This window comes from Lynx rufus, unplaced genomic scaffold (assembly GCF_022079265.1).
Source record: "Lynx rufus isolate CCGP_SWC_20201006 ecotype Redwood Valley unplaced genomic scaffold, mLynRuf1.p SCAF_4, whole genome shotgun sequence".
Classification (NCBI taxonomy): domain Eukaryota; kingdom Metazoa; phylum Chordata; class Mammalia; order Carnivora; family Felidae; genus Lynx; species Lynx rufus.
In genome coordinates this window covers 81799077-81943255 of record NW_025814856.1, presented here as the reverse complement: position 1 = coordinate 81943255, position 144179 = coordinate 81799077, and the positions used below count along the sequence as shown (strand labels likewise).

General features: G+C 40.2%; 4 protein-coding genes across 7 annotated transcripts; 2 read left to right on the top strand and 2 right to left on the bottom strand.

Moving 5' to 3' along the window:
* Positions 1-28103: 28103 nt before the first annotated feature.
* Positions 28104-42898, top strand: PMPCB (peptidase, mitochondrial processing subunit beta). The gene is made up of 13 exons (XM_047095281.1): positions 28104-28204; positions 29159-29299; positions 30201-30287; positions 30618-30747; positions 35141-35339; positions 35712-35791; positions 38364-38476; positions 39713-39856; positions 40664-40824; positions 42225-42310; positions 42388-42476; positions 42637-42712; positions 42807-42898. Exons 1-13 carry the CDS (start codon positions 28106-28108, stop codon positions 42869-42871), a joined length of 1470 nt encoding a protein of 489 aa, XP_046951237.1. The 5' UTR covers positions 28104-28105; the 3' UTR covers positions 42872-42898.
* DNAJC2 (DnaJ heat shock protein family (Hsp40) member C2) lies at positions 42811-80548 on the bottom strand. Of its 3 annotated transcripts, none has more exons than XM_047095278.1 (17): positions 80270-80548; positions 77871-78061; positions 73521-73596; positions 57516-57614; positions 55691-55832; positions 53618-53698; positions 52449-52514; positions 51919-52010; positions 51513-51634; positions 50952-51101; positions 48370-48458; positions 48227-48296; positions 46603-46787; positions 45733-45833; positions 45511-45618; positions 43470-43624; positions 42811-43216 (listed from the first exon to the last, which is right to left on the bottom strand). In XM_047095278.1, exons 1-17 carry the CDS (start codon positions 80331-80333, stop codon positions 43142-43144), a joined length of 1866 nt encoding a protein of 621 aa, XP_046951234.1. In that variant the 5' UTR covers positions 80334-80548; the 3' UTR covers positions 42811-43141. The 3 variants fall into 3 exon arrangements, with proteins under 3 accessions (XP_046951234.1, XP_046951235.1, XP_046951236.1); XM_047095279.1 differs by having other exon boundaries at positions 77871-77972; positions 80270-80546; XM_047095280.1 differs by lacking the exon at positions 77871-78061 and having other exon boundaries at positions 80270-80546.
* Positions 80549-83665: 3117 nt separating this feature from the next.
* Positions 83666-96735, top strand: PSMC2 (proteasome 26S subunit, ATPase 2). Its single transcript, XM_047096744.1, has 12 exons — positions 83666-83804; positions 85603-85640; positions 86210-86291; positions 87008-87107; positions 90729-90860; positions 91264-91336; positions 91724-91819; positions 92395-92559; positions 94093-94180; positions 95995-96197; positions 96287-96383; positions 96472-96735. The coding sequence occupies exons 1-12, from the start codon at positions 83735-83737 to the stop codon at positions 96627-96629; spliced, it is 1302 nt and encodes a 433-aa protein (XP_046952700.1). The 5' UTR covers positions 83666-83734; the 3' UTR covers positions 96630-96735.
* Positions 96736-102220: 5485 nt separating this feature from the next.
* On the bottom strand, positions 102221-129995 carry SLC26A5 (solute carrier family 26 member 5). 2 transcript variants are annotated; one of them, XM_047096091.1, is made up of 18 exons: positions 129844-129995; positions 127951-128090; positions 121584-121694; positions 120371-120537; positions 119653-119817; positions 117555-117707; positions 116148-116230; positions 111411-111558; positions 110269-110382; positions 108894-108971; positions 108107-108202; positions 107792-107898; positions 106653-106722; positions 106040-106132; positions 105247-105354; positions 104387-104587; positions 103724-103778; positions 102221-102405 (listed from the first exon to the last, which is right to left on the bottom strand). In XM_047096091.1, exons 1-18 carry the CDS (start codon positions 129993-129995, stop codon positions 102221-102223), a joined length of 2226 nt encoding a protein of 741 aa, XP_046952047.1. The 2 variants fall into 2 exon arrangements, with proteins under 2 accessions (XP_046952047.1, XP_046952048.1); XM_047096092.1 differs by lacking the exon at positions 108107-108202.
* Between the last annotated feature and the right edge of the window lie 14184 nt (positions 129996-144179).

The following is a 144179-nucleotide window of genomic DNA, read 5'->3' as shown; positions in this document are numbered from 1 at the left end:
TGAGCTATTATGTGTCCTCTGAGCCCCAATTTCCTCATTTATAAAATAGAAATAATTACACCTACCTCCCAGAAGTGTTTTGAGGTTAGTAACAATGTACGCAAAATCTCAGTGCAGTATCTGACACACAGTAGGTACTCAGCATGCAGTTGCTGTTTTTAGGACTATTAGGTACGATCTGGTGGTGAACTATGTAATCCCTCCCTCACTCAAGTCTGAGGCCACCCCACACTTGCCCCAGCCCCTGCTTCCCACCAAATGGCTCAACTCTGGGCCAGTGTTTATGCCAATCCAGACCTCGATGTCAACCATTTCCAGGAGCTAGTTTTCCTGCCCACACCCCCTCACCCCTTCTGCTTTGTGATGTAGACCTATGCCCTGCTCCTGTGGGCCTGAGCTTTGGTGCTCTACCCAGTACCAAGTCTGTCTCTTGGGAACTCTCCTGTCAGACTCCTAGCCCCCACAGCCCCTCCTCCACAGGGAGGATCAAAGACAAGAGCACGATGTGGTCCTACCACCAGCTAACAAGCCTCCCCACCACCTGGATTTGCAAGTACCACCTGTTGTGACTCCCAGGCCTTGGGATAGTCCAACATCTTACTTGCAGCTCGACCTTCCTTCACCTGGCCTGGATAGCACGTCCTGCCTTCCAGATCTTCCTTTCACCCAACATATGTTCTTGCAACTCATGGATGGCCCAGCCCAGTTATCGGGCCCACCTCCTGAATGTGGTTCATTCCTCCGGCCTATTCATAGTGGTAGATACACCAGGACAGTGAAACTATTGTATCAAAGCCTTTAACTAAAGGTTCGTGTGGAGTGTGTCAGATCTAGTTAGCCTTCGACCTTTTGTCCTTGCAAATGGTATGGAGCCTGCAGATGTTAGGATGCTGGCAAGTTACCACTTCTGTGGAGCTCTGAGTTCATCTCAAATGTTCATGTATCAAAGAGCTGGAGAGTGGCTACTCTTCACATTAATCGGTTCACTGAAGACAGCTTCAGTTTAGATGGTAGATTAGTGTTGTAATAGCACAAATTCTTTAGAAACAAAACAAAACAAAACACCACACAGCTGTCAGTTGGTTGTTGACTATATTAGGAGCTGAAAGGTAATAAGCAGGCATGGCTGGTGCTGTTTTGTCAACACTGCCCCAGAGGTGTGCCCGGTTCTGACCCAGCAAATCACTGGATTTGGTCACCCTCTCTTCCTGATGAGGCATCTGGGGAGGCTTCCAGCACTGTGTGTCGTTATAAAGAATGGTGTCTCTAACTTTTCTAACTGCCATTGGCAATAATGTAAGTTACAAGGAAGACAAGAAAGTTTTTTGTTGTTGATGTTGTTTTAAGAGAGCATAGGCAGGAGAGAGGGGCAGAGGGGGAGAGAGAGAAAGAGAGAGGGAGGGAGGGAGAATCCCAAGCAGGCTCCACACTCAGTACAGAGCCCAATGTGGGACTTCATCCCATGACCCTGGGATCATGACCTGAGCCAAAAATCAAGGCACCCCGAGAAAAAATACTTTATGATAAAAATAATGCATGTTCACTTTAGAAACAGAAAAATACAGTGAGGCATAAAGAAGCAGATAAAATCATCATCTATCCCAGCATCAAGAAATACGCACCGCTAGGGGCGCCTGGGTGGCTCAGTCGGTTGAGCGTCCGACTTCGTCTCAGGTCATGATCTCACAGCTCGTGAGTTTGAGTCCCACGTCAGGCTCTGTGCTGACAGCTCAGAGCCTGGAGCCTGCTTCTGCTTCTGTGTCTCCCTCTCTCTCTGCCCCTAACCCACTTGCCTTCTGTCTCTGTCTCTGTCAAAAATAAACAAACATTAAAAAAAATTTTTTTTTAAAAAAAGAGATACGCACTGCTAACATTTGTACACTTTAATACTTGTAGCTTAAAGAGAACTCAGGTGTTTATAGGAAACAATGTTTGGAGGAAAAAATAGAAATGACTGAGCACTTCTTACGTACCAGACTCTATACTAAGAGCTTTAGTGCTTATTAGCCTATTTAATTCTCCTAACAGCCCTGTGAGGGATGCTTGTGAGGTAAACAAAAGCAGTTTCAAACCAGGCAACCTGTCTGGACCATGTGTCCTACCCAATACACACACAAAGGAGAAAGAGGGGCTACTAATATTCCTAGGACTCAGAGGACCATTTTAAAAATTTTTTTTTTCAACGTTTATTTATTTTTGGGACAGAGAGAGACAGAGCATGAACGGGCGAGGGTCAGAGAGAGAGGGAGACACAGAATCGGAAACAGGCTCCAGGCTCTGAGCCATCAGCCCAGAGCCCGACGCGGGGCTCGAACTCACGGACCGCGAGATCGCGACCTGGCCGAAGTCGGACGCTCAACCGACTGCGCCACCCAGGCGCCCCTCAGAGGACCATTTTAACAGGATACGTCTCAAGAAACGATTTTGTAATTCATCAGAAAATGTATTATCTGGTGGTTTACGGAACAGGAGCAATATTAAATACAAAGCCATCAACACTGGTAACCTGTACTAGTTCTGTTCATATGGTGCTGCTCCACAGTTTAACATGTTCTGTTATAGGCGGAATGACACCATAGCTAAACTTGTGTCCATTCCTTTATTCCTTAATGCATTCGATCTATTGTGCTGGGAGTGACCTGGGGGAAAAGTCTGGGAGAAGAGAGAAATAAAGGAAGACAGAACAGTGCCCGAACAAGCTGGGGTAGGAGACCCCCGAGACAAGCTTTCCAACTCCCAGTTTAAAATTAGCCTCTTCTGAACACAATTAGCCCTTCCGTGGACTAGTGCGATAGTCACCTTGCTGGTCTACCAGCACCCACTCTGACATGCTCCCATCCACTTTATACATAGAGCACAAACATACATTTGTGTTTTGTAAAAACACAAATTCGGGCCTGCTATCTCTTACAATGACAAGCTCCTTACCTGGCCCACTAGACCCTGTGAGCCTCATACTGGCTGCTGTGGCTCCCTCGGACTCCTAGTCCTTCTCCCTTCCAACACAGCCTATGTGATGACCTTAGCCGACATCACAGTCCACAGGCTGCTTCTCCTTCCTGGGCTCAGAGGCCCATTCCTCAGAGGAGACTTTCCTGACCCACCTGAATATGCCAAGTTTCCATTCAGTGGGGACTTAAGGCACTGTCCACCTCTCCTTCCCAGCACGTGACACAATTCCAGTTTTACATTTGTGTGCTTGGCCACTTGAGAATATGTGTCTCCCTGACTGGAGTGTGAACTCCATGAAAGCAGGCTCCATGTCAACAAGGGATCCCAAGGGGATCTAGCAAAGCCCCCGGCATACAGTAGACATCCAAAAAATGAGTAAGTGAGGGGTGCCTGGCTGGTTCAGTCGGTAGAGCATGAGACTCTTGATCCCAGGGTCGGGACTTTGAGTCCCATGTTGGGTACAGAGATTACTTAACAACAACAAAAAAAAACAAAAAAAAAAAACAAAACAAAACAAACAAACAAAAAAAACCAGGGGCACCTGGGTGGCTCAGTTGGTTGAGCATCTCACTTTGGCCCAGGTTATGATCTCACAGTTCTTGAGTTCGAGCCCCACATTGAGCTTTCCACTGTCAGTGTGGAGCCCACTTCCAATCTTCTGTCTCCCTCTCTCTCTGTCCATCTCTCTCTCTCAAAAAATAAACAGTAAAAAAAATTTTTTTTTAAATAAGTGATTGACTAAAAACAAAAATGTGACTGGAAAGTTTACTAGTTGCTGTTTTTTAAAGTAAGTTGTCCAGGTGGCTCAGTCAGTTACTTTGGCCCAGGTCATGATCTCATGGTTCCTGAGTTCAAGCCCCGCATCAGGCTCTGTGCTGACAGCTCAGAGCCTGGAGCCTGCTTCGGATTCTGTGTCTCCCTCTCTCTCTGCCCCTCCCTAGCTCGCTCTCTCTCTCTCTCTCTCTCTCTCTGTGTCAAAAATAAAAATAAACCTAAAAAAATTACAAAAAGTAATCTGGGTAATTAATGGGCTAAGTTAACGACAGCATTAAGGGGAAAAACAGTAGTAAACAGTGAGCACTAAGCTGATTTTTACTATTCCTACAAATAACAGAAAACCGATTCCACAGAGAGGGCTTCAGCTCTGTGGGATGGAGCCTCAAGGAATGGTGGTGTTACGGGGTTTTAGAGCCATATCCACAAATAGTCCATATGCTAATGGGCTTCCTGATGGCTTGGATTCAGCCAGCAGAGTTAAGTCACAGACTGCAAACTGACCATTTCAACATCAGGGGGCTTTGCTGCTGGTTCTAATCAGTATTGAGAAAAACTATTCTAGTTCTTCCTTCTGGAGTCCTGACTGCTATCTTGACATTTCTCTTGCCCTCTACTGCTCTCAGACTTCTGCAAGTCCTCACTAAGAGGACTTGTCACAAAGACTGGGTTTTCTTACCTTTACCCAGTGACATCGGTTTACATGCATCTGTAAAACGAGGCCAATGTTATCTTCCTCAGAAGATTCTTGTATTAACATAATTCAAGGAAGGGAGATAGTGGGGCATATACTTAGTAAAGACCACTTAGAGGTTGTTGAAAATGTCCGTGATTTAAATAACATTGGTTTTTCTTGAGGACTAGCATGCCAATTAACTTGTGCTATGCTACTAAAGGCTATTTATTCCCACTTCCGTGCTGATTTTTTAATATATGAATGTTTATTCATTTTTTTTTTTTTTTTTTTATTTTAAATTTTTTTTTTTTTTTTTTTTCAATGTTTATTTACTTTTGGGACAGAGAGAGACAGAGCATGAACGGGGGAGGGGCAGAGAGAGAGGGAGACACAGAATCGGAAACAGGCTCCAGGCTCTGAGCCGTCAGCCCAGAGCCTGACGCGGGGCTCGAACTCATGGACCGCGAGATCATGACCTGGCTGAAGTCGGACGCTTAACCGACTGCGCCACCCAGGCGCCCCTGTTTATTCATTTTTGAGAGAGAGAATATGAACAAGCAGGGGAGGGGCAGAAAGAGAGGAGGCCAGAGGATCCGAAGCAGGCTCCGCGCTGAAAGCAGTGAGCCTGTTGCAGGGCTCGAACTCATGAACCATGAGATCATGACCTAAGCTGAAGTCAGACACTCAACTGACTGAGCCACCCAGGCGCCCCTCTATACTGAACTTCTAATGCAGAAGCAGAAAGATAGCTTATGGAGAATCTCCCTAAACAAGTTTTTCTTCATTATTTTAAATAAAGAGATGCCTTCGTCACCATAACAGTCAAGACTGAGCTTGTTTGGAGAAATTCCTTAGACAGCTCATGAAAGTGAAGACTTAGGATGGGGGTGGTCCATAAAGTACAGAATTTGGTCAGAGCTCTGGGTTCTTTTTAGCATCTCATCTTGATTTCTTACAAGCTATGTGATCTTCTCAGAGCCTCAATTTCCACATCCGTAAATTGGCTGTGATCGAATTAGCTGCTCACCACCTTATTGTAGGGACTAACATTTTGTGGGAAACGGCCAACTCCCACATGAACTGAGTAACTCTTAGTTGTGCATATAAAAATATCAGTTTTACAATAACAATAACCTGGCCTAGTTCTCCATAGAAACACAACCATATTCCCATATTACCATAGGCAGTAAGTTGGTCATAGGCACCTGATAAAGCTCAACATACTTAAGTGTTAGGGGCCCCAAAACACCAATATAGAAGATGACCAAGTGACCAGGTGAGGTTTAAAACAATATTGGCATATTTTTCTAGGAAAATGTCCTGTCTCTAGTCAACCAGGAAGGAGTATATCAGTATAATGCATGAATTGTGTCCCCATCTGATTAAAATTAAAGGCATTATTGGGGCGCCTGGGTGGCGCAGTCGGTTAAGGGTCCGACTTCAGCCAGGTCACGATCTCGCGGTCCGTGAGTTCGAGCCCCGCGTCAGGCTCTGGGCTGATGGCTCAGAGCCTGGAGCCTGTTTCCGATTCTGTGTCTCCCTCTCTCTCTGCCCCTCCCCCATTCATGCTCTGTCTGTCTCTGTCTCAAAAATAAATAAACGTTGAAAAAAAAAATAAAAAAATAAAGGCATTATATTGTTGCTATGTAAATGCTGTTCTAAATGAAAACACTAAGAATATACATATAAGATTTGATGTGAGATAAGCACAAGAAAATAGTCTAAAAACAAACATATTAAATATAATCCCATGTGACTACTAGCTTTAAAGGAAAAGTCTCTACATAGAGTTGATGACCAAGTACCTGTACTCCCTATGTATGTATGTGCAAATGCACACGTGCATAGCCTGTTTTCCCAAAGGAATTTTCATTTATTTGAAGCAAATGAGTCATTTTGTCATTCCCCTCATCCCTTTATTTTTCAGGTTAGGAAAGGATTTCATGCATCATTCAAACTAATTTTTTATGCCTGAGAAATTTCCAGCTAGCTTAGAAGCAGGCTGACCAGAGACAAAATGACAGGCCGACTTTTTGTGGGTCTCTTCAAACGCTTGGTAGCTAATGTCTGCAAGCAAAATCTGTGTGTGAAGACTTTGCAGCCTGATTCTCCCTGAAGGAAAATCCTAATCACCAATTTCAAAAGCATGAGCTTTGCTAACGAGCAACGCTGCAATCTGCAGCCATTATGTTTTGCTTGAAACCAGATATCCGTACAACTCCAAGTGCAAAGAATCAATCTCAATGCCCTGAAGATTCTTCAGGCAGTGATTAATCATGGGGAAAAAAACCCTATTTTCAACTTAATTGGTTGGAGGCCAACCCATAGATATAAAAAACGCAATTCATAGCCACTAATGAACAGCTATTCAAGAAATGCACACGTTGAAAACACTATTTATATATATTATAAGGAATGTATAATGCAGAAGACTGCTTAATTCACACAAAATCTTGCTGGTCTTATTTGCTTGCTCTATTTTTTTCAGTTCCTATCTGCTGCTTCAATAAGTGAAAAGAACCTCTAGGCAGAAGCCATTGAAACATTCTTTAAACCCTGTGCATATTTTTATCAAACATTCCAAGGCTGAATCACAAATGCTGATGCTGGCCAAGGAATCACAGAACAAGGGAGGTAGGTGTGTGTGTGTGTGTGTGTGTGCGCCTGCTTTTGTCTTTTCAACCCTTCTTTATTACAATTGTTATGAAGCTTTAGGGGATCAGTTATGGTTTGACTGCCTGTGTAGCCAGCTCATTTTATTTTATTTCAAAAAGCAGTTGGAAAATTCTCCATCAAGGCTTAGAATGGTTAAATCTCAAGTTCAGAAGGGGCCCTTTCTCGGTGAAGGTACTGGCAGAAAACAGCGTTCCCATGCACAGGATGTACCTGAAGATCATGTCATGGCAAGACGATTTAGAGGGATGTGGGCAGGGTTAAGGGATCCAAAAAGGGAGGAGGAAGCACCCGGGGCTCATGGTGGGGCTCTTACTACCCTGGCCTTGAAGGGAGAGAGCAGTAGATAGTTGTGGGTGCTGGGAGAGATGGAGCCATGGAGGGAGCTGTAGCCCACCACCATCCCCCCTCCCCTGCCTCTGGAGGAAGACACAGCCACTGCTGGAACCGTAGGTGCTGAGCAGGAAAGGACCTCCATCTTCCCTTTCTCCCACTCTCTACCCCCTTGGCAGTACCTCCTGCTGGATGAACCCCATGGGAAGCCAGTGGCAGGGATGCTGTTGCTAAGGCTCAGCTCCCAGGTAAACAGATCAGGGTAGACAGGGATGGAGAATGGAAGAGGGGAGCACGAGAACAAAGAGACTAACCCAACAGACCCTTAAAGGCCTGCACGTCTAGTGGTCCTTAGACCTGTGCAGGTGGCAAAGCATACATAGACCAGCTTATTCCTGGTACAGTACCTTCAGTCCGACCAACTGTAACTGCATGCCTACCAAGTGCTAGGCCCTGCTAAAAGCAGGTAAATTCAGAAATGCATAGAGTATTAATCCCTGTCCCAGAAGAACCTGGAGCCTAAGCTAGGACAGACTGGCAAGGAGATAATGCTTGTGTAGCATGGTACATAAAAATGGATGTTTACTTGCAGTCATCTACCGTAGGCTTGTTTGCAACAGCACGAAAGTAGAAATAAATCTTCCATCAGTTAGGGAGGAGTTAAATAAGTGGGATATCCATTCAGTGGAATCCTCTGTCGTTGTAGATTTATTTTAGTTTATTATTTAATTAATTTATTTTAGTGTTTATTTTTGAGACAGCGAGAGAGTGTGAGTGCGAGAGGGGCAGAGAGAGGGAGACACAGAATCTGAAGCAGGCTCCAGGCTCTGAGCTGTCACCACAGAGCCTAACGCAGGGCTTGAATTCAAGAACCCCGAGATCATGACCTGAGCTGAAGTCAGATGCCTAACTAACTGAGCCATCTAGGCACCCCTAAATTTATTTATTTTGAGGGGGGTGGAAAGGCAGAGAGAGAGGCAGAGAGAATCCCAAGCAGGCTCCTTACTTAAGTCAGCACAGAGCCCAACAAGGGGGCATGGTCCCACAAACCCCAATATCATGACCTGGGCCAAAAATCTCAAGTCAGACACTCAACGGACTGAACCACTCAGGTGCCCCTGTACTTGTACACTTAAAATGAATATATTTATATAGTGCTATAGGACAATCACGGAGCTAAGCTGTTTAAAAAACATGGGAGCTGAAGGGGCACCTGACTGTCTCAGTTGTTAAAGCAGGAGACTGTTTATCTCAGGGTTGTAAGTTCAAGCCTTACACTGGGTGTAGAGATTACTTAAAAAGTAAAATCATTAGTTCATTCATAAATAAGTATTAAAAAAACACAGGAGCTCAAAGTTGTATATAATATGCTGAGATTTGTGCAAGAAAGAAGGGAGGAAGAAAGAGAGAAAGAAGATCAGTATATATGTTTGTTTTCGTATACTGGTCAAGTTCTCAAAGGCCATAGGTGGCCTCTGTAGAAGGGAGAGGTGTGGCCAGGGGACAGGGTAAAGAGGAGGCATAGGATTTACTTTCTTTAGAATTTTGGACCACATGTATGTATTGCAAATTAAAAAATAAAACAAATGAAAATTAAAAATTTTAACTTAGTGGGAATGCAAGCTGGTGCAGGCACTGTGGAAAACAGTATGGAGGTTCCTCAGAACACTAAAAATAGAACTACCCCAGGACCCAGCAATTACACTATTAGGTATTTATCCAAGGGATACAGGTATGTTGTTTCGAAGGGACACATGCACCCCCATGTTTATAGCAGCACTATCAACAAGAGCCAAAGTATGGAAAGAGCCCAAATGTCCCTCGATGGATGAATGGATAAAGAAGATGTGGTGTATATATACAGTGGAATATTACTCGGCAAAAAGAATGAAACCTTGCCATTTGCAACTACGTGGTTGGAACTGGAGGGTGTTATGCTAAGTGAAATTAGAGAAAAACAAAAATCATGACTTCACTCATATGAGGACTTTAAGAGACAAAACAGATGAACATAAGGGAAGGGAAACAAAAATAATATAACAACAGGGAGGGGGACAAAACAGAATAGACTCATAAATATGGAGAACAAACAGAGGGTCACTGGAGGGGTTGTGGGAGGGGGGATGGGCTAAATGGGTGAGGGGCACTAAGAATCTACTCCTGAAATCATTGTTGCACTATATGCTAACTAATTTGGATATAAATTTAAAAATGAATAAATAAAAGTAAAAATTTAAAAAAAAAGATTCTCTCTCTCTCTCCCTCTGCCCCTCTCCCCCATGCATTCATGTATTCAGTCTCTAAAACAAAATTTAAAAAAAATAAAAAGGAAGCAGGGAAAAACACTGCTGACATCAAAAAAATTTTTTTAACTCAGCATAATACGGTAGGTAGCAGCACAGGGTGTACAGAGCCCACAAGAGGGGTCTGTAGCCCAGCCTGAGCCCCAAACTGCACCTTGAAGGAAGGGCACAGATTGGAGAGGAAGGACTGAGGCAGCAGGGACGGTTTAAGTGAAGACAGAGGTCTGAGGTGGGCTGTGTGCCATGGACTGTGCAAATCCATGTACTGCAGGACTAAAGAAAGTGAAGACCCAAAAAAGTGAAGTGGGAAGGCACAGGAGAGGGGACAGGAGAGGGGACAGTGGTGGGAGCCCTGTGGCCCCTGCTATCAAGGTGGGATTTCCTCCTGAAGATGAAAAGTCACTGTAAACTCTGGGGCTAAGGGGGAGTTTGAGGGAGATGGAGAGGATCAAGTTGTAGTCCTTGAAACACACGTACATCTAATCCCATCAGCTGAATATAAATCTGGGCCAGCAGGAGATCCAAGGATTTGATACAAATCAACAGGAGACCATTGCCTAAGAACATTTTTTTTTTTTTTTTTTGCTATTAAACTATCATCTGTGTTTGCTGTTGGTTCATGCATTTTGACAGGTTTCAGAAGAGAGTTCCTGGAGAAAACTGGAAACGGAGAACATTCTATCAAATAGCTTACTATCAGGATCAGCAAAGACACATTGATGTCAGGGGCAGCTCACCTTGTTAACACCACACTACTTTTCTGAGGGGCACAGGGTGAGAACCACAGCTCTCATCCAACCCAAAGCTCCTGTGCCACCAAATCTGACCGACTCAGCAGTTGCTGGAGGAAGGACCATCTGCCCCCAGAGCAAACCTCCCACCCTCTACCCAGTCCACATAGAAGTAGAGGATCCCTGAGATTAAAGCTGTAGGGACATCTGAGCAGATCAGTTAAGCATTTATTTGATCTTGATTTTGGCTCAGGTCATGATCTCATGGTTCACTGATAGCATGGAGCCTACTTGGGACTCTCTCTCTCTCTCTCTCTCTCTCTGCCCCTCCCCTTCTTATGCTTGCTCTCAAAATAAATAAACATTGAAAAAAAATAAGCTTACAGCTTTAGTTTCTTGTCACAGATCTCTTCCTCACTACTTATATGAGCTTGGGCAAACACTTAGAAATCTGGATTCCACATCCGTGAAATGGGGGTATTTATACTATCTCACTAATACACAGGTATGTTGCAAGAAGTAACTGAAATAGTGTATGTGAATGTGCTCCAATGAGGGGCATCTGGGTGGCTCAGTCGGTTGAGCATCCAACTCTTGATCTCTGCTCAGGTCCTGATCTCACAGTTCGTGACATGGAGCCCTACGTAGGGCTCTGCATGCCAGCAAGGAGCCTGCTTGGGATTCTCTCTCACCTCTCTCTCTGCCCCTCCCCAGCTCATGTTCTCTTGCTGTCTCAAAATAAATAAACTTAAAACATAAAAGAAAGAAAAATAAAGCAGGAAATAAGTTTGTCATTAATAAAAATCCACTGATGACTGTCCCAGACACAAAACAGTTTAATGGAGCTCCTGAGCCCTGCCTTACTCGGCATTCAATAACAACAAAAAACAATGAAACAAAATCTCCAGTTAATCTCCTTTTTAGTCATGGTGAGATCAATGTTCAACACATCATAGATTTCCAATAAAGTAGGTGGACTGATGGTATTTCAAAAGACTAACACATTCTAAGGCTTATACCTAGTTTTGACATTGACTCAAGCAAAGAAGTTGAGCAAACCTTTTACTTCTGTGTAGTGCAAGATGATTTAATCAGTAGCTTGAGAGGGAAAGGAAATAAGTAGGAGGAAAGAAACACAGGTGTTAGAGCCTTCGATTCAGTTCATAATTAAGACTTTCACTTGTTTTGTGCCCTGAGCGAGTGGCTCTTGCCCCAAACCTCAGTGTCTCAATACTCCAAGGTGAATAAGGAAACACCACCACTTGACCAAACTATTTTCTCCTTTTTTTTCCTCCTCCTACTCATTCTTCACATGAGGAAGAATCTAAGTTAATGGAGATTGGTTTTCCAAACGCTTCCACTTAAAAACATGTAAAGGAGCCCCACACAACTTGCAAGTCACGGTCCAAGACACAATGTAAGCATTACATCCACTGCCAGCTGTGCTTATCTTGAGAGAAGGATGCCAAAGTCACACATTCGTTCATCCATTCAACAACTTATTAGCACCCCCCCCCACAACCATGGTACAGGGCATGGTACAGGGTACTACTGCTGGGGATACAGGGTGGATGAAACAGGCATGGTCCCTACCCTCACAGAGCTCATGGCTAATAGGGAAACAAAATAAATAAACCCACAAATATAAAATTGCTATCGTGCAATGAAGGCAAAGAGGGTCTATGTGCGGCAGTAATGGGGAAGGTCATTTCTATTGTGGGCATCCTAGTGCAGGTTCTCTGGAAGCAGAGCCTAAAGAAAGGATGCTTGCACAAATCCTTCATTGAGGGAGTGCGCTCAGGACAAACCTGTAAGGGACTGAAACAGGGAGAGGGGGAAATCTGGGAAATTTGGGGTTTCAGGAGAACTCTAGCCGCAGTCTGGTCTCGCCAAGAGCTCTGGAGCATTAACTGCAGGGCCAAATTTGTCCCACTCACAGGCAAGGGGGCTGAATGGTCTTACCCCACATCAGCTGATGGTTAGTGAAGGTTGCTCTCTGGGGACAGAATAACCGCCCAGGCATCTTTCAGCAGGGCGGTGCTCCTCGGCTGAATGCAGTGCTCTGGAGCGGGGTCAGGTGTGAGCAGTTAGCAGCAGCCACACCTGCAGAGGCTAAGGGATGGGTGCACTACTTGGGTGCAGGTGATGTAAACAGAGCATCAATAGCCTTTGCTACAGAGTGTCTGGGGAGGCTTCTCTGAAGTCCCTTCTAAGCTAAGAATTAATAGAGGCATACGAGTTAGCCAAATAAGGGATTCCAGGTTCCACCAACCATGTGTGCATGAAGGAAAAGAAGATCAACAGGGCTGGGAGAATTGTGAGGAAAAGTCAATCAATATTACTTGGGGGAGAGTCTAGATCCTTTTGGATTTTGTCCTAAAGACAACAGGAAACTACCGAAGCGTTTTAAGAAGCGAAGGGACACAATCCTCGCCCATATTTTATTATCACTTGGGCCTGGCAGAGAGTGTGTAGAAGAAGGAAAGGGAAGATGCTGGGACCCACATGGAGGCCAGATGGTAGCTGTCTGGGCTGCAGTGATGGTGGTGTAGAGGAGGGTGGAATGGGGACTGAAAGAAAAAGATGGGCTCGGGATAGATTTTGGAGGTAGAATCAACAGAATCTGGTAATGAATGGCCTGTGATGGGCAAAGTTTTACATCTTTTGTTTTTAAATTTTTTTTTAACGTTTATTTTATTTTTGAGACAGAGAGAGACAAAGCATGAATGGGGGAGGGTCAGAGAGAGGGAGACACAGAATCTGAAACAGGCTCCGGGCTCTGAGCTGTCAGCACAGAGCCCGACGCGGGGCTTGAACTCACGGACCGCGAGATCATGACCTGAGCTGAAGTCGGCCGCCTAACCGACTGAGCCACCCAGGCGCCCCCATCTTTTGTTTTTAATGTGTTTGAATGTTTATCTTTGAGAGAGAAAGAGTGCGAACGAGGGAGGTCAGAGAAAGAGGAAGACAGAATCTGAAGTAGGCTCTAGGCTCTGAGTTGTCAGCACAGACCCCAATGCAGGGATCGAACCCACAAACTGTGAGATCATGACTGGAGCTGAAGTTGGATGCTTAATCCACCCAGGTGTCCCTAAAGTTTTATATCTTGACTGGAGATAGAGGTAAGAATTTTTAGTTATGCTATTTCCCCTCTTTTTGTTTGTAATGTGCAAAATATAGACTTAGGGCCTGGTGTTAAGGGTACTTTTTTTTTTCCTATTTGTGTTAGTTGGCAAGGCATACCGAAAAAAAAACTGACAATGATGGAAGAGAACAAAACAGCCACTCTGAGCAGCCAGCCCAACCTCTGGAGATTAAATGGCATGTTCATTTAATACTGCTGCAAAACACACAAGCGCAGTGCTTACATCATGCATATGTTATCTCGGCTTCCGTGGGTGAGGAACCTGAGCTGGCTTACCTGAGCTCTCTACTCCAGGGTCTCACAAGGCTGTCTCCACAGTCAAGGCTGGGGTTTCATCGTGAGGTTCAGGGGCTTCTTCCAAGACCCCACAGTTGTTGGAAGACTTCATTTCCTTGAGACTATAGGCCTTCTGGTGGCTTGCTGCTTCAGAGCCTGCCAGAGAATCTCTTACTTCTAGACCCCTTTAAAGGGCTCACCTGACTAAGTAAAGTCCTCTCAGGACTATTTGATGAACTTAAGCTCAACTGACCAGGTACTTAATTCCACATGAAAGATCCCTTCACTGAGGCCATTTGAGAAAACCTAATCACAGGAATGAGATTCCATGGGGAAGGGATTATACCGGGGCCCGGGTCGTTAGGGGGTCATGTTAGAATTCCACCTACCACAAACTGAAACTAAAAAGAGATCAATTACAGAAGATCAGTTAAGTTTAACTGCAGCTTATGGATTTGTAGGAATTTTTAAAACTACCTTTATCATTAAATTTCTACTTCAGGATCTCTACCCAAATTTGCGGAAATCAGCCAGGGGTAAGAAGGGAGGGGTGCATACAGGAGATTCAGGTAGATAGGTCATCAAACTGACATGACTATATTCTCTTCCCGGAAATCTAAGTTAACTGGGAAATCATCATCCCTAAACTTCTGAATCTGTGCTTTTCTCAGATACCAGAAAACCGAGTAAATGTAAATAGGGTCAGTCTACTTTTGTAAGAATCTTATACCAATATCTGAAGAAGAGCATCTTGGGACCAAGGTGATTTTGATATTTGGTATTCTTGCAAATTTGTTTTGAGATCATTATTGAATCTCTTCCCACATTAAATTCGAATCTAGACTCTACCTTTCTCTTCCCCTCTTTACCAAACCCCTTGGACTCTTCTCTTAAAGATTTAATGAGTGTAAGTCTATCCTAAGGGTACCACTGGAGACATCTAGAGAAAACATTTGTCTAGAAGTTACCATTGGTCTCCACTAAGGGAAACACAGAGTCTTCAGGAAGTTTTGTGGAATGACTAGAAACCGGGGCAGAAACGTTCAGTATACATCAATCTGGTATGAATCAAGGAGCACAGGAGGGGAGGACAAAGAGAAGAACAAAATGCAGAGGCAAATTAATGATTTTAAGGATCCTAGAAAGACCCATGGGTGCGGAAAAATCCTCACAATTTGGGGTCCTCTAGGTCAAGAGGAAATTAAGGAGAAGAAGACAGAAAATCAGATCTTGCTAATGTCAAAACTGCTGGACTTAGAGATATGGTGGGCTGCATGGGGGTAAGTGGGAGTTCAGATTTTTCAGAAACTACTTTTCTTCTCCTCTACTTGATTATCATTGATTCCTAGCTAATAAGCACTAACCAGAAGTTTGAAGGATGTAAAGTTGCTTGTGTACAGTGCCCTACATTTTCTTCTGCTTCTGCCCTCAAGGACAAATCAGCTAACCTATAAGCATTACATGCACAGGCACACATACACAAGCTCACTCAAACTCAGAAACATTCAGAACATAGAAAAGGACTTTGACAATAGACATGTGGGGGCTATGAGCCACATTCCCAGGGACTGATTGTGGCCTCAATTCCCATGGCGATTATATATTCAACTCAGGGCCTACTTCTCACTCACTACAGCCTCATTAAGAGGCAAGAGACAAAAAGAAATAAAACTGAAACACTTCAATGAGTCCAGACTGGGCACAAAGGCTGCCAGCCCCACAGCCAGATGCAGGGAGCCACTCAAATTGTCACATTACACATCTCATAGCACACTAATCGCTCCCTTGTCACCAGGGGGCCATTGTAGAAAAGGCCAGATCAGGAAAGCCTCGTGAAACATGCCAAGATTTTTTTTTTTTTTTTTTTGCTCCAATTCATTTGCAGTTCCTTTTATTACTTTATTAGTTATGGCCAAATGAACAATTCTGAATTTCTCTTCCCATTTCAATTTGTATAAGAATCTGTGACCGGTGTGTGTGCATGTGTGTGCTCACACATGTGTGTGACTGTGATACATGATGATCAATAAACAGAAAGCAGTACTCTTCCCACTCATAATAAAAAAAAATTCTTTTGGAAATATAATTTCACTTTTTTTTTTAATTCACACGTTTATTTTGGGATGATTGTAGATTCACATTCAGTTGTAAGAAATCAGGAGCGTCTGGGTGGCTCAGTCATTTGAGCGTCCGACTCTTGATTTTGGCTCAGGTCATGATCTCATGGTTTGTGAGATCGAACTCTGAGTCCGCCCTCAGCACTGAGCCTGATTTAGATACTCTCTCCGCCGACTGAGAGTCTCTCCTCTCTCTCTCTCTGCCCCTCCCCCATCTCACGCTTGCTGTCTCTCAAAATAAATAAACATTAAAAAAGAAGAACGTATATAAATGGAATAAAATAGTATGGAACTTTTAAGACTGGCATAATTCTTTTGACGTCTGTGCATGTCATTACATTTATTAAGAGTTCATTTCTTTTTAGTACTGAGTAATATTCCACAGTATGGATGTACTTCTCTTTAACCATTTAATTGTTTAACCATTTATCTGTTGAAGGAAATCTAGGTTGTTTCCAGTTTGGGGCTATCATGAATAAAGCTGCTATTAATAACCATGTGGTTGTTTTCATCTCCCTGAGATAAATGCCCAAGATTGCAATTGCTGGGTTGTAGGGTAAGCATATATTTAATTTTATTTGAAAAAAAAAAACAACCTGCTGAGCTATTTTCCATAGTGACTGTACCACTCTTGAATTTTACATTTCCATCCACAATGTATGAGAAATCTTGTTTCTCTGCATCCTCACCAACATATAGTGTTATGCTAGTTTTTACTTCAGCCTTTCTGCTACATGTGTAGTGATATGTCATGATTTTAATTTACCTTTCTCCCATGGCTAATGATGTTGATCTTTTCATGTGCTTTTTTGCCATTTGTATTTCATCTTCATTGAAGTATCTGTTCATGTCTCTTGCCCATTTTTAATTGTTTTTGTTTGTTTTTACTATTTTGAGAATCATTTATATATTGTAGACACCAGTTGTTTGTTGCATGTATGGCTTGCAAATGTTTGCTCTAAATCTTGTCTTTCCATCCTCTAGCAGTGTCTTTTGCAGAGCAAAAGTTTTTATTTTGATGAAGTTCAGTTTATGCCTTTTTTCTCGTATGGATTATGCTTCTGGTGTCAAGGCTATAATCTCTTTCTCTAGCCTTCCATCCTAAAGATTTTATCCTATGCGTTTTTCTAAAAAATAAATAGTTTTACATTTAAGTCTATGACTCATTTTGAATTAATTTTTACAGAGGGTGTGAGGCTTAGGCCTAGGAATATCCAGTTGCTCCAGAACCATTTGTGGAGAAGGCTATCTTTTGACCATTGAATTCCTTATGTGTCTATGCAAAAAATTAGTTGGGCAGATGGATGTGGGTCTGTTTCTGGTGTGAGATAATCACAAAAGATAAAGAAAAAATGACAAAGCTTCAGGAAGTTAGAGAGATGCCAACAAATATGGAAGACGGTTGAAGTAATTCAGCATAGGGATAACTTCTACCCCTGAATAAAGAACCCACTGAATGGAATGCCAGGTATATTGAAAGAGAATTTTCCTAAAATGAGGGAAGAACTAAATCCACAGATTGAAAGAACATATTGTGTTTCTTGAATTTTTTTAAAAATCACTCAACACAAAAATTACTCAACATTAAGACATACTCTAGTTCAGTTGTTAAGCTTCAAGAATAAAATAATTTTTTAGGTATTCAAACAGACAAAGCAAGCCATATTTAAGGGTGGTAAAAAATCTGGTTAGCCTCAGACTTCTCCGAGGCAACATTCAACTCAAGAAAATAATGGAGCTATGTATATAAATTCTGAGAAAATGAAAATGTTACCCAAGAATATTAGGCCCAGATAAATTATTCAAGTGTAAAGGCAAAAGTGGACATTTTCACACATAAAAGAATGAAAGGAACAGGACATCCACGATGAAAGTTTCAAAACAACCAAAATAGCAACAACTGGGGCACCTGGGTGGCTCATGTGGTTAAGCCTCCGACTCTTGATTTCAGCTCAGATCATGATCCCAGAGTCATGAGATTGAGCCCCGCAATGGACCGTGGGCTGTCAGTGAAGAGATTGCTGCTTGGGCTTGAGATTCTCTCTTCTTCTCTCTCTGTCCCTTCCCTGTTCATGCGTATGCATGGGCACATACTCTCTCAAAAGTAAAATTAAATACTGACAATAATACTATGAAATCATCTGCCATCCTAATACAATATAATAAATACCAATTGTACTGCTCATTTATCCTAATACTGATTAACACACATTTAAAACTTGCTATCAGTCTACTTTCTGACTTATTCAAATGGGGTGATTTGAAGAGAATTTAATAAGGGGTCTATTTACAAATGTAGGGGCAGGGTATAGAGAAATCAACAAGGGGAAATGCAGCGTTCCAGAACTAGCAACTGCAGAGATCTGTCCCCAATTAGCCTCGAAGGTAGAAGAGGAAGGAGAGGCCACTAGAACCCAGAGGATAGCTGTATAAGGGGCCATGCCCTTGGCAGAGAGATGCATCAAGTCCCAGGGAAGAAGCTGAGAGATGAAGGCACCTCCCTCACTTCTCCAGGCTTGTGTATCCTGCTGTGACTCTCATTGGCTAAACCCAGCTAAAAACCAGAGGAATCAAGCTATCTGCAGGGCAGCTCCCTAAAGCACAGAATAGAGTGGGAAAGGATGGGGAGTGGGGACAAAGGGAAGATATTCAGACACTGTTAATAAATATAGCATTTGTTGTATTATCCCATTCTCTTAAAGATTGAGTATTCGGTCACCATAGCTATGTGCTGATCCATTCTTCCATCTATCCATCCATCCTACCTTTCTAGGTACATATACACATTAAAAAGGTATCTGAAATGTTATCCTAATGTTAATGGTGGTAATTTTTGGATAGTGGGATTTGGGGTATTTAAAAAAATTGAGATATAATTTATATACAATAGAATTTATCTTTTTAAAATGTAACATTAAATGGATTTTAGTATACTGTCATATAACCATCACCACTATTTCCAGAAAATGTTTATCACCCCTAATGAAACCCGTAACTATTAGCAGTCATTCCCTATTCCTCCCTGCCCTCAGCCCCTAATAAACACTAATCTACTTTCTGTTTCTTTGGATTTCCTGTTCTGGATGTTTCATATAAATGGAACATATAATATGTGGCCTTTTGTGGCTAGCTTCTCTCATAGTGTAAAGTTTTCAAACATCCCCATTGTAACATGTATCAGCACTTCATTTGTTTAAAGTAAGCTCTGTGCTCAACGTGGGGCTTGAACTCACAGCCCTGAGATAAAGAGTCACATGCTCTACTGACTGACCCAGCCAGGCACCCCAATACTTAATTCCTTTTTGTCACTGAACAATATTCCATTGTACAGGTATGCCACATTTTGTTGATCCATTCATCAGTTAGTGGACATTTGGATCATTTTCACTTTTAGGCTACTATGAATAATGCCATTATGAACATTTCTGTATAATTTTTTGTGTGGACCTATTTTTTCATTTCTGGGGTATATATAGCTAATATATACCTAGTAGTGGAATTGCTGGGTCAAGTGGTAATTCTATGTTTTACCTTTTGAAGAACTGATCAACTGTTTTCCTCAATGGTTGTACCATTTTACATTCCCATCAGCAATGTTGAGGGGTGCAATTTTTCCATAACTTCATCAACACTTGTTACTGTCTTTTTCATTGTAGCCATTTTGGCATGTGTGAAATAGTACCTTATTATAGCTTTGACTTACATTTTCCTGATGGCTCATAATATTGAGCATCTTCATGTGCTTATTGGCTGTTTGTATATCTGCTTTTGGGAAAAATATCTGTTCAAATCCATTGTCCAATTTTTGGTAATGGATTTTTTGAGATAGAATTTCACATGCCATAGAATTCATCCACTTAAAGTATACAGTTGAATGGTTTCCAGTATATTCATGAAGTTGTGCCACAGTCACCACTAGTCCCAGAATATTTTAATCACCTCAAAAAATAAACCCCCTACCCATTAGTTGCCAACCTCCAATCCTCCCATTAACCCCAAGCCTAGACAGCCACTAATGTACTTTGTTTCTCTATAGGCATTTCATGTAAATGGAATGGCTGCTTTCACTTAACATAGTGTTTTCAAGGTTCATCCATGTGGTAGCCTGGATCAGTCCTTCATTCATTTTACTGCTGAATAATATTCTGTTGTATGGATATACCAAGTTTTATTTAATATTTCATTAATGGAAGAACATGTGGGTTGTTTCCACTGTTCGGCTATGATGACTCATTCTGCTATGGGTATTAGTATACAAGTGGACATGCTTTCATTTCTCTTGGGTATATATCTTGGCGTAGAATCGCTGGGTTAAATGGTAGCTCTATGTTTAACTTTTTGAGGAACTACCAGATTGTTTTCAAAAGTGGCTGTACCATTTTACATTCCCATCAGCAGTGCATGAGGGTTCTAATTTCTCCACATCCTCACCAACACTTTTTATTGTCTTTTATTTAAGCATCCTAGTGGAGGTAAAGTGGTCCTTAGGGTTTTGACGTTGACTTTGATTTTTGAGGGAGAGTAGGGGTAGTAAAGAAAACACATGCAGCAGAAGTGGCCATTGGAGAGCTTAAGAGTATTGCAAACACCAAGCTCCCAGTGGTGGCAGGTGCCCTTGACATCCTGGTCCTTCTTTGGATCCTGCTCACTTTCAGAGCTTCAGAGCTTGAATCTCCACTCACTCCATTGATTCTGTGAAGCACAAAAATTTTTAACTTGATGAAGTCCAATTTATGTTTATTCCTTGGTTGCTTATACTGTAGGTGTCATATCTAAAAAATTCAATGCCAGGGCACCTGGGTGGCTCAGTCGGTCGAGTGCCCAACTTTGGCTCAGGTCATGATCTCATGACTTGTGGGTTCGAGCCCCTCATCAGGCTCTGTGCTGACCAACTGCTCAGAGCCTGGAGGCTGCTTCAAATTCTGTGTCTCTTTCTTTCTCTGGCCCTCCCCTGCTTGCGCTCTGTCTCTCAAAAATAAATAAATGTAAAAAAAAATTAAAAATTAAAAAAATTCAATGCCAAATCTAAGGTCATGAAGATTTATACCTGTGTTTTCTTCTAAGAGTTTTATAGTTTTGTCTTTTTGACTTACATCTTTGATCCATTTTGAGTTAATTTTTATATATGGTAGGAGATAGGAGGTCCAACTTCATTCTGCATGTGGGTGTCTAATTGACTCATCACTATTTGTTGAAAGGACTACTGTTTTTCTTTTGAGTTGTTTGGGCACCCTTGTCAAAAATAAATTGCCCGTAAACTTGAGGGTTTATTTCTAGATTCCTAATTCTATTCCACTGTCTGTTCTTATGCTAATACCACACTACTTGATTACTGTTGCTTTGTAGTATGTTTTAGAACTTGGATGTGTGTGAATCCTTTAACTTCATTCCTCTTTTTTCAAGGTTGTTTTGGCTATCCAGGGTCCTTTGAATTTTCATATGAATTTGAGGACCAGCTTGTAAAGTTACACAGAGAATCTAGCTGAGATTCTGATTTGGATCTCACTGAATCTATAGATCCACTTGGGGGAATACTGCCATCTTCACAATATTAAGTCTTCTGATACATGAACATAAGATGTCTTTTCATTTATATAGATCCTCTTTAGTTTCTTTCAATAATGTTCTATAGTTTTCAGAGTATAAGTTTATATTCCTTTGCTAACTTTTCCCCTAAGTATTATATTCCTTGTTTTGCTTAAAAAATGGAATTATTGGGGCACTTGGGTAGCTCATTTGGACTATCTGACTCTTGATTTCAGTTCAGGTCATGGTTGCAGGGTCGTGGGATCAAATGGAGTCCTGTATTGGACTCCATTCTGGGCATAGACCCTGCTTGGGATTCTCTCTCTCTCCTTCTGCCCCTCTCCCCAGCTTGTGTGTGGTCACTCTCTCTCTCTCTCTCTTAAATAAAGAATTATTTTCTTAATTTCATTTTCAGATTGCTTTCCTTTGTTTTTGAAAGATCATTTCACTGGATATAGAATTCTTGGCCCAATCTTTTCCTTTCAGCACTTGAGTATGTTATATCACTGTCTTCTGGCCTCTGTGGTTTCTGATGGGAAATCAGCTACTAATCTTACTGAAGATCAAGTATATGTGATAAATTGCTTTTCTTTTGCTGCTTTTGAGGTTTCCTTTGTCTTTCTAGGTATGGGTCTCTTTGAGCTTATCTTACTTGGAATTTGTTGAGCTCTTTGGACACATAGATCACTGTTTTTCATCAAACAGTATCAAACCTTTGATTTCTTCAAAGGTTCTTTCTGCCCCTTTCTCTCTGTCGTCTGTCTCTGGGACTCGCGGACATGTGTACACTGGTATGGTTGAGGGTATCCACAGGATTTTGAGGCTGTGTTCATTTTACTTTATTCTTTTTTAATTCTTCAGACTGATCATCTCAGTTGACCTATCCTCAGTCCTCCGATTCTTTGTTCCTACCAGTTTGTGTCTGCTTTTGAACCCCTCTAGTGAATTTTTTCATTTTAGTTATTGCATTTTTCAATTCCAGATTTGTAATTTTTTCTTCAACGTTTTTTATTTATTTATTTATTTATTTATTTATTTATTTATTTATTTTTATTTTTTTATTTTGGGACAGAGAGAGACAGAGCATGAACGGGGGAGGGGCAGAGAGAGAGGGAGACACAGATTCGGAATCAGGCTCCAGGCTCTGAGCCATCAGCCCAGAGCCTGACGCGGGGCTGGAACTCACGGACCGCGAGATCGGACGCTTAACTGACTGCGCCACCCAGGCGCCCCTCCAGATTTGTGATTTTTAAAAAAAAAAAATTATTTCTGTCTTTTTATTGATATTCTATATTTGGTGGGTGAAGGGCAGAGAAAGAAGGAGACACAGAATCTGAAGCAACCTGCAGCTTCTGAGCTGTCAGCACAGAGACTGATAGGGGCTTGAACCCATGAACCATGAGATCATGACCTGATGCTCAACCAATGGAGCCACCCAGGTCCCCCACTGCCCCCTGCTGTGGGGACACTGTCTATTGATTTTTTCCCTCTGAGTATGACCATATTTTCTTATCTTATAGTTTTTGGTTGATAACTCGACTTTTTTTTTTGTATTAAAAAATTTTTTTTAACATTTATTTATTGTTGAGAGACAGAGTGAGACAGAGCATGAGCATGGGAGGGGCAGAGAGAGGAGGAGACACAATATTTAAAGCAAGCTCCAGGCTCTGAGCTGTCAGCACAGAGCCTGGTGCGGGCTCAAACACACCAACTGGGAGATCATGACCTGAGCTGAAGTTGGACACCCAACCGACTGAGCCACCCAAGCACCCCTGATAACTGGACTTTTTAAATAATAGAGTGTCAATTGTGAATATCTGATTCTACTCCCGTCCCAGGCTTTGTTGTTGCTCTTTGCTTTTGTTTGTTTTCTGATGAATTACTTAAAGTCATGTGTGACGGCTGAAGTCTGCCTGGTTAGCTTAACGGTCAGGTAATGATTGGACAGATACTTCATTAAAAGCCTAGAAACAATGACTTTCCCAGTTTTGTGTTTGTTTGTTTGTTTATATTTTTATTTATTTTTAAAGGTTATTTATTTTAGTAATCTCTGCATCCAACGTGGGCTCAAACTCACGAGCCAGGCATCCCCTCTGACTTTGTTGAGGAGCTCTGTGTGGGGCATACCATCAATGTTTAGCTAGAGACAGTTGACATCTATGCCTTAGTCTTCACTTCCTGCTCATACAGAGCCTCAAGGTCAGGAGGGTTTAAGTCCTTTTCAGGTCTTTCCTGGGCAGGTGTACATCTCCAGGTATGCACACAATTGTACACATGTGTATGGCCTTGGAAAGGTCCCAGGGATATGTCTGAGCTTTTCAAAGGGTCTATAGACATCTCAGGCCTTAGCTTTTCCTTTTAAGCTTTTTGTTTTAGCTATTGTTTGCCCCTGCTGTTATCTACCACCTCCAGGCAGCCACAAAGTGAAACAACTACCTCTAGATATTTTTGACAATACCCCCAGAAAAAGACTTTTTGCTCTGAGTCAAGTCAAACAAAGACAAACTTGCAAGTGAGATCTTCCAAGGAACCACAGGATAGGTCAAATAATTCCAATTCTCTGGGTTCAGGACCTCGAAGGAGCTTGAATCCAATTCTGCCATGCCAGGCTGCTGATTTTCATCGTGGTTGTGGGATGTGGCTTTCCAAGATTACCGTGAAGATATGGGGAAGCGGTCAGGATAAAACAAGTTAAAATACTATAAAGCTCACTCTTCTTGAAGTTTAGCTGTTTTCATGAAATAAAAGCTCCCCAGATTACGTCAAGCCTTTGTTTACTTTCTAGAGTTCTGAAAATGTTGTTTCCGACAATTTTTTAAATGAGTTTTCTCATTTCTTTTATAAGAAAAAGAGGAAAACTTTGGAGGCCTTTATTCTGTCATTTTCCCTGACATTCCAAATTAATTTTAAGTTAAAATGTGCTAACATTTCCCAGGTGTTTCCTGTGATTATACCTAAATATTTTTGTATATATACATGCATGTTTGTATTTCTTTATTAACGTTACCACACGTTTGTTTTGGAAATATGAAGAAATAACCTTGGTTGTCCTTATTATGTAATAGAGCCTGTGGGTTGAAGCTGTGAATCCTAGCAGAGAGGGTGGATGGCAGAAATGAGTCTAGAAAGATAAGTGGGAGTCAGATCCTGAAGGGTCCTATCTGCCATGCTAAGGAGCCTTCACTTTATCCTGACCATGGAGTTACTGGAGGATTTTTCATAATGGGATAGTCATGCTAACAGTTGCATTTTAAGAAGATCCACTGGACAACAATGTGAAAAACTCTGACAATGGGGCTAGAACAAATTCAAGACGCAGGATCGGAGTACATCAGTTGGATGTAGAGGGTGGAAAAAAGAGAGGAGCTGATGATGAAATTCAGGTTTCTGGTTTGGATGTCTAGGTGATTGGAGGTCTCCTTGGCTGTTTTGCATTGGATATACAGGAAAAGACTTAGGGCAAGACAGTGAATTGTATTTTGGACAAGTTGATATTGAAATGTCAATAGAATATTCAATTATAGTTTTCTAGTCATTGAATGGTTAAGAAGGCCTGGAGCTCAACAGAAAGTCGCAGGTGGCTAGACAGGGAAGTCCTTATGAAGAAGTAAAACCATTAGGGAGAGTGTGCAGTAGAAGGGGTCCACGTCCACAACCATGGGGAATACCAACTTTTCGGACAAAATATTGTGGTATTTAAGAACACCAGCTTTGCGAGGGGGCACTTGGGTGGCTCAGTTGGTTAAGTATCCGACTTCAGCTCAGGTCATGATCTCGTGGTTCATGGGTTCGAGTACCATGTCAGGCTGTGTACTGACAGCAGCCTGGAGCCTGCTTTGGATTCTCTCTCTCTCTCTCTCTCTCTCTCTCTCTCTGTGTGTGTGTGTGTGTGTACACCCACCCCTGCCACCACCGCTCATGCTCTGTCTTTATGTCTCTCTCTGGAATAAATAAACACTAAAACTTTTTTCTAAAGAACACAGGCTTTGGAGCCAGACAGCCTCTTGTTAGCATGGTGACCTCAGGCAAGTTATTTTACCACAATTTCTACATTTTACAGATGTAAAATGAGCATAAGAATAGCACAGTTAGAACAGTGCTTATTACTTTTAGTCTCATTAAGAGATCTGTGAATAAAGAGTTGTCCAAGAAAGTAAAGAGGAAAGTAGTAGGAAAAGGAGGAAGGCCTCTAAGATACAATAAGAAAATTTCAAAGAGATCTACCATGTCAAATTCTGCAAGATTCTGTAAGATAAGGTCTGAGACGCACCTGTCTTTAAGCAATTAGTGGCTTCACCAAGAACAATCTCTATGGAATGAAATGAACCAGACAGTGAAGTGTTTAAGAACAATGAAGTGACAGAAAGAAAAATCAAGGAATCGATCCCATTTACAGTTGCACCAAAACCCATAAAATACCTAGGAATAAATCTAACCAAAGAGGTGAAAAATCTATACACTGAAAACTATAGAAAGCTTATGAAAGAAATCGAAGAAGACACAAAAAAAATGGAAAAAGATTCCATGCTCCTGGATAGGAAGAACAAATATTGTTAAAATGTTGATACTACCCAAAGCAATCTACATATTCAATGCAATCCCTATCAAAGTAACACCAGCATTCTTCACAGAGCTAGAACAAATAATCCTAAAATTTGTATGGAACCAGAAAAGACCCCGAATAGCCAAAGCAATCTTGAAAAAGAAAGCCAAAGCAGGAAGCATCACAATCCCAGACTTCAAGCTATACTACAAAGCTGAAATCATCAAGACAGTATGGTACTGGCACAAGAACAGACACTCAGATCAATGGAACAGAATAGAGAACCCAGAAATGGACCCACAATGTATGGCCAATTAATCTATGACAAAGCAGGAAAGAATATCCAATGGAATAAAGACAGTCTTTCAGTAAGTGGTGCTGGGAAAACTGGACAGCAACATGCAGAAGAAAGAACCTGGGCCACTTTCTTACACCAGACACAAAAATAAACTCAAAATGGATGAAAGATCTCAATGTAAGACAGGAAGCCATCAAAATCCTCGAGGAGAAAGCAGGCAAAAACCTCTGTGATCTTGGCCACAGCAACTTCTTACTCAACATGTCTCCAGAGGCAAGGGAAACAAAAGCAAAAATGAACTACTGGTACCTCATCAAAAATAAAAAGCTTCTGCACAGAGAAGGAAACAATTAGCAAAACTAAAAGGCAACCGACAGAATGGGAGAAGATATTTGCAAATGACGTATCAGATAAAGGGTTAGAATCCAAAATCTATAAAGAACTTATCAAACTCAACACCCAAAAAACAAATAATCCAGTGAAGAAATGGGCAAAAGACATGAATAGACACTTCTCCAAAGAAGACATCCAGATGGCCAACCGACACATGAAAAAATGCTCAACTTCACTCATCATCAGGGAAATACAAATCAAAACCACAATGATATACCACCTGACACCTGTCAGAATGGCTAACATTAACAACTCAGGCAGCAACAGATGTTGACGAGGATGAGGAGAAAGAGGATCTCTTTTGCATTGTTGGTGGGAATGCAAGCTGGTGCAGCCACTCTGGAAAAAAGTATGGAGGTTCCTCAAAAAACTAAAAACAGAACTACCCTATGACCCAGCAATTGCACTACTAGGCATTTATCCACGGGATACAGGTGTGCTGTTTCGAAGGGACACATGCACCCCCATGTTTATAGCAGCACTATCAACAATAGCCAAAGTATGGAAAGAGACCAAATGTCCCTCGATGGATGAATGGACAAAGAAGATGTAGTATATATATGCAATGGAGTATTACTCGGCCATGAAAAAGAATGAAATCTTGCCATTTGCAGCTATGTGGATGGAACTGGAGGGTATTACGCTAAGTGAAATGAGTCAGTCAGCGAAAGACAAAAATCATATGACTTCACTCATATGAGGATTTTAAGAGACAAAACAGATGAACATAAGGGAAGGGAAACAAAAATAATATAAAAACAGGGAGGGGGACAAAACAGAAGAGACTCATAAATATGGAGAACAAACAGAGGGTTAGTGGAGGGGTTGTGGGAGGGGGGATGGGCTAAATGGGTAAGGGCACTAAGGAATCTACTCCTGAAATCAGTATTGCACTATATGCGAAGTAATTTGGATGTAAGTTAAAAAAAAAAAAAAAAAAGCATAGACAGAGAAAAAAAAAAGAGGGACTAAGGGTCAACAATGGCACATCCTTCCCTCCTCTCAGTACGCTGGTCTCTCCCAAAAGATGCTTCCTTAAGGACAGTGAGTTCTGGATCCTATTCCACTTTATCCAATCAATTGCAGCCATCAATAGGATAATAGGTCTCACCAGGTTACCTTTAACGCCTCCACATTTGTGTCTCGCACTCCGTAGGCGATCTAAGTAACTGATAATACAGGAACTCCTACAGACTCCCTAATTCGTGTCATTAGGGGCTTACAGCTCAGCACAAGGCCCAGCTCGGTTTCTTCCGTGACCGCTTCGAAGAGTGTCATTTCCATCTTGGCCACAAGGTGGAGCCCACCTACTTTGGGACATCAGGTCACGACCCCGGAAGCATATCCTCCCGGTCCCCAACCGAGATGGCGGCAGCGGCGGCCAGATGGGTGCTGTTACCTGCGGCCCGGCGGCGGCTTTGGGGTTTCACGGAGAGGCTTCTGGTTGGAGGCGCTGCCAGGAGGGTGAGCTTCTTTCCACTTGTCTGGGTGTCGCGTGAGACACGGCCTTTGCCGCCGGACCCCGCGCGGCGGAGCTGAGTCACGGGCCCCCGGCCCAGCGGCGGAGTCGGCGCCCCACAATCCCACGGCGCGTGGGGAACCAGGGGGCAGGGGATGCTGAATGCCCGCTGGGGATGAGCTGGCCTTGGTCACCCGCCGCGCGTGACCTGCTAGTGAAGCGTGGGATGACACCGGTTGCTGGCGTCTTTCCCGGCAGTTGCCCAGGAGTCGTAAAGAGTGCGTGTTGATTACTAAAAGCACAGTGGTTGCAAATGGGGAGAAATTAAAAAGTGAGACGAGAGTTCTTTTTGTCTAAGGCCGAGTTTTATCCTCAGCTTCCTGCGAACCCCGGAGTAGCCAAAGGAAAGTTTTGTCTGTGTATATATTTTTCTCATGATAACCTCTAGCTTTCTCCAAGGTATGTGGGAGGGACTTTAACGTGTGTTTAAAGGAAAAGAAAAATTGCCGACAGGCGAATGGTCCGTAGTCAACAAATCTTTCAGCCAGGGTAGATCTTGAGCATCTGCCCTTCTTCCTATCTTCTGTTTTTCTACCTTTTCCAAAACGTATTGCTTTTCTTGAACAGTGAAAACCTAAATCTCATTCCTTTATAGTGTATACATATTTTTATATTTTTCTCTCCCTTCATTGTCTCCCCCGTCCCCTGTTTCCTCTATAATGAATATTAAGCTTTTCTAGAAGAGGTACTGAAATAAAAACAGTTTCTCTCTGTGTAATGACAATAACTGCTTGTTTTCCCTAAGGCAAAGGCATGTTTGCAGTCTTGTTGCTGGCTTTAGGAGAGTGGTTAAGGAAAGTTCCTAAGCCAAGCAAAGGGGTGGGTCTCACTGGAACAAAAGTTAAAATCAGAATAGTGATGTTTTGCTTCCTCTCTCCCACTCCTTCACCCCCAACCAGTCATTATATTTTGGAGGGAACAGATGGAGAAATACACAGGCTGCTACACAGGTTGTTCTGAATGTTCCTGAAACGCGAGTAACACGTTTGGACAACGGACTCAGAGTGGCCTCTGAAGACTCTGGGCTCTCAACATGCACCGTAAGTGATTCCAGCAACCACTGTTTAGTTGTTAGGCACTTAGGAAAGGGCAAATGTTTATTTTAATCTAAGCTTTTTGTTGGATGGTGGTTGAAAAATAGGGGCAGTTCTTTGGCCTTGACAGGTGACTCTCATTTGTGAATCTTTCTTCCAGTGATACTTCCATACTGGATCTATATGTACTTTGTTTAAGGGTCTGCATCTGGTTCCTGCAGCCAGTTGTGTTGTTTGTTGTTAGTAGTGTTGATAATGAAAGAAGTACCTTCTCTAGGCTACTCTGTGCCAGCTGTTTTTGCATATATTGTCTTATGTGATCTTTAATTTTTAAACTTTTTTTTTAAAGTAATTGCTACATCCAACGTGAGGCTCAAACTTACAACCCCAAGATCAGTAGTCAGATGCTCCACTGACTGAGCCAGCCAGGTGTCCTCTATTTGATTTTTAAAATAGTTCTTTGTAGTAGGCACCAGCACACCCATTTTACCATTAAGGGTCAAGTTCAGAGAAGTTAAATGGTTTTGTTCAAGTCACACAGCTAATACATGACAGAGCCAGGATTTGAACCTAGGTTTTTCTGACAGTCTCTGATGTTCTTCTATATATTATAGTTGTTAATTGGCTGTAGTAACAAGGGGCTAAAAATCTGGGTCCTCCATGAAACTGGCAAGTAGTATTTTAGCACTCACCGGTAGACTGATCATCAACATTTTTAAATCTCCTAGTTCTTAGGAATGTGTTGTCAATCCACTCAAGTCAAGAAAACTTTAGTGCTAAGACTGGAAAGCATTTGTTTAAAAAAAAAAAAAAAAAAAAAAAGGAAGGAGACTGCTCCCTCTATACCTCTGTCCCCCCAGAAGAAAGAAAGTGATGTTTTATTTAATTTTTTCTTGATTGTATTCAGGTTGGGCTCTGGATTGATGCCGGAAGTCGGTATGAAAATGAGAAGAATAATGGCACAGCTCACTTTTTGGAGCATATGGCTTTCAAGGTAAGTTGTAAGACTTTATAAAAAAGCATTTTCTTTAAGAGCCATTAAGCACAATATCTCATTCTAAGGGAAGGAGAACTACTTCAGTAGTATAGTGTAATTTATTTATTTTAATCTTTTCTTCTTTCCAGAATAATTACCTGAAATACTGACCGTCCTGTAGAGTTGATGTCAGGGTCATCTGAAAGTATACACCACTGATGCACTTTAGGAATCAAATTTGGTCCTTGCATGAAACTGACATGGCTTATGTCCTCATATTCATTGCCTGAAGTCCTTAGAATAGATGAGAGATAAAGGAAGGTATCATAATTTTCTTTTCTGTTTCAGGGCACCAAAAAGAGATCCCAGTTAGATCTGGAACTTGAGATTGAAAACATGGGTGCTCATCTCAATGCCTATACCTCCAGAGAGCAGACTGTATATTATGCCAAAGCATTCTCTAAAGATTTGCCAAGAGGTATTGTTATTATGTACACTGCAGATGGGTAATTTTCACAAGAGTTCAAAAATAACCTAGTACTGGTTTTATTATGTCTGTTGTGAAACCCCCAGAAATGTGAAAAAAATGAACCAAACTATGTGGGGGAGGTGGGTACCTATTTTTTCCTCCAAATATGACAAATGATATCAAACAGTTGTAGGGTGCAAGACTTGTGCCAACCTGGCTTAGTCAGTTGAATGTCTGACTTGTTTTTGGCTCAGGTCATGATCTCAGGGTTATGGGATTGAATCTCATATTGGGCTTCATGCTTGGTATGGAGCCCGCTTAGGATTCTCATTCTCTCTCCCTCCCCCTCTCCCCCCTCCCCCCTCTCCACCCCTCCCCCCTCCACCCCTCTCCCCCTCCCCCTCCTTCCCCCCCTCCCCCTCCTTCCCCCTCCCCCCTCCCTCCCCCTCCCTCCCCCTCCCTCCCCCTCCTTCCCCCTCCTTCTCCCTCCCTCCCTCTGACAGTCTCTGATGTTCTGTATATTATAGTTGTTAATTGGCTGTAGTAACAAGGGGCTAAAAATCCCTCTCCCTCTACCTCACTCTATATCTTTCCCTCTTTTTTCCCCACTCCCCCTCTGTCCTTTCTTCTTGTGCTTTTTCTCTCAAAAAAAAAAAAAAGTTTTTCTCCAGAGCCATTCCTGTGTAGGGAAATATTTTTAGTTGTATCCAGTTTACTGCCTACCTTTTTCCCTCTCACTTTATCACTGTGGACTACTGGGCTTTTTAAAATTTTCATTTATTTTTTTAAATGTTTATTTTTGAAGGGGAGAGAGAGTGCGAGTGGGGGAGGGGTAGAGAGAGAGGGAGACACAGAATCTGAAGCAGGCTCCAGGCTCTGAGCTGTCAGCACAGAGTCCAACATGGGGTTTGAACTCCTGAACCCTGAGATCATGACCTGAGCCAAAGCTGGACGCTTAACCAACTGAGCCACCCAGGCATTCCTACTGGGCTTTTTTTTTTTTTTTTTTAAACAAAACTCTCTTATCTTTACTGCATTTGCACATTTTAGTTCTTCATCTTGGAGTACACTTCTTTGTTATTTTCCTTTCTATTAATTTTTTAAAAATTCAACTTAGAATTAATAAACACCTAAGAAAACAGTTCACACATTTCTCCTGGTTGCATCTGGCACCCACTGATGTGTTCTCTGTATTTGAACTTGTTCTGTTTTGTTTGGATTCCACATGCAGAAGATTTGTCTTTTTGTCTGAGGTATTTGTCTTTTTCTGTCTCACTTCATTTTGCATGATGCCCTGTAAGTCCATCCTTGTTGTAGCAGATGACAAGATTTCATTCTTTTTTTGTGGTTGAATAATAGTCCATTATAGAGTATTGCATTCCACAGTTTCTTTATCCATTCTTCCACTGATGGACACAGAGGTTGTTTCCATATCTTGGCTGTTATAAATTATATGCTGCAGTAAACATGGGGGTGCGTAGATCTTTCTGAGTTAGTGTTTTTCATTTTCTTTGGATAAATACCTAGAAGTGGAATTGCTGGGTCTTCTAGTATCTTTTATTTTTAGTTTTTTTTTAAGGAACCTCCGTACTTTTACAAAGTAATTGCACCAATTTACAGTCCCACCAACAGTACACAAAGGTTTCCCTTTCTTCATATCCTTGTCAGTACTTGTTACTTTGTCTTTTTTGTTAATAGTGATTCTGATAGGTGTCAGGTGTTATCTCATTGTGGTTTTGATTGGCGTTTCCCTGATGATGAATGATGTTGAGCATCTTTTCTTGTGCTTTTGGCCATCTGTCATCTTTGGAAAAATGTTTATTGATACCTTCCCATTTTGTTTTAAGTGTTTTTTTTTTGTTTTTTTTTTTTAAGTTTATTTTGAGAGCCAAGAATGTGTGATTATGAGTAGGGGAGGGGCAGAGAGAGAGAATCCCAAGCTCAGGGCTCCAACTCATGAACCGTGGGATCATGACCTGAGCCGAAATCAAGAGTTGGACATTTAACCAACTGAACCACCCAGGTGCCCCTTGATTATACATCAGTATAGGTGTATTACAAATTTTTTTTAAGTTTATTTATTTTGAGAGAGAGAATTGGAGCATGGCTAGGGGAGGGGGAGGGAGGGAGAGAGAGGGGGGGAGAGAGAGAGAGAGAGAGAGAGAGAGAGAGAGAATGAGAATGAGAATCCCAAGCAGTCTCTGTACCAGCAGCATGGAGCCTGACTCGGAGTTTGAACTCATGAACCATAAAATCATAACCTGCGCCAAAACCAAGAGTCAGGTGATTTACGAACTGAGCCATCCAGGTGCCCCACTGTATTACAAATTGAATACATGTATTGCAATACTAATACACATAATACATTAACAAAATTTTTTTTTAAATGTCTATTTTTGAGAGAGAGTGTGAATGAGTGTGAGTGGGGGAGGGGCAGAGAGAGAGAGGGAGACAGAATCTGAAGCAGGCTCCAGGCTCTGAGCTGCCAGCACAGACCCTAATGCAGGTCTTGAACTAATGAACAGGGAGATTATGACCTGAGCCGAAGTCGGATGCTTAACTGACTGAGCCACCCAGGCGCCCGTTAATACACATAATATTAAATATACATTAAAAAGAAAGATTCTAATTAAAACATAAACTCCAGGAAATACGAATTTCCACTTGAGCAAATACTGTCTAGACTACCAATCCCGTATTACAAGAGAGTCTTCACACGGGATTCCTTATCCTTCTATCTGTCTTTGGCCTTTTCATCACCCGTCATGGCTTTTGGTTCTTATGTGGACAGAGTTTTTTATTTGGTTTTATATTTTTTCCCTTTGGTCATGATCTCTGCAACTGGCTTGCTTTGGTCTAGCAATCTGTTTCAGCATGTTGGGCAATCTACAGGTAATTATAGGAGGTCATTGATACTCGAACATAATTGCTTTGGAGACAAGGCCCCTTAAAGCGAATCTAAACAAGGAACAAAAGTTTGCAGTAGAGTAAAAAAAAGAAACTAAAGATTATTCATGTTTTATATTTGTTAAAATTTAGATTGTGATTGCAACTATGTACTAGTTCTTTTTTTTTTTTTTTTAAGTTTATTTACTATTGAGAGCACGTGAGAAGGGGAGGGTTGGAGACAGGGAAAGAGAGATTCCCAAGTAGGCTCCCCACTGATACCACTGAACCAGATGTGGGGCTTGAACCTATAAACTTTGAGATCATGACCTGAAACCAAGAATTGGACACTTGACCAACTGAACCACCCAGATGCCCCTGTATGAATTCTTTTTTTTTAATTATTGCTATTTTTTTTAATGTTTATTTTTGAAAGAGAGCGTGAGCAGGGGAGGGGCAGAAAGAGAGGGAGGCAAGAATACGAGGCAGGCTCCAGGTTCTGAGCTGTCAGCACAGAACCCGACAAGGGGCTCGAACTTATGAACCGCGAGATCATGACCTGAGCCAAAGTCGGACACTTAACCGACTGAGCCACCCAGGCACCCTGCCCCTGTACAAATAGGTTAGGTTTTTCCTTTTTGGAGAAGTATGTAATTTTATAGCATCATATAGCATCCTTGAGTTCACTTTGGGCTTTTTGCAAATTTGGGTCATTCTTATATAAATAATTTGAGGGCTTAATCACTTTTTTCCAAGGGTCACTTTTAATCCTTTGATAGCAATAGGTATCTTTTTTGGGATACCTATCCTTTTCTTCACATGTTAACTTTCCATCTCTGTTAGATTATGGCATGTACTGGCTTGTTTGTATAGCAGCATCATGGCTGTGGGGACTGGGGTAGCAAATATTTGGGTGCTGTGGATCCTCTGTACCTACCTAGATGTTTTTATACAGAAAATTTTCTATTTTTTAAAATTTTCATACAGAACACTATACACTTGGGTCATGTTTGAAGTGGTAGAGTCATTACAAGTGTTGTGGAGACCTCGGATAAATTTAGGAATTTTCCCCAAGTTCTTTACCACAGGGGTTTATATTTTATATTTTTAATTTAATTTAATTTAATTTAATTTTTTTTAATTTTTTTTTTTCAACGTTTATTTATTTTTGGGACAGAGAGAGACAGAGCATGAACGGGGGAGGGGCAGAGAGAGAGGGAGACAGAATCCGAAACAGGCTCCAGGCCCTGAGCCATCAGCCCAAAGCCTGACGCGGGGCTCGAACTCACGGACCGCGAGATCGTGACCTGGCTGAAGTCGGACGCTTAACCGACTGCGCCACCCAGGCGCCCCTTATATTTTTAGTTTTAATGGGAGTAAATTTGTTTCTTCCTGGCTTAATCATTTAGTCAAAATTGAATGATGGTCAGTATCATGGTTTCTGATGCTAGTTTAATAGATCTTAATATTGAAAATTAAGACTCTTCGTGTTTCTTCTTGTTTTATTTTTAATTAGCTGTAGAAATTCTTGCCGATATAATACAAAACAGTACATTGGGAGAAGCAGAGATTGAACGTGAACGTGGAGTCATCCTTAGGGAGATGCAGGAAGTTGAAACCAATTTACAGGAAGTTGTTTTTGATTATCTTCATGCCACAGCTTATCAAAATACTGCACTTGGACGGACTATTTTGGGTCCAACTGAAAACATCAAGTAGGTATAATTCTCAAGATATTTTTGGAGAAAAAATGATGAGTTTTGAAAATTCAGAAATATTTCAAAACATAATGTTTCCTTCCTGATAATCTGAATGAAATTGTAGTTAGCTACATTTTGGCCCCATCTAACTCCCAGGTGTCTGGGCTCTTGGATAGTACTGAAATAACAAGTGATGGTATCGGCTCTTTGTTCTTGATACAGGAAAGTTGAAATTCTTCATCTTTTGTTGATACTTGTTGTCTGTATCCTATTTCTGACTGCATTTAATTTAGAGTATTTTTAAGGTCCAATTTAATTTCAGGTATATTATATAAAGATCTGTGCTTTTTAGTTTCCTTTTATATTGCTTTTCTTTCTCCATTACAGATCTATAAATCGTAAGGACTTGGTGGATTACATAACCACACATTATAAGGGGCCAAGAATAGTACTTGCTGCTGCTGGAGGTTAGTCGATTTACATTTCTGTAACTGAGTGATGAATCACAAAATTCTACTCCTGAAACCAATACTACACTATATATATAGATATAGATATAAATATAAATATAAATATAAATATAAATATATATAACTTTACTAACTTGAGTTAACTAACTTGAATCTAAATAAAAAATAAGTAAATAAATTTCTGTAACTGTTTTAAACAGTCATAGAATGATGCACTTGCTAGTTTGATCCTGTTGGGAGAGGTCCTGGGGTTTTTTATTTAAAGAGCAAATTGTTGAGTATGCTATTTAAAGGGAATGTGGAGCACTGGAAATAGACTTTCTTCTCTTCAGTAGAAGAGGAGGTTAAAAAAACCTATTAAAAAAACAAAAACTTACAGATATGAGTGTACACACATAACTTGCAAGGAAAGGGCACATGAGCGAACTGGGAGATAATGACATTTGAAAGATAGTGTACTAGAGTATGGGACTCTCTTGAGATTTTAAATTATTTCTTGAGAACCAACTTCATCCTCGGTCAGGCATGAATTGGATATGTTACGTTGTTCATTCTTTGATTTGTTCATTCGGTAGCTCTACTAATTACTGAGAAGGGGAACTGTGCAGGGAGCTGAGAGTGTTTAAAGGGAATCCCACTATTTGAGTGGCTTCAGGGCAAGGCTTCCTTGGGGATGTTTGAAGCCAGTGAAAGAAAATTTACGTTAGATTCTGCTGGATTTCGTGGCAGTCTGAATTTAGGCAAACAGTACATTTTATTGGTTTCCAGTTTTGTTTTCACTTTGTCTTTTTAGGGCAAAACAAAGATAGATAGAGTTTTCTTTTGTGTAAATTTAATTTTTGTCTTTAGAAATGACAATAAATTAAAATTCTAGTTGCCCTAGTTAGACTTGTGAACTAATTACTTGGGAATGATGGAGAAAATGAATATGAGGGTTAAATACCTTTAACAGTTTATCCATTAGGCTCTCAAGCTAAATCGTATTACCTTTGTAATAGCCGTCAGTGCACTCTGAAATTCTCTTGTGTAAGTGTTTCTAAAATGGATGGTGCTGACTGGGAGTCCACATTTGAAACTGCCTCAGAACAGGAAGACTTAGGCCTCAATGACCACACTGGGAGGTCTCTGCCATGGTCGTTGGCACATGGACACAACGGGGTTGTTTTGGGTTTTTTTTTGTAATTCATAGGCTCATTTCGACCTTGCTGAAGTAGAGTTAATGGCTTGTCCTGTACTAATTAGTATTTTGTCTTTTTAGTACATAAGTTATGATGAGCGTTACAAACAATGGCATCTTAAAATCAATGAAAAAGACCAGACCTAGCTTCATTAAAAAATTTACTGGCTCCCCTGCCTTCTGCATGAGGAGAAGTAAAGGTGTGGGAGCAGGAGCTATCTGGAATGTCTAATCAGGAGGGCAGTAGGTGAAGTTGTTAAAGCAGTGGAAGTTGGTGTTACCAGGTGCTGAGAACGGTGTGCGTGTTCATGGTTTTTCACTCTCTGGTTGTCATTCTTGGACCACCAGGGTTTCCCGTTGTTTTGTTACTGTCTGGATTGGTATCCGAGGTGGCTCTCCTAGACAGTGCTTCTGAAAACACACGGTCTTGTTTTATACCACAGATTTGTTTGGAAAATAACGGGTGTAAGTTGTGCTTTTACATTCTAAAGGAATGTTTCATATAAATAACATGACAGTATTTGTAAAAGCACTTGCACATGTCTAAGTTTGTTTCCTAAGTTTATCTTTGTGTTTAAGAATCCTTCATTGACAATCTGTTTGGGTCATGAGTTTGGATTAGTAACATGTTTTTTTGTTTTTGAGCGAGGTAGAGGATCCAAGTGAGTGAGGGGCGGAGAGAGAAGAGGGAAAGAGAGAATCCCATGATGGGGAGGGGGGACAGAGAGAGAGAGAGAGAAGCAGTGTTCATCTGAGGTGGGGCTCAAACCCACCACCTGTGAGATTATGATCTGAGCCGAAGTCAGATGCTTATTAACCAACTGAGCCACCCAGGTGCCCCTAGAATCTAAGTAATCCTTAAGTTTTGGATGGCCAGCAGTGAATATTTGGATAGCTCTGGATTTATTCAGAAATTTAGATGAAATTCTTTTGAATTTTGACTGCTGCATTCTGATAGCAGAGCTCAGAGAACAAAGCATATTTATGTACCCAGCCTTCTTTAAATTAGAGCTCATGTTCATATTCTTTTCTACTTTAAAAAAATTACTGAAAAGGGGCTTTTTGCTAGTTTGCATTCTAGGACCTTGAGTAACTTAATGTAACAGGATTTTATATAGAATGTATTCTCCAGCTGTTTTCTTATCCTCAGCTGTGAATTTGTTGGTATGTTAATTGTTCTACAGACTGAGAAAGCTGTGCAACCCCAAGCCTGTAACAGCAGGGCAAGTGTGCTGTCAGCTCACTCTGAAGTGGCTTTCAGTGAGTGCGAGTAGATCTTGTGTAACTTTGATCACATGATACCACCTTGAGCTTATTGTAAAGTTTGGCAGTTATTGGTCTGCTGTAGATTGTACTGCTACTAGATGTATGAAATATTTTCCTTCAATTTAGGAGTTTCCCATGATGAACTGCTTGAGTTAGCCAAGTTTCATTTTGGTGACTCTTTGTCCACACACAAAGGAGAAATACCAGCTCTGCCTCCCTGCAAATTCACAGGAAGTGAGGTAGGGCAAGCCTCCTTAGCTAGTATTTAGCCCTTTGGGTTTCTTGGGTTGTATTTATGAATGAGTGTACAAAACGTGCTTATTTTTAACAGGAGTAAAATGGAAGAAACCAGAGGCTTAAATTGAAACATAGAAAAAGGGAAAAGGATGGATTCATTTGCTTATAGTCCATATTATTTAACCACTTACTTTCCTAATAAGGAAACAAGGTTTTGAGGGGAATGTGATAATTTGGTCTTCTTGTGCTTTTTCTTTGACACTGTGCCCAGTTATGTATTGTGAGCTATAAAAGTGTTTCTATTTTTAAAACTCCCCAAATTTTGATTTTCACATCAGGTTTATTCTTCATTAAGTTCTGCCCACAGTACACTTCTGGGAGTAGCTGTTAGAGCCAGAACTTGCAGAGAATCTACTTGTCAGCTGTAGCCATAAGTCTCGTTCGGAGGCCTAGTTTGCCACGTTAGGGATGGTGCTCGAAGGAAATCTATCAAAAGTGGTCTGATGTTGGCAAATGCATAGAACTGTAGCATTGGTAGGACAAAAATAAGCTTTGTGTCCCTGTTAGAAAATAGACAGTTGTGTCACGATTAGAAATTAGAATGTTCCTGATTTCTGCCAGTGAAATAATGCAGTCCTTTTTGACCAGGTAACCATCTGGTGGCTATGTATGTAGTTTTTGTTTGTTTTTTTTTTTTAAGTGTTTGAGAGCAAACATGCACATGTGGGGTGGGGGGGTGGGCAGAGAGGAGAGAGAGGATGCAGAATGCACAAACTGTGAGATCATCACCTGAGTCAAAGTCAAGAGTCAGACACTCAACTGACTAAGCCACCCAGGTGCCCCTGTAGTATTTCAATTGCAGATCTTTTGGTGAAGTTTTCTTTCCAGAACTCAAGAAATCTTTCTGGATTAGACTGTTCAATGTAATGAGGCATGATGTGTTTCTTTCCTGTTAAGCCTGTTACACAGTGGCAGTCTTTTTTTTTTTTTTTCCCCCAAGTTTATTTTGAGAAAGAGAGGGTGTAATTATAATTAGCAGGGCAGGGGCAGAGAGGGGGAGGGAATCCCAAGCAGGCTCCGCACTGTCAGCACAGAGCCTGACGCGGGGCTCAATCTCCCAAACTGAGATCATGACCTGGGCTGAAACCAAGAGTCGAACGCTTAAATGACTGAGGCATCCAGGCGCCCCTATACACAGGCAGTCTTCACTAGAGTTGTGCTTTCTTTGTTTTAACTAGATTCGAGTGAGGGATGACAAGATGCCTTTGGCACATCTTGCAATAGCTGTTGAGGCTGTTGGTTGGGCACATCCAGATACAATATGTCTCATGGTTGCAAACACACTGATTGGCAACTGGGATCGCTCTTTTGGAGGAGGAATGGTAAGCGATTTTAAGAATAATTTTCCATAATAAATGTCAAGGCAGAACTCTGTCTTGTGAATGGACTTTTAAAATACAGACTGATCCTGGAGTGCATCCTGGGCTGGGAAAGATTTTTGTGTGTGTCCTAAGTATGTAAGTTGGATAACTAGCAAAATTTGAAGAAGGATAGAATTCACTAATAGTACCATTATCAGTGTTAATATTCTAGTTTTAATAATTGTTTTGATAATCTCCTTGGGTTTTAGAAGTGTACACAAAACATCACATCTCTCAAACAGTTGAAAAAATATGTTAAAGAGGAGGATAAAGCAAACATGGTAAAATAACAGTTGTTAGAGAATTTGGATAAAGGAATTCCTCATACTGTTTTTGTACCTTTTCTGTCTGAAATTACTTCAAAATATAAAGTATGTTTGTACTCAAGGATTTCAACAAAATATACTTCATATAAACATCGTAGGCTTCACATGCAATAGAATTTGAAATCTTTAAGCATACACAGCGAGGAGCCCTACAAATTGGGTTGGTAACGGGAATGAATTATTTTAGAATTGGTGCAGCTGCTATGTTAATTACAAGGATTCATTGCTTTTACGTTGTGAATTTCTCTGGGGGTACACTGGGCTGGTGAGAGAAGTATTGTTCTTAGTCTCATTGAATTTTAACTTCATATTGAGATGCCGCTAGATAAAACGGAGACACAGCTTCTCAGGGCATTCACTATTTGCCACAGAACTCATTTTGCTTTCTGGTAATTTGGGCACGTATACCTACAGTTCTCTTGGACAATTTTTTTCGTTACAGAATCTATCTAGTAAGCTGGCCCAGCTCACCTGTCACGGCAACCTCTGTCATAGCTTCCAGTCTTTCAACACGTCCTACACAGATACAGGATTATGGGGCATCTATATGGTTTGTGAACCAGCCACCATTGCAGATATGCTACATGTTGTTCAGAAAGAATGGTGAGAAAATAAATCTTGTTTAGAATTCACACTGTTTTTAAGTTTACGTATTTATTTTGAGAGAGTGAGAGTGAGCAGGGGAGAGGCAGAAAGAGGGAAAGAATCCAAGCAGGCTCCGCATCAATGTCAGCACAGAGCCCAACACAGGGCTATCTCACAAACCATGAGATCATGACCTGTGCTGAAATCAAGAGTCGGACACGTGACCAACTAGGGCACCCAGGCATCCCTAGAATTCATGTTTTTACACTGTTGACTAGTTTTGATGGTGATAACTAGCATTTAGTCAAGAGAAGACTAAATAGGGGCGCCTGGGTGGCTCAGTCGGTTAAGCGTCCAACTTCAACTCAGGTCATGATCTCGCAGTCTGTGAGTTCGAGCCCCGCGTCGGGCTCTGGGCTGATGGCTCAGAGCCTGGAGCCTGTTTCAGATTCTGTGTCTCCCTCTCTCTCTGACCCTCTCCCATTCATGCTCTGCCTCCTCTGTCTCAAAAATAAACATTAAAAAAAAAATTAAACTAGCTGGTTGCCATGTTTTTAAAGATCACAGATGTTTAAGTCTCATGTGAAGTTGACTTATAGAAAATTCTTAATCTTTAAGAAGGTTACTTCAGAAAGAAGTTCCTAAAGTTTTGCAAGTTACCTGGTTTGAATGGTGGTGTTATGCAAATCTGAAGTTGCCATTGCTAAAGAAAAATGTATTGTTTTACTCAGAACCACTGCCTTGAAGCAGGAAGTTCCTCTCCTCCACCATTCTTAAATGGCTTGTATGTCTCTAAAGCTCCTCAATGGGGTGTAATTGTTAATCAGTAGGTATAAGTCAGCTGGATTCTTGTGAGAACCTAGTGGTCCACTAACCTCTCTTCTAGCAGATCAGATCCTAGTATGAGGATTAGTGAAGTCTCAAAGTGATGGTAGCATGTCTCAAAATGTGGTCAGCCTACCGTTGTGTTGTATCGAACCTCTATCTGCAATCATACTAAGGTTAAGAAAAATTAATACCAGGATAAGAATCAGTATTATTTCAGGGGTGCTGGGTGGCTCAGTCAGTTAAGCCTCCCAATTTTGACTCTGGTCATGATCTCGCAGTTCGTGAGTTCAAGCCCCGCGTGGGGCTCTGTGCTGAAAGCTCAGAGCCTGGAGCCTGCTTCGGATTCTGTGTCTCCCTCTCTCTACCCATCCCCTGCTCACGCTGTCTCAAAAATAAACAAACATTTTAAAAAAAAAGTGAAAAGCATCAGTATTATTTTAGCTTTTGTGTAGCTATTGGGATCATTAATAACTTTTCACTAAGTTGAAATCATAATTATGTGTATGTTGTGGAATAATATGTATAGCGTCTTTAAGTCATTAACTCAAAAAGTCATTTTCAAACTACTTGACATTTTGATTTGGTTTTAGGATGCGACTCTGCACAAGTGTAACAGAAAGCGAAGTTGCACGAGCCAAAAATCTTCTGAAAACAAACATGTTGTTGCAACTTGATGGTAAGAATAAAGACCTAAGTTCTATTTTCATATGATCAATATTCCAGTACCTAAGTGTTTCCTCCTCTTGTAAACAGGTTCCACTCCAATCTGTGAAGATATTGGCAGGCAAATGTTATGCTATAACAGAAGAATTCCCATCCCTGAGCTTGAAGCAAGAATTGATGTAAGTAGTGTTTAGACACTGTGAGGCTTGTACAAAAGTTCCTTGTGACAAAGCTGAAAATAGGTGTCCTAAATTCCTGCTTTAGTTCTAAAAAGTTGCAGGTACAGAATGTGTCTTTACTATGAAAAGCTCCGAATGCTAGTTATCTTCTCTATTTCAGGCTGTAAATGCAGAGATAATCCAAGAAGTGTGCACCAAATATATTTATGATAAGAGTCCAGCTCTTGCTGCTGTTGGTAAGCCTGGCTCCTTTTCTTTGAAGTACAGTGTGCCTAATGCCTAAGTACTTGTCTTTTATTCAGTTTTAACTGTTTGTCTTTTAATCCTTAGGTCCCATTGAGCAACTGCCAGACTTTAACCAGATTCGCAGTAACATGTGCTGGCTTCATGATTAAAATGCTCCTAATCAACATATTTCGACCATATATATTTATACAGCTAACAGATCTGCAAGTTTTAAGCTACCAGTCCCTCGAGAAAAAAAATATACTTGAAAATTTGAATGAAATACTGCATCAGACTTTGAAAGGCTGTAAGACCACCACAGCGAATGGTAGATAGCACACTTTGAAATTATCACTTGAAATAGAATTTTAAGAATGAAAATTTGTACAATATTTTCAGTTTTATTATAAAAATGCACACACAACAAAGATTGTCAGAAGTCATTTCTTGGCTCTACTTGCATTCAGCACTTGCTCTTGGGCAGCTTTCTTTGCTTTTACCATCTCGACGAGTTCCTAGGAAGGGAGAAAGGTGTTAGAAATTGTCAGAATTTGCATACTTTTCTGGTGTTTAGTTTGGCAGAAGTATGTAAAACATTGAAATTGGGTAAATCTGTATATTATGGTTACCACCAAAAAGGCTGATTTTACTAACCGCCAGAGTTGGAAAGCTTTCTTGTAATACTGACCCTCACAACTACTGTGGTGGTGACATCACACACACACAAATAGATGGTAACGGAATTTATAAACACTAAATATCTACTACCTTATATCGCTTCATGCAGTCCTTCTTTGTCCTGCCAGGCACTGCTTCTGCTATTTTCTCCCATCTTTCAGGTGTATTTACTGGGTACGTTTTCAAAGCCTGCTCCAGAAGTTTCTGTTCTTCTGTTGTCCAAGGGGTAAAATCTGTGCATGGACCTGTTTAAGAAAAATTTTTATTTGATAAATCTCATCCTGATAGAAAATTCTGTTGCAACACCTTTCCAGATAAATCTTTTGGTGCACAGGTATCTTGGTAAGTGGCCATTCAGATCTGTGGTAATTTTGAACAGATTTTTAGAGATGACACACAAAAAAGCCTCTCAAGTATTAAATAAGAGAAAAAAACTCAGAGATCTAGCTCACATCCCCAAAAATCTCTCGAGGCTTTTTTTTTTTTTAAAGTAAATCAGAAATACCTATTATAATGCTGATCTCTTCAACCTAATAATAATCTTACCAGACTGGTTCAAAAACACAAGTGTAAATGATAAATCATAAGGAAGCTGCCTGACAGTTAAACTTTTAGGCCGATGAGACCCTGAAAAACATTTTCAGTTTACACTGGAAGAAAGAGCCTAGGAAAATTAAACCAAGTGCCCAAAGTTTCAGTGTAGAGGCAAGGTGACATTAGATTCTGTGTTCCAGTGTGGCATTTTCAACACATTTCTTGCAGAACCAATGCTAATAAGAACCTCTACTAAACTAACCCCTTTATGCTTGACAAGACCTCTCAACATGTATCAGAAACAAATATAGGTCTATCTAAGATTGTAAGTATTACACATCCCATTTGTAGGAAAATGTTAAATAGTTAAAAACCTGGATGTAGTCCGCTTTCAAATTCCAGGGAAGCCCTCAGTGGAATTTCCTTTCATTGGTCTGAAGCCCACATTTAACACCATGGATTTCTCTCTTGGAAAAAAGATGGAGGGCATAAAAGGAGGAGAATAAACCCCTTTAGAAGTGCCTTCCAAGTGTTTTGTAACTTGCTTTTGTTACTTAAAAAAAAAAAAATAATGCCCGGCCTAGACCCCCCCCCAAAAAAAAAATCACCTCTGATTTTTATAACACAGTGTGATAAGCCTCTTCTAGTATTTTCAAACTGAAATTTTGGGATAATATACCAGATTAGTAAAAGTGGGACTGTTAGAGGACAGAGGTAGGTTATCACATTGAGTTATTAGTTAATCCCAAAACATGCATTTGGAACTGTGATCCGGAAAGCATATTCAAGATTAGTGGCTCAAAAATGCACGAAGTGAAACAGAACTTTTTCCAACTTTGTCAGCCACTCACCGTAAGAAAACAAGTCACATCCCAAATGTATATACATGAACAAAAGTTTCACAACTTTGTTTACACTTATGTAAGAGGTGTAATACTCTCTGATATTTTCTATTCATGACCCACTTAGGGAGTCACAATCTGGAGTTTGAAACACTGGTCCAGGTTAATCAAATTAGGTAGAACACCTAAGACAATGTCAGCACCCTAATATGTTTTAATATTTTGAAATGATTTCAGAAGAACAAAGAATCCCTGTATATGCCACCCAGATTCCCCAAATGTAAACATTTTCACCATGCCTGCATTTTCTCTGTATATCTCAGACATAATTTATTCTGAACCACGTAAGTTGCAGACATGATGCCCCTTTACTTCTTAGCTTTTTCCTTACAAACAAGGACATTTTCTCTCATAATTATAGTGTATTTTCCCAAATCAGGAAATTAACCTTGATAAAATACTATTACCTAGTCCATAGAGCTTATTCAAATTTCAGCTGTCCCCACATCCTTTAATACTGCTTTGTAAAATCTGGTAAACAAAAGAAACCCAGCTCCTTCCCTAATGGCCTCTGAAATGGAAGAACTGTAATTTTCAGTTATATGAATGTCCTGAAAATGCTTGCTGTCCATCTTCTAGTCTGCTAAACATTTTATTTTCTAATTATTCTGAACACAGACCCCTACATTTTGTCTATCTTCACATAGTGTGGGTACAGGGCTAGCATTTTCTACTTAGAGAAAAACAAAATTTACCTTCAAACCGTTCCGAAGGTGTTGCGTTGTCTGCTTGAGGCACCACTCCATGTTCTTTTTTAAATTTATCAAATGCCTTTTTGTTTATGTCATCTTTTTGATGAGGGTCTGAGAAATGAAAAAAACTTATTGCAGGTCATCTCATTCAGTCATTAAATTGCACAGATTTTTGAAAAATGCATTTGAGGTAGCAAACGTATTGATTTTGCAAAACTAACTCACCAAGTTTCTGAAGACTCTTTGCTTTGCCAATAACATCTTTGGCGGTTCTCTTGACTCCAGAAGAAGAATGGATGTTCATGTAATTAGCAATAACCTCCCATCTAGAGACACCAATGTAATAAATTTAAGAGAGAAAAACCCCCAAATAAAAGCCAGAATGATCCCTATGTTTGTAATGTATACAAGTTAGCTATAATATCTACAGAATTCACTCTAAACTGGTAGTCTTAATATTACCTGGATTATACCTTTTGCTTTTCATATGTTTAAACCAACTGTATATAATCTTGGCTTCAAGTCTGTATAAAACCTTACAGATTCTGTGTACAAACCAAGAGAAAATCACACATTTGTGTATACTGCCATTTGGACGTGTAGAGATAAATCATTCTCTGCCAACAGCTTTAGTTTCCTCAACTATAGAAAGAAGGAGGCTGGATCTATAAGTCTTCTTTTGAGTTCTAAACTCAGACTTTGCAGTAAGTTCTGGTTTGATGTGGGAAGCCAGAAAGAAGGATTAAGGCTGTAAGAGAAAACTTCAGAATGCAAAAACCTAGTCCCTAGTACTAGCCACAATGGAATAAGCCAACATGAGAGTCACAGTTTATGTCTCACGATCTTTAAGTTCTTGAAAAATTGGTGAAGCGTCCACTGTATGGCATCCATACATGTATGTGAGTTGGTGTAAACTGAAAAAAACCAGCAGGTTCAAAATACACCCTGCTTTTCACACTTTCTACTGTGGCACAAAATTTAGACTCCAGCTTTCCCTGGAAGTTTCTGCTCTAACCAGTGCTCTCTGGGTGCTTGTCTGCATTCTCCCCAGGCCCCAGTATACATGCTCAAGACAAGTTTCATTAAAACCAGTACCTTGAATTTGTTCCCGCAGGGAAGAGGTTCACAGCTTTAATTAGTAATTGCAGATCATCTTCTGACCAGTTTTTACTGCCATTTCCACTCCCACCAGTTGATTTCTCTGCATTCTTAGATGCTTGTCGCATTCGAGCCTCAGCTTCCTCTTTCTCTTTTCTGATTTGCTCATTTATTTCTTCTATCTACACAAATATCATAGGTAAGTCAAAGACTTAAAGCATCTAGCTACTCTCCCTGCAATTCTCACATCTCACTATCCTGACAATGACCGACAACACCTCCCGAGCCAACCCCAAAACCAGCCATCAGCTTTTCACTCTGGCTTTGCCTCACTCCGGCTTCTGGGCTGCAGAGCTCTGCTTGAGGAGTCAAGAACAAAGTATAACCTGCCCTGCCCTGTATTCATACTGTGTGACTTCTGTTTGCTTTGGACACTACTTGTCGAGTCTATGGACGCTGGGTTATTTCACCCACAAGCCATTTCACATCTCTCTTCAAGCTCATCCCCACTCTTTTCAGAAGAGAGTATCCTTTATTCTCTACAAGGAGGTAAAGGCATAGAAAGTGGCCTGTTATCTTCAAGTTCCACCCTTAACGTTCCTTCCAGTCTACCTTTAGACATGCACAGACAAAAAAGAAAACCTTTACATGGCCTTCTTGCTCTGTTAACGGCTCTCTTGGGGTCGGTCATCTGTAACTCATTTCCCTCCTTCCACCCCTTAGAACCATTCACCCCAGTGCCAGCGATTCCAGTGACTCCCATCATCCCTCACAGTCCCAAGTCCTTCTGGCGCCAGTCCTGTAACTAGTCACACTTACGTGGCACATCCTGCCTACAAACGCCAGACTAATAGTATGTTAACTCTTTGCTACTCAGACCTCTGCAGTAATGGAAACCAGGCATCATGGTATTACAAACCTGCTTAATTTGGCTCTACTTTTTCTAACCATCTCCCATGTCTCCCCCATGTGATATGGTTTTTCATGCGTTCCTCTGACCTTCATCTTCACCCTGTCCATCTTCTAAGGCTGGCTCAAACCCTTCACTGAACCTTCCCTGACCACTCTGCCCTGTACTGGGCACTTCCTATTTAACCTACAGCACCTACTGCAGATCCTCCATCTTTTGGTCCTCAGGCCTTTTTTCCTCAGTGTAGTTTCCTGAACTCCTTTGTGGCAGCAACAGCATTAAGCATTTCTTCAAACTACTTAGGCATAGTGCTGTATATTGTAGGTACTAATACTTACTGCATTAAATTGGATTTCTGGGCCTGTTTCCTCATCTGTACCATAAAAGGTATACACTAGACAGAACAAACATCTCTTTTGGTTCTAAATGTTAATGTCCTACAAAAATGTTCAAGGAATAGTCAAACAATGATTAACGTGCTAGATACACAAATCAAGCACTATACATGGTAACAACTATACAGACAAAGTCCAATTTAAAATAACAAAAGCGCTTACTAGAAGTAACACATACTGAGGACACAAAGAGAAATGAGATTCTTTGCCTTTATTAGTAACTTCTATGTAAGGTGGGGAAATCCTGAGGTGAAAGCAATATTGTAAGCAGAACTAAACGCTAAATACAGGTAGAAGGGACGCGTTCTTCTATTACCTGTTTTTCCAAAGCAGCCTTTCCTACTTCTTTTGTAGATGATGTGAGTGTTTCATTCAAGCACTGTAAGCTAAAGGAAAAAAAGGGATGAAACTTTATCCAAAGCCCAAGAAAAGACTGCAAAAGCTCTCCTATGGTTATACCTTGCTAGTTCAAGCCGATCACAAAGTTTTTCCACTTCTTCCATCATTTTAACCCGCTCTGCCTCATTGTCAGAGAAGTGATTCCAGGTCTAGAAGCACAAACACAAACATTTTCATTTTTTATCTACTGACACTGAACGATATGTCCATAAACACAATAAGCAAAGCATTAAGTTCTCAAGAGATACCTCAAGTGAACGTATGGCCTTCTGAACATTAACAACCACACTCCCAGGGCTCTCCCCTGACCAGCTAGCAGTAAAAATGCTTTTACCAAGACGACGGAGAAGCAAAACAGAAAAAAGGTGATGGTGTGGAAGATCTCTGGATGTTATAAAAGAAGGATTCCTCGGAACCACCTACGAATCAAATTCTGTATGAGTACTCAATGTTCGCTTTGTTAGGCTGCCTGTTCTATCTTCTGTGTGCTCAACTGTAACGTTTGCTAGAAATTTTAAATGAAATTAAAAAGATAATGTAATGTGTTAAGGAACAGGAGATATTAGAAAAATTATGATTAAGGATTATGCCCAATGTCTCCCATTCCTTACTTCTCCTTGCTTCCTTAATGCACGCAGTCTGGCTCTCACTAAGGTCCCAATGCTTTTACTGCTGACCCTTCCCTAGCATCCAAAAAGCACTACTGATTTTCTTCCTACCTGTCTGCGTCACTCCTCGGGCTCTTCTTCCTCTTTCAGTACCTAAATTTGGGTGTTTGCATCCCCCACCCTCCTCCCTCTCAGCCCTCTCTCTGGGTGATCTACTCACATGGCTCCTAGTGCCACTGAGATAGAGAAGACCGTGATCCCAGAACTCCAGACTTGTACACCCAACCACCCACTCAGAATTTCCATTTGAGCATCTCAGTGCGCTCAACATGCCCTAAACTGAAGTCAACTGGCAGAGGTGGACAGGGCTATAAACTGAACTCTTCATTTCCTTTCAGCTTTTTCCTCCTTTATTTTCTGTTTCATTGAATTATACCAGCATCCATCCAGGGTTCCATGCAAGACACCGGAACACATGTAAATACTCCTGTACCAACACTACCTCCCTCCAGCACACAATCAGTATCACCTAGGCAGCAGCCTGTCCTGCCTCCCAAATACTGGCTTGTTTCATTCACCTTATTCTATTCCCACCCTCTCTGAAAGGCACAATATTCTCACCTGGATTATAGCAAAAGACTCCCAACTGTTTCTGCCTCAAGCCTTCCCTCAGCATCCTGACCGAAACCAACTCAGGAGCAGATACGAACTAGCAAGACAGAACATCCTTCAAGACCTGGCTCTTTACCTCTTCGGTGGCCTTTGCTTCATTAAACCGCACTTCATGGATCTCTGCTTTCTCTCAGTGCTCCCTGACCTCTCTCATCTCTGACCCCATACACATACTACTTCACCTGGATGAATCCTACTAGATCCAGAAAACCTCCCTTGACTACCTGTTTTTTGGTCCTTCCTCATCCTAGTAAGATAAAGTGTTTGAAATGCCTGTTCCCTTGTCATTCTCCACCATTAACCAGATTTCTGGAAGGCAAGGACTGTATGATCATTAGATCTACATCAATTATGACTGCTTGCACATAGTAAGTGCTCACCAGATATATGATGAATGAATACATGAACTCCTGGAAAGGAGCAATAAAAACAAAGTCATGTAACGTCAGAACTTTAACCCTCATTTATGCATCATCTTGAACTATTCAAGCTTTCTATTTTCTAATTGGCCTCTTTAAATTTTTTACTGATTTCTCATTATATGCCAAATATGCTACATACTGCATGGGAATGTTCTCATTTAAACATCATAACACTATTACTAGGTACCAATTCAGCTAATGTGTAGGTGAGGAAACTAAGGCACAAAGGGGTTGACGTAACCTCCTGAGGGTCCATAGTGTTAAGTGAAGAATGACTTCAAAGCTAGGCAGCTTGCTCTCAGCCCATACCCTTTACCACCATGATACACTGCATCCTTCTCAAAACAATTTTCTTGGTGAAATCCGAGGAAAACATTTCATTTTTTCCTAGACTTTCCTCTCACCAACCAAAAGCCTGAAAAGACCACCTGTGTTTGTATTCTGGTTAAACCTTTTTCACAGTCTGCTGACAGGGCAGAGTCATTTCAGTTATATTATCAACTGAAGATTCAGAATGGCATATATTAAAATATATGGGGACCTGTTACAGACACAATAGGAGACATACACTAAAGCCTTTGAAATGGTCTTATTTGGATCCTAATTTGAATAAACCAACTATACAAAGACATTGTTGGGATAATCAAAAAGATATGAATATGGACTATTAGAATATTAAACAAGTCTTTTGGGGGTTTGAAAATAGCATTATGGCTGTTAAAAAAAAAAAAAAGCCTTGATCACAGTTGCACGTGAAATTAAAAAAAAAAAACACATGAATTTAAAAGCATTTTAAGGATTTAAGAGATGTTTAAATGAGATAAAATGTGTACACCAGTTTAATTATATTTAGATAATATAAAAAAGAAATATTCTTAAGTTTAATTAGCAATTGGATTTACTTGTTACCTAGTGTTGGTTCAATCACAGTCTGACGCACCTTGCATGAGTTTCGAAGTTTTTGCCTTTCCTTCTTAATGGCTTTTTTCTGGATATCTTTTTCCTTCTTTGCCAATAACGCTTGTTGTCTAACTTCCTCCTCTTCTTTCTCTTTAGCTAACCGAGCAGCTTCCAATTCAGCTTGTCTTTGCTTTAATGGAAAATAAAATTATTTTAATAAGAAAATTAGGATTTCTAAATGTCTGTTTTACAAATTCAATCTTTTAATAAATTAGGAAAAAATGTGACATGTCAACTTATTGAAGATGGAAGGTTAAACTGAGAAAAGCAGCTGGTAAAGTTCTTTCTACATTTATTAAAAATATAAAATAGAAACATTAGAAATAAGCATAGTATTAAAGGAATGTATACGACATGTTTTTGCTTAGTAAGAATTTGCTGGTAAAAAATATCCCTGTAATTATCAACGGTACCAACTTACCAAGATTTACGCACAGTCGCACCTAATTCTCTACTTCAAGATTATAGTTTTTAAAAGAGATCTGAAGATTAAAGATTTTATGAACAATTTGAAGTCTAGCTTCATCAAATGTCACCTTACTTTTTCTTTAGCTTCTTGCTCCTTCCGTTTTGCTTCTGCTTTTGCTTTCTTTTCTGCTTCTTTCTTGGCTTTTTCTTCTTCCTTAAATTTTTTTATCCTTGGATCACAGCTATATGCATTGTCTACCAGAAAAAAAAGTTAATTTTTTCAATTTCTAATTCAATTTCTAACATTTAACTAAAGATCCTTTTAAATTAATTGACTGATTTTGGGAGAGTGCACACCTGTGGCAGGGAACAGGGTCAGAGGGAAAGAGAGACTCTTAAGCAGGCTTCATGCTCAGCACGGAGTGTGACACAGGGCTTGATCCACGACCCTGGATCATGACCTGACCCAGAATCAACTGACTGAGCCACCCAGGCAGGCGCCCCCAAAGAACCTTTTTAAAAATACTAATTATACTTACCAACTAATGTTCTTATCCTATTCATTTCTTCTTTTTTTCTTTGTGCCCTTGTTGCTCTGTTCTGCTTTTCAATCCATCTCCTCTCATCACGACTATAAAATATTGGAAACAAAGTATTGGTTATACATGGTATGACTGGAAAATGCAATATTTTATAAATTTATGTGTAAATAATGTCTGATATTAACATTAAAGGGTGATTCTACTTAGTATTAATTTTTGTTGACTTTTTTAGAATATTCATGTCGAAGGTATTTCCCTACACACACAAAGAAAACTAAAATTAAACCAGTTATGCAAACAGAAGAAAAATAATTTGCTGAATTGAGCTTTTGTGACAATTATATTCGTTGGTCATTTGTTAACATACCCTAACCATTTGGCCCCATCTAGTTTAACTTGTGAGATGGGATCTCAAAACACTCCAAAAAATGATACACAAAGAGATATTTATACAAAAAAATATATGTAGTATATTTTTACATCATCACAAATAACCATCTTCCTTTATTAGTGACTTACATACATACCATTCTGCTTTTTCTTTTTCTTCTTCATCTAAATAAGAAAATTCTCTCCAAGAATCAAAATTATACCTAAAATAGAAATTAAAAAAAAAATCAAGCTAACAAATAAAAAAAATCTTCCTTGTAAGATTAAGTTAGGTGCATATAGTGCTAAGAAACATTAAAGGCAAGGTTGTCTTGCAGACAGCACCCCTCACATGGTGGCACTAACACTATGCTCAAGTCGTCTTCTTCCTCTTTGTTAAATGACACTGATTTGGTATGAAAATCTAAAAGTATACTCCTCACCCCTAAACTAAAATCACACCTCCCTGCCATCTCTCCATTAGCTTTTTCTCTTGCCTGGAACTTGTTTAAGTTCTCCCTACTTTCTCCTTTCCTAGTCTGTCACGCCTTAAGGCAGCCCTCATAGTGGCTATTATATCTCTGATTTGTATCCTCTGAAGGGAAAAGCAACTACAACTGGTAGAGCTAAATTTGGTTATTTTTGTTTCACAATAATTTCAAGTTTTCATTTACCAGATACTTAATCAGAAAATATAGCAAATGTAATACAAATTGGCCATGAGTATCGTGTTCATTAAACATTAGTGAATCAGAGACAAAAAAGCACTGCCTTCCTTGTGTATTCAAGTATTTTTAATAGCAAGACAAATGAAAATATTTTCATTTTTACTAAAATCAAATGGCTCCTTAATAGTATGCTTGATATCTAGAAATGTGATAAGAAAACAGATTTTATTTTTTTTTTTTAATTTTTTTTTCAACGTTTATTTATTTTTGGGACAGAGAGAGACAGAGCATGAACGGGGGAGGGGCAGAGAGAGAGGGAGACACAGAATCGGAAACAGGCTCCAGGCTCCGAGCCATCAGCCCAGAGCCCGACGCGGGGCTCGAACTCACGGACCGCGAGATCGTGACCTGGCTGAAGTCGGACGCTTACCCGACTGCGCCACCCAGGCGCCCCAAGAAAACAGATTTTAAAAATCATAGAAGCCTAAATATCACGTAGGAAATTACAGCAGTATGTGAAAACTATTATGATTATTTCCGAATAGAGTGCTTTTGTTCTGTGATTCTATTTTTCAATAAATTTGTGAAAAATCAAGTATTTATTGCATACTTATCCTTTTAAAAAATGACAGCATCATAGGAACAGTGTATTCACTTACCAGAAAGAATAAAATGCATCTACATCTTCAAATGATGAATTCATATCACCAAGTTTAGGAACATTTTTTTTATTTGACCATCTGAAATAATAAAAGACAAAAATTCAATTCAAAATCTGTACAAAGGTCAACAGACAAACTAATTTATTAAAAAACATTTTTTATAAATCCTCTACATCCCCTGTGACTAAGAAATGGGGCTGGAAGATCAGCAGTGAGGTGTCGAACAATACAGGAGCAGGGAGAGAGGACAAGGGTAGATGGGGTTGGGGAAAACAATGGAACGATGTTCTCACCATCAGGTTGTCTTCAGTTCTACAAATTACAGGCTTGTGGCAGCTGCCATACTAGCTAGGAAAAACAGGCAGTGCCCCCTTTCCCAAGCTCACATACTCCTGCCTCTAAACAGGCAGCACAGAAGCAACCTGCAGGCTCACATTTTTTTTTCTTAGAGAGTAAGAGAGTGAGCGGGGGAGAGGGGCAGAGGGAGAGAGAATCTTAAGCAGGCTCCACACTCAATAGGGAGCCCAACTCAGGACTGTGGCATCATGACCTGAGCCAAAATCAAGAGTCAAGCACTCAACCAAATGAGCCACCTGTGCACCCCCCAGATTTTTAAAAATGTTAATATATAGGGAAGATTCCCCCACCTTCTCATTGCCATGACCATCCCCACAAAGAGTCAGGACTTCTAAAGCAACTCATCCATCATCTTGGAAAGGATTCTGTGGCTGTTACTGACCCATGTTTTCTACTCTATGAAACCATTCCACAACAAAATGTATTACACCATTTTGTTTTTACCACCTTCAACACTATTATAAAAAAATGAGGAGAGCGGATGGAGAAAATATTTAAGTTGCACTAAGCCGATGAAGTGGGTCTTAAGCCTGGCTGTACATTAGAATCACCGGGGATTATTTAAATACCCTACAGGCATTCCAAGCTAATTAAACTGAAATCACAATTAAATTAAAATTTCTCCAAGTGGAACACAGCCATCAGGAGTTTTTTAGCCTCTCCAGGTGATTCCAACATGCAGCCACACTGTGCTCTAAGGAAACCCTCCAGTGCAGATGAAACCAAAAAACACAGAATATTGATATACACCATTTAAAAATGGACTTCGATGAAATAAATAACATATACAGTAACATTAAAGATATCTCATCCTTGGGGCACCTGGGTGGTTCAGTGTCTGACTTCAGCTCAGGTCATGACCTCACAGCTCGTGAGTTCGAGCCCTGCATTGGGCTCTGTGCTGACAGCTCAGAGCTTCGAGCCTGTTTCGGATTCTGTGTCTCCCTCTCTCTCTGCCCCTCCCCTGCTTGTGCTCTGTCTCTCTCTCAAAAATAAATAAACATTAAAAAAAAAAAAATCACCAAAAGAGAGAAAAAAAAAGATATCTCATCCTTTGTCAGAGAACTTTATGATAATGAAATGCTCCAAGAAAACAGTTCCAAAAGAACAAAAGCTTTATCAGATGATAAGGGGCCAGAAAGAGTATGTACCCATCAGTAAAAGGGAAGCAAAAGAATGGGAAATTACTATCACCTAAGTAAAATATCACACTACATAAAGTCAGCTACTGTTCTTTCCCACAAAGGAAATCAAAAAGAAAAATATCCTATGAGGTGTAAAGGAATTTCACCATCAAAAGGCAGAACTTCTGGGGTGCCTGGGTGGCTCAGTTGGTTAAGTGTCTGACTTTAGCCCAGGTCATGATCTCACAGCTTGTGAGTTCGAGGCCCGCATCAGGCTCTGTACTAAAAGCTCAGAACCTGGAGCCTGCTTCTAACTCTGTGTCTCCCTCTCTCTCTGCCCCTCCTCCCCTGCTCATGCTCTGTCACTCCTGTCTCAAAAATAAATAAACATTAAAAAAAGAAAAAGGCAGAACTTCTGTTCAGAGAGCAAAATAAATGAGAGCAGTACATTCACCAGAGGGGCTCAATACTGTACAGAAGAAGGACAAAGAGAACAAAACTTTTATCAGGGGAAAAATGCAGAAACCTGGAAGATTACATGAAGCGGGCCAATACAGCATTCTGATCACAAGGGGATCCCTTAACTCACCTAGAATTCCGTTCAAACACTGGGGAAAACACTTCGAAGAAATTGTCCTTTGCTTCACTTTTAGAAGGAACTGAGTTATCAAAAGTAGGATCTACACTGTTGAATGCCCGTCTTTTCACTGGATCAGATAACATTTCATAAGCTGAGGAAAAAATGGTAAGGTCACATTACTATCATGCTACATTTTTTTCTCTGTGAGAAAAAAATCCCCTTCCTTTAAAAAAAAAAAAGTCATTTTTCGGGGTGCCTGGGTGGCTCAGTCGGTTAGCTGATCAACTTTGGCTCAGGTCACAATCTCACAGTTCGTGAGTTTGAGCCCCTCGGGCTCTGTGCTGACAGCTCAGAGCCTGGAGCCTGCTTTGGATTCTGTGTCTCCCCCTCTCTCTACCCCTCCCCTGCTCACACTCTGTGTCTCTCTGTCTCTCAATAATAAACATTTTTTTTTTCAACGTTTATTTATTTTTGGGACAGAGAGAGACAGAGCATGAACGGGGGAGGGGCAGAGAGAGAGGGAGACACAGAATCGGAAACAGGCTCCAGGCTCTGAGCCATCAGCCCAGAGCCTGACGCGGGGCTCGAACTCACGGACCGTGAGATCGTGACCTGGCTGAAGTCGGACGCCCAACCGACTGCGCCACCCAGGCGCCCCTAATAAACATTTTTTTAAAAAGGTTATTTTTCATATTTAAAAATTTTGTGTTTGTGGGAAGGAAAATATTGAATGCAGGTAATGATACCACTAGTGCTACTGGATAGAATCTGACTTCATAACTTCTTTCAGTACCTCTTCTGGAAGGCAAGTGACAAAACAGTGGTTAAATACTCATCCGTTAAGAATGCATGACTCCAAGGAAATAGAAATAGAAAATTAACTGTTAGAGTCCAAGATTGTAAAAACAAAACAAAACAAAAAAAAAACCAAAAAAAAAAAACCAACAAAGAACCTTTAGCATCTAGCATCTTGAGCACTACATAAGAGTAGGCCCAAAAGAGTAAGTCTAAAAGGGGTGTACACGATTTTAAAAAGCTATCATCAAAATGTAAAATCACACCTAACAACACACACTTAGATATGGTAACAATCTATATTAATTTGCTTAACGAAGATATGGCTACGTAAACAGCAATAAACGTCGTCTTAAGTCCCACAGCAGGATACAATCAACTTTTGGATTTAAATTAGCAAAACATCTGAGGACAATTTAGTCCTACAAAGTATCTGAAACGGAGAAATAACTTAGCATTCTTGTTAGAGAACACTTAGGATGAAATGACTGCAGGATGAGTTTCTCATATAAGAATCCCCAGAAGATCTCGTTAACACACGGACTGTCAGCGGACCTGGGGTGGGGACCTGGTTGCCGCATTCCTGATAAAGCTGCCAGGTGCTGCTGATGCTGCTGGTTGAGAGAACCTTGCTTTGGGAGTAAGGCTCTGGGGTGGGTTATCAGAAACAACCAGATATAACCGAAAGTGTTTTTAAATGTCATGGTAGGGGCGCCTGGGTGGCGCAGTCGGTTAAGCGTCCGACTTCAGCCAGGTCACGATCTCGCGGTCCGGGAGTTCGAGCCCCGCGTCAGGCTCTGGGCTGATGGCTCAGAGCCTGGAGCCTGTTTCCGATTCTGTGTCTCCCTCTCTCTCTGCCCCTCCCCCGTTCATGCTCTGTCTCTCTCTGTCTTAAAAATAAATAAACGTTGGAAAAAAAATTAAAAAAAAAAATGTCATGGTATACTTAAATTAACTACAGTATATACACTAGAAATCCAATCCTAGCACTTAATGATCACCACCATTACAAATTCCTCACTCTAAGGTATTTTCTTACCTTTAGTTATGCAAGTGAAGTAGTCATTATCTCCTTCTTTGATTGGTTCACCAGCTGCTTTCCGTTTGTCTGGGTGATGTTTTAAAACCATTGCTTTATCTACAAAACAAGCCAGATTTAGACAGTTTGTCACTTTATGCATCAAAACTAAAAATAAAGATGAGGAGCTTGGGAAGATGGCGGCGTAGGAGGATCCTGAGCTCATCTTCTCCCACGAACCCATCAAGGCTGCAACTGCACACAGTGCAACTCACTCTCAAAAGGACCTGAAGACTAACAGAACAGCTTTTCCATAGCTAAAGATGTAAAGAGAAAGCCACGTTGATAAGAGGGGAAGAGGTGCGGCTGGGAACCAAATCCCTGGGTGGCAACCCTTAAGCAGGAAGGAATTCACAGGTGCAGAGGTCCTCCCTGGGGAGTAAAGGGATCAAGTCCCCACTGGGCACCCTTGCCCTGAGGTTCTCTACACAGGGAAGAGAAGCCCCCATTAACATCTGGCTTTGAAAGTCAGCAGGGCTTACTTCACTCCAGGAGCTGGAAGGCTATCCTGAGACTCTGCTTTTAAAGGGCAAACACGCCATATCACTTGCTCTAAGACCCAGCACAGAGGCAGCAGTTTGAAATTGCCTGGGTTATTTATATGTGACAGAGATTTACTAATTATACAGTATGTGCCAGAGGAGCAGAAAATTCCGTAGGAATTTTCTCCAGAACGAAAAGTGCTGGCAGGTGCCATTTTCCTTCCCTCCTTCAGCCTAGCTGTCCCGGTGCTGGTGGGAGCCAGTTGTGACACTCTCCATCTGCCTTGCTAACACTCTTGTCCCACCTCATGTTCCCTGCAGAAACACCCCACCCAAAGGCGCCCATCCAATGTGGCAGCCATCCCACCATACTTGGTGGGCAGCCCTGGTTAGAACTAGTGCCTCTCAAAAGCAACTATGGACAGAAGAGGGGGGCAGCCCTATTCATCAACACACCTGCCACAGTTTGTAGCCTGACCCTTAAGCCAGCTATGTTGGAGGAAGCCTTGCCTGTCAATGCACCACACCCACAGTAGTGCTGGACCAGTCACAACGGGAGAGTGCACACAACCCCCACAGAAATCATTCCTGGAGAGACTGGTTCTGGTGACCAGGTGGGAATCGCACTACTGGGCACCACAGGACACCTTTTATATAAAACCACTACTCTCAGGAGCAGGAGAAGGAGCTGACCTACCTAACACACAGACACAAACACAGAGTCAGACAAAATGAGACAGGAATATGATCCAAATGAAAGATCAAGACAAAATCCAAGAAAAAGAGCTAAACAAAATGGAAATAAGCATTCAACCTGATTAAAGGCTCCAAGTAATAGCCATAAAGATTGGAGGGAAGAGTGAATGATACTGTGAGTACTTCAACAAAGAGACAGAAAATATGAAAAACAAGCTCGAGGGAATCAATGCCTGATTAGAGGATGCAGAACAGATCAGTGATCGAGAAGACAGGGTAATGGAAAGCAACCAAGCTCAACAGCAAAAAGAAAAAAAGAACTTAAAAAATGAGGATATGTTAAGGGACTTCTGCAACAACATCAAGTATAAGAACATCTATATTATAGGGGTCACAGGAAAGGGGAGATGGGGCAGAAAACTTATTTGAAGAAATAATGGCTGCAAACTTCCCCAACCTGTAAGGAAATAGAAACCAGCTCCAGGACATAAAGGGAGCCCCAAACAAGATGAAACCCAGGAGGTCCATCCCAACACACAGTAATTAAAATGGTAAAAATTAAAGATGAGCAGAGAATCTTAAAAGCAGTAAGAGAAAAAGCAAACAGCTACATACAAGGGGAACCCTATAAGGCTGACTTTTCAGCAGAAATTTTGCAGACCAGAAGCGAGTGGTGACACATTCACATTGCTGAGGGGAAAACAACAACAACAAAACCTATAACCAAGAGAACTGTACCCAGCAAGGTTATCATTCAGAATGGAAGGAGAGAGAAAGAGTTTGCAAGACAAACAAAAGTTGAAGGACTTGATGACCACTCAAGCAGCTGTACAAGAAATGTTAAAGGGAAGTCTTTAAGTGAAAAGAATAAGAGAAGAACATGGTGAGAGGAACACTTCACTGGTAAAAGCAAACATACAGTGAAGATAGTAGTTCAATCACTTATAATGCTAGTAAGGAGGTAAAAAGACAAAAGTAGTAAAATCAACTATCTACAAATATCACTCAACAGATACACAAAACAAAAAAATGTAAAAAGTACTTGAACTTAAGTAACTATCAACTTAATATAGACTGATGTTATATATGAACTTCATGGTAACCACACACCATAAAACTTTAATAGGCACAAAAAAAAAAAAAGGAATCCAAGCATAGCTCTAAAGAAAGTCATGACATCATGAGGGTAGAGAGCATGAGAAGAATAAAAAAAAGGACAAGAGCTACAAAAAACCCCCCAAACAAAACAAAACCCAGCAAGCAATTGGCAAAATGGCAATAAGTACATACCTATTAATAATTGATAAAATGGGGGTGCCTCAGTCAGTTAAGCATCTGACTCCTGATTTTGGCTCACGTCATGATCTCACTTTTCGTGGGATCAAGCCCTGCATCAGGTTCCATGCTAATAGCACAGAGCCTGCTTGGGGTTCTCTCTCTCTCTCTCTCTCTCTCTCTCTCTGCCCTGACCCACTCATGCGCGCACGCGCTCTCTCTCTCTCTCTCTCTCAAAATAAATAAATAAACATTAAAAAAAAATTGCTTAAAATGTAAATGGTCTAAATATGCCAAAAAAGACAGAGTGACTGAATGGATAAAACAAGACCCCTCTATGTTAGAACATGATGTCTACAAGAGACTCACTTCAGACATAAAGACATATACAGACTAAAAGTGAAGTGATGGAAAAAGATAGTCCATGCAAATGGAAGCAGGAAAAAAAAGTTGGAGTAGCAATACTCTACCAGATGAAACAGACTTTAAAACAGGCTGTAACTAGAAAGAAAACAAAGCATTACTTAATGATAAAGAGATCAATCCATGAGAGGCTATACCAATTGTAATTATCTATACACCTAACAGAGAAGCACCTAAATATATAGAAAAATTAATGGTTATAAAAAAAGAAATGGACGGTAATACACAATAATCATAGTAGCCTTTAACACCCCACTTACATCAAAGGATAGAATATCCAATAGAAAATTAGTAAGGAAACAGTGGCTTTGACAACACATTAGACCAGATGTACTTAACAGATACAAACAGAACACTGCATCCAACAGCAGAATACACATTCTTCTCAAGTGCACATGAAACATTCTCTAGGATAGATTTCATGTTAGGCCATAAAACAAGTCTCAATAAATTTAAGAACATAGTAATCATACAAGCATCTATTACAACCACAACATTATGAAACTAGAATCACAGGGGAAAAAAACAGGAAAAAGCAAACATATGGAAGCTAAACAACATGCTACTAAATCAGCGGGTCAAAACATTACCTTGAGACAAATAAAAATGAAAATGCAATGGTCTAAAAACTCTGGGACATGGCAAAAGCAGTTCTAAGAGGGAAGTTTACAGCAATACAGGCGTACCTCAAGAAAGAAAAAAAAAGAAAAAAACTCAAACAATCTAACCTTATACCTGAAAGAAAAAGAACTAGCAAAAGAACAAACAAAACCTGAAGTTACTAGAAGGAAGGAAATAATAAAGATCAGAGTGAAAATACTGAAATAGCGAGACTAAAAAAAAAAAAGAAAAAAATTCAATGAAACTAAGAGATGGTTCTTTGATAAAATTGATGAACCTTTACTACGGCCATTAAGACAAAGAATATTCCAATGAATAAAACTTGAAATGAAAACGGATAAGCTACAACTGATATCACAAAAATACAAAGGAATGAAAAATTATACACCAACAAATTGGATAACCTGGAAGAAATGGATAAATCCCTAGAAACATACAATCTTCCAAGACTCAATCAGAAAAAAGAAAAAAGTCTGAACAGACTGATTACTAGTAATGAAATTGAATCAGTAACCAAAAAACCCCTAACAAACAAAAGTTGAGGATCAGATGGCTTCATAGGAGAATTCTATCAAACACTTGAAAAAGAGTTAATACCTATCTTTGTCAAAAACAGAAGAGGAAGGAATGGTTCCAAATTCATTCTATGAGGCCAGCATTACCCCAATACCAAAACCAAAGACACTACAAAAAAACCAAAATTACAAACCAATATCCCTAATGAATACAGATGCCAAAAATCTTCAATAAATATTAAGAAACCAAATTCAGCAATATATTCAAAGGATCATACACCATGATCAAGTGAGATTTAGTCAAGGAATGTAAAAATGGTTCAATAACTGCAAATCAATCAACATGATACACCGTATGATCAATGAAGGATAAAAATCATATGATCACCTCAATACATGTGGAAAAAACATTTGACAAAATTCAACATCTATTAATGATAAGAACTCTCAATAAAGTAGGTACAGAAAGAACATACCTCAACTTAATAAAGGCCATATATGACAGACCCACACCTAACATCATACTCAATGGTGAAAAGCTAAAAGCGTTTTCTCAAGATCAGGACAAGGTGAGGATGCCTATTTCTTGCCTCTTTTACTCTCAACATTGTACTGGAAGTCTTAGTCACAGCAATTGGGCAAGAAAAAGAAATAAAAGCCATTCAAATTAGAAAGTAGTAAAACTGTCACTATTTGCAGATGACACGATAATATACATAGAAAACCCTAAAGACACCACCCCCAAGAAATTAGAATGAATGAATTCAGTGAAGTTGCAGGATACAAAAATCAATACACAGAAATCAATTGCATGTCTATATAATAACTAGCAGAAAGAAAAATTAATAAAACAATCTCATTTACAACTATAGGTGAAACACTTAGGTACAAATTTAACCAAGGAGTTGCAAGACCTGTACTCTTAAAAATGTAAGACACTGATGAAAGAAACTTAAGATGACACAAATAAATGTAAAAATATAGCATACTCAAAGATTGGGAGAACAATTGTTAAAAATGTGCATAACTACCCAAAGAAATCTGCAGATTCAATGCAATCCCTATCAATCCCTATCATCCCTATCAATAGTGTTTTTCACAGAACTAGAATAATCCTAAAATTTGTATGCAACCAAAAAAGATTCTGAAGAACCAAAGCAAATCTTTGGTTCTTTTGATACCTGGAGGTATCACAATCCCAGATTTCAAACTATACTACAAAGCTATAGTACTGAAAACAGTATGGTACTGGCACATAAACAGACACATAGATCAATGGAACAGAGAGCCCAGAGATAAATCCACATATATATGGTCAATTAACATATGACAAAGGAGGCAAGCATACACAATAGGAAAAGACAGCCTCTTCAATAAATGGTGTTACAAGTGAACAGCTACATGTTAAAGAATAAAAGTGAGTCACTTTCTTACACCATACACAAAAATAAACTCAAAACAGATTAAAAACTGAAGTATGAGATGTGAAACCATAAAATACCTAAGAGTAATGTCTTGGACATTGGCCTTAGCAATATTTTTCTGGATGTGCCTCCCTAGGCAAGGATAATAAAAGCAAAAATAAACACTTGTAACCTACACCAAAATAAAATCCTTCTGCTCAGTGAAGGAAACAACCAAGAAAACAAACAGGCAACCTGCTGAACAGAAGATATTTGCAAATGACATGTCTGATAAGGGGTTAATATTCAAAACACAAAGAACTCATACAACTCAATAGCAAAAAATCCAAATAATTTGATTAAAAAATGGGCAGAGGACCTGAACAGACATCTTTCTAAAAAGGATATACAGATGGCCAACAGACACTTGAAATGATGCTCAGCATCACTAATCATCAGGGAAATGCAAATCAAAACCACAATGAGACACCAGCTCACACCAGTCAGAATGGCTACTATCAAAAAGACAAGAACTAAGCTTTGGCGAGAATATGGAGAAAAGGGAATCTTCATGCACTGTTGGTAGGGTTATAAGTTGGGCTTATAAATATAATAGGGTATTGGGGTTATAAATATAATAGGGTGTTAGCGACTACGAAAAATAGTATGGAGGTTCTTAAAAAAATTAAAACAGAAATATCACATGACCCAGCAATTCCATTTCTGGATATTTATTTGAAAAAACAAAACAAAACAAAACAACCCAAACCAAAACAAACACATTCATTCAAAAAGATATATTGGCCCCTATGTTTACTGCAGCATTATTTATAATAGCAAGATATGGAAGCAACCTAAGTGTCCATCTATAGATGAATGAATAAAGAAGATGTGGAACATATATATAATGGAATATCACTCAGCCGTAACAAAGAATGAGATCTTGCCATTTGCAACAACATAGACAGACCTCCAGGTATCATGCTAAGTGACACTAAGTGAGACAAAAATAAATACTATATGGTTTCACTTATATGTGGACTCTAAAAAACAAAACAGAGGGACAAACCTTCCCCCACCCAAAGACTCATAAGTATAGTGAACTGGTGATTGTTAAAAGGGAGGGTCAGAGGGTTGGGTAATTGGTGAAATAGGTAAAGAGAATTAAGAGGTACAAATTTCCAGTTATAAAATAAATAAGTCGTTGAGATGAAATGTACAGCACAGGGGACAGAGTCAAAATATTGCATTCAGTTTGTATGGTAACAGAGTGTAAGTACACTTATGGCAAGCATTTTGTAATGTATATAAATGCTGAACCACTCAGGTGTATGCTGTACACCTGAAACTAATATAATGCTGTACGTCAACTATATTTCAATAAAAAAATAAAAAATAAAAAAACATGAGCTACACAGAGCCATTTGTAAAATCATAATATCAATTTTAAAATATTTTATGCTATGGTAAAATATAAACTTTACATGTGGAAATCATAGAAAAAGAAGGAATTATTTTAAGGACTGGCCAAAATGCCAACACCCAAAGACAATTACTGCTAACATTTTTGACATATTTTCACGCAGATCTTTTTTCCTTAAACATGTTTAAAAAAAACTAGGTATAATTGTAACATATATACCAATTTACAGTCTGATTTTTTCAAATTAACATTACACATTTGCATTTTCTGTTGTTACAAACTTCAAAAAAAACAATTTTTTTTAACTTTTTAACGTTTACTTATTTTTTTTTTTAATTTTTTTTTTTCAACGTTTTTATTTATTTTTGGGACAGAGAGAGACAGAGCATGAACGGGGGAGGGGCAGAGAGAGAGGGAGACACAGAATCGGAAACAGGCTCCAGGCTCCGAGCCATCAGCCCAGAGCCTGACGTGGGGCTCGAACTCACGGACCGCGAGATCGTGACCTGGCTGAAGTCGGACGCTTAACCGACTGCGCCACCCAGGCGCCCCACGTTTACTTATTTTTTGAGAGACAGAGAGAGACAGAGCATGAGCAGGGGAGGGGCAGAGAGAGAAAGGGAGTCACAGAATCCGAAGCAGGCTCCAGGCTCCGAGCTGTCAGCACAGATCCCGATGCGGAGCTCAAACCCGTGAACTGTGAGATCATGACCTGAGCTGAAGTTGGATACCTAACCGACTGAGCCACCCAGGCGCCCCAATTTTCATTTTTTAAAGTGGGCTCCATGCCCAACATGGGGCTTGACCTCACGACCCTGAGATCAAGAGTCAGATGTTCTACCAACTTAGCCAGCCAGGTGCCCCTTCAAAAAAAAATTTTTTTTTTTTAATTTTTTTTTTTCAACGTTTTTTATTTATTTTTGGGACAGAGAGAGACAGAGCATGAACGGGGGAGGGGCAGAGAGAGAGGGAGACACAGAATCGGAAACAGGCTCCAGGCTCCGAGGCATCAGCCCAGAGCCTGACGCGGGGCTCGAACTCGCGGACCGCGAGATCGTGACCTGGCTGAAGTCGGATGCTTAACCGACTGCGCCACCCAGGCGCCCCCCTTCAAAAAATTTTTAATGATTGCTCAGTAAAGTATTTCAAATAGATTTATCATAATTTATTTCTCTATTGCTGGATATTTAAATTGCTTCCAATTTTTCACTATTATAAGTAATGCCAATTTTAATCATTTTGTAGAGATGTATTTGTACATATTCAGGATTCTTTCTTCTGAGGATGTACTTACAGAGATGACATTAGTGAGCGAAAATGTAGGAACAAGTTCCTTTCTAAATGTTAGGATACTTCATACTCTTATGTGAACATGTATTTCACCACAGCCTCGCCAGCAATGGGTATTAATTATTTAAACCTACGATTATTACTGGGCTCAACAATATTTTTGGTTCTATCTTTCATCCTTCATCTATAGAGGAAGGAGAGGTTGTTCTGGTTTCTCTTCTTTGTTTGATTCACTTTACTAGGTTATGGCTAGCTGTTCACATCTGTTGAACACTTAATATATACTAGCACTATTCATCAGTTAATCTTTCTAATAACCCAATGAAGAAAGTGCTATGATTTTCTCCATTTTATGGAAGAGGAAAGTGAGGCAAAGAGAGGTTAAGTAACCATGACTCTTTCAACCCATCCAAAAGTCCCCAGCAAATCAGGCTTCTGTCCAACGCTTGATGCAAATGCTTTCTCCAACTGCTGTTATTACACTTGTTTTTTTACTTTTTATTTTTTTAATGTTTCTTTATTTCTGAGAGACAGCAAGCGAGTGAGCATGAGCAGGGGCGGAGCAGAGAGAGGGAGACACAGAATCCAAAGCAGGCTCCAGGCTCCGAGCTGTCAGCACAGAGCCTGACGCGGGGCTCAAACTCACAAACTGTGAGATCAAGTACCTGAGCCGAAGTCGGATGCTTAACCAACTGAGCCACCCAGGTGCCCCTACGCTTATGTTTTAAAAAGTCTTTTTGGGTGGGAAAGTTTCCTCTCTGTACATCCCCCATGAGCATCACAAGCTACCTATTACTTAGTGTTACATCAGATAAAGGTTTAAAAAAATATAGGATTTGAAACAAAAGAGTGTTTTAAAACAAGTTTTCATTTCCCTTAAACTCATAACTTCTGTTTATAATGGAAAGTGCTCAGTTATTAATTGAGAAGAATGCTTTAAGAGTGATCAATAAAATTCTTTAAAAATAATTTTGTCTGAAGTGTTTTCTACATTTTAAATTTTACAATGAAAACCTGAGACCCCCCCCCCCAAATTCCCTCCTGTTCTATTCCTGTTCAGCAAAGCTCAATTTTCTTAATGTAATACCTCAGCTTTAAATTCAAAAGTGATTGCCTACTATATTTGCTTCTAAAATGCTTTTCTATAAATACTGTTGTCATTGTGTCTGTGATATACATTTTTTATATTCCATTTATATTTTTTAATATAACTTGTTTCTGTGATATATATAATACATATAAATCACACCTATGTATACATGTGTATGTTTATGACACACACACACACACATGATTTATGGATATGTACAACTTCTACTTCTTGAGATGGGAGACTTTCACTGCCAACTAACCTAACGAGAACCTATGGGGGGGGGGTGGAATCCTCAAAATAGAAGTTTTACATAAATAAAAAGAACATGTGTACATGTTACATATATGTATACTTACATATAATTTATATACGTACAATATACAGATCAGTCATTTTCATTTATATTTACGATCATTTCTTTTATAATTTTTTTCTGAGTACTTATAAACTTAGAAGGCACTTCATTCTCAACAATTTTAATGTATTTTCTAGTTTCATTAATATTTTCTACAGTTAGAACATTTTTAAATTCTTTTTTTAATTATAATTTTAACATATTCAAGTTAATATCTAAACCATTCATGTTTTTGAAGTCCTAATTACACTGAATAATCCTTCCCTTCTCCAGTGATGTATGATATCTCCTTTATCATGGTAAATTTTACCAGGGTTTGTTTCTGGTTACCTATTCTTGCCCTGGGATCATCTTTAAAATGACTATACCCTTCTATATATTTGATGGTAACGTCCAAAAAATTGTATTATTTCTGCATCTTTCTCCTACATCTAGCCACCTGACACAACCCCCTTTTGGTTTTCTAGGTAGATCCTGTATTATCTATAAATATTTCTTTTCTTCTTTCTAATAGCCCTCTTATTTAATCTTAACTCACTAAACCATACTCCTAATAGCATAAAAAAATAATAAGCAGGTTAGCTTCTCCCAGGGATTTTACTGGTAATATCACCAAAACCACATGGTTAAGTTTGTTAGCTGTGGGTGTGAAATATTTACCAAAATAGAAAATTAGCTGTATTTCTTTGCGAAGTTCTATTTATCAAAAAGGAATGGTTATTGTGTTTTATACATTTTCCCTAGAGGAAATCACATATTATCTAAACCATAAATAGATTTAACTATATTAATGTATTTCCTAAGTTGGATTCCTAAGGGAAATCCTACCTCTACATGGGTATTATTCTTTTAATGCGCTGTTGAGTTCAATTAGCTATTATTTTAACTGGCATTTTTTGGTTTTATATTACATTCATGGATGAGATCTGTCTGCAGTTTTATTAAGTCTCTCCTTGTCAGGTATTAACATTTTATTTATTATTTTTAAGGCAATTTTTTAGAGCAGTTTTAGCTTTACAGTACAAGTGAGAGAATGGCACAGAGACTTCTTACATGCCCTGTCTCTCTACATGCATAGCCTCCCCTTCCTCTGTTACCACCATCAGGCATCAGAGGTGACGAACTGTTACAACTGATGAACCTACAATGATACATCATAATCACCCAAAGTTCGCAGTTTACATTGCTGTTCACTCCTGGTGGTGTACATTCTATGGGTTTGGACAAATGTATCATAACATGTATCCATCACTGCAATATTTTATAGAATTTCCACTGCCCTAAAAATCCTGTGCTTGCCCTATTCATCCATCCCTACTCTCCCAACCCCAGGCAACCACGATTTTTTTTACTGTCTACATACTTATCTTTTTATGCCAGGTTTTCATACCAGGATTACGTTAACTTCACAAACTAACTGTTGCAAAACAGTTTTTTTTTTTTTAATTTTTTTTTTTAACATTTATTTTTGAGACAGAGAGAGACAGAGCATGAATGGGGGAGGGTCGGAGAGAGAGAGGGAGACACAGAATCAGAAGCAGGCTCCAGGTTCTGAGCTGTCAGCACAGAGCCCGACACGGGGCTCGAACTCACGGACCGTGAGATCACAACCTGAGCCGAAGTCGGACGCTTAACCGACTGAGCCACCCAGGCGCCCCCCAAAACAGTTTTTAATTCATCATGACAGTTTTTAATTCCTTAAACATTTGGAGTAATTCATCTGAAAAATTACCTGGGTCTAAAAACGTGTTTTTATTTTTTCAGTAATCTCTACAACATAATACGGGGCCTCAAACTCATGGCCCTGAGATCGAGTTGTATGCTCTTCTAACTGAGCCAACCAGATACTCCTAAAAACATTTTTTAGGAGTCTCCCTTCCTTCCTCTCTCTTTCTTTCCTTTTTTTTTTTTTTTTTTTTTTTTTTTTTTAGAGAGAGAAAGAGCAAGCAGGGGATAAGGGCAGAAGGAGAGAGAGAATCTTAAGCAGGCTCCACACTCAGCATGGAACCTGACGCAGGGTTTGATCCCACGACCCTGCGATCATCACCTAAGCCGAAATCAAGAAAGAGTTGGAGGCTCAACTGACTGAGCCACCCTAGTGTCCAGGAGGTATTTCTTTCATACTTTTTAAAATTTTTTTCCTCAATTTCAGAAAAGTTCATTTTATCAAAATTTTTGAATCTATTTAATAGTGGTCTCAATTAAAAATATCTTCTGTAATGGTTTTTTCTTTTTTCTTCTTATAAATCCATTTTTTCCTCCATGCTCCTTAGTGCTAGTCTTTTAAACCCTTGAATTGAATGCTTATTTTATTTTTCCCTCTTTAGGCCCCAAAGAGTATATCTGATTTCCCAAGTGACTGACCTGTTTTGTTTTGTTAAATCACATCTTTTATGGAATTAAAATAAAATTTACATAGAACAAAATGCTCAGATTTTAAGTATTCAATGAGTTTTGACAATTGTATCTACCCTGTAACTACCACCAAAGAAAATACAGACCATTTCTATCACCCAGAATTCCCTTTACCCTTTTCCAGCCAACTCTCATGCCCTGCTACCTAATTTCCTTCACCATAGACTACTTTTGCATGTTCTTGAATTTCATGTAAGTGGAATCAGAGTAGATCTTTGTATCTGACTTCTGCTCAACCAATGTTTTGAGATTCATCACCATTCTTGCATGTCTTAGTAATCTGTTCTTTTTTTAACTACTGAGTATTAATTTACTGTATGAATATACAGCAGTTTGCTTATCCATGATCCTGCGTGGTGAACATTTGAGTGGTTTCCAGTTTTTGGATATTGTGAGTAAGGTTGCTATAAACACTTTAATACAAATCTTTCTTTGGGCGTAATAAACTTAGTGATTTCTACATATACAGCAGGGCTTCAAAAACTGACAAATACATTTTTGTTTTTTTGAACTCCAAGATTTTTTTTATAGTCAAGTATATTATCAATTTCTCCACTAATACTCCAGAAGAGGCATTTTGTCTTCTAGCCGGTTTAAGCAGAAAAGGAATTTATTAAAAGTTATTAGACAGCTCACAAAATCTGTTAAGAGTCAGACTCGGGCTTGGAAGTTATGTAGCTAGGAATTATGATCAAATCATAATGGACAGTTCAGAGGTGTGATGATCCACAACTGTGGGGCACTAGGGAAACAGCACAGGCTACTTCCACAGCCAGGGTGTAGGGTGAAAGCCACAAGTTTTGCAGTGCTCTTCCACGTTTGCTGGCAAAATGGATTCTGTGCAGCACAGCCTAACTCATACTTGAATTTCAAAGGAAATGTGCTGAGCAGTGAAACCTAAGTCACATGCCTGCAAACACTCTCAACCCCAAGATGTATCTTTTTATAAAAAGGGTAAGTTTCCTTCTTTATTTGCAATTACGGTTTCTGTTACATTTATTCTGACTTTAGAAATCAGGCATCTCTTTATTCTTCCCCTCTGAATCTTGGGAACATTCCTCAAGGTTGTCCTTTGCTTTACTGTTTGTCTAATTGTATGTCAGTCTTTCTAATTCTGAATTCTGCTTTCATGTTTTCAGTTTCCAGGCACTTCTGCTTATCTTCCCCTAGTCTCTTTCTTCAATGCCTACACCCCCTCCCACACACACACACACAAAAGCAGTGTCTTCATATCTTACTGACAACATGTAGTAGATACTTGTTTCCTTTTGAATCTTATGATACAGTCTAAGAGAGGTGATATCTCAATTTTCTGTTGGACAGTCTCCTCTTATGTTACACTAGTTTTTTTCTTCATGGAGCTTTCTGCCTAATCCATGTGCAGTAGGGAGTCCCAAGATTGTCCTATACTGTCTTGTGGAGGGAGCAAAAGATGTTACTCAATTTTAAAACTAGGAGGCCAAATAACATGGTCTAAAATACAAACAAGGGTAATTTGGAAGCAGCAGTTGTTTACGGAAATTTCAAAGATACACCCCCCCTTCTCCCACTGAAGAAGACAGTTTCTAGGATGTTTTGAGGGTACACTGCAAAAAGGTTTTTCATTATACACTCATACTGCTATCATTATAAATGTCTCCGAATAGGATTTTTAATCTTTAAGAAGCATAATATAGAACAGCTTCAGTTTAAAATGTCACAAATATTTTGAACCAGAAGTATTAGAGTTGGAAAATTCAAATCACCAAAGACCATTTCCATGCAAAGAATATCAAACCTACAGGCCAGTATGGCAATTTTACTTCAAAACAAAATTATGCAAGCAATTGAAACACCACTTTTAGTATTCAAATACTTCCTCTTAACCCATCGTTCAACTTTTGAAGTGATTTATTCTTTTCAGATAATGCACAGAAGGAAAAAAAGACTCACTTTATTGACCCTTAACTGACTTAATTTTCATTTTAGCAATTCAAAATACATTAAACAAAAATAAAACTTTTATGTGTATGTAATAGGATGTAAGAACTCTAAGGATCTCAAATGCATTAAAACTTATATTTTTATGAGGTTTGTCTGTCCTAATAATTATATATTTGTAACCACTAACTCTGCATTTTTACCTTTGGACTAGATTTCAGAAAGCAGTAAAGCAGTCGCTGTCTATTTTATAATGACAGAGGTAAGAGAATGAGTTTCCTTTTGAATAAATACTGAGAATATTCAACACAGTGGCAGAGAGTGAATTATAATTATACTTAATGTTAACAATCTGTTCACCGGGGTTGCAAAATTTCAGGCTACAGAGTATTCAAAAATTCATTTCTATTATGCCAACAAAAAGAATGGGCTTAGAAACAAAGGAATGTTTCTTTTACAGTTTATTGTACATTAAAAAACTTTTTTTTAATGTTTATTTATTTTTAGGATAGAGTGTGAGCAGGGGAGGGACAGAGAGAGAGGGAAACACAGAATCCAAAGCAAGCTACAGGCTCTGAGCTTTCAGCACAGAGCCCAACGTGGGGCTCGAAATCATGAACCATGAGATCATGACATGAGCCAAAGTTGGACGCTTAATCAACTGAGCCACCCACACAGCCCATAGTTAGTTGTACATTTTTTATTTTTACAGAAAAAAAACAAATCCTTCACCTTACAATATCAATTATTTTCACAGTTCTAAATCATTTCTAATTCTTTCACATTTTTATATGTATCAAGACTCATTTGGTATTTGTATGCTGTTCTTTCATATAGCAAGACTTTGCAAATATTTTTCCATGGCAAATGAACTTCCCTGGCATTTATGTATACTGCAATGACTATTCATATGCATTAACATATGCTTAGTCTAAAACCATGCCAGTTCTTTAAGAAACCGAATAACAGATCTGAAATAATTTCATAAATTCCTTCACCTTGTTAACAATGTTTCTTGTGATTTTCCTAACCATAACAATTAATGGGGAAAATTTTAAGTTTATCAACTATACCTAGTCTCAACTAGTATTTTTCAAATTGAGATGGGTCTCATTCAGCGACCTTCCTCCAAGTGTAATACTTTCTCCTCTTGACTGGCCTTGACTCCCTAACTCCTTTCCCATATGGCCGCATCTTACCTCCTCTTAATATCCATTCTCTAGAGTGGAGGGCAGAACATTCTCCTAAGATAGAACACAGAAAACTAATCATCTTCACCTCTTTCATCAAACTTTACTAACCAAGAGAACCGAATGGTGTGCAGGGCACTATGGGATGGTGTTTTTAAATTTTTTTTTTTAACGTTATTATTGAGAGACAGAGAGACAGAGCGTGAGCAGGGGAGGGGCAGGGAGAGGGGGAGACACAGAATGTGAATCAGGCTCCAGGCTCTGAGTGGTCAGCACAGAGCACAACACGGGGCTCGAACCCACAAACCATGAGATCATGACCTGCGCCAAAGTCGGTCGCCTAACCAACTGAGCCACCCAGGCGCCCCGGGATGGTGTTTTATAAGGCACATGAAGACTAGGCTCCTACAATTCCCTGAAATTTTTCATCTTGTCAATGAAAAAAAACAGTGAAACATCAGATAATTCTTTTTTGGACAGAAAAGACAGGTGGGATCAACAAAAATGTAACCCAAAACCACAAAATAATATCAGAAAACCTAACTAACAAGGCAGCTTCCACTAAATACAGCTGGCTGTATTACTGAAAAGAAGTGAAATATTAATTTTTAAAAGGTTGCTTTTAGAAGAATGTTCTTTATCTTGGTCACAAACACACCCCCCCACCCTCTGTCCATGCATGAGATTGATTGCTTTCTGGTTCTGAAGGTAAAGGAGACTATGGGTTATACATTGTTATGACCATATGACAAATGCTGTTAAATCTAGATTTATGGCTACAGAATATGATCATGCAGATCTTTTCAAAAGGATTAACATTTCCTATACCAGATACTGGATTATTTCAAAAGAACTAGGTACTTACGAGCTGCTTTGATCTGTCTCTGTGTAGCTTTGTATCTTACATGGCCAAGTCCAAGTACTGCATAATGATCTTGGTTCTGATAAAGACACAAAAGGAAGTCAAGTGTGAAATGGAGCTGATATCCCTTGTGCTGGCACCCATTTTAGTGCTTCCCAAAGTGAGAATCCCATAATAGGAGACATTCTATATATAATGGATTCTGTGGTATGTAAGTCTGGGAAATGTGGATTGTGATACAGCCTTCTTGATGATTTGTATGCATATAAATCAAAGGCTCTGAGAAGTCTTGCAACTAAAAAAAACCAACCAAACAGAAACCTGCAAAACCCAGCATTTTCTTAACTTACATGACCACTGAGCCCATTTTTCTCCTAACACCTAGTAATATCCTATGGCCATCCTTAAATCAAGAGATTTCAGAACTGAGGGAAGCACTATCACAGCCCCACAGGGTTGGGCCAGGGCAATGAAAGGATAGGACCAGGAGCTGTGCAGAGCAAAGGTAGGCTGGATGGAAATTTTGAGAAACTGAGAGATGAGGCTTCTCTGGAGAGGAAGTACCTGCTGTCGTTAACATCCTTGCAAACTGACAAGTTGAAGCAGCAACTGGAGTGAAGGTTCCCTACAGAACTCAAAAGGTGAGTCTAGTACTGGAGAACTGAGAGGGGGGGAAAAGGAAGTTGGGGGCATGAAACACAGGAGAAAAAAGTTAAATAGAGCTGACTGGTTTCCCTTCAAATTCAGGATTACAAACTTCATGTGGATGGGCTTTTTCATTACGCCTGGCCATCATTCCAACTGGTTTACCTTTCCACTCCCTAAGGTTACTATTTCTCTAGTCTCTCCTCAACCCTCACAGATCCTTCTCCACCCTCTTATCAACAGCCCTGCCTCCCAGTTAACTATAAGATGTAAATTATCCTACTCAAATTCCTACTCAATCTTTGTACTACCCTACCTGCAACCATACATCTTTCCCCTTTTCCTCCATTCACAACTGAAGAAGTCTGTCCTTCTGAGACAAACTACTCCACCCTTCCTCTTGGTTCTGAGCACTGTCTTCTCTACGTCTCCTCATATACTAGTATCTTTCAGGGATCTCCCAAGCTTCAAGTGGATTATCTTCATCTGTATAAAAAGATGCTGTTAGTTCTCATCCTTAAAAACACATCCATGACCCCCTTTCCAGTTACCACTCTCTCCATCTCTCTGCTGTCCGTCAACATTAAACTTCTTGAAAAAGGTGTCCACACATTTTACCTCCTTTCGCATTCATTTTCAAACCACTCCAGTTTGGTTCTGTTCCACCCACCCCCACCCCCGGCACAATGAGGCTGCTCTCTTCAGTATCAATTTCCAGGTACCAAATCCAAGACCACTCATCTGCCCTCACTTGACTTCAGCTCCCAGTGGCAGCACAGCCGACTCATTCCTTAAAATATTATCTTTCTTCAGTGTTTCCGTGCATTCACTCTGTTTTCTTCCCACCTTCCAGTAACTTTTTTCAGCCATTTTTACTGGCTTCTCTATGATCTGCAAAGCTCAGTTCTGGGGTTTCTTTTGTCTCTCTCTACATTTCACTTCAAAGTGATTCGATTCAGTGCCAGGGCTAGAATACACTTATGACTCCCCAGTTCATTGGAGCACAGACGTCTCTTCTGAGCTCCAGATGCACTGAGCACCTCCATTTCTCACTATTCCTGGCTTGCCTCTCTCTACCTCGATCACTCACTTCCAAATACATGACTGGTGCTGCAGTTCACTGCAGATACCGAGCTCTTCCTCCCCCCAGCCTGGCACATTCCCCCTTCTTCATGTGGCTGCCGTCTTCTCATCCTTCAGCCTCAGCTTAAATGTTATCACCTTATTTAAAACAGACAACCTTCTCTACCCATCTCTGCTCCTTCTTGTTCCCTCTGAAGTATTTAAAAATTGTCATTGCTTTAAACTCTCCACTGGCTTTCCAGTGACTATTGCTCCTTACCTCCTCACACCCCCTATCCACTCTGTACCACCTATTTGCCTCCTTCAGTTCCTGGCACTTCGAACTTCTTTCTGCCCCCACACAAGATCTCTGCCTGGAATGGCATTCTTGCAGATCTTTATGTGTCATTCAGGTTTTATCTTAAATGTCAACTGCACAGGCCTTCCCCACCTACTCACTCTAAAGCAGTCATATGGACACTCTATCACATCATCCTGTTCTACTTCTTTGCCCAGCATTTGGTGGCCACATCTTTGGTTGTTTACTTATTGCCTGTCTCATTAGAATACAAGCTATGTGGGAGCAGTGATACTGTCTTGTTCACTTGACTTCTCAGCACCCAGAACAGGGTCTGTCACATAGAAGATGCTTGATCCTGTTTGTTGAAAAGAAACAACCAACTGAACCCTGCTACCTGTTGTCATATCATCTATTCTTTTCTATACCAAAGACTTTCTTCATTCTTTCTTTTCTCTCTTGTAGACCTCAACGATCCCCAGTTCTATCTTCTCCTGACCCTGCTTTTCCCTCAAGTTACTATTTCTCTTATTTTCTTTACAACTCAGCTATGAAAAAGAGTATTTTGCACTGTGGTCTCCTACAACCCAACTATAATCGCTCGCCATCCCAACCTTTTTATTGGAATGGCTTTCAGTGTGGTCTCCTAAGCTTCATTTGCCAAACCCAGTAGGTTTTTATCATTATTCATGTTATGGGATGACCTCCAAAGCAGTGACACTGGTGACTGTGTTTTTCTTCTTGAGACTTCTTCCTCTCTTAGTTTCTGGAAGTCTAGTGCCTGATGTTTAATAAACCTTTGTGGAACTAACAAATGTCTTTTTGTTTTCTTTCTACTTCTTTCAGCCTTCTTAGTATCCTTTGCTGCTTCTCCTCCTCTGCCCACACCTTAAATATTCATGCTCCACAATGTTCAGTCCTTTTTTTTTTTTTTAAATCAATAATGACAATATGTGAATCAGCTAACATTCTCAGCACTTACTTTTCTAAGTGCTTTACACATACTCTTTATCTTATTTAATCCTACAAGCGAGGAGAGAGAAATTATCCACTATTATTTATCCTATGTCAAGCGATAAGTTAAGTGTTTTACACGCATCATTGCGTTAATCCTCACTAAACTCCTTTGAGGTGTTAGCAATCTCACCATAGGAAACAGACTTCTCAAGTAACTTTGCCAAGGTCCCACCACACTAAATGGGCAGAGCCAGATTTGAATTCTGGCACTCTAATTCCATGGTATATATATATATTGAAATATTATACTAGTTCTCTACTTAATAGGGCTTTATGATACCTATTTGTCTATATTCTTCTCTTTGACTGATGTCATTCAATTCCCCACAGCTTCAACTACCACCTAAGACTTGCCAACAACTTGCAAAAGTTGTTGGCTCTATTCTCTTTCAGAGTCACAGACCAATTTCTAACCATCTACTAGAAGACTTCACCAGTATATTAGTAGAACCTCAATTACGACATAGCCAAACTTGAACACAAACACCACATTCCCTCACAAACTTCCTTTTTCCTGCATCCCAGTGTTAGTGACTGATATCAGACACTGGCAGGTCATTCAACCTGGAACGCTCAGAGGTCTTCTGAGTACATCTCCGTCTCTTATACGGCACAGCCAAGGTCACCAAGCTCTACCAAGTCTACCTCCAAAAAAAAAGCCAGTGGCCCCTCTTCCTCAAAGCTCAGCCACAAATTTAGCTCAAGTATGCATCTGCAGGCTTGGATTATTGCACTTGCCCTACAATAGCAAACCATTCACTTCCCCTCCAGCCCTGTTCTCCCTCTTCAAATAATTTTCTGTACTGCCAAGAGAATTACTTTGCTAAAATTAGCTCAGAAACTTTTGATGATTTCCTACTGCCCTGAAAATAAAATCTGAGTTCCTTCCTTAGCATGGCATAAAAAGGACGCTACAAAAGAATCTGGTCTAGACTGTTTCAGGACTAAATTCTCACCACCAAACCTTCAAGCATCCTACTCTACTCTTCACTAATCCCTGAAGAGGCAGTATACTTCTTTACTCCTTTGTGTCTTTGCAGATCTATTCCTTCTGCCCAGATCACCTTTTGTTCCCTTCTCTGCTTCACAAACTGCTACTCATTCTTTTAAGGCCAGTTCAAACATTATGTTTTCTGTGAAAACTTCCTGGATTTTTCCAGCAGAGACAGTATCCTATGGCCATCTCACTCAGAGCTTAACAACAGACAGGTGCTCAATTATGGTTCTCTTGCTGAAGCATCTTAAAACGGTTTACTGACAGAAAACTTGTGGGAAAACTGCCTATGCCTAACAAAGCATCTGACTGAACAAAAGATTCAGATATTAAGTACCTTCCAGTCTTTGGGATCAAGTGTTTTCAACATGGGAAACTCTTCTAACTGCAATTCTTCATCTTCCGATTCCTCTGATAACTCTTTCTTATCCTCCAGTTCCTGAAAAGAGGCAGAAGCATTCCTGTTTCTCCTCTTAACAAAAGCTTCAAACCATCTTCCCACAGGTTCAACTTGACAGAGTGTTGAGGCTGTGATTGAAAGCGTTAAGAGAGGCTTCAATGTATTGCATGGAATAAATCTATTTCAAGGCAATAAATAAGATCAAAACAGTGATAGCATCAGAATGTAATTTTAAAACCATCAACTAAGGAAATAATTGCAGTACAGGGATACTTGGGAGATAGTGCAGGTTTGGTTCCAGACCACCACAATAAAGCAAAAATACTGCAAAAAAGTGAATCAAATATGTTTTTTGGTTCCTCAGTGCATATAAAAGTTCTGTTTACGCTATGCTAACGTCTAAGAAACAATGGACACACCTTAATTGAAAAATACTTTATTGCCCAAAAATGGTAACCATCATCCAGGCTGTCAGCTAGTCATAATCACTGATCACAGATCACCATGACAAACAACAATGAAAAAGTCTGAAATACTGTATTACCAAAATGTGACAGAGACCCAAAGTAAGCAAATACTGCTGGAGAAATTGTGCTGATGGATTTGCTCAACACAGGGTTACCATAAACCTTCAATGTGTAAAAAATGCAGTATCACTGAAGCAAAATAAAGTAAAATGCCATAAAACAAGGTATGCCTGCAATCCAGTTAACATGAGAGTTAGCAATAATCATTTCCTAGTATTCAGAGTATTCAATCCACCTCTTTGAGTTATCTGACAAAGCATTCAGCAACGTCAACAATAAATCAATACTTTTCTGAAGGTATGAGAGGAAGGTGAGGAACAGGGATAACTGCTGCCAACTGCTTTACTGTTAGACCAATAACTGTAATAAAACAATAAATGATAAACTGTCTCCAAAATACTAACCTCATCAAAAAATTGTTCTAAAAACAACTCAAAATATTTTAACTAAAACCCTGAATTCAGCTTTTAAAAATTTTAAGAACTCACTAGCAATGATTCTGGAAGACAATTCTCCAAGCAGCTAAAGAGGTTTAACTAACACAGCTATGCTATAGGGTAAAAGCTCTGGATCTGATATCAAAAGCTCTGGATTTAGTCTAAGTCTGACAATTAGCAACTACGTGCAATGAGTCAGAGATGTCTTCAACCGTAATATGGGAACAATATTTATCTTCTATGGCTCCTTGGAAGACTGAATGAAAAACCGTATTTGAAACCACTTTGAAAATCACAACCTCTTGAATCAAAGTAACGTTTTACGAAGATAAATCACTGCACATTTGTACATTAACGACTCAAAAAAGGTCATCTGAGTCAGGGGAAAAAAACCCTGAACACTTTAACTTCATAGTCCACGCAAAAGACTTTGCCTGTAGCAATAAGTAACTCAAATGTTGTTTCCCATTGTACCTAATGGCCACAATTTTCTAAAAATAACTTATTTTTCATGCTTTAGTTGGTTTGGGAAATTAAGATTTCCTGTACCATACACAGGAGAGGATTCAAACACTATGTTCAAGAAGTACTAGCTGTGTGGTATGGGTGTGGCTTTTAAGAACATCACCTTTCAAGCCTTTCCTTTTAGTTTAAGATCACAGAGACTTCCGCAAGCAGAACACAACACGTGCCATGAGATAGGATCAAAATCCAACAACTGTCTCTATAAGTGGCTATGGTAATTAACGTGGATGGCTGAAACTAGAGACTAAGTTTACCATACCCACGACTGTCCTGGGCTATAAATTTAAGAAACTACAGAAGCAGTCAACTCTCGATGACTCTTTCAAAGTCTGTCTACACAAATCTTAGCAGCATCACCGGCAAAGGTCTTTTCATACTGAGGTTTTGAGTATGAGGAGCAGTCTCTAAGCTTTGACATTTAAAAATCAAAGAAGGTACTAACACAGAGAGGGAGAAAGATGTTTAACAGAGAACCAGCAGCAAGGCTTTGTACGACGCGAGGCACGTGGGAGCTCGCTGCGGGCAATCTCTTGACCTAGGCAAGGAGATGCTTACAAGAACCTTTTTAGGCTACTAGACGGTTCGGCCCCGAACTGCTCCGCCCGATCCATGAGTCAGCAGCCGCGAAAGGAGGAAGAACTGTCGGGGCAGAAAGAAGACGCCCCCTCCCTTCTTCCAGTCTGGAGAAGGATTTCTTTTGCCTGGAGCAAAAAGTCACTCGTCATGGCCCACGCGTCCGGGTGCCAGGCACCAGGGACAAGAAGGGAGAGATTTCGGGGTCGCGCAGGTGGAGGGCGGAGGCAGGGGCGGCTAAGAGGGGACGAGCCGGGGTTGAGTGGGCACGTACCAGAGGTCAGAGCGTGGGTGATGGCGGTGCCCTGGCCGTCCGCAGCGCTCGGCAGGAGCAGCATGATGGCGCCGGGGCCGGCCCCGCAGGCGCAGCGGTTAGCGTCCTGGGCCGGGGTTGCTTAGGGTCCCCTCCGGCTCTACCTCTGGGTCCGAGCCTCGCGCCTTGGCTCTACGACGCCCAGGAACCGGCGCATGGAGACGACCAACAACTACTTCCGGGATGGATCTTTCGCGGTGCGGAGGCCAATTCCACCCGCACACACCGCGCGCCAACGTGTGCGGCAGCCTAGTTACTCTAATGACTCGGATCCGGCTGGGGACCAAGACTCACAAAAGAAAGGTTCCTAGACTCCTCAGTTCCGCGGCGAAAAGGATTACTTTATTCCCCTAGGTGCGATACGTGGAGCATAATTTTCTGAAGCAGTTCCTACTATGCTATTTTTATTTTTAAATCACTATTTGCCCGAGACTAACCACTAACTTCTCAAGTAGCTCTACTTATATAAATAAAAAATGAAAAGATATCTATGCATTAATATTGGGAACAATTATTGTAGTCTATATACATCTATAGAGAATTTTGTACATATACCTATATTTGCACTTATATAAATAATAATGGCAACCTGTATTTGTTGCGATATTAGTAATTTACCTGCGTTGTCTCGTTTAATCCTTGTAACGTTTGGCAAAGAACACCTCCTCAGTGTTAGCTTCTACTGGAAGGCCGGCAATCTTTTTACCCTGTTCTAAAAGCATGAAGTTTTGTTGTTGTTGTTGTTGTTTTTCTAAGATATTACCAATTACAGAACTCTGGAACTTAATTGTTTAATGTATAATAAAATCCACTGTACGCTTATTATGATTCCTTCTTACGGTCAAAAGCAAGAACTAGCAAAAGAAAACCAGTCGATGAAGATTCACACACATCCCCTCCACACTAAGCTTCCCCCCCCCCCCCACCGTCCCCAGTATCTGGAATAGGTTGCACAAAATAAAAGACTTGATGTGCTACCCTTTGGGAAAGAGCACCGGAAGTTAGAGAATTATTCTCTATGAATTACATTTTCAGTTAAATCCATTGATTTGTCCCGTTATCTACCCCATGACAAAACTGTCACTTCACAACTGACATTTCAAAAACTAAGATAAGCAACTCCCCCTAAAGCTATCCCTGACCCCTTGCTTAAAAAAAAAAAATATATATATATGTATATATATATATATATATTTTTTTTTTTTTTTTTTTTTTGAGAGAGAGAGCAGGGGAGGGGTAGAGAGAGAGAGGGACTCAAAGGATCCAAAGCAGACTCTGGGCTAGAGCCCTGACAGGAGAGAGCCCACCTGATACAGGGCTCAAAATCACAAACTGTGAGATCATGACTTCAGCCCAGGTGGGTTGCTTCACCAACTAAGCCACCCAGGTTTCCCAACCCCTTTCTTTATTAATGCAACCACTTGTTAAAACAGGCTCTAAGGCTCAAAGTAACCTGACTCCACTTTCTTAATTTTATTCTCACACTTGCCTCATCCATTCTCCGCCCACCCCCCCCCCCCACCTACCCCATCTGGTCTTACAATGACCTCTAAGGTCATAGGTTTTTTTTTTTTTTGATTGTGATAAAATACACTTAACATGAAATTCACATACTAACCATTTTTCAGTGTGCAGTTCAGTAGTGTTAAATACGTTTGTTTTGTTGAAATACCATTTTCAAAACTCTTAATCTTGCAAAATTGAAACTCTGTACCCATTAAGTAACAAGCCTCCATTTCTACCTCTCCTCAGTCTGGAAATCACCATTCTAATTTCTGTCTTTATGAATTTGACTACTTTAGGTACCTCATATAAGTGGAATCATACACTATTTGCCTTTTGGGGACAGGCTAATTACTTAGCATAGTGTCTTCACAATTCTAATGTGTCAGAATTTCTTTCCTTTTTAAGGCTGAATAATACTCCATTGTATGCACATTTTACTTATCCATTCGTCTGCCAATGGGGTTGCTTCCACCTTTTGGCTATTGTGGCTAATGCTGCTATGACCACGGGGATATAAATTTTTTTGAGACCTGGCTTTCCATTCTTTTGAGTATATCCAGAACTGAATTTGCTGGATCATATGGTAATTCTACTTTTAATTTTTTGAGGAACAGCCATACTATTTTTCATAGAGGTTACACCATTTTCTATTCCCACCAACAGTATAGGTTTCCTTTTCTTCACATCCTCACCAACAGTTTCTTACTCCTTACCCTCGCTTTTTGATAATAGCCATTCTAATGGGTCTAAGGCAGTATTTCATGGTTTTGAAATGAAAATGGCTAGTGGTGTTGAGCATCTTTTTTTATACGCTTGCTGGCCATTTGTATATCTTCTTTGGAGAGATTTCTACTCAAGTCCATTCCCTATTTTTAAAATGGGGCTGTTTTCTGGGGCGTCTGGGTGGCTCAACCGGTTAAGCCTCCCACTTCGAGCTCGGGTAATGATTTCATGGTTTGAGCCACTTATCAGACTCTGTGTTGACAGCTCAGAGCCTGGAGCCTGCTTCAGATTCTCTCTCTCTCTCTCTCTCTCTCTCTCTCTCTGCCCCTTACCTGCTCACACTCTGTCTCTCTCTCTTAAAAATAAACGTTGAAAAAATAAAATGGGGTTGTTTTCTTGTTGATTGGTAGTTCTTCATATACTCAGGATATTAATCCCTTACCAGATATATGACGTGCAAATACTTTCCCCATCCAGTAGGTTGTCTCTCCACTATGCACTGAGTCCTTTAACGCAAAGAAGGGTCAGACTTTTCATTTCCAAATTCTACAGTTATTTATCAATTCCTGTTTGCCTCCTAAACGAATTTATTTCAAAACCTGCTCTTTTCCCGGACTTCCCTGTATCTGAGGCACCACTCTTCTTTGGCAGGAGGCTCAAAAATTGAAACTCTTCATCGCCTCATCCCATGCTAACATCAAATTAAGGAACAACTTCCATATCTCTTCACTGTATTCGTAGATCTAGCCACTACTTAATGCGTATCTAATATGCCAGATACTTTGAAAACACTAGTTGTTTAAAGCCTCCACAATGCTGCGAAGCAAAGGAAAAATTAAAGCAGAGAGAGTAACGAAGTTACCCAAGAGTGAACAGTAAATGAATGACTAAATCAGGATTTAAAGTCAGGACTGAGCCACGGTTGGTCTTAAAAGGCCGTCGCACAGGGAACCTCCCCATGGTGAGGGGCCAGGGACCACCCGCGTCCCCCTCCCACAGGGAGTTCTTCCTAGACCACGGAACCGGGAGCAGGACACGAGCCCGCCTCCCGGCGCTCCCTTCCGGTTCTCGTGCGCAGAGTAAAAGGGTCCGTAGAGCTCAGCTTACTTCCGGTGAGGAAAGGAAGGAGCGGCACCACCGGAAGCGAGAGAGGTGCTGTGTAATCACCTAAGAGCTGAGGCCTTTGGAACTCCTAAAATGCCTGATTACCTCGGTGCCGATCAGCGGAAAACCAAAGAGGATGAGAAGGACGACAAGCCCATCCGAGGTCAGTTGACATAGGCAGGAGCTCCGGGCCGGAGCAGGGCCAGGCTTGGCCCCGGAGGAGAGGCTGGAGTCCCGCTCGCCACTCGGCCCTGTGTCCCTTTTGTGCCCCCGATGATTTCGTCGGGGGCGGCAGTCGGCTTACCCTGGCTGCCTCTTCTGTGTCCCTCATGCTACTCCAAGTTCTGTATTCATCTCTCGCTGATCGACATTTTTATTCATATTCAGCTCAGGTCCTGATGAAGTTACTCACCCTGCTTGGTCTTGCAGGCCTTGAAAAGTTTCCCTGCCTGGTGGTGCTTGGTCACCTGTATCCTCTTTCTGCTTCTCCTCCCCCTCAAGTGGGATGGCTTGGTGCTGTCACTGTGTAGTCAGGATCCTGAGAAGTAATTTTCTTTTTTAAAAAAAAACATTCCTTTGACTACGTAATTTATTCATATGGTTCAAAACACTAAATGCATAAAAAAAGACACATTGAAAAAGTGGTCCTTGGCCCCAGGCATGCATGCATGATCCGCCGAGGCAACTAGTGTTGCCATTTTGCGTTATCTTTCTAGACATTTTCTGTGCATATCAAGGGTTTGTTCTTTACATAAAATGTAGCGCATTGTATATATACATTTTCGGATTTTATTGTGTCTTAGGGATAAGTTCATATCGTTATATGTAAGGCGTCAGTGCTGTCTGCCTGTCTGCATCTGCATAGTATCCCACTTTTTTGGGTGAGTAGTAATACATATAATTAATCCTTAGTGATGCACACATAGGTGTCTTTCAATCTGGTGGCCATTCTAGAGCAGTGAATAACCTTGTTCGTGTACCTTACCACAGACACAAACACAAGCGGGAGGGTGAATGTTGGAAGTGGAGTTGTAATTTTGAAAATGTGAAATTACTCTCTGTAGAGAACACCGCCACGTGACACTTCTCCTCACAGTGCAGGTGATAAGCACACGGAGCTCACAGGATTTCTTCCCCTTTTAGTTCCATCTTTATGCTCTTTTGTTCCTGACAGGCTATTTAAAAAATATTCTTGTAGTGTTTTTGTTGTTGTTGTTGTTGTTTTTCCCTTTTTCTCTCTTCCCTTCCTAAACAACTTCAACCTCTCCTAGCACTGTTTTTTCTTCTTTTCCACCTTCCCCCCACCAAAGAGATTTTCTCTTTATTTCATCCCACACTCTACTGTTTGCTTTGAAAGTGTTTTAGGATACTGCAGACCTCAGAGCTACTCAGGCACTTGGTGGAAAACTTAGTCACAGAGGTCTAATATCTCATCTGTGCATTTCTCTGGGTATGCCATCATTCTGTACATGTATTACTAGATTTATTCCTTGCATATAATTATGATTAACGTGTATAGAGTTTTAGGTGCTTCTTCATCCATATCTTATCTGACCTTTAAAGCAACATTGTGAGGGTAAAATTATTGTTATCTCTGTTTCTCAAAGATGACAAAACTGATGCTTAAAGTGGGTTTTCCAACATTACCTGGCGATTGCATGACGTTGCTGGGACTTTGCTAGTACCCAGGTCGTTTTGATTCTCAAACTCTGTTCTTTGGGCTTCCTGTTTTTGTGTCACATCCCTTTGAGACTCTTCAGCAGCTGTGTTATACACTTTGTAAAATTCTGCCTTCACCCAATTAGTTAAAAGTTCCTGGAGTCCAGGAACTAGTTGTTGGGTGTATTTATATCATTACAACTTTGTATAGTTTTTCTCACTCAGTTACTGAATGTAAATTGAACAGAATTGTTATCTCTACTTTCCTCTTTTTGAATCTCATGTATTCTCTCTTATTTTAGCTCTGGATGAGGGGGATATTGCCTTGCTGAAAACTTACGTAAGTCGTTTTCAATGTCTACCAAGTATAGATGTTTTATGCTGAAAGAACTATTGTTGGTACTAGCCTCCCAGAATAATTAGAAGAGAATGTCTGGCAGTTTATAGTAATCCTCACTGGAAAAAGTTACATACCACAGTTTCTCTCCAGATTAGATCAGAGAGCAAATATTTAGCATGTCAAAGCGCATACATTTTTTATACTATTTGTAATTAAGTGTGGTGCTATATTGAAAGATATTTGAAATAACTTAGACAAATGTTTACTATATTTAAAATGTATGTACCTGAATTAGATCTGAAATAGAAAGTTTCAATGCTTAGGGCTTGTAGTTGGGTTAATTTCAGGCATGATTTTCATTTGTTACCTTGCATAATAGTGCATTGTGTCTTTGGGCAAAAATATTAGTTTGGGAATACTTCTGAAAATGATATACTCTCTCTACTTCCACATCACAAGCATTGGGACAATAATAGCTATTGAGATTGTAACTGTTGAAAGTTTCTGTCTGCAGTTTTGTAAATTGTTGATGTCTTGATATTCTAATTACAGTGATTTTTATCTCCTAGGGTCAGAGCACTTACTCTAGGCAGATAAAGCAGGTTGAAGATGACATTCAACAACTTCTCAAGAAGATCAATGAGCTTACTGGTGTGTATTTCATTATTCTGGTCTCTTATCTTTAAATGTAATGTGTTAATTACATCTAAGGAGTTTAAATACAGATGTTATTCTTTCGTGAATTATAGACAAAAAAAATTACTATCCTTCCTGTCTGTTAAGAAATTGGATCTCCTTTAGTAATCTTTCACTACTTTTTACAACCAAATATAATGCTTAAGCAGTTAAGCAACATCATCCTTTAAGCAAGTAATGTTTCTATTGGTCAGAGACAAGTTCAGTAGACTCTAATAAACAAGTAAAAATTTCTTAGCGAATAAAAATGTGGTCTCACATGGTATTGCTTAAGTAAGTGGGCTATTGCCCAGTAGTTGGAAACTTTTCTGCTCATGAGTTGGAAACTTGAGTGGTGAAGTTTCATAGTATTTGTCAAATATGGTGTTGGATTTTGGCTTGTGACTACTTTAGGGCAGTGGTTTTCAACTGGGGTGATTTTGCCCCAGCATCCCTTTCCCCCAGGACATTTGGCAGTGACTGGAGATACTCTTGATTCTCGTGACTTGAAGGGGAGGTGGTGCTGGTGGCATCCAGTGGCTAGAGGCCAGGGATGCTGCCGACTGTAACACACAGGACACTCCCCACTGCCACATATTCAGTCCAAGATGTCATTGGAGCTGAGGCTGTGGAAGCTTGCTTCAAGGTGATGCATTACATTTCAGTGAACCTTGTTATCCTTCTTTATGTAGGTATCAAAGAATCTGATACTGGCCTGGCCCCACCAGCACTCTGGGATTTGGCTGCAGATAAGCAAACACTGCAGAGTGAACAGCCTTTGCAGGTTGCGAGGTATGCATAGCACTCCTTGGAAATTTATTCTTATCTGTATGCTCAAGCACTTTTTAGAATCCGGGGTATAATGCAATAGTTCATAAAAGTTTTTTATTCCACATTCTGCATAAATAAAGCTTTCTCCAGAAGTATCTGGGATTAAATTTTATGCCTTCAGTAATTATTCAAGAAGTAGGTAAAGACATAATCATATAAAAGATTCAAATGATAGAGAAAGATCAGATGAAGACATGAGAACCTCCCTTCCCATCTTCACTGTCCCACTGCCCCTTCTTCAGCTACAACTGAAAATAGTTTGGTCCTTTTAGTCGTCCTATGTCTTCATGTATATATTTGCATGCAAAGAAACATATCCTGATTTTTTTTTTAGTACCTCTATTTCTGGTTTCTCTTGGTTTCTAAAAATTATGTAATATTCTGTAGATGTTGGTCTGTTTACAATTTCTGTTATTCTTCATGGTGCTACATTGAACATTCATGTTAAATACTTCTCTATGTGTGTGCATTTATTTCTTAGTATAGCTTATTACCAGTGGAATTATGAGGTCAAAGGCATTTACAGTTTTGAAAATCTGGAAAAAGGTGATTTGACCAGTTCATACTCCTTAACATGAGGTTTTGAGGCAAATGCCTGTTTGCCTGATCAATATAAGATATGTGATCATCAATTTTTACACTTTTGCCATGTGGGGAAAATATCTCATCTTACTTTGCATTGTGCTGATTACTGGTGTGATAGCTGCTTCTTATACTTACTAAACATTTGTATTTCTCTGTCCATTCATATTTTGTTCTATTGGTTTGTTTCTTGTGAATTTTTAGGAGCACTTTACATATTGTACGTATTTATCTTTTCTTTAATATGCTACAAATATTTTTTTCCCATTCTGTCGCTTGACTTTTAACTTGTTGCTACCTTTGTTGTACTAATGTTTAAAGTTTTTAGGAGGCAAATAAAATATGTAAACATTTTCATTATACCTTTTGGGTTTGAATGTTGCTCAAGAAGCCTTAGCCCAATTCAAGATTGTATTCTTCTGTGTTTTATTCTAATCACTGGAAATTTTATTTTCATTTTATCTCTTTACTATGGTAAAGGTTATTTTTCCTTTCCTCTTTTCCTTTATCCCTTACTCCCTTTTTCTGTCTTTCCCATTTATTTTGGTTTATTTTTCAGTTTTATCATGGTTTTAAGGAGTTAAATAGTTCTATAACAATAGTTGTCTTTCCCAATTCCTCTTCCTTAGAGACACCTCTTTTCAAAATTTTTAGCTGGTTATTTTGATTTCTACCTTCATGATTCTTATGGACAATGCAAAATCTTATGTATTGTAGATTACATCTTGATTATTTTTTTTAGCTTTAGATATCATCTCTTGGCCTGAGGATTTCATTTTGTTTCCTCTGTCATCATCCCAGTAGGATAGGATACTTTTCCTATCCTACATCCTTAATTACATTAAAAATTTGGTTAGATCAGTATTCATTGATTTCACAACTGTGGCTAAGTAGTGCTATTTATAAAGAGGCAAGTAGTAAATAAACTGATTGCTTTTTCTTTCTTGTACCAGTTTTTATTTTTCTTGTCATAACCATCTCGTTTTCTTATTTGCCTGGTTTTCTATGTATATAAATACTCAACTAAATTGATCTTCAGAAGTGTTAAGTCCATCAGGTTTTTTCTCACATATGCCTCGGGTGTGTCCTCTGCACCAGGATTCTCTCTGGTCCATTTTCCTGAAGAAGTCTTTCCCAGCACTTGCCAACCTGCTTCAGTGCACTGCTGGTGGCCCTTTCCACCTACGAAATCGCAACCATCCTGTGACCTCTTTCCCTGCAGGTTCCCTTTGCCTCTCTCCTGTTGTTTATGTACCATGAGTTTGTCTTTTTGGTTTACTTACACCCGCATTAGGTGGGCTCTGTTCTCTGGAAGCTTCCTGAAAGAGGTCAGTTGGGATGTCATATTTGGAGACTACGTATGTCTGAAAAGATCTTGGCTGGTATAAAGTTCCTTCTTCAGAATTTTGAAGGCAGCATTCCATTGTCCTCCAGCTCCTGGTATTGTTGGTCTGAAGCTGCTCTGATTCCCAGTCCCGTACATGTGACCTGTTTTTCATCTGAAAGTCATAGGGTCTCCTTGTTCTCGTGGTTCTGAACTTTCATGACTACGTGCCTCAGTACTGATCCATTTCATCCACGGTGCTGGGCTCTCCTGGCCTTCACGGTGGTGGTTTTTCTTGAAATTATTGCTTACTGATTTCCCATGTTCTTGGTCCTCTGTTCCAGACTTCAGACTTCTATTCTTTGGAAATTGGGCCTCCTGGATATCTCCACTAATATGCTAATCTTTCTCTCCTGCATTTTTTTTGTTTTTTGTTGCTTTGTTTTTGGTCTTTTTGCTCTACTTTTGTGAGATTTTCTTAACTTTATCTTTGAGTCTTTTTTTTTTTTTTTTTTTTTTTTTTTGAGGAAGAGGGAGAGAGAGACCACCTGCATGTGTAAGGGAAAAGGGAGAGAGAATCTCAAGCAGGCTCCATGTACAGTGCAGAGCCTGATACCGGCTCAATCTCACAACTCTGAGATCATGACCTGAGCTGAAATCAAGAGTCAGACTCAACCACCTGAGCCACCCAGGCGCCCTAGACTACTTGCTATTATTATGTACATGGTGTTACAGATTTGCCTTCACCATGTCACACAGAAAAAGAAATTAAAATACATTTAAGTTAAAAATAGCAACAATGATAAAAATGGATTTGAAGTATAAACTCAAGAAAAATGAAAACACATTACTTAACTTGATGTAAAATGACTGTCTTTCCAATGGGAAAATAAAATGGAGAGTAACTTAAGATATAGAAGAGTATTACAAATAAACAAACATAGTTAAGAAAATCAAATTAGTGAATTTTTGGGGCACCTGGGTGGCTCAGTCGGTTAAGCGTCCGACTTCGGCTCAGGTCATGATCAGGTGATTTGTGAGTTCGGGCCCTGCAGTCGGCTCTGCACTGGTGGTGCGGAGCCTGCTTGAGATTCTCTCTTTCTTTCTATTCCTTCCCCACTTGCTCTCTCTCTCTCTCTCTCTCTCTCTCTCTCTCACAAAATAAATAAATAAACTTTAAAAAAAATTAGAGAACTTTAAAAAAAACTGTTTTAATTAAACTTTATTTTTGAGAGAGAAAGATAGAGTGTGAGCAGGGGAGGGGCAGAGAGAGAAAGGAAGACACAGAATCTGAAACAGGCTCCAGGCTCCGAGCTGTCAGCACAGAGCCTGATGCAGGGCCTGAACTCACAAACCGAGATCATGACCTGAGCCGAAGTTGGATGCTTAATCGACTGATCCACCTAGGCGCCCATAGAGAACTTCTTAATGTTGAAATATTTGGGTTTACTTTTCTAGGGCAGTGTATCTTTTGAAAATTTTCCAGTTTAGCTAAAGTGGAGTGGACCCTTGGGGTTGCGCATACTCCATAGAAAAAGATCTTTAATAGTGGCCTAATTTCTGCAGTTCTCATTTACACCTGCTCATCAGTTTACTGCTTGCCCAGGACAGAATCTAGTTACTTGAATTCATTATTAGTGGTTTAGGTTCTTTAATCAAGCCTTTTACTCTGTTAGGTGTACAAAGATCATCAATGCTGATTCGGAGGACCCAAAGTACATTATCAACGTGAAGCAGTTTGCCAAGTTTGTGGTGGACCTTAGTGATCAGGTGGCACCTACTGACATTGAAGAAGGAATGAGAGTTGGGTAAGATTCTACTTATACTCTGCTTTCCTTAAAGATACCATGTCACATTCACATCCTTGGCTTTCTTTTGAATGAATGGGCTGGGTGCCACAGAATACAGGGATACTGTGCAGTAGAGTACTACAGTTGGACATCCTCTCTTCTGCATCAGCTTCCTGACCTCCCACCCACCTCCTTTCTCCCACCCCCACTGGGGCTTTTTGTGAATGGCTTTAAATGTCATACTCAAAGAAGTGCAGGATTTTAGAGTTGAGTTTACCAGTCTGTTGAAGGTAACATGGTGTAAGAAGAGGAAGAACTTGCTCTAGGATAGTTAGGATTAAGGAAGTTATATATGATACGTGTAATTAACTTAGTAAATTTTTTGAATGTATTGAGTGAGGATATTTTTTTATCTCTTTAGTGTGGACAGAAATAAGTATCAGATTCACATTCCGCTGCCTCCCAAGATTGACCCAACAGTTACCATGATGCAGGTAAGAAAATGCGGGAGGGAAAAGGAATGACATGACTTTGAATACAGTTGCATCCATCTCAAAGGCTGACTAGAAATATTGACTAGAAACCTGTCAATATGTGGGCATATACTGAAGAGCTGCGAAAATGTTTTAAGCAGTTTTTCAGATGAGAAAGTCTTTATCAGTCTTTCTTTTTCTGGTTTGTCTCTTTTACTGGTTATCATAGCAAGTAATAACAGCAAGTGGTTCTAGGACACTGGACAATGTATTCCATTTTTATTAAAATTCTTACTTGTTAGGAGTCTGATTTTCCTTTTAGGGTATTGGGTCTGCTCTACTGGATAGAACATTTGAACTAGTATTCAAAAGCCTGTGGCTTTTTACGTTCTACATTTTCATCCTTAGGTGGAGGAAAAACCTGATGTCACATACAGTGACGTGGGTGGCTGTAAAGAACAGATTGAGAAACTTCGAGAAGTAGTTGAAACCCCATTACTTCATGTAAGTGGCTGAGTCTGTGCACTTAAATTGCCTGTCATTAGATAGCTTTAAAAATTTTATATTTTCCTTAGTCAGGGGGTAGAAGATAGAGGTGTGGTGAATTAGTATGTCCCAGGAGAGAAAGCAAATCAAGTGGTCAGGCCTACTCTAAGCAGAAAGATCTGCTATTTTGAGTGACAGGAGTTTGAGGTGTAACCTTTAGCAAGGTGTTAAATATAAAAGTTATTGTAGAAGGAACCATGTGTTTTAATGATACCAAGAGGAAATCGAATCAAATTAAGCTGAGGAGGATAATGGAAAACTAGAATATTAAATACCATAATTCTTTTGTTTTTTAAAACAGTACTTTTTTTTAAATTAGAGGGAAAAATGTATTGTTAAGGAGAAATACCTTTAAAAGCTGTTCAGCATTATGTACTGATATGAGTCTAGTTTAGATCTTATGTCTTAGAATAAGTAAAATTCTTAAGTATATTGATTATGGAGTCAATAATTTTGATTTAAATATGATATAGAAGTAGTTTTGTTTTTATCATACCTAAGTAATAAATGTAAAAATCCTGTCTCCCTCACAGCCGGAGAGGTTTGTTAACCTTGGCATTGAGCCTCCCAAGGGTGTGCTGCTCTTTGGCCCACCGGGTACAGGCAAGACACTCTGTGCTCGGGCAGTTGCTAACAGGACAGATGCTTGCTTCATTCGAGTTATTGGATCTGAACTTGTACAGAAGTACGTTGGTGAGGTAAAGTAAATTGATCAAAACATATGTAGCCCCATGAAAGATTTATAATGTGGAATAGCAGTTCTGATGAAGTTTTGGGGTGATGGGGTTTGTGGGGTCCAGAGCTGACGACCAAGAAAGAATTCTTGAAGACATCTTTGGTGCAGAAAGGTGGGGACAAGACCCGTGGGCAGGAAGAGCTGCACTGGGGTTGTGATGGGTAACTCATTATATACCCTCAGGTTGGGGGCGGTCAGGGATAGAGTAAGTCTCTGGCATTTTGGAAATAAGGTTTCCAAGACCATGAGAGGTTAGCTGTTGTTAGGGAAATACCATTTATTACTGTTTAATAAAACCTCAGTCATGAGACCCTTCAAATGTATATCGGGGGCCGTAAGCTTGAAGTATGATTGCCATTATATATCTTGGGGCAGTTGAGATAAAGGAAGTAGACTTACAGGATCCTTGAGGTTGGGATATTGTTAAGCCAAGATTCACTTTTGCTCCTAGCAAAGTACAACTAGGCAGCTGAGCTCCTAGAGGGAGGTCACTCTGCTGGTTTCAAGGACTTGTCTATGGGCTGTAGGCAGTAAGGGAATTTAATTTTTCATTTGCTTTCGTTTCCCACATTATCATGGCAAGCACTTAAACCCTTTTCCTTTGTTCTTGGGTAGCGAGGAGTGTCCGAGGGTTACTACACATAGTAGCACCGGGAGGTGGGGGTTGCTGTTAGCCTATACTTTGCCCTCAGCTTGCCCCGCACTCCCTCATCAATTCCACATTGAAGGACTGAGACTTGAAATTTTTTTTGATTGATGGTTTGTAATTAGTAGTTCAGAAGCCACCAGCCTTTCCTTGTGGTCACTGGAACTAAACAACTGCTTAAAATTTTTAATCAGTATACTGGGACCTTTTCTACAGATTTGGTGTGTAAGACCCCAGAAACGTGGTGAATTGTGCATTTAAAAGTGTACTTTTATTTCAGAAGCAACGTTTCATATTCTACTGAGAAAGAACATAGTTGTCTGTATATGTGTGACACACACATACGTATACATGTGTATATATGTTCTCATTAGAGAGGAAGTCTAGGGCTGTATATATTGCATCTGAAGCATTAACAACTCATATACTTAGAATAAGAATTAGTAAAGGAGCTGTATTAGTTAAGGTATAATTTTATTCCTTGATCAAAACTTACAAATTAAAATTGGTGATCAGAAATGCCAAGTGATAAATCAGATGCCATTTTTTGTTTCCTCAATTTTAACTGATTGAAATGGTGCATTTAACTGTTAATTTGATCTCTTCAAGTCTGGAAGTTATTGGCTATTTAATAGGTAAAGAATCATGAAATTAATACTGTTTTGAAGCTAATGGGATTAATATGATGGAATAGGTAACAAATTTCATTTTTTTTTTTTTTTTGAAAAAGCTTTTGGTAATAATAGTTGAGAACACTGTTAGGAATATTGAAAGGTTTGAAGCATAATTTCTTACTGTACTTAAAAGTCTTTTTAAACCAACTCTGAATTAAATTATTTTTCTCATTAGGGGGCTCGAATGGTTCGGGAGCTCTTTGAAATGGCCAGAACAAAAAAAGCCTGCCTTATCTTCTTTGATGAAATTGATGCTATTGGAGGTATGGGCAGTATTTTAGAGTACTACTTTAGGATTGGGTTTCCTGAGTGTTTTAAAGTAATATGTGTAGAGTTCTCTTGATACGTTAATCTTGTACAAAATTTTAATTCCAGCTCTTGTATGAGCTCTGGCATGTCGGAGCTACAGATCTAATAACCAGTAGAGATACATTATTAGGAAAAAAGAAACAGAGCATTGCTATTTCTCCAAGTCTTTATCTTTGTACTTTTCCTAATTTCATTCACATGACCCTTGTTTTCACACTTTAACAACTCTTAACTTAGGATACAGCTTCACTTAATGTGATCAGAAAGCTTTGGGGCATAATTTAATTGGTGGTGGTTTTTCATGAAGTATACCTAAAAGAATGTTCTTGTTGGCTTCGTCGATTTGATGAAATAAAATATTAGCTGTGGGATCTGGACAGGTTATTCTAACTCTGAGACTCTGTTCACTTGCCTTATAAAGGGAATGATAATTCATACCTTGTTAATTTTATGGGTGTTTGGTTTGAAGTAAGTCATAAATGAGATAGACCTTGAAAGCTACTCTTCTGGAGGCCTGAACTGTTACAATAGTCTTTGAGAGTAATCATTTTTTTTTTTAATTGTTTTTAACGTTTATTTATTTTTGAGACAGAGCATGAACGGGGGGAGGGGCAGAGAGAGAGGGAGACACAGAATCGGAAGCAGGCTCCAGGCTCCGAGCCATCAGCCCAGAGCCCGACGCGGGGCTCGAACTCACGGACTGCGAGATCGTGACCTGAGTTGAAGTCGGACGCTTAACCCACTGAGCCACCCAGGCGCCCCAAGAGAGTAATCATTCTTAATAGCTGGAGGAATTGGCATATGTTCAGTTAATGAACTTAGTGACAAAAATGACTTGAAAATATAGTTGCACCCTGTAATGCTGTTTGGGGACTGCAGTTAGGTTACCCCAAGTCTTGTTTTTAGACAGATGAGTGTTGTTGAGTTTGGATGCTTCTGTGGTTAACGTCTTCAAGGGCCAGCCATAATGTGACCACAGTGTATCGATTTAGTGTTGTGACTCTGAAGTTTCCTTTATAGTATTTTTGGAATAAGCCTTATGATGATGTCAGGATGCTCTGAAGAGGTAGTGTCCAAAGTAGACTGTGTATCAAATAGTATTAGTGTGCAGGAAGAAAATCTAGAATTTTTCTTCATACTTTTAATCTCATTTAAAAGTTTTCCAATTTTTTTGTTTTATATAGTGTACATAATACCTTAATACAACAATATGTATTTATACAACTTAAAAAGGAAAATATATATTTGGAGGCCTTATTTATTTTTATTTTTTTGCTATGTTGGTTGAAATGAGAGATTGACAATCTAGAGTACTCTAACACATCTAAATCAGCGTGATGTAAGCTGTATAGTTCTACTGTATTATGGATGTAGCTGTATTTTTAAGGACTGTTTGGAGAAACTTAGAATATGACAGTTTCTTACATACAGTCAGACACCATTGGAGTGCTAAAGTTTCATGTGCCTTATCCAGATGTATATGGTGTTAGAAATGGAGGTGTTCTTGAGTAATTTAAAAAACAAAATTCTTCAAAGAGGACTTAAAAAATACTTGAAAGGAGCCCCTTTTAAATATCTATGAGGAGTCCTTTTCAAAGATTCACCTTCTAATTTAGTTTTCCTGTAACGTAGGCTGTTCTTATAGAATATGCTTAAAAGTGAGACGTTCACTTGAGCTGGAGTACCTGACTTGAGATCTGTAATACTTCTGGGTTACGCATAGTGCCGTCCTGAGTGGACACGAAGAGCTTATTTTTCGTCTTCCCAGGGGCTCGTTTTGATGATGGTGCTGGAGGAGACAACGAAGTGCAGAGAACGATGCTGGAACTGATCAATCAACTGGACGGTTTTGATCCTCGAGGTAACATTAAAGTGCTGATGGCCACTAACAGACCTGACACTTTGGATCCAGCACTGATGAGGCCAGGGAGATTGGACAGAAAGATTGAATTTAGCTTACCTGATCTAGAGGTAAGAAAATCATTTCGTTTTAGAGAAGGGATTCTTGAAATTCCGTGATGTCTTTCCCTTTTAATATTTATTAATTCCCCTATTTTTAGGGTCGGACTCATATTTTTAAGATCCACGCTCGCTCAATGAGTGTGGAAAGAGATATCAGATTTGAACTGTTAGCACGACTGTGTCCAAATAGCACTGGTAGGTGAAAAGGTCTTGCTTACTGTACTTGCTGGTCTGTGTGTTCAGGCTGCTTTAATAAGCCTGTTGTTTTCTTTTTGTTCGAAAGGTGCTGAGATTAGAAGTGTATGCACAGAAGCTGGTATGTTTGCTATCAGAGCACGGCGAAAAATTGCTACTGAGAAGGATTTCCTGGAGGCTGTAAATAAGGTCATTAAGTCTTATGCCAAATTCAGTGCTACTCCCCGCTATATGACATACAACTGACCCCTGAAGACTTTCACGAAAACACTTTTCATTGGAATCCTAGCCTTATTAAATAGACTTGTTAATAACCATTAAACACGTAAAAATAAAGCATTTCAAAATTGTATGCTTTTTTCAGATGTCTTTTTTCTGTAGTACAGTGAAAGGTGATATCTGATGTCATTTGGCAGAAATGCTTATTACAGTGTCTGTTGACTGTTTTTGAAGTGCTACCATTTAAGGATCCCATCTCCTCAAGTGCTTGCTTAGACCACGTATGTTCTTGGCATATGCTGGCCTGTGGGCCGTATGGGTGCCGATTGTATCCTCCCACGCGGTGAGGCGGGTCTCATGCCTGTTGATGTAATGCCTGCAAAGCTTTCCTACCTGATTGACTTGGAGCTGGGATTGAACGTCCAGGTGTGTCAGCTCTGTCGCCTGTGTTCCTCACCTTCCTGCTCTTCTGCCCCTCATCACAATAGCCCATCTAGGCACAGGACCACATGTGTTTACATGTTGTTGTTTTTTTCCTACCACATCGAATAAATAATAACACTTTGGCCAAACTTTTTTTAAAGTGGAAGAAGCATCTGATGTCTTAGGTTTTGCTTTGCCATTTGAGTTGATTTCAATTTCAAGTTAATCAAGAATTAGTGATTTTAATGGCTAGTAAAGCAGTAAAGCAGAAAGAAAAATATATACACCATTGGTTTCATAAAGAGAAATACTTCATCTTGTAAATTAATGGTTTAAAATGTCAGTAAAATTCCTATTAGACTTCTGGTGAAGTGAGGTATTTCTAAAAATAAAATCGAATTAGGATCCTCAGCACATCCCTTTAAAATTCTTTCTTGTTCAGCCGCCACCAAATCCCCTCTTGTCTTGCACCACAGTTATCCTCCCCGCCCAAATACTGAGACCCAGGCACCATAAAGACTGTTTTTATTGCAGTTCAATGTTCATGAGTAATGCAAAATAGCAAGAGCTGGATACATTTTAATTCAAAGAAAAAGTGGACAACATAATGCTTTGAGTATTGAGTTGAAGTATTTAAAATATGAACATTTTCAAAGAGAAAAATGAAAGCTCTTCCCAGCATTCTTTTCTGTCTTCCATTTTTCTTTTTTGCGAAATTGATCAGAAAAATTTTTCCAAGCCTGCCCTGGTCTCTCGTGAGGTATGAAATAGGATGAACCCTTTCTAGGTTTTATGCATATAATAAAATACTCAGGTAAATAACTGAAGATGTATGTTTTTGTAATATTTTGAGAAACAAGCATTTAGATCACACTGTTTTAAGTCTTACCATGTTTTCACGTAGCCCCATACTTCTATGCACCAATTTGAGATGACTCACACTGGAGGATGTCTTGAGCTCACTCAGGCCTAACATATTCTAGACTCTGGAGAATCTTGACATCTCAGTTACATGCTGAAAATCTAACTGACCACACATCAAACCGACAATTATTTGAAAAATTTGGGTGTTTCTGCCCAACCGTATCTAGATTAGCATCTTTGTATCCCATTTTAAAAGATAAAATACACGCTCGTTGGTAACCCCCTCCACCTAAAATACGTGTGTGTACGTATACATGTGTATATGCGTGTGTATGGGCACACGTGTATGTCATACATAAATCAGTGCTGATAAAACACAAAGAGTTGATGACTCTAGAAAAATGCTGTAGTGCTCTTTAGAAAATACTTTTAAAAAACACTGTAAAAATGTGATGGATTTGTAAAAATGTAATTTCCACAAAGCTCAGGTTCATCTGTTACATAAAGTGAAATGAGGAGCCTGGTGTGCCTTTTTTTTCAAAGGCAGATAAATTTTTGAGATGCTCAGGCTTCATTAAATCCAAGTCCATAAGCAGGCAGGTTACCTGCTACAATGCTAAGCTCTTGAACATTCTGTTGTTGGGATTTGAGCGGTTTCAAAACCCTCCCATGCATTTTGGCTGGCTATTTGGAGAATTAAGGTAGGTACTTCTGTCACTTCTCAACCCAACTTTTATCTACACTCAAACCATATTATCACAAATCTAAATATATGGACTCCTAAAAGCATTCCTGAAAGGTACACTAAAAAGGACCAACAGCATTTTTTACACTCAAAGCGCACAGGCTCACACCAAGGAAGTTTTGTGTGATCTGATAATTTTAAGTTGATTACTATCTTTAAAGGGGCAGACGTAACAGATCAAGCCTTCCCTACCACATTACATACTCCCTTCCCTCTCCCTCAGCCTCAGCAAGGGCATACGCCACCCCATCCCCACATCCCCCAAAACAGAAAAACACACCTACCCATTCCAGGGCAGATTCTTTGGGTTTGTTACCCACTCCACGCACACACCAGGGAAGACTCATTTTCTCAAAATGTACCTTTGGAGGCAGGTACCTCCTTTCTCTGTTAAATAGGTAAGAATACAGGATCAAACCACATGGAGTTACCTGAAAACTATAGGGGTTTTAGGGGTTACCTGAAAACTATAAAGTGAACTCCCAGGGCTTGCAGAGGATTCATATCCTTGTTTCTCTGAGTCCCACTGCAGATGGGACTGGCAAATGGGATCCCACTATAAGCTGCCATTATACAGAGTCCATATCTATGACATGAATTAATTTTCTGGGCCCTGGTTCACAATTGTTTACATATTCCATCCATCCATGAGGCAGAAATCAACCACTATCCTATCATGTAGGATTTTAGAAAGACAACTTCTCTATATGGGACCTTCCTGAAGACAGGGCTCTCCCATATTGCCATAAAATAAGACCAACCAAGTCCCTAGATCTATCATTGTGGATTATGCTCATTTTGACAGGGCAGTGAGACTGAATTTGAACCAGGGTTTGAGACACATAGGAAGCACATGTACCGGCTATTGAGCTCCAGAAAGAAGAACAAAGAGGCAAACTTAAAGTAAAAAAGGTCAGGAAATTTTCTACTATATTAAATAATTTTAAGTAAAACATTCCAACATATTTACATATAGATAAAACATTTTGAAATGCATTCTTACATCCTCAGAGGCTCGCTGAAACAAACAAACAAAAAACTTTCCTTAAGACTTCAGTGCTTTTTATGTACATGGTAAAAATCTATTCAAAATAGGTTGAAAATTAAGGAACAGAAAAGTTAAATACAAATCTGTAAATACAGATAAATACTATTTTTTGTACCCTACTTTCAATCTATCAACAGCTAGGATGTGAATTTCTGTATGTAAAGCATTTGATGAAGACGGGTGCTAAAGTCAATGCAATGAAGTATTTTATAACATTGTTTAGAATCTTTAAGTTCTGCATTAGTGGCGGAAATGGTGCAGGCCCTCTTACAAAAGCTTCCACTAAAGCTGAGGTGCTACAACTACATGCTCCTTCAGAAGGCAGTCTGTATCAGAATGCAGATGTATGTGATCTTGCGTGTGATGATTGCAAAGAAAGTAGCTGGGTGAAAATCTCATTTCTTTCTAGATCTCCATTAAGTACTGATTAGAAAGGAGGGGGTCCACTTTAAATTAGTAAAGTCACTGCAAAATCTGAGAGTTAAAGCAAACAAACCATAGGGTTTGGTTGGAGTTAGACCCATGCTAACACGACTCTTTCCTGGGATCTGCCCACTTTTCTCCTGGCAGTGTTTTCTTTATGAAAACTAAAAAGAAGTCAGTAAGAAAACATACTTGAAAAACAGACTGTTAGCAGGAAATCTCAGCAGAGGAGGCTTTAGGCAGGTTGGCTAATACTTGTGCTTTGATTTGGAGTGAGGTAGTACTTAGAACTACAAGAGCAAGACCTTTTTGATGACGAATTGGCTTAAAGTTCTCCCCCCACTTGAACAACTATGAAGAGTGCCTGAAATAGGCATTTTACTCATTCATAGGCTTACCCCCCCTGGGTCTGATAAGAATTAACTATTATGGACTTCCAAGGAAGATACTAAGTTATACCAAGAAATTAGCTTTCTTAAATACATGGTCTTCAAGGTTACTTTACTATTAGCAGCAACAGAAGTTCTAGGGGTGCCCACTGGTCACAGTAGTGACAAATGAGCACCAAAAAGAATTATAATGGACTGAGGAACATTAAAACTGTAAAAATACACGAGCCTATGATTACACCGAAAAAAAGAGAAATGTAAAAGAGTCTACTATGTCATTGCCCGTTAAACCAACTCCTTACTTTGAAGTTGATAATTAAATGGAAAAAATAAAGCATTTAACCTGCCTTTCCAGTAAGAAAGGATTGTATTTAAGGATGACCAAATAACTCAGGTTGAGGAGGGATAGCTGTAGTTTACAAAGAAACACCAACTAATAAATGCTGAAGAAATGAGAGAAATGGAAAACAAAATCTCAAGCCTTAATAAAATTATTGATTTAGGCAAGGATTATCACTGTTAAAACCCCTGGCTGAATGGCTAATGGGAACTGGGCATTCATTCAATGCCAAAGGAAAACCAGATAGAAAACTCACAAGTCACAATGGAGAAAACGTAAGTGGGGGATGAGGCTATCAGCATCATTTAGTGGTAGGTCAACTAGATATTATGTGTTTTCTGATGTGATGAGATTTAAAGCATGTGTCTCATCTAGGATATATTCCAGCAAAAAAAAAAATGTTTTATTCAAATCCATGAAGCTTTTAGATAAAAGTTTTAGATTACAGGTAATTCAGGAAATAAAGGGACAAGCGATATAACACCTTGAAAGAACAAAATGGGGATTCTACAGGACAACTGCCCCAGTCTCTCTTCAACAACTCAATGTCATAAAAGGGACTGTACTGGATTAAGATAGACTTAAGGGACTTGAAGGGACATGACCAGTTGTAGTGGTAGGTCACAGAATGGATACTAGTCTGGACAAACCAAGTATAAATTTGAGGACAACTGGGGAAACCTGAATATGATCTGAGGTAAAAGTATTCCAGATGAGGAAACAAGGATTGTTGACTGAAAAATGACTTGCAGAGCACTATGTAGAATATGATCTTACTCTGGTTAAAAAATGTAAGTATATATGCATAGAAAAAGATCTGGAAGGATATGCCTTAAGGTGTTAGTGATAATCTTTGAAGGGTAGCAATATAATGTTTTTATTTTCTTTTGTTTATTTTTTCTATTCTTTTTTTATTGCACTCATAATGCTTCTTTAGTAATAAAAGGTTATTTTTAAAGAACTTCTAGAAAACTGAGGGTGTGCCCCTTCTGTTAGTTAGCTCTGATTACAGAAAGTCTGTACACCAGCAAGTACCAAAGTAAGGATGCTACCCATCTGGTGAAAGCATATATGATTGGTACGTAAAGCACTTAAAGGAAATAACTTCTGGAACGCTCGGCTTATAAAGGTAACACTAAAGGGTAACAGGAATGTCACTGCACAGTAAATGCAGGCAAGAGGGACAATTTATCTTTGAAATAATTCAATTAAAAAAAAAACACACAAGTAAGATACATCTTGCTATGTGCATCATTCACCCTCCAAATCAAGCCTTGACTACTAGCATTTACCCTTAGCGGGGGGGACGTCTAGTGTCTAGTACTTAAAATGTGTAAGTGAGTAATTTCCCAGAGGCTCGTACCCCATCCCAGCTGGGTTCCTCCTCTAAGCTTCTGGAGTGGCGTTGGGTTCTGAGTCCTCTTGCGGAGGGGCAGCGGTGGCTTCTTGCTCGGCAAGCGCCTCCCGAAGCTGGCTGCCTAAAACTGCATCATGAATGCTGTAGAACAGCAGCTCCTTCAAGGCAGGATTTTCAAAGAATCGATTTTGAGTGAGGTCATTCACAACTTGTGCTATAAAAGAAGAAAGGAAAATTAGCCCACACTTTGGGTATCGGTGTCTAACGTTAAAAAAATTAACACTCTTAGGTAGTTTCAATACTACAGTGATAGAGTAAAAAGTGTCACTCCAATCCCTGTCCCCGTGATATCACACCCCAGTTGCAGGAAACTACTTTCTCGCATTTTCTTTCAGTATTTCTTTATGCAGATATAAGTAAATACAAATATATATATTCTTATTTTCCCCTTTTTCTTACCCCAAAGTATCTTTTTAACATTATATATAGATTATTCTGGATATTTTTTACTTTTTTTTTTTTTTACCACTACATGATACTCTATCATGTGGATATACCCTAGTTTATTGAACTGGTCCTTTTCTTTGATGCTTAAGGTTTTTCCAGTCCTTTATTCTATAGACAGTAACCAGTTTCTACAACTGCTCACAGTTGATCAACCACGTACATGTGTCATTTTGAATACATGCAGCACATTGCTGGATGTGCTGGGTTAAAGGTTAAGTGCATTTGTAGTTGGGAAAGATCATGCCGCCCTGCCCTCCACAGAGGCTGTTCCATTTTGCACTCCCGGCAGTAGTGTCTATGAGCACTTGTTGTCCCACAGGGTGCCTACAGAGCATGTTTGCAGACATTTTTCCTTTTTGCCCATCTGGCAGGTGAAAAGCGATGTCTATGTAGATTTCATTTTCAAGCACTTTTTGGTTTCAACCAAAATTTAATATAAAGCAAAAATAGCAGGCATTGTATGGAAAAACCTAAATGATTTTATAGAACTATGTTTAAGGCAGCCTTTAAATAATCATTAAATGTACCAGCCCAGAACAGTGGTTTATAAGCTCCTTCCTTCCACATCCAGGTCAGGAGGCCTGCCACAATGGCCCAGTGAAAGGGGTGCCCGGAAGTGGCTAATTTCAAAGCTAGCTTTAGAGTGATTTTCAGAATAATTTTCATTTTTGCCAAAAACAAAAATTAAGGGAAAATCTTCCCCAACTTTTTTTTTTATTGTTTATTTTTGAGAGAGAGACAGAGAGCAAGCAAGGGAGGCAGAGAGAGAGAGAGAGAGAAAGAGAGAAAGGGAGACACAGAATCTGAAGCAGGCTCCAGGCTCTGAGCTGTCAGCACAGAGCCCGACGCGGGGCTTGAACTCACAAGCCGTGAGATCATGAGATCATGACCTGAGCCGAAGTTGGTCGCTTAACCAACTGAGCCACCCAGGCGCCCCAATCTTTCCAAACTTTTAAAATGCTATTAAAAAAAGAGAAACAAAACTAAAGTGTTAAAGCTTCTCCCCATTCTAGAAATGTACTCACCGCTGCATCCTGCTAAATACACATAAATACCGACATCTCCATATTCTTTTACAATCTGTAATAATGTTGAAATAAAGTTTAGTTTCTCTTGACTCTGTGCCAGATGAAGTCTCTTTCTACCAATATGTATCTCCTGATACAAGACACTAGTTCATTCACTTGAGCTACTGGGCCTCAGTAATTATGCATTTTAAAAAATTAGGCATTTTTGAGCTAATCATTTAAAACTAATTTTGTATATAATTTTTACATGGACAGTGATCATGAGGGCTCTCAAGGAACTCTTGTTAAATTTTATGTAGGTGCAATAAAGGTACTGATTTTTAGAAGAATCCTCTGTAGAGCCGTATCCTGAAATATTCACCAAGAGGTGACTGATGACTGGGATGTGCTTTAAAGTAAAAGCAGCGGAAAGCGGGTGTGGGCTGAATGAAACACGACTGACCATTAACTGATGAACTGTCGAAGCTGAGTGATAGTTACATGGGGCTTTGTTACACTATGCTCCTTACTTTTGTATAGTTCTGAAATTTTCCACCATCAAAAGTGGAAAAAAGCAACAACAAAGAAGAATTTTAAGAGTTGAAAAGGGACCCTAGTTCAACTCTCATTTTACTGATGGCAACAGAGATACGAAAACCACTCATTTAAGATGATGCTTACCCCGGCCAGAGTTTTTACACCAACAGAGTCAATAAAATTGACTTGTGTAAAATCCAGAATGATGGTGTGGATGTTATCCCCTGGGGGCATAAATCTTTGCATTTCTTCAGGAAATGTGCTCTTGATGACTATTGGGGGGTATTTTACTTCGTCATCCTCTTCTTCAGGCTTCGTGGCATCTTCTCCATCGACTTCTGCATCCTGTGAACAGTTACACCAAACCAGAAGTCTATGAACAGCTCACATTCATTTATAGGGGAAAATGAGTCCCTATATTGTCAAGCTACTGACTCTACCAAACCTTGTCTAAAATGACTGCCACATCCCAGCCTTGCAATGTGACAGAAAAAGGATGTGTACATAACATTCAGTGTTAGTTCAGTTTCTTTTCGTCTCTTCCTCCTCTTGTTTCTGTCCAATGAAATTCACTCTCCTTTGTCATCATAGCCATTTTCTCCCCACTTCTAAAATAGTTCCATGAACTTCAGCATGACCATGAGTTACCATAAGGCTTGAACAGCAAAATCCAGCCTTTGAGGTGTGTGGGTTTTGTCTGTTTGTTTGTTTGTTTACTGTCAGCTGAATAAATCTATATGAAGCACCCATGGTAAAAATTTATTAAGGTACTGTGTGATCTTAATTTAAACAAATGTTTTCCAGGGCTCATATCCCTACTTTTTTCAGAAGTGTTCACATGGCTGACTTTATTACGTATCTTTAATAATATAGAGGATACTTAGATTGTTTCTAAGCTTTCCTATTTTAGGGGCTTCCTGCTGTGTTAAGGCTTCCATCGTGAATAAAGGTGGGGGGTGGTGCAGATTAAGAGGAGGGAGAATTACAATGAAGAGACCACTCACCACTTTGACAGCAGTTGCATTGGCCATATTTGCATTTCCAACTTCCTTAGCATACTTCTTCATGGCCTTTCTTCTTGCTCCCATTATGAGCGCTGGGTTCACTCCAGTCTTTACAGAAGAACAATATATGCGAAATCATGTCTTGGCTCCCAGGAACCCACCAAATGCAATTAATCTTCAGATCTCCCCATGTGACTGTTTTCTATGCCAAGTAATCCCCCCACCTCTACCTTTCCCTCAGACATTGTGAACTGAGTCACTCTCATTAAAGGAGCATGAGTAACTTTCCTTATTCCTGTGTATATTTAGCAGGATGCAGCAGTGAGTACGCCAAAGTATTGAAGAGAATGTTTAAAGTAACATTTTTCAAACTTACTCTCAGATTCTTATATTTAAGAGACTATGTGGGTTGATGGGGAGATATTCTGTATATTGGGCAGTGTGGAGTCAAGTTCTAACCATGACCAGAGGAACCCACATGATCTGAAGAGTAGGAAACATAAAATTATTTTTTCACTCTTTTTCTTAAATTTTTTTTGAGAAGGTAGTATATGTATATGATAAACGAGAATGACTGGTGGTGTTGGGTACACAACACTGTGAATGTACTCAATTCCATGTGCTGAATGGTAAATTTACCAAAAATGGTAAATTTTCTGGGTATTCTACCACAATAAAGAGAGAAAGGGAGAGAATGATATAGTATAAAAGGCATATGAAGACATTTGAGTGTCCCTCACACCCCTGTCAATCCACAGGTCCCCTCAAAAATAATCCATTTCTCATGACTCACCTTTCTTTTTAAAGCATTGCTATATAAGTCGCTATTTGCATAATAAATTGGGGCATTGATTTGGAATATTTTTATTCCAGGAATTTCTTTCACCTGAGAAAGAAAATGTGAGCAAATTTAACACGTGGAAATATTTCAGAGTCAAACTGCACCTACTCCCTCCTCCAACCTGAAAATCAACACAAAAGTCACAAAAGGCCCTCTTACGGTGTTCAGATAAAATTCTGTCACTACCCCACGTAGAGGAAGGAGTTCTGAGAAGAAAGCCTTGAAAATACACATTGTCATATTTCTTTGATAACATTAAACATATTTATTTATTTTGAGAGAGAGAGGGAGGGAGAGAGAGAATCGCCAGTAGGCTCTGTGCTGTCAGTGCAGAACCTGATGGGGGCTCGGTCCCATGAACTGTGAGATCATCACCTGAGCCAAAACCAAGAGTCGGATGCCAAAGCGACTGAGTCAAACAGGTGCCCTGAAGTGCAAGCTTTTCGCTCTGACCACTACACTTCCTTCTTTTCCAGCCCCCAACTTTTCTCCCTACATAAAAATAATAGTCAGCTGATCACATGACATACTTACAACCATTTAAAATGACAGAAAAATGTCCTACCTCCTCATATGCATCTATGTCAATATACACGTCAGTGTCAGGAAGCTGTCCAAGCACTTTGTAGCTGGGACTGAAGAGAGAGAAAGTGTATTAAAATACCAGTGTGTTGAGGCCCCCGTATGTGGTTCAACCATGAGGTTTGGCATGTTTATATGTCATGTAGGGACTTGCTAGTGAACTCGGGGGCATTTGATCCTTGTATGGTACCTTTGCAGAGGGTTCATACGTATCACAATCCCAGTGCCATCCAGGCCCTCACACCCTGCCCTGAACGTACACAACACACGCATACACAGCACATATACCTCACACTACACAGACCGTACACACACCCCCCCCCCCACACCCCACCATCGGGTTAGGACAAAAGACTCGGGCATTTAAAGATGGGGGCAAAAGTGAACTGTGCAAAGTTCAAGCTATGCCAGGGAATGTGCAACTCAAATTCTCATCCACCGAGTAGACACAACTATCTTCCTACTCTTATTCTTAAGTAGGGGAGGAGTTTTTCTTTTTGTCTCCTGTAAGAGGCTCTGACCCATGGGGGTGGTAGTCAGCTGAAGGTGTGGGGAGAAAATGAAAAATTTCAAATTAGCCTAGAACTTTTCTTCAGTTTGGTTTGAATAGATTTTAAACATTATTTTTGGAGAGTCCTCCTCTTTTTATAGGACAAGGTGGCTCAAATTGGGTACTGTAATGATGACAGATACTATTTGAGTACCTCATATTACCTTATTATATCCAATGTACGAGGCTTATTTCCACTGTCGTGTGGATGAGAAATTGAGGGCTAGTGGAGTGAGTTGTTCAATGTCAGAGGGATTGGAAAGCCAGAATATGGCTCAAGGTCTTTGATTTGACACTCCATGGTCTTGCCACAATACTCTGGTGTTCTTAGCAGGTATGCACTGTGTGAGTCAGAATATATAATACAAATGTTAGCTGTTTTTCTGGGTGGATTCCCTCAACAAGCTTGCAGAGAATACACCCTATACACCTGATACTGGACTCCGGGAACATCACCTCCACAATCAAGATACTTACAGTCTAATGGTGTCTGTCGACAAACAGGATATATTTAAAGTCAACACCACAATTTCAGGCAGGACAACCACATCCATCCCAATTTGTACACTCACCTCTGGGTTCTGTAAATCACAGTCAGCAGAGCGATGATCACAGCTGTGATCAAACCATAGTCCAATCCCAGGAACAAGGAGGAAACAAAAGTGGTCAGCCAAATGGTCTAAACAAAAGACAGAAAGATTTATGTAGAATCATGGTAAAAATTTCCTAAGTGTCTCTCTCTCCCCTCACACATACACATAGTACCTAACATTGCCTAACTTGATACTACATACAATAACTTCACTAACGTAGCTTTCTCACATTTTTATCAGCATCATCCACACGTTGTATGACATATTAACCTAACAATCACCTGTGTTACTTACCAGTTCTATTTTGCTCGTTCTCCAGAAAAAGGGGAGATCTGAGAATTGCATGAACATTCCTTTCAGGTTGACAATCACAATGGCCGACAGCACAGCCTGAAACAGAGCACATGATGCGTGCCTCTCTTCTTGTGTCCACAGAGCCCCCTTTGCTGGCTCCTCACTGTCCTCCTGCTGCCCTCCCCACATCCTCTCCCCACTCACTTCCCACGCAGCAGTGATGGTACGTTTGGAGCCATGAACACCTGGATTTTCAGGACTTGGTTAGCTAAAATGGGCCTTGGAAAACCAGGCATATATCCTAGTAGCAAACCTGCATGGTGGTCAAGAGGTTCAGAATTAAACTTGGTACTCAAGGAATTAGTTCACTCCTGGTCTTCCTAGGTTATGATTTTCTCCACTCTGTATCATTCCTGATCTCTACTAGATTAAATAGATCAGCAAACAAATGTCTTAGGAGTGAAGGCCATCTCAGATTTTTAATGGAAGTATAACGTCACAGAAGATCAAAGAGAGAAGGGACCTTGGAGATTAATCAGTCCAAACCCCCACTTTGCAGATAAGGAAACGGACACCCAGAGATGTTGAGATGGCTTTCCCAAGATCCCAGATTGTGGGGCAGAACTGTAGACTGTGGAGCAGGATCCTGGCCCCAGCCTTGGCCTTTCTCACACTACCCTGCTAGAGTTACAGTAAAAACCCACGAGACAGTCACAGAAATGCAAACAAATAAAATAGAAAAATCCTTACACATGGAAAAAGATCACCCCACATCTAAGCTACACACCTGGGGCAATGATTCGAAGAGGAACCCGGTGGCTAATATGACCAGCAGAATCATTAGTGAGGCCAAACAACCTGCAAGCTGAACGACAGAAGACACACAGAAGGGGCTTTTAGGAGACATGAGTAAGAGGTGGGGCAGAGGTGATCTTAGTGTTTTGATAATCACTGCAGGAAGATCAAGAAAATATGGGTTCAAACAAGTCATCAAAACCATTACATGCACCAATATTCCTTCCCATTCCCTTTCTGAAGTTTGGTTTCTCTTATAGCTTTTATTTTTTATCTACTTTTTTTTTTTTTTTTTAAGAGAGAGAGCAGGAGCAGGAAAGAGGGGCAGAGGGAGGGAGGGAGGGAGGGAGGGAGAGAGAGAGAGAGAGAGAGAGAATCCCAAGCTCCACACTCAGTGGATCCCATGACCGTGAAATCATGACCTGAGCCAAAATAAAGAGTCAAAACACTCAACCAACTGAGCCACCCAGGTGCCCCTCTCTTAGAGCTTCTATACAGAGGCTGAAATGATTAAATACCCTGGTAAAAATGCCCTTGCCAGGGGCGAGGGAAAGGAGATAATGGTGCGGACTCGAGACCCACAACAGTCAAATGAGACTCTCCTGCCCAATGTAGTAGCCACCAACCACATGCAGCTATTACGTTTTTAAAATAAAAATGAGGTACAATTAAAAAATTCAGGTCTTGGTTGCATTTCTCACATATCAAGTGCTCAAGGGCCACGGGTGGTTCGTGGCTGTCATATTGGATGGTGCAAAACAGTGGACACTTCTGTCACTACAGAAGGTTCTATTGGACGGTGCTGGCATCCTGACCATACCCAGTCCCAGGCTTTCATGACAACATCCTATGTATGAACTTTGAGGTTTACTGGTAGCAGCTAGTGCTGTTGTAGAATTTTCAATTTAACCGGAGAATATACCTCTTTCCTACAGATTCAGTTCCTGGGATTTGCTTCAATCATTCATGCCTTTCTCTGATTCACTACACAGCTCACTGGAGCATCAATCTTCAGACAGAGAAGCTTTGCTGGGGTTCAGAATAGGATCAAGCGATTAAAGTTTATCATCCCAGGGGCGCCTAGGTGGCTTAGTGGGTTAAGTGTCCAACTCTGGATTTTGGCTAAGGTCATGATCTCATGGTTCCTGGGATTGGGCCCCGTGGTGGGCTGCATGCTGGCAGTGTGGAGTCTGCTTGGAATTCTCTCTCTCTCTCTCTCTCTCTCTCTCTCTCTTTTTCTCTCTCTCCCTCCCTCCCTCCACCCTTGCCCAGCTCTCTCACTCTCTTTCAAAGTAAATAAACTTAAAAAAAATTTTAAAGTTTACCACCCCAAATCACCAGTCCTCAGAGGCCAGTTGCATACACACCTGTGTCTTCCCTCCAGTCCCCTCTTGAACAAGGCTTCGAGATAAGGAGCATGAAATTGAGAAAGTCTGGAAGAGTGAGCCAATGGAATTGCACAGTCCCAGGGCAATGAGCTCCTTTTCCAGGGGGAAACAAAGCACACACAAGGTCAGTCATTCTTCAGGAAAAAAGGCATGACGGCCCATTTAATACACATTTTCAACAGTAGGAGCTGTCTCTTCATTCTTTTTCTAGATACAAGAGTTTGTTGGGCATGAGTTTAAAATAGGGATTATTGAATAAGTTAAGGTGGGAGAAAAACAGAGTTCTTGTTCTGTCAGAGATAAAAGCTGCAGTCACTACCTAGTCCCCTGTTTACTAAACACACTCTCCTACACTAAAAATGGTTTGTTTTTTTTTAAGAAAACTGCAGCAAGGGACAAAATATTTTTGTTACGAGTAATTTACTGGTGTATAGAACCATTGGCATCTTTTAAATGCTCGATCTCTTGCTCTTTGACACATGCCACAGTGTCCTCCTAGGACCAGTGAGTGAGTCCTGCTCTCAGGGATACATCCTGTCTTCCTAGTTGGATCACTGTGTCTTGTGTGAACGCGGAGCATATAATCTTCTCTTAGAAATGTATGGTGTGTTAAAATAGTCATTGTCATGCCAAAATTATGGCTTATGGTATTCAGATTAAATACCTTATCTGTAGATAGTGAGTCAGTAGATAGTTATAAAAGGAGGTGGCAAGGAATATAATGTGGAGTTTGAGTGATGAATCATATGTTCCAAGTTTAATGAACAAAGAGAAGTCTTCCTGTAGAGTAGAATGGTTCTAGAACAACATTTGCTTCTCAGGCTGTGAGCTTTAAAAACAGGGCCAACGTCTGTCAGAGTGTGGCAAACTGAGAGCCTCCGATCAGAGATTTCATCTTCCTAACAAGACCCCTAGCTGTAACATGAGGTAGGACTCTGTACCTCAGTGTTCTAATGATCTAATGCACATAAATAATGAAAAAAAATGTAGTGTTGAATAAATACACCACCAAACTAGAAGTTTTTCTATCAAGATAGAGAAATCCAATTCATTTGCCTTATGTAGCATAGCAGGATGATTATACCACAATGAAGTATCTGCAGGGAATTAATGATCTTTACCTGATTGCCATCCACCTGGTAGCCATGTTTATTTGCCAAGGTCTTGGCCATTGAGATGGTCACTGAAAATCCAACAATGGCTATGGCAATGGCATCCACGTACACGAGGTGGAAGAGGCTGGTGTCCGGGTTGGCTGGAGGTAGTAGCCTGAAAGGTCAAGCTGACTTTAACCTGAGCGTTGTGACCACTGGGAAAAAACATGCAACTAGAGGGGAGCATTTCAAAAGGGCATCATCTGCAAATGAGGCGATCAATGCTTGGATATTTGTTTGCTCTGCTTTGGCAAAAAGGAGCGCCCTCTTTGACACACACAGGTTCTTTTTAGGCCCCAACCCTAGAGTACCAGCTTTCTACCTGAATGGGTTATCAGGAGACATCAGATGCTGTTTTATTTAGAAAAGGAGTAACCTCATACCTCATGACACCCTGTATGGCAGGTGTAAGTAAGACATGGAACAGGAAGAGAGGGTCAGCGAAGTGCTCAGATGGCACAAGACATTTGAACCCAAGTCTGAGCTCAGGGAGGGTGCTCAACAAGGGCCATGTGAGAGGAGAACGACTTGTTATTTCAAGTAAGGACTCTGCTTTCTAGGCCCCCTTCAGGTGAGTCTCTAACATGAAAAAAGAGCAACAGAAGATTATACTCCTTGGGACTCACCTGGGAGTCCTGGGTAATTGGAGGGGCCAGTGGAGAACCCAGTTTTTGCGGTCCATTCTTACAGTTTGGAATCCTTGTCGTAAAGGAACAGAATAGGGATTCCCCAGAATGGAATGGGGGGAGGGGCGACAGAGGTTTTCAGAGGCACCTGATCCAATTCAAGGCATTGGTCTAAATAACAATTAATTCATGTACTATATTATTATTATTATTTTTTTTTTACAATAGCCATGATTTTTTTAGGTGCTGCCTCTCTGCCAAGTTCTGTGCTTATTTACCTCTGCTAGCCCTGTGAGCTAGGCACCACTATATTCCCCATTTACAGATGAAGAAAATGAGGCATAGTGAAACTAAGCAACTTGTCCAAGGTCAAATGGCTAATCCACCAAGTACCACAAAAGCCATGGGAACCTGCCTCCCTGAAACTATTTCTCTTATTGTGTCATATCCTAGTGATGAAGGGGGTGGTGTCTCAGGTTCTGGGAGGGAAAGGAAGGGAGAGAAGGAAAAAAAAAAAAACGAATGTATACTAAGCCTATGTTACGTGCCATATACTTGACCTATGTTATCTGTCCTTACAACAATCCTGTTAGATAGATGCCATTATTATCCTAATTTATAGGTGAAAAGAAATGGATCCTTGCAGATGTTAAATAATTTGCCCAAGATGGAGTAGGGAGTCAAACCCAGGAGCTCTGACTATAAAACTTACTGTCTTTCCCTTACACTTTGCTATAGAAGCATTAGCCAAGAGGGAAGACCTTGTAGCAGATTTAGGATTGCAGAATATGAGAAAAGAACATATTCTGGAATGAGTTAAGGAAAGTAAACCAAGGAACAGGATACATTGCCATGGCTGGGATCTTTAAGAGTCAACTGTCGGGGTGCCTGGGTGGTTCAGTCGGTTAAGCGTCCAACTTCAGCTCAGGTCATGATCTCATGGTTTGTGAATTCGAGCCCCACGTCGGGCTCTCTGTTGTCAGCATGGAGCCTGCTTTGGATCCTTTGTCCCCTTCTCTTTCTGCCCCTCCCTTGCTCATTCTCTCTCTCAAAAATAAACATTAAAAAAGCAAAAAGAGTCAACTGTCACTTTCTGGACACTGTACTGTGTGTGTATAGATAAATGTGGTAGTTTGCTTTCAAATATGGCTACCAACCATTCCTCCCATACTTGTGGGAGCTGCTCCCCCCATGTAGAGGAGGAATCTGTTTCTCTTCTGGTCACTCTGGGCTGGATTTGTGATTGGTTTCGACCAACTGGATGTGGTTCCAGTGATGCTATATGAGTGCGTTTAGCAGCTCGGCACCTCCTGCTTTTCTGTCTTGTTTCCCTGAGCCACCATGTGAAAGACTCTGGCTACCCTGCCGGAGTCACCACGTGGGGAGAAGATGGCAGCCAGCTGTCCGCCACTGCAGCCCTCCACCTGAGGTATCAGAACGTGAGTGAAGTCCTCGTGGAGCCTCTGGCACCAGGCACACCTTCAGACATCTGCAGCTGCATGACAGGCCCCGAGCAGAGCCACCCAGCTGCCCTACCTAGGTTGTGAATTGTGAGCAAATAACCGGATGTTGTTTTAAGACTTCGTTTCGGAGTATTATCCAGCAGTAAGACTCACAGATAACTGAAACAGTACTAGGATATGTAGATACATAGTTAGAGAAGCATTCTTTGTTTTCTGCTTGGTTTTGGGCAAAGTTCCAGAAAGGGTGGCCAAGTTTTAGAAAATATGGTTCTCACACATGGAGGAAAAGCAACACATTTGGGTACAATGCAATAGGGAAAGGAATGTCTTGGGTAGAATTCACATGTAATCAAATTATTTGATTAGTTACTGAATAGAATTATGTATTGGATCTAGTCGAAGACTAATGTTTATCACATGACTAATTATGTTAGAGACCCAGATGTGAGGTAACAGAAACGGCCAACAACTCAGTACTGGATGACAGCATTCTGGGCCCAGGCTAGGACTCACCAGTGTCTCTCAAATGTTGCCTTCTCTGATAACCTACCTCACACAGTCACCTGAGCCCCTCCCATCCCTTACCTGGCCTCTCTTGTCTTCACAGCACTTCTCACTGTTTATTCTCTGTATCCCCTTCCCCTGTTCCCCTGGATAATATAAGCTCCATGAGGGCAGACACTTTTTTGCTTGTGTGGCTACTTTTGTTTTTAATGGCCGTGTCCCTGGCACATACTAGGCACTCAATAAACAGATGCTAAATCAGTGAACTTTCTTACCTTATAAAATGGGGAGGGGACATATGTCAATAGTGTTATTGTGGGCACCAGCGGCGGTGGTGGGTATGAAAGTACTTTATAAGTTATAAGTCCAAATGGAAAACCAAGTGTTACTACTGGGTTATACCTTTACAGGGAATCGTAAGTGACATGTTCATGACCGCAATCCATTGTTCTGAAGTGCACTGCGTGCTACCTCCTTCAACACTTGCTTCTGGGTGCTGGAAGTGAACTCTGGCTTGAAGAGCAGCCTCTACCCCTGTGCCTCCCAGGAGATTCTTAGATGGTACCAGAGGCAAGGCCAGGTTCATCAATGCCCAGCACCTGGGCATCTGACTCTGCTCATCTGGAAACGAGGTGGCAAGGGAAAGAGACAGTACAAGAGACAGACAGAGACACACAGAGAGATGCAGAGATAGCCAGAGCATGTCAGAGAGGAACCGAGTGAGGTGAGGTGAGGAGAAGCTCATAGTTACTCTAGTGTCTTCAAATATAAAGAGAATAGTAAAAAAATTTTGAGTGTTTATTTATTTATTTAGAGGGACAGAGAGAGAGAACAAGCGAGTAGCAGAGGAATAGAGAGAGGGAGACAGAATCCCAAGCAGGATTAGCACAGTTAGCACAGAGCCCGATATGGGACTTGATCTCACGAACCGCGAGATCATGACCTGAGCCGAAGCAAAGAATCGGACGCTCAACCTACTGAGCCACCCAGGCGCCCCAAGAATAGTACACATTTTTAAATATAGAGTTAGACAAAAGAATATTAATGACAAAGCATATATCATTTGAAACTAGAAAATTTGTTGAAATAAAGAGCCACAGAACTTCCAGTTAACATGTCTTAAATACTTTCCAGGTGCGCTCCAGGTGTTTTATGTGCACTAGCTCCTGTAGCTTCACAGTTACCCTCAAGATAGGCATTGATTGCTGTGCTAACCTGGAGGAGACCAGGGCTATGAGAGGAGACACGACTTGCCCAAGGTCACACAGCTAGTAAGTGTCAGGCTAGATTTAGGTCTTTTTGCTCTTAGTTCCTATGCCGCCTAAGGAGAGATTTTAAAAACCAGGAAGTGCTAAACAATAGGAAACAAAAGAAAACACTGCATCCCATTGTCGTGGGATTGTAAAATGGTGTAACCACTATGGAAAATAGCACAGAAGTTCCTCAAAAAGTTAAAAACAGAACTATCATATGATCCAGCAATCCCATCTCTGGGTATTTATACAAAAGAACTGCAAGCAGGGTCTTGAAGACATATTTGCACACCCATGTCCATTGTTGGATGAATGAATAAACAAAATGTGATATAGATAGAGATATCTGTTTCACAACAATGTGAATATACTTAACATACTAAACTATATACTTCAAAATGACAAAAATGATAAATTTTCTGGTGTGTGTGTGTGTGTGTGTTTACCATGATTAAAAAAAAAAACCCACAGGGGCGCCTGGGTGGCGCAGTCGGTTAAGCGTCCGACTTCAGCCAGGTCACGATCTCGCGGTCCGGGAGTTCGAGCCCCGCGTCTGGCTCTGGGCTGATGGCTCGGAGCCTGGAGCCTGTTTCCGATTCTGTGTCTCCCTCTCTCTCTGCCCCTCCCCCGTTCATGCTCTGTCTCTCTCTGTCCCAAAAATAAATAAACGTTGAAAAAAAAAATTAAAAAAAAAAACCCACATACACACTACAAAGGAAAACACTCGAAAATTTCAGATATTTGGTATGTAGAAAAAAGAGATATTTTTGATTGTAAGAATACTATAGCAAGAGTTAGAAACAATAACAGATCTGTTGATAAGTCAAGCCACACTGTTACTTAAAACTGTTCTCCTACCCCAGAGGAAGTGTCCCGACGACATCCACATTGTACGATTCTTGCAAGTTAAACCCAGCTGAAATGCCAGTTCCCATCACCACCTAAAACAGACATAAATCCAAAGGTGCCTTTTATAGATGAAAATTCAACCACTGCCAAAGTGAGTTTCAGTTTGTTAGCCAAGCCAAAATCTATTCCTCCTTTCAGCTTTCAGTTTAAAAAGAATTACAGTTAGCTTCCAGCATTTCTAACTCTCCTAATGGCTCTTCTCCACAAAATTAAAATGGACTCTACAGTTTCCTTGTGGTCTGGAGTTCTTTTCTATTTTTCTTCGGCTAGTTGACTGTGAACAGAAAGAGCCATAAAACGTTTCAGGAGCTGGCTTTGCCTTTTGTAGTTGAAAGGAGTTTCTGGCTAACATGGCATGAACTAGGGATGCTGAAAAGTGTATGTGAGGGTAGTATACTGACAGGGTGTCATTACAAAATGGATGTTTGGATCCACAATCCTTCTGCTGACCCTGTTTCCACATCGGCAGCACCGACTGTGGTTAGAGGTGTCCACCAGCCCCCGCAGTGGTCTTCTCCCATCTCAGTTACAGCCAGGGTCACAGTGCCTCTGTGCATGAGCCCTTCCTGGATGGTCAGGACATAGATTTAATCGGTGTGTAAAATACAACCCTTACTGAAGTGCAACAGAAAAATAAAAGAAGGACAGAAAGCAATTTTCCTCATCTTGAAGGACTGTTGCTATAGAACCTTCTGGGTGGGTCATTCAGTTGAGAATTAGGGCTGGCCAGGGCGGGCAGCGATCCCTCACAGTGGTGGCTGCTGCAGGGAACCAATAGTAAGGTAACATTATTAATAAACAACTGTGGTCATTTAAGAATGTAATAGAATATATAGTATTTCAATACATGTGCATTATTTTTACAATAGTTCCCAAGTTGTTAGATGTAAATATGTATTAAGTTGTTTGGACCTAACTACTTAATAAATGGAACTGCTAAGTATTTCTTTTGGCCTAGGAGTGCCAGGAACCAAGAAAGTATGGGAACCTTGGTCTCTTGCTCTTTTCAAAATAGAAACAGCTTAATTTTTTCAGGTGATTAAAGTTATGTGTGTTCATTATAAAATAAGCAGACAATAAAAATTTTGAGGAAGAAAAATCTCCCATCATCTCATCACTCCAAGGTAATTCATATTAAAATTTTTAGGGATGGCTTTCATCTGTATTTTAAAAATCATCCCTGTCTATACTCTAATAGATTTTCTTTGTTGTCCATATATTTGTAAAAGTTCCCCTTGACAAATTCTAACCTTCTCTTGGCAGAACTGGGAGAAAAAAAGGTAGAATTTCCTTGCTCCTCCCCTGTCCCAATCCCTCACCCAAATGGCTAGGCACCTGTGGCCAAAGTTGACTTACCGCAAAGAACTCTAAAGGAATAGGTGCCGGTAATTTCTCCTTAAATCTCTCATTAAACTCCTTGCCACCCAACAGCAAACCAAAAACCATCAGCCCGACGCCTAGGGAACACACGTTGAGGTTTTTAACATTCTGCAACACAGCAACTGTACTCTGTAACACAGCGAACACTGGATGTTTACATCAGGCAATGGCCCCTGAATAGACAGAGACACTAGTGCACGAATTCACACCAGCCATCCCCTTATTGCGCATTTCTAGTTAAAAGTTCTCAGACTGAAATGTCTCTCTCTCACCAATTAGGAGGCATTTTTACCCAGTCGTACAGCTTTATGGTTGTAATTCTTATCCAACAACCTTATTTAGCTTTTATTTTTTAGAGAGAGAGAGAGAGAGAGAGAGAGAGAGAGAGCACGAGTGGGGAAGAGGGGCAGAGAAAGAGAGAATCCTAAGCAGGCTCCATGCTCAGTGCAGAGCCTGACACAGGGTTCGATCCCCTGACCTTGGGATCACAACCCAGGCCAAAATCAAGAGTCGGATGCTCAACTGCCTGAACCACTCAGGTGCCCTTCCAACAATCTTATAGTTGGTGTTTTTTTGATTTGGTTCTGGCTTAATGTAGTATTATCATACTTAGTAAAGTACCCCTTAAGCTGAGTCCTGAGCATTTGGAAGGGATTAGGGGTTGATATCAGCAAAATAATGCAAAGGTAAATACATAGAAAGGACTTTTGGAGGTGAAAGAGGGAGAAAGAAGTCACGTTAGCAGATGAAAGAGGGATCAGGTGCACTTCGAAGGCAAGAGAGTGAAGTTTGGAAGAAGCCCAGAGACTTAGAAAAGTCACTTAATTTTCTCCGAGGGTTGCAGCCTCAGCACCCCAATATGCTCGGACTCTGGGAGAGTAGGTTACACTGAGTCCAGGCTCCACACCTTGCCTGTCAATGTCTAGGGCACGCTCAGTGCTTATCTGCTCTATTTCTTTTGTGATGAGGCATTGAGAGAAATCTCAGAGTAGGAAGCATGTTATCAGCTACTGTGGGAAATGAAGATTTTAGTTATTCAGGGAATGTTCTTAAAGCTTGATTCCATTCCTAATCAATCAAGGAATCAATTTAAACGTCACTTTCTCAAAATGACTTTCTTGGACTCCCTATTCAACTTTCGTAACACTTAACACAATTTGTAATTAATTACATATTGATGCAATTAATGGTTTACTATCTGTCTTCTCTTTGGACTGTGGGCTTTAAGAGGGCAAGGGCCATCTCTGTTCACCCACTGCCGTGCTCAACATGTTGACAGGCACAGAAATACCTACACAAAGGCCATTGGTCCTTCTGGGCAAGACTAGCTTTAGCAGCATCTCAGAACTTCTGATACGTAGTATCTTAACTGTCATTTGGTTTTAAATATTTCATAATTTCTTCCTTATTCAGGGAATATTTAGAAGCAGGATTTTTGGTTCCCAAATGTATGGGGGTTTTAAAGCTGTATTTAGTTATTGGTTGCTAATTATATTGCACTGTGTGAAAAAAATAATTGAATTTTTAGAGTTTGTGATCAGTTTCAACATGATCAGTTCTCACCATTGTTCCCTATGTGCTTGCAAATAATTTATACTTTCTCTGAGTTGGGTGCAAGGATCTACATATATTTTATTAGATTAAATGGGTAATTGTGTTAGTTAAATCTTTTATAGATTTACTTTTTTTTTTTTTGGCCTGCTAGAGTAAGCAGTTTCAGAGAGATGTGTTCTTGCATAATGCCTTTAAATCATGTTAGTTCCCAAAGAGAACACAATTTGGTTCTAGGAAAAAGTGGTCTCTTCAGCTAATTAAGGTGAAGGGGCAGTCACCAAGTAAAGATCTAATAAAAAATTCCTTGTGAGGTATCACATATTAATAAAATGGGACTTTAAGATTTAATTCCCCTTGTAGGGTTCTCAGAAAAGTCTTAGAATAATGAAATCTTTTCCATTTTATTTTAATTCTTAGAAAAAAGAAAAGTGAGCCTTGAAAGGAAAAGAGATACAAAAAAGAAGGGGCAAATACAGAGGGGAAAAAGAAGTAGCAGTAAGTCAGGAAGTAGCTTACTTACATACACCACTGAAAAGATCCCACTGTACCGCTTTGTTTTAACTCCAAACAGGTATTTTAACATGGAGGTGAAGACGTGCACAGCAGCCGCGGTGGTAAACCCACGGACCAGGGGCTCCGTAAGATATATGGCCACAAATCCAAACCTACAGACACCTAGGCAAAACTTTTTTTTTTTTTTTTTAATGACAAAGAAACAAATAAATCATGTGATAGATCAGGAAGTTAAGACCAACAGAAAACATACACAAGTTCTTTCTGGACCATTTTCTAACACTGCAACCTTGCATCTGTAGCAGTTAAGTGGTTCGCAAATCAGTGGTTATGCAGAAAACAAGGGAAGGTTTGCAGTGGCTTGCTGCCCCACAGAGCAGAGGGCACACTCATTTTCCCTGCTCTTCAGAACTGGGGGCATGTTTGGTCAAGGTCACCTCCTGCTTCTTTCAAGCATATAAGAGATTATTAATTACTAATCAGTCCTGCTTTAAACTTTTCTTGCTTTTTGGAATCTTTAAAGTATGCAACTGAAGCTTGCTAGTTCCTAATACATACCACCTTAAGGAAGGCATGCAGGGGAGTGGTGTTCCTGAACGCTTGGAACCCTGATCTCAGGACCTTGGCTGGCTGACCTTGCCCACCATGTAGACCAGCCACAAGGGCTCAAAAGGTATCTATCAAGCGAACAAATGACAGCCCATTTCTCTATCAGTGAATACTACCTGGATGATTCCTGAAAGTAAGGTCACGGACATGGCGACTTTCACTCTCAAGGCATCTCTTGCTTCCGTACCATTGGTTGCATTTACCCCTCCTGGAATAACTATATCATCTGGTACTAATCGAACAGCCACACCACCAATCATCAGGCTAATAACAGCGAACGGACCTGAAAATGATGAAGCATTAGGGAAATCATGCTCAGCATATCTCACATGGCTGTGGCCGGTACGCAAGGAGACACAGGTGAGGTCACTAACTCATCACTGACATAAAACTGCCCTGCTCTCCTTAACCCTCTGCTCCTGGTTTATGTGTAAGCTGTGTATGTACAGATCATATTCTCTAAACATGACCACGATGATATCTTCCATCCCATGGACTCTTCTAGAACCTGGACATTTGCCCATTAAGAGGTAGGCTAATTCCTCTCTCCTTGAATCTGGATGGACTTGTGACATGCTAGTTGCGAAAAGAAGGCGGCCGAGTGATACTGTGTGGCTTCTGAGGCCAGGGAACATGCGGTGGTGCAGTGATGCAGCTGACGGCTGTAATAGTTGCGCGTGCTGGGGCCCTGAGTGTGGGAGAGCTCAATTAGGAAATCACGTGGAGAGAAGCTTCCCCTCTGAATCTGCACCACAGACCCTGAGCCAGAACTGCCCAGATGAGCACTTCCCAAGTCTTGGCCTATGGGAACCGTGCAAGATAATGAAACCAGTATTTTAAGCTGCTAAATTCGGGGTGGTGTGGGGGCTTTTTACCCGGCACCAGCCACTGGAAATACCGTGTATGTGTTGCTGGTGGCAGCCTCATGCAGCAACAACACTTAACAAAATCTGTGTAAATCTTATGAGCCTAAAACAGGATGAAAATGCAATATGTGCATAGAAATTGGGAACATGCAATGCCACTAATAAACAAAAAGAAAAATCAGATACAAGCAAATTGTATTATGAGCTAAAGATCTCACAAATTTCAACAATTTGCTCTTTTTACACAAGAAAATTGTCTTTTTCCTTTACGCCAAGATCGTAAGAAAGCTATTAGTTCTAGAAATCTGGAGGGGGGGGCAGTGTATTCTTCTAAGGCAGTATGCAGTAACAAAAGTTATTATTAAGCAGAGGTTCTGGTAACAAACACACTATTTCTTTGGCACACTTAAGAGCTCAGGGATCCAAACAGAACGGTACTAAAATAGCAACGCTAAGCTCTTACCTATGGATACATGTCTGGAGGTTCCAAGAAAACAATACATTATAACAGGATAAAATGAAGAGTACAGGCCAAACACCGGAGGCACGGCAGCCAGCATTGCAAAGGCTAACCCTGTGGGATTAAAACCAAACAGAAATGGGGAGATCATTAGAAATCAGAGGGCTATAGGCACTTTTCTCTCAGTTGTGTATGATGAAGAGGTGAAAGCCATGTTAACTTAAGCAGATGTGTCTTCACCTGTCCATCATTCCATCCCAATCCTCCTCCTGGGCTGAGACAATTTTCCTCGTCATCTCTTTGCCAGGGGGTGGATCTTTTCTGTTTTGTTCTTTCCCAATCCAGATGAGGGCAGATGGTCTTACTTGACTGGTGTAGCTATAATCTGTGTTGATGGCCAAATGCTGGCTGCTTCTCTAATGGGGTGTTTTTGTGTTTTCTGGGGGGGGGGAGGGGAATCCCTTTTCAATAAGGAACTCCCAGCTTCCAGTTCTTACACCTTTTCCAGGTTCTCTCTGCTGCCATATGCTCCTCTGTAGGCAGTCGTCTCGGGCAGGTACCTTCCAAATGAGCCAAGCCAGGTGACCTTCCGGGGCACCCACTTATCCAATGGGAAAGCCTGACACCTGTACCCTAAGAAACTTTGGAAGTGCAGGCCATGACCACCGGCTCTCCATTCTGCCTACATGGGAGGTTTATACCCTTTTACCTGTAGATTTTGTTTTCTTGCAATAATTAGCAACAACCCCCCAAAACTCGAGGGGACATGTGTCCCGTGCTCTGAGTGGTTCTCTTGCAGTCCCTCCTTCCTCGACTTTCAGTGGAGGAGAAACAGATAGTGCTTTCACCTCTCCCTAGAAAATTCTCATTCCAAATCGATTATCATAATACCTGGTCCCCTCATATATCCTATTGAAGTGATGCACTAAAGAGACAGTTTTGGTGTCATTCACTCACAGTTTGGCATAGCTGGTATTCAGAATGTGGAGACAATAAACACCCTTTGTTCTCAGCTCAGGGACCTTACCCAAACATCCTGGACAACTAGAAAATTCACTTCATGCATTGTCATGTTGTGGAGAAAAAATTTTAGCAAGAGAAGAGTTGGGGAAGCATCCCTCCTCCACATGTAACAATATGGTCATTTTAATGTTGTCTTTTATAAAAAACCAAATTTCTATGTTCTAATTTTTATTTCAAAAGAACACATGTCCATAGTTTAAAAACCCAGGCAGTACTAAATGGCTCTGAAGAAAAGTCGAGTCTCTTCTGCCTTGCCTCCAGGTTCTGCTACCCAGAGGCACTTGCTTCCAAGTTGCTTAGCTGTTTTTCTTTTTGCCTTTCTTTTTTTTTAAACATTTATTTTTGAAAGAGAGACACAGAGTGCGAGTGGTGGAGGGGCAGAGAGAGACACACACAGAATCTAAAGTAGGTTCCAGGCTCTGAGCTGTCAGCATAGAGCCCAACGTGGGGCTTGAACTCACGAACCACGAGATGATGACCTGAGCCAAAGTCGGACGCTTAACTGCCTGAGCCACCCAGGTGCCCCAAGCTGTTTTTCTACCATTTATCTCATCTCTCTAAATCAGCAGGTCTTAACTGAGAGGATTTTTCCCCCCAAGGGACATCTGGCAATGTCAGGAGACATTTTTTTTTTATTATCATGACTGACTGAGGGTGGGGGGCTGCTACCAGTATGGTGCGGGGTTGAGAAACCTTACTGTAAATCATGTGTTGGCATTGTTGTGGTTTAATTTTAGAAAGAGCAACAGTGAGAGAGGGAGAAGGGCAGAGGGAGAAGAAACAGAGTCCCAAGCAGGCTCCACGCTCAGCATGAAGCCCAGTGTGGGGCTTGATCCCACAACTCTGGGATCATGACCTGAGCCGAAACCAAGAGTTGGATGCTCAACTGACTGAGCCACCCAGGCACCCCATGTTATTCTTAATTTATCAGTTTCAGATGTAAACTATAGGCTTTCTGTTCTGTTTTTTCAGCCTCTTTGTTATATCACTATTATGTGACTTTTTTTCCTTTTGAAAAAGTTTTGAGATCTTCCATTTATTCCAGTCTTCTGCTATTTTATTATGGTGTGTCTAATTTTATTTTTTATTTATTCTGCTGGGTACTGGGTGGTTTCTCTCAGTCAGAAAACTCATGTACTTCAACTTTGAAAATACTCTTCGGGGCGTCTGGGTGGCTGTCGGTTGAGTGTCCGACTTCAGCTCAGGTCATGATCTCACACTCCGTGAGTTCAAGCCCCGCGTCGGGCTCTGTGGTGACAGCTCAGAGCCTGGAGCCCGCTTCAGATTCTGTGTTTCCCCCTCTCTCTGCCCCTCCCCTGCTCATGCTCAGTCTCTCTCTGTCTCAAAAATAAATAAAAACATTAAAAAAAATTAAAAAAAAATTAAAAAGAAAAAAAGAAAATACTCTTTGATAGCCTCTTATGTTTAACCTCTTCTTTCTGGAACTGCCAGTAGATGATGGAATACCAGGCCTGATCCCCTGGTGTTCTTGTCTTTCTTACTGCTCACGTATTCATAGTTTACTTCTATTTCCAGGAGATTTCCTCTATCTTCCAGTTCTAGACTATTTTATTCTAGTTATGTTGTTAATTTCTATGAGCTCTTTGTTGTTCTCTGAAGGCCCTTTCTAAAATCACATCCTGTTCTTATCTCACGGATTCGATCTGTTTTTACACCTTGCTGAGGATATTACAGGACAAATGTTTTGTTTTGCCTTCTCCACTAATTATGTACCCAATGGTCTTCTTTCTGTTTGTTTTCTTCCTTGAAGCCTCATGTGCATTGGCCAGTTCATTTATTGATGGGCTTTACTGTGCCTTTGGATGAACCGTAGGCATCTTGGTTGGGGAACGCCCAATTGTCACTATCTCTGGGGGCAGCTCATCATTTACTTTGAGCTGCAAGATCTTGGAGGCTCTTCTGAGGTGCACAGGGCAAGCAAGAGCCCTCACTAGCGCACAGCTCAGTGTGTAGACTTAATTCCCCCTGACCATCTTTCATGGTTTTCACCCTTCCAACCACAGCATGGTGCCGGTGTGGGCACCTGGGTCTCTATGTGTGTGCTAATTATTATACAGACTTTCAACCCATCCTCTTCCTTCTAGACTTCTGCCTCTCACCTTAGACAATACTCAGCGCTGCCAATTTCCCAACGTTCTACAAGGCACACACCGAAATACCAGCTTCTTCCACTGATAATTCCGTTGTCCCTTGTCCATCACTAGCCATCTTTTTTTTTCCTGCTCCACAGTGTCTCCTCTCCCATTTTCTTTGTCCTTGCTAGTTTACACCATTTCCCTCTCCTTTACAATCGTTTTAGAGGGACTTTATTTATTTAATGTTTATTCATTTTGAGAGAGAGGGAGAGAGAGAGGGAGGGAGGGAGGGAGAGAGAGAGAGAGAGAGAAGGAGGGAAGGAGGGAGGGAGGGGGAGGGAGAGACAAAATCCCAATCTGTCAGCACAGAGTCCATCATGGGGCTCGATCTCAGGAACCGCGAAATCATGACCTGAGCCCAGCTCTACAGTCAGATGCTTAACTGACTGAGCCATCTGGGCACTCCCAGAGGGACTTTAAATAAATTAGAGATAAATTAATGAATCAATTAATTCAATGCTTAACAAAATCCTTTTACTAATAATGTATCAACCACAAGCAATTAACTTAGTATCTCTTGGATTTCTATCTGTGCTACATTTTGTTTTTCATATTTATCCATCTTCATTGACTAGTGATGGGCAGAAAAATATCTTTTCCATACAAAGTTGTTTGTGGGATGACTTACACCTCTTAGTGTTTGACCTACTGGATAATTCCTTGTTTTGAAATTATTTCTTCCTTTCTGCAATACCACAGTCTCCTGGTTCTCCTTTCTCCTTTCCAGATGCTTTTTCAGTCTCTTTTGCTGGTTCCTCCTTCTTTATTTCGTTTTCAATATTGGACAAAGCTTGATCTTGGCTCCCTCCTCTTTTGTTCCACATTCTCTTCTTGGATGGCCTTGTCTACTGCCATGGTTTAAATGTTCCCCATATGTCAAAGATCCCCAGACTGACATCTGAGCCCACACCTCTCTTTTGAGCCCATATTTTAAATGTAAACATGCACTGTCCATGTCTCTATCTCCCAAGTGTTTCAGATTTAACATGTTCAAACTTACCCTTCAAATCCATTCCTCCTGCAGCCTTTATTATGTCTGCAATTGGCACCTCCAGCCCTCAGATGCTGGAACCAGAAATCTCAGACATTCTTGACCATCCTTCTTCCTCACTGTCCTCACATCCAATCTAACTCTTCAGCCCAGAAACCTTAAAGTAATTCTTGACATGCCTTGTTTCCCTATTCTCCCCCAAATCAATCCAACAGCCCATCTGGCTGAATTTTACCACAAAATATAGCACATATATTTATAATTCTTTCCATTTTTATAGCCACCACCCTAGATCAAAATGGAAGAAGGGTAAGCGGTCAAAGATAAATTTCTGGCACAATCCTGAGGATTTGTCCAAAGCGTTAGTTTACATGGGTTCATTGCATCACTTCCTGTGGCCTTATCTGTCCAAATTGACCAAAGGTCAGTTTCACTTGTTTCAAATGCTGCTGAGCCCCTGGATGTTCCCCTCCCTGCTCCCACCTCTGCCTTTGAACCCGTCCCCTTCTCTGTCTTTGGGGTACTGGTGCCAAAATGGATGAGAAAAAATGTCCTAAAACTGGTTTAAGGCTTTTGCTTAAAAGATTTGGTAAATCAATCACTTGGAAAATTAAAAATTCAGCTGAATGATCATTAGGGGACGTGATTTTTTTTCTTTTGACCAATTGATCATTTGCTAATTAATTTTTGTGAAACTGAAGAAGGGAATATATTCTTGGCAACTGACCTAGAAGCTGTTCAAGCCTTTATCACCTTTCGCCTACAATGAGTCACTATCACCTCTATTGGTCTCCCTACTTTCCTTCTGATGCTCCTCTCACCAACCAAATCCACCCCCCGCCAAAGCAGTCTCAGTGATCTCTTAGAAAGAAACCCCAAGTGAAAGCATGGTGATAGCTTTCAGTGCCCTCAGAGTGAAATCCAAAAAGTGGCCAACAAGGATCTGTAGACCTGCCGCTGCTCACCTCGCTGGCCACCGTCCCGTAGCCCCCCACACCCCTAGCAAGCTGCTTTTCAGTTGCTTCTTCAAATACTCCATTCTTTTCCTAAGTGTCTTCACACATACTATCCCTTCTGCCTCAAATGCACTTCCTCTCATTCTTTACCTGCCTCCCAAGTATCCTTCAGGACCCAGCTCAACTCTCTCTCTCTTAAAGAACTTTTTGTGATTTAGCTACTCAAGTTAGGTTCCCCTATTATTATCTTCCAGCACTCTGTATTTTCCTTCAGAGTGTTTAACATCATTTGTAATTAAAAAATTATATGCGCTTTTAATTTTTTTTTTATTTTAATTTTAGAGACAGAAAGAACACAAGCAGGGAGAGGGGCAAAGGGAGAGAGAGAAAATCCTAAGCAGGCTCCATGCTGATGCAGGGCTCGATCCCATGACCCTGGGATCATGACCTGAGCCGAAATTAAAAGTTGGACACTCAAATGACTGAGCCACTCAGGCACCCCCCAAATTTTTATGTGCTTTTATTTGTTTGATGTCTTTCTGCCTGATCAAATGGTTAGTTCATAAGGAAAAGGAGGGTCAGGCAGATGCTTGATAAACATGTGAATAGATGAATAAATGAGCATTTTCTGAAATTCTTATATCACGTATAAAATCACACAAACGTAGAGGAACTCAGTCTATCCCAGTACCTTGTAATTAGAATATGGATTTATAGGTCAAGAACCTTAAAAAAGAAAACCCCAACAGCGTGTTCAATGAGTAACTGATTAACCTAGCAAGAAGTAGGCCATGTGCAGTCAGTTCCGAAAGGTCCTGATCTACAAAGTAGTATCACTACATTCTACAACTACTATCTCTGGGCTTTTAAAGGGTTAATTATTTCTGAAAAAATCCTTTATTTTATTATTATTTTTAATGTTTATTCCTTTTTGAGAGAGAGAGACCATGAGCGGTGGGGAGGGACAGCGAGAAAGGAGTACAGAGGATCCAAAGTGGGCTTTGCACTGATAGCAGTGACAGTGATACGCAGGGCCTAACTCAAACTGTGAGACCATGACCTGAGGTGAAGCTGGACACTCAACTGACTGAGCCATCCAGGCGCCCCCGAGAAATTCCTTTAGAATGATATGATAAAAGTATGAATTTGCAATCATAATGAAATTAAACAGAAAACGGGTCAACAATTGTTTGAAGAGATAACAGCAAGGGAAACAACAAAAAGAAATAAATATACCTACTGACCTTGAGGAAGCTGAAGTACCCCTGTGCTTATGCCTGAGACCAAGTCACCCAACACATACTCTTTGAATTTGTACGCGGGCAACCATTTAGTTATGGGCAGGAACATATAAATGATATTTCGTATCTTCTTAGGAGTACATCTGGGAGGACCAAAAAAAAAAAAAAGAAGAACATTTCCACCAAATTCACACCACGGTGTCTTCCCTTCCTCATATTCTGGCGCAATAAGGACAAATTCACATTTGGTACTAAGAACGACCTTGCCACTTGGGGGAGATCAGAAACAACAAGAGCTTCTTGCAACCTTTTTTTTTTTTTTTTTTTTAATGGAAACATCTGAATTGGCTCCATGATAATGCTCTACAACTTACCATGAGAAATAAGAGAAACTTAGTTTTGAAATAATGGGGATACCCCGGAAGCTATTATTTTAATAGATGACATCCTAAATGTACTTTCTGTGTTGGTGTAAATCAAAGTAGGGGAATTACTTACTGCTTCGGTCAATTTTTGAAGGTGGAGCCATTGACCAGCAGGCCCACCCATTTAGTTTCCCCCTTCCTTATAAAATGAAGGACATTTATGTGTTATGAGCTTTATGAATATGTATTTGAAGTGCTTTAGTATCTTTGATTAGGAAAACTCAAAACACCATTTGTCACTGGAGTATAGTAGTGGATTCTGTGTCTGGTTGTCTTGATTAGGTGGATAAAACCAAGGCTTTGCATTTAGTCCCTACGTAGTTCAATTAATTTTGATACATGAATATGCTCTGGGCCACGGTCAGTCCTTTTCCCACTCTATGTCCATCATCAAAGACATCACTGAATAAGAGCATGGACAGATGAGTTCCCTCACTCTGGCAGCCCCAAGTCCTCCTGGTGACAAGGAAGAAATTTATTCCATTCAAAGGACAATGTACTCTTACAGCACGCATGGTACTTTATATAATAATGTCTTTAGTGGTCAAAGCATCTGATTATCAGGTTTAGGAAGATACTGGAAGCAAATGTGGGGCAACTGTGGCAAGAGTCATGAGTTTGAGTGAAACAAATTAGATTAGATGCCACACTCTTTGTTTAGAACATTAAGGTATTAACAATAGCTATGCTTATATACTGCTTGCCACATGCCCTGCACTTCGCATATCTTAATGGATTTTAATCCCCAGTAACTCTATGATGTAAGTCCTATTATTATCCCCATTTTACAGAGCAGGAAACTGAAGCACACAGATGGTAGGTGGTTGGGACTAGGATTAAAACTTGGAGAGTCTGACTCCAGGGTATACATTTTAAACCTCTCCTGATGGTCATACTTAGAGCGGAGGGTCTCTGTGAAGCTAACATGAACACAGAGCACAGAGGTGTGGTCCCAAGGGTCTAGAATGGTTTGGTTTTGAAGCTTGGGAGCTACTGAGAGGCACACATGTCAGGCACACATGTATTACTGTTCCCAGGCCTGCAACATGGCTGTGAAAGCGTCTCCAAAACAAAGAGTCATAGGATGCTGTCCTTGACAGCCTAGGTTGGGACTTAGATTCAGGATGTTGCCAAATGGAGAAATCAGAGTGGAAAAAAAGAGTTTGGAACATTCCTGAGAGACGAAGGCAAAAGGCGGATGTGTGGAAGGTGCTGGAGTATGGGAAAGCCGGGTGTTTAAATAAACCATTAAACAGATGCAAGCATAATCAGAATTTAATAAATAGGGTGAAATACATAATGAAGCCTGGGTTCAATCAAATACTATCCCTGAATGAACCATGTGGACAGTTCTGCAAATCCTGAGTGCTCACTTTTTGTTTTTTCTCCACTGCACCAGATTTTCTTTATACATTTGACCTTGCTTCTCTCATAATGACAGAATAAAGGAAAAAGTTAAAACACAACATACGTGAATGCCTGTTTCAGCTTATCCCCGATGGAATCTGAAATCTTGTCCTTCTTGTGAAGTCTTTCCTGGAGGACCAGATGGCTGAAGATAGGCCTTTCCACATAGTACCTCTGGCTTGCTGCAAGGATTTCATTTTCTTCAGCATGATCCATAGTACTCTGAAATTATTCATCAACAGCAGGAGACAAGCATTTCCTGAGTGTCACTAAGGGAGAAAATAGTCTATTTCAGATGCCACAATCCTACTGATTGTGTTCCTAAGCATCTCTTCCTCGTGGGATTGTAAATTCTTTTGACGACTTCATCTTTGGACAACCCAGAGCACCTAACACATGGATGAGTACCTAGCAACCGCAAATAAATGAAGTTAAAATCACTATAAAAACATATGAGACTTATTTCCTCCCAAGGCAATAACTGGTAATGTGTGTACTTCTAACAAAAGCTCGCATTAAATTCAGTGGCTAAATACTTCAGTTGGCTCTCAGCCCATATGAGGGGGATAGTGACCCATTTACATGTCAAGGAAACAGAAAAAGGGGCAAGATCAGTCCTTAAATTGAACCCAAGTTTCTTGAAGGCATATTATCCTCCTCTCCAATTCTGTACTCACATTTGATTACTCCTTAAATTATCCTATGGTTCAGAACTGAAGCTTATACATCTCCATGAGGGAAATTCCTGTGAAAAGTTACAAGTTGAAAACATCAGTGCAATGGTATAATACTCACACATGATTATGTTGTCATGTGTGAGACAATTACGATGGTTGATTTATATATATATAAAAAACCCAATATATTTGTGTGCATGGAAACGTGTGCAAGGATGTCCACTGCAGCTTTATGATATTGAAAAATTGGAAAAAAATGCAAATGTCTACCGGTATGCAATAAAAAATAAATTTTGGTATAGTCATATATTCAATGCTATAAAGTAGTTTTAAAAAGTGAAATCTAGGGGCGCCTGGGTGGCTTGGTCGGTTAAGCGTCCGACTTCGGCTCAGGTCACGATCTCATGGTCCGTGAGTTCGAGCCCCGTGTTGGGCTCTGTGTTGACAGCTCAGAGCCTGGAGCCTGTTTCAGATTCTGTGTCTCCCTCTCTCTCTGCCCCTCCCCTGTTCATGCTCTGTCTCTCTCTGTCTCAAAAATAAATAAACGTTAAAAAAAAAGTGAAATCTATTTGTGTCATCATCAATAAATCTCAAAAACTTAATTTTCAATAAAAATGCAAGGCACAGATAGATACCTCAGGGGTACAATAATATAAACAAAATTTTAAGAAGTATAAAGCGAGGTGCCTGGGTGGCTCAGTCGGTTAAGGGTCTGACCTCAGCTCAGGTCATGATCTCACAGTCTGTGGCTCGAGCCCCGCGTTGGGCTCTGTGCTGACAGCTCAGAGCCTGGAGCCTGTTTCGGATTCTATGTCTCCCTCTCTCTCTGACCCTCCCCTGTTCATGCTCTGTCTCTGTCTAAAAAATAAATAAAAACGTTAAAGAAAATTAAAAAAATAGAAAGTATAAAGCAATACTATATGCTGTTTATAGACACATGTATGTAGAAAATGTATAAAACCATGAATGACAATGATAAACACTAAGATCAGGATGGTGTTTCCTTTGGAGAGAAGGGGAGTCAGACTCAGAAGAGACAGAACTTTAACTGTATCTGTAATGTTTTAGTTTGTAAAAAGAATTGGTGCAAATAGAGCAAAACATTTAGATTTGATTAAGTCTTGCAATATGTAAATGGGTGTTTGTTACATGATTCTTTGTATTTGTCTATATATTTCAATTGTACACCTTATAATGGAAAATTAAGTGAACAACAAAACAACGGAAGCCAATGTTTCCAACTGAAGGAAGTTAACAGCAGAGGAGACGGGAGTTGGCATGAGTTAACAGTCAGGTGTCTATGTGATAACAACAGGAGAGTGGGGCAATTACTGACGTGGGTCAATACAACTCCTGTGTGATGCAAAGTTTTTCACCAAACTGAAATTACAATTCACACTGCACTCAGGTTCATGTGATCACCCACAAAATATCATCCAAAAACAAATGCCTGTGTCCAAGGAGGTTAAAAATTCCAGAGTCTAGAATAAAAAGGAAATCTAACAGCAAATGCAACCAAGTACCAATAAGGATGACATGAACAGATTAGTCTGGAGAAAGAGGATTTTGCAGCAGAATCTGACAAATAAAGATCATATGTTTTTTGCTTTGGGCTAGCAAGGCTGGTTGGCCATCTAATTTTTTTTTTTTTAATTTTTTTTTTCAACGTTTATTTATTTTTGGGACAGAGAGAGACAGAGCATGAACGGGGGAGGGGCAGAGAGAGAGGGAGACACAGAATCGGAAACAGGCTCCAGGCTCCGAGCCATCAGCCCAGAGCCCGACGCGGGGCTCGAACTCCCGGACCGCGAGATCGTGACCTGGCTGAAGTCGGACGCTTAACCGACTGCGCCACCCAGGCGCCCCGGCCATCTGATTTTTTATGGCGACTCTAGGAACTCATAATATCCCAGAACAACTGGGCTGATGTATATGAGTGGAGTCTGACCTAGATCAGTGCAACCATTCTGCCTTCCACCTGCCCCAACTCCTCCAGAACATGACAGGACAGTTTGTAGAACCATCTGGAATTCACACAACCCACCGCGCTGCTTTAAGCCTTTGTGCCCCTGCAGAGTTCCATTCACTCTGGAAAATGCTGTTTTCTCCCCCTCACTCTCTTCTCATTTTCCCTAAACCCTAATAATTGTAGCTTTCAAAAGCCTCGTTTTGTCCTCTGCTTGTCTGAAGTTTCCCCTAAGACTGGGTCAATACTCACTACTTTGTGTAATTTTCCACTTTTCTCCCACTGATTATAATTATTGGTCTCTTCTAGATTGTAATTCCCAAGACCACACCTTGAAAGTCAAGGGTCTAGCTCAGTCCCTGTCTTAGCAGGTGCTCAGTATTTGATGAATGAGGAAGATCTTTGGATTGGTGTTCATGACTGTTGATAATATAGGTCATGCTTCCTGTTATTTCATATTATAGAAAATGAAGCCTGCTTTAAAATGTATTATTTTTATTGTTATTTTTTCTGTACACCTCCTCCTTGGTCATCTTCTCTCCTATTTCAGAAAGGTTATATCTTCCTTCATAGAGCCACTCAAAGAGAAAAAGACCAGGTAGATCTGAGGGAGGTCTAATAAGAATCAGGCTCTCTTTTTCTCCCTATTGCAAAAACCCAGTTTTACCATTGATTTTACTGTTCCCCAAAATCAATTTGCCCAGATGTCAATGGGATGAACTGTGATGATCGTGTCTAAGGCTGTTGCATCATGTACACTTAGTGGGACCAAACGTAGCCACTCACCACAAGGGTCTGGGGAAGGCTGAAAGTATTGATGTCAGGGCCTCCCTCTGAATCTCCTGAGTTAGGATTTCCAAGGGTGGGGCCTGGACGATGGGCATTCAGTATGTGTGAGTGTGGTCATGCCTTCCTGTACCCATGTGTGATGGCCTTCTCTGAGACTTCAGAGAAACAGAATAGGCTTATACTGAAACACAGAAGATGAAATAAAATATTTCTAAAATATTAGATCTTCTTATCCTTATTCTCCAAAGTCCTTTGGCTATCCCTGACAGGATTCCTCATTTACACCCATTACTCTGAAGGCCATCTGTTAATGCCTCATTTCTCCTGGTCCTGGAATCTCAAGATTCCTTCTACTTTATCAACCAGGGCAATTACGGTATGTTTTAAAAGCTCCCCAGGAGACTCAGATGATTGGGTAGGTGGGTATTTGACATATGAAAAAATATTGGCTTTCAACTCTGCCTAAACTCAAAATCTCCTCAGGTGCTTTTAAAACAGACAAGAAATCCTGGGCTTTATACAAGACCAATTAGAGCAGAGCCTCTAGGAAGGGGGCTGAGCATTAAAAAAAAAAAAAAAAGCATCCTTAGATTATTTTAATGAGTAAAGAACCACTGGTTTAAAATCTGAGAGGGACAGATAAATACATATGAAAAAGACATAAGAAAACCACAAAGAAATATTTGGACACAAAAGCCAATTATACACTTTAAGGACTATGCATTAATAATTAATAGTGAATCAGTGATATAATTAAAGCCAGATGAAATGTTTTCATAAGTAATCTTTATCATACAATGTATGCTATGCCTTAATATCCAACATAACATAATAAATATAACATGATATAATATATACTTACTGAAAAGTGTACCAAATAATTTTGGAGATGAGTTTGAAATATTAGGACATGATGTAGCAGGAAAAATACTTCCTTGAATTTGCCATTTTCAGTTAGGGAATTGGTTCTCAGCCCTGACTGCTCACTGGAATCACGTGAGCGGCTATTGATGTCTGATCTGACTCTACCACCAGGCATTCCGATTTAATTGGTCTGGGAGGCAGGCAGGGACGGAGGATTTAAAAAGCTCTCCACGTGACTCTAAGGCACAGCTGAAGTTCAAAACCACCAACTTATGGCATGGCAATAGACATACACACACCCAAACAAAAAAGGAAAAAACTGAACAAGGTGTACATAAATTGTGTGCAAGACATTCTATTACTGTCTTTGCTCATGGGTGTCTTTGAAATATTCAATAAAAAATTACAAAACAGAAAAATATCTTGCTTAGGTTTTTCTATTCTTCTATTCTCAAAACAAGAGGGAGTTTTGTGTAGGCAGGCCGTGAAACACCTGCTAAACTTCATGCAAATGAAGTCTTATTTGTTATAAGCATTTCATTCAGGGTTTAAATTAGGAGAAAATCTCGAAGGAAGTTAGATCTCAAAACATTAGATGGATTTAGGAAAGCATTAGGGTATGACTCTCTATAGGTTTACCAAATAAAAGATAAGATATCTAGTTAAATTTCAATGTCAAGCAAGAAACAATTTTTTTTAGTGTATGTTCCAAATATTGCATAGAGCATACTTATATTACATTTTTATTTTTTATGTCAACTTTGACTGGGTATCTTTTATTTTCTTTGCTAAATGTAGCAACTGTAACACTCTGTAGGTTAGGAAGAGACAGAGACAAGAGGGGATTCTCAAGTATTTTTGAGGTATTAGGACCCTGGCTAGAGTGCAGGTCTCCTAGCGATATCTGTTTGGCAGTTTTTTCTTACCTGGGAAAGGAAAGGGGTGCCGGGAAGGGTAAGGACAGGAGAAGAGGGTATTATAAAGAGAGGCTGTCCTTTCGGGGAACTTTTAATGCTCATCAATAACGATTAAATAATTAAAGCCATGAAGGCTATCCATAGCCCCCTTATCAGAAGAAGAGTGGCAAAGAAACCAAGGAACCAGCATGAGCAGATCAAATGACCAGACCCTTATCTGACAGATAATGAGCTTCCAGTGTGCTGATTGCAATATAAATCACCAAGCTGTAAAACTACCCAAACCCTTACATGAGAAAAGTCACTTCTAAGATGGTCTAAAGAGGGTGCCTGGGTGGCTCAGTCGGTTCAGCATCCAACTTCAGCTCAGGTCATGATCTCACAGTCTGTGAGTTCGAGCCCCACGTCGGGCTCTGTGCTGACAGCTCAGAACCTGCTTCTGATTCTGTGTCTCCTTCTCTCTCTCTCCCCCTCCCCCGCTAATGCTCTGTCTCTCTCTCTCTGTCAAAAATAAATAAACATTAAAAAAATTAAAAAAAATAAGATGGTCTAAAGGGACAAACCTTCTGGCAGGTCCTCCAACAAAAATACTCATTGCAGAAAAGCAAAATGACCTAGGGGTTCAAATCCCATTTTCCACAACTGTGAAAGAAGGGATTTAAAAACAGTTTCGAACATCTTTCATCATAGATTTCTAGATCTGAAAGTAATCTTGAAGATGATCCAATTTAATTCCTTCCTTTTGTAGGTGAGAAAACAGACCCATCCATACTCATGTTGGGGTAACCTCTCCAAAACCTCTCTCAAAACACAAACCTTGTTTCCTGTTCAAAGAAGTCACCAAATTTAAAAGGCACAGATGTTTATAATACAAACTATAACAAGGCAGCAGCAACATTTTTCACTTCAAACTAAAAGCAAGAATTAGTTGCTTGCCGGTAATGGAGATTCACTATGGTTTTGTGGAAGATGCTCCAAAATGGAGGTCAGGGTCAGTTCCAGCCCTAGTTCTGCATTTCGAGCGTCTGAGCCATTCAATACTGTTATAACAGGACCGACTAAATCAGGAGTTTCCACACTTGGAAGTATGTCTGAATCACCTAGGGAGCTTGAAACCACAGACTTCTAGGTCCTTTAGAGACTGTGCTTTAGCAATTCTGGAATGTGTATTGTTTCGAACTCATGGAGGGAGATTGGTGAACTTGGTGGGAAACTAGACTGTAAGCAGAAACCCAACACTGTTGATTTCCATTCAGTGACGGCTACTTAGGGCTCAAAAATGCTTGTTAAATGAATATAGAAAAACAATTTGCCTCTCTGAGTCTTAGTGTCCTCATCCTTAAATAATATTTCCAGCGACAACATTCTGAGAACCGTATTTGGCAAGTTTGTTCAAAATGCCAATCAAATCTCTGTGGATTTAGCTAGAATGGATTCAGTTGTCTGAAACTAAGATAACCCCCCACTCCACCCCTCCCCCACACCAGCTCAATAGTGCTTTTCTTTAAGTGTGAAAGTGAATGAGTATTCTTCACTGTGGATTGGAGGCATCAGAAGAGAGACAGTCTCAGGGTATCCATCTATTCAAAATAATCAACTTACATAACCCTATATAATTAATGACATAATCTAATTAGTTCTAATGCTTATAGTTGCCCTTTTCATTCCAAGTATGCAACCACATACCCAAACTCACCATATCTTTCAACATAATTTCTCTATGGGTATCAGCATGAATAACCAACAAAAATAAATGTTACTTATTATGAAAAATTTCTATACTTCCCAGGGCATAAACTTTTCTATAATGGACATAGCATATAAAAAAGACTTTGTGACTTACAGTCCAGAAGAAAAGTGTTCACTTATGACTTTATCAGACTTTTCCTGAAAGCGATTTGAAAAAGTTGCTTCCTTTTCTCTATACTTCTGGGACCAGTATATAATATCTGCTTTTCCTCCTTAACAATCATTGACTAACTGCAGTGGCCAGCATGTAAGGAGAGCCAAAGACCCTAAAATCTATGCAAGCTGGTCCTGAATGTAGACTGTGAGCTCTGTGAGGCCAGGACCACTGTCTCTGAAACATGTAGCATATACCCCAGGATGCAGCAGGCTCCCAGACGTTTGTTGACTGCTCTCTGGTGTACTTGAGTGGTGGGGGCCAAAGTCGCCAGAGTACTTAGCTTGGGGCTCTGCCCCTCCTTTTCCTCTTCTTTTACTTTTACCCACTCCTCTTAAATTCCTCTGTCAAAAGATTATTAGATTTCTATCCAGAGACGCAGCATCTGGTAGGCTTTGGATTCAGAAGGACTGTGAAGGCTGGAAGTGGCACTTAGCTGTGTGTTTTTTTGGGAGGGAGGTACATAAGTTTTCTGTGCCTTCATTTGCTTATCTGTAAATGGCAGGTAGGAGGACAAGCTGTGGAGTCACACAGACCACTGTTCCAGTTCTGATTCTGCCATTATGATAGAACATCTGGCACGTTATCTGACTTCTCTAAGTGACCATATGTCCTGGTTTATGCTTATTGTCCCAGAGTAATTATTACTTCCAAAAGTGTCCTGGGTTGGAAAATAAATTCTGTTTCCTTCAGATTCTTCAGCTGTAACATTGAAAGAATAAAACTTCAATAGAGATCTGAGAGGAATAAATTAGAAAATGTTTCTAAAGCACTTATCATGGTACCTGGCGTATAGTAAGTGTTCAATAAGTATGACTACTATTATTTTATCTTATCTGAGAGACGCTGAGAGAGAGCATGCGCACATGCATGGGGGAGGATCAGAGGGGCAAAGACAGAATCTTAAGCAGGCTCCATGCTCAGCATAGCGTCCAACGCAATGCCACAACCCCAGGGATCACGACCTGAGCCAAAATCAAGAGTCAGTTGCTCAACCAAACGAGCCACCCAGGTGCCCCAAGTACGACGGTTATGATGACTACTGTGGACAGGGTACCTAATTTCCTTCAATTTTAGGTTACTTATTTGTAAATGGGGATAATGATTTTCCTCTATTTTTACTTATTGAATCACTAATCTAGTCACATGGCTCAAAAAGTCATGTATTAAAAAAATTGAAGTGCTGTCTCACTTCCATTGCTCAGAAGCAACCACAGTGTCTAGTTTCCTGTGTCTTTCCAGAAATATCTTACACAGGCAGACATGAAAAACAGTCTTCTCATGATCGGTAGCATGCTTAACGCTGTTTCACACCTAGCTTTTTCCACTAACAACATCTCTTAGTGATCTTTCTATATCAGTATATAATAGCTTCCTCACTGTTTTGTTTTAGGGAGAACACAAGTGCATGTGTGGGTGAGGGGGCAGAGGGAGAGGGAGGGAGGGAGAGAGGGGGGAGAGAGAGAAAGAGAGGAGAGAGGGAGGAAGAGAGAGAAAGAGGGAGGAAGGGAATGAATCTTGAGGGTGGAGTCTGACGCAGAACTCAATCCCACAACCCTGGGATCATGACTTCAGCAGAAACGAAGGAAATCAAGAGTTTGATGCTCAACCAACTAAGCCACCCAGGTGTCCCTTTATTTTGTTATTTGAACAGCTGCATAACATGCCATTATATGGATATTGTATCATTTGTCCAGCCAATCCTAACAGTGATGCACTAAGGATTAATGTAAGAATTATAAAGCACTTAGAATAAGGTATTCAGAAGATACTTATTACCTTTTTAATCAATGTTACACTTATTTCCTTTTACCGGCTCCATTTCTCAATGCCTTGAGTCTCCATCTATTCATTCATTATGATTCTACGGTCTACCTCCATGTTTGGCTGTCATATCCAAGTTGGCTACTCTTAGAGATCAATAAGCTATGGTACATGCCCTCAGGAACCTTGTCATCTAATGTCTCTGCAGCATTTTATATCCTTTTAAGAATTTCCTACAGGTGGGTAGAAGCATATGAAATGATAGAGCATATAGGGGAACACAAAGTTCTGGGAATGGGAGCAAGAGATTGTCGGCAAGGAAATATCAACATTTAGGAAATGAGAACAATAGAAATCTTGTGTTTTTTTTTCCTTATTATAAAATGTAGGAGCACAGTGGAAATTGGGAAATTTTCCATTTTTCTCATGAATAGTACATATTAAATGTATACCATAAATGCATATATTTGCACATGTATAATGTATATTTACATGGCTGGATATGGTCTTAATAGTTTTGCATTAAAATTTTTATACTTAACATGATGATCATAAACATTTTGCCAGGTCAATAAACTTCAGAAGCATAATTTCTAACGACTACATGATATTTTCTAATATATGCAATGATTTAGTTAAGTCTTATTATTGGACGCTTTGGCTACTCCCAAATTTTGGCTATTACAAGTGAGATTTTGTCTTTGATCTGTGTGAGTTTGTGTGTGATGATAATAAAAAAAAGTTCACCTTTAAACAACGTTAATACCCATTTTAAGTACTGGGTAACTTACAAAGTGAGTATATAAAAACTACTAGTTGACTTAAAATAACACAAATGGTAGACATTTATGTCAGCCTTTTATTTATACACAAAAATAGCTGGGCATGACTCAGCAGTTAACACTGAGACTGTGAGGTTAAAAAATTACAGCATCCACATGAGGTAAGAATTATCCACCTTTTTCAGATGATGTATTTGGGATTCTGATGAAGTAAGAAGAGCCAGGATGGGATTCATTCAGGTCTCCTGATTTCAGAAACCATGAACTTACGCAATGCTGCCTCATTGACTGTTAGATTAATCATGCCAAAATGTTTATCTAATTTTACCTAAAATATACTAACTATAGGCATGTATTCCCACTTGTGATTTGCTGCATATGAAGTTAACCACATAAAAAGCAAGAGTAGGGTCAAGGAAGGCTTCAGAGAGGAGACTGGATTTGAAGCAGCTCTTGAATAATGGGTAAGAAGGCAAAAGTGAGGGCAGGCGATTCTGCACAGAGAAGTGAAAGGTAAAAATTTAACACAGAATGTTCACAGAAATTGTATTCTGAGTGGTTATGGAAGATGAAACTGGAGAGGTTAATAAGAACCAGGTGTTATAGAACCGCAAAGGGCAGGCTCTAGGCTCCATTAGGAGTCCACATCCTCTGGTTATTGAACTCTATTCCCATCCTACTTTATTCGATATAGAAATACTGATCAAAACCACTCTGCCATGGAAAAATTATTCAATTCCATTAAACAACCAAATCCTCTCTAGCACGAAACTGCTGTGACTCCATAAATTGATAAACTGTAAGATTTATTTTCCAACTGAGACACTTGAAAGATCCTTAATACTCACAAGAATCTTTGGAGTAAAAAAGCTCAGTAATTCCAACTGGTGCTTAGGTTTGAGCCACAGGTATTTTAATTTAAAAGAAGTTCTGAACTTTAAGTAACAATGGAAGAAGAATCTACTGGTTTACCAGGCAGATTCTTCCATTTGTTTGGTGATACTCCCTTAGGGTTGTTAGGAGGTTTTTAAAATAGTGAGCTCATATTAAATGGGGGAAGGGGTGGTTCCCTACTTCTTTAGGCCTGAGGCCATGTCTTCTTTCCAGGTTTGAATGTACAACCCCATGCCTACACCCAGGGGTCTATATCCCACAGAGACTCTCCGATGGGTTGTGCTGAGTATGAGCCTGCACTTACTGCTGTTTTAAAACATTTTTCTCTGGAGCACCTGGTGGCTCAGTCAAATGTCTGACTCTTGGTTTTGGCTCAGGTCATGATCTCACAGTTTGTGAGTTCGAGCCCTGCATCGGGCTCCATGTGGAGCCTCCTTGGGATTCTCTCTCTCTGCCCCTCTCCTGCATGCTCTCACACTCTTGTGCTCTCTCAAAAATAAATAAGTAAACTTACAACAATTTTTAAAAATTAAAAGTAAAACATTTTTATGTATTCTTCTGGTAGTCTTTAAGTTTACTGTTTAAACATTTAATTGTGTTTTACCCTTTATTTTTGTGTGTTTGTACTGAAGGGAGGTCTGTATGAGTCAGCTTAGTCCTTCATGTTGCTAGAAGTCCATTATAACTATGCAAAAATTGTTCATTACTGGTTCTATCTATTAAATGGAATTACCTAGTTCTTCTTAAAGTTATTCTTCTTGGAGCTCACTACCTGACCTAATCTGTATTAATTTCTTTCTAAGCCTGGTACACATTGGCCAGCCTAGTATTTATTTTAATTGCACTTAGGGAGTTACACTCTTTCCTATTCCACATTTTCCTTCTTCTCACTTTTTACTCTCATTTTGATGGAGCACATCCTTAGGTAATTGATTCAGATAGTGTACTTGGAAGTAAAAAGCCTGAGTCTTTGAATGTCTGAAAATGTCTTCATATCATCCTCATACTTAACTGATAATTTCCTTGGCAAGAGAACTTAAAGTCCAAAATCATTTTCCCTCATTTTAAAGGCATTGCTTCATTACATTCTAGTATCCTGTTCACTGATGAGAAGCTTCATGTCAATCTTAAGTGACTTCATGTTTCTTTTTAGAAAGTTTTAGGAGCCTTTCTATATCCTTGACTCTGAAATTTTATGATTGTATGTTTGTATAGATATTTTTTTCCATTCACTTGATGGATCCTTTTTATCTCATACTTTTCCTCAACTCAGGAATTTTTTCCTGGTATTTGTCAATTTCTTTCCCTCCATTTTTGTTTTTTTTTTTTTTCTTTCTAGAGCTCCAATAGACTGATAATGTACTTACTGGACTGTTCCTCTATGTTTTTTCTTCTTTTCTAGCATTTGTATTCTGTATTCTTTGACATTTGGTTGTGCATTTTGTGCACTTTTCTTAAACTTTTTAATTTTTAATGTTTTTTATTTATTTTTGAGAAAGAGAGAGAGCATGAGTGCTGGAGGGTCAGAGAGAGAAACACACAGAATCCTAAGCAGGTTCCAGGCTCTGAGCTGTCCGCACAGAGTCCGACACGGAGCTCAAACCCACAGACCACAAGATCATGATCTGAGCCAAAGTTGGACGCTCAACCAACTGAGCCACCCAGGCACCTCTTAAACATTTTTTTTTAATTCCAGTATAGTTAACATACAGTGTTATTAGGTTTCTTAAGCTTTATCTATTAGTCCTTCTAATAAGTTTATTTTTATAATCATTTAAAAAATTTTTGAGATCTTTGTCTGTTTTCTGATTGCTCCCTCTTAAAAGAATTCTGTTTTTGTTATACGGACACAATATCTTTTTAATCACTCTGAGGGTACTCAGATTTTTTTTTTTCAACTTTTTTTTTTTAATTTTATTTTATTTTTGGGACAGAGAGAGACAGAGCATGAACGGGGGAGGGGCAGAGAGAGAGGGAGACACAGAATCGGAAACAGGCTCCAGGCTCCGAGCCATCAGCCCAGAGCCTGACGCGGGGCTCGAACTCACGGACCGCGAGATCGTGACCTGGCTGAAGTCGGACGCTTAACCGACTGTGCCACCCAGGCGCCCCAGTACTCAGATTTTTAAAAAGCTATTTTAAATGAATGATCTCACCCCTGGCATTAATAACTTTTTTTTTTTTAATGCTCCTTCGTATGTGAGGTTATTCTTAGTTTTACATTTACGTTTATATTTGTAAATTAAAGACTCGATTGACTTTCCTGGGTTTGATCCACCATCACATATCCAGTGCTTCCAGCACAGGACCATCCCCTGAACAAAATGGTGATTAGGAGCCTTTGTGTACCACAGTCGGCTTTACTCACTGCTCACCTGACGTTAGGGTGAGGAGGTAAGAGCTGGCCTGCAGGCTAAGGCCCATCTTTCCAAGTGCTAGGAAGAGAAAGGATTTATCTATAACACTAAACTCATATTAGAAGCACAGGCTCATTTTAACGAATGCATAAGAATTTCCATTAATCTCCTGCAATAAGGCCCCCTGCTGCTGCCTGCTGTGTCCTTATTGAACCCATGCCCTGAGCTCTTTTCCAAAAGGTCACTCTTGTTCCCATGGTGGTTCTAGCAGTGATCCTTAGTTCTGTTTCATCGATCACCTGCCTCCAAACATCTATCTCATTCTCTTCAGAGTTCTTCCTATTCTTTGTATACTTTTACAGCCTTTTTTTTTTTTCATTTTGCAAAATGAGCAGATGTGTGTTAAATTTTATCAGACATTTTTTTTTTTTTTTTTTTTTGGGAGAGACAGAGGGAGAGAGAATCTTAAGCAGGCTCCATTCTCAGACCACTGCGGGGCATGATCCCATGACCCTGGGATCATGACCTAAGCTAAAATCAAGAGTTGGACGTGTAACTGACTGAGCCACCCAGCCACCTCCAATCAAACACATTTTTTAATATAAAATGCATAGACATATGGAGAAGGATTTAAAAGTATTTACCACAAAACTGTAAATAGAGATTATGTTTAAATGGTGAAATTGTGGGTAATTTTATTTTTATCTGTATCTTCTAGGAAAAATACTACACACTATTAAATTTTAACATAAAATGCATAGATACATGGTACACACATATGTACACAGTACACACTATTGTTTTTGTAGCAAATGTCATAAAAGCTAGTTCTAAGTGCTCATAATGGGAGTAAAGGGGACTTTCTGTTATCAGAGAAGGCATCTTGCAAACACAGGAGACCTTTGGCATTTAAAGGAAAAGTGACAGTCATGTTCAGAGACCGCTAAGAACCCTAGGTTTGAAAATACCACTAATTGAGAGATGGATGTGGTACGTTGCTTGACTGATATAAGCTATCAGGTTTGTTTTTATTACATGCTTCACATTTTCTCCACCGTCAGTTAAACATACCAGGCCCCCTACAGATGTGCTCCCCATTGATAGCTGAAACCAAAACTGCCAGGAGTCTGCTGTGGGAATCACACACGAGGGGTCAGGTAGGTCATGGCAAGGACTGAAATGAACCAGGTGAGGCTGTGCCGATCTAGAGAGCACGTGCCGACCCAAAGTGGTCAGCCCTTATTCAGCTCTTGCTGAAGACTGGCTTCCAGTAAAAAATTTTCTTTATATTAGGTTCAAATCACATACAGTTTGAGCCGTATGGCTTAATGAGTTCTACCATGCACTTCAGACTAATATGAATAGAACCTTTTTATTTGACAACATATATATATATAAATTTATTTATTTTGAGAGAGCGAGTGAGTGAGCAAGCTCACGAGCAGGGGAGGGGCAGAGAGAGAGAGGGAGAGAGACAATCCCAATCA

Bases quoted from the DNA above. Each gene is read 5' to 3' on its own strand.
- SLC26A5 (XM_047096091.1), bottom strand. From the start codon at position 129,995: ATGGATCATGCTGAAGAAAATGAAATCCTTGCAGCAAGCCAGAGGTAC. The intron at 106,133-106,652 runs GTAGGACATTTT...TTTCTTTCTCAG, and splicing joins ACATAGATGCATATGAGGAG to GTGAAAGAAATTCCTGGAAT. The intron at 102,406-103,723 runs GTGAGTACATTT...CTTCTTTTATAG, and splicing joins GTATTTAGCAGGATGCAGCG to CACAAGTTGTGAATGACCTC.
- PMPCB (XM_047095281.1), top strand. From the start codon at position 28,106: ATGGCGGCAGCGGCGGCCAGATGGGTGCTGTTACCTGCGGCCCGGCGG. The intron at 35,340-35,711 runs GTAGGTATAATT...TCTCCATTACAG, and splicing joins GGTCCAACTGAAAACATCAA to ATCTATAAATCGTAAGGACT. The intron at 42,311-42,387 runs GTAAGAATAAAG...TCTTGTAAACAG, and splicing joins CATGTTGTTGCAACTTGATG to GTTCCACTCCAATCTGTGAA.
- PSMC2 (XM_047096744.1), top strand. From the start codon at position 83,735: ATGCCTGATTACCTCGGTGCCGATCAGCGGAAAACCAAAGAGGATGAG. The intron at 94,181-95,994 runs GTATGGGCAGTA...TCGTCTTCCCAG, and splicing joins TGAAATTGATGCTATTGGAG to GGGCTCGTTTTGATGATGGT. The intron at 96,198-96,286 runs GTAAGAAAATCA...CCCTATTTTTAG, and splicing joins TTAGCTTACCTGATCTAGAG to GGTCGGACTCATATTTTTAA.
- DNAJC2 (XM_047095278.1), bottom strand. From the start codon at position 80,333: ATGCTGCTCCTGCCGAGCGCTGCGGACGGCCAGGGCACCGCCATCACC. The intron at 52,011-52,448 runs GTATGTATGTAA...AATATTTTATAG, and splicing joins GAAAAAGAAAAAGCAGAATG to TCGTGATGAGAGGAGATGGA. The intron at 43,217-43,469 runs GTAGTAGATATT...CTCCCTTCCTAG, and splicing joins ACTGCATGAAGCGATATAAG to GAACTCGTCGAGATGGTAAA.